The 139,717-nt window shown below is 47.5% G+C and overlaps 2 protein-coding genes and 2 long non-coding RNA genes across 11 annotated transcripts; 2 read left to right on the top strand and 2 right to left on the bottom strand.

The window, feature by feature from the left end:
• Positions 1 to 1,123: 1,123 nt before the first annotated feature.
• LOC139253753 (uncharacterized) lies at positions 1,124 to 9,165 on the bottom strand. Its single transcript, XR_011591976.1, has 3 exons — positions 9,067 to 9,165; positions 6,385 to 6,539; positions 1,124 to 3,140 (listed from the first exon to the last, which is right to left on the bottom strand). It is a non-coding gene; the product is annotated as an uncharacterized lncRNA (long non-coding RNA).
• A 5,590-nt stretch (positions 9,166 to 14,755) lies between these two features.
• LOC139253754 (uncharacterized) lies at positions 14,756 to 67,428 on the bottom strand. 8 transcript variants are annotated; one of them, XR_011591978.1, is made up of 7 exons: positions 67,297 to 67,428; positions 66,028 to 66,114; positions 65,516 to 65,629; positions 63,021 to 63,109; positions 28,700 to 28,892; positions 17,556 to 17,965; positions 14,756 to 14,853 (listed from the first exon to the last, which is right to left on the bottom strand). It is a non-coding gene; the product is annotated as an uncharacterized lncRNA (long non-coding RNA). The 8 variants fall into 8 exon arrangements; XR_011591984.1 differs by lacking the exon at positions 14,756 to 14,853 and having other exon boundaries at positions 17,352 to 17,965; positions 66,024 to 66,114; positions 67,297 to 67,424; XR_011591979.1 differs by lacking the exon at positions 14,756 to 14,853 and having other exon boundaries at positions 17,352 to 17,958; positions 28,704 to 28,892; positions 67,297 to 67,423.
• A 20,535-nt stretch (positions 67,429 to 87,963) lies between these two features.
• Positions 87,964 to 89,638, top strand: LOC139253752 (zinc finger protein 271-like). The gene has a single exon (XM_070873549.1). It carries the CDS (start codon positions 88,025 to 88,027, stop codon positions 89,033 to 89,035), a length of 1,011 nt encoding a protein of 336 aa, XP_070729650.1. The 5' UTR covers positions 87,964 to 88,024; the 3' UTR covers positions 89,036 to 89,638.
• Positions 89,639 to 94,308: 4,670 nt separating this feature from the next.
• Positions 94,309 to 95,071, top strand: LOC139253756 (histone H4-like). Its single transcript, XM_070873550.1, has one exon. The coding sequence runs from the start codon at positions 94,573 to 94,575 to the stop codon at positions 94,885 to 94,887; it is 315 nt and encodes a 104-aa protein (XP_070729651.1). The 5' UTR covers positions 94,309 to 94,572; the 3' UTR covers positions 94,888 to 95,071.
• The last annotated feature ends 44,646 nt before the right edge of the window (positions 95,072 to 139,717 follow it).

The following is a 139,717-nucleotide window of genomic DNA, read 5'->3' on the forward strand; positions in this document are numbered from 1 at the left end:
GTGTTGAACACAACCAAAAGGGAAAGAGGAGCAGAGCTGGGACATCCTGTCTCAACACACATCCCCCTGTTCATACTGAGAATCCTCAGGGAAGGCCCAAGGCCTAGAGTGTGAAACACAACCCAGGGGGAAAGCGGAGGAGAGCTGGGACATCCTGTCTCAACACACATCCCCCTGTTCATACTGAGAATCCCCGGGAAAGGCCCAAGGCCCAAGGCCCAGAGTGTGGAACACAACCCAGGGGAAAAGAGGAGGAGAGCTGGTGCAGTGTGGAAGATGAGGGAGGAGTCTGCTCATTCCCAGGGCAGATTAGACAAAGTGCTTTGAGTGGTGAGTCCAGCAGTGAAACTGAAATGAAACCATCGGGAATAAATAAATATCCAATCCAAGGGAACAAGCAACGGGTCATTGGGCAGAAATCACAACCGGCCCAGAATTATTCAATGGGCGAGCATCGATTGCTTTTTGTGGGAAGTTCTACACTCCAACCATCCATTGAGTGAAGAAGTGTTTGCTAACATCTCTCCTGAATGGCCTGGCTCTGATTTTAAGGTTATGTTCCCTCGTCCTAGACAACCACCGCAGCAGAATCAATTTCTCTCTATTTACCCTAGCAATTGCTTTCAAAATCCCACTAAATTCCCACAGACTAGATAGAGTATGATTTGATACAGAGTAAAGTTCCCTCTACACTGCTGCAGGGCAAACTTCGGTGTCCATCCCGACTGCGCTGCTGGCAGCTTATCAATTAAAATTCAGCAGCAGTACGATCTGCCACTGCACTGAAAACTTTCCACCTGCAGCTCCTGATCAGTTTCAGGTTAAAGCTCCCTCTAAACTGTCCCATCAAGCACTCCCGGGGCAGGGGCAGCACGAATTAGATACACAGTAAATCTGTGTCAGAGGAAACTGTACCCCAGTGAGAGTCAGTGCCAGAGGAAACTGTACCCCAGTGAGGGTCAGTGCCAGAGGAAACTGTATCCCAGTGAGTCAGTGCCAGAGGAAACTTTACCCCAGTGAGAGCCAGTGCCAGAGGAAACTGTACCCCAGTGAGAGTCAGTGCCAGAGTGTTAGGGAAATAAATTCCACAACAAGTCCAAGTACGGTGAAGGAAAACGTCACAGTTTATTCGTACAGAGCGCTCTCGGAGAAGTGGGGAAACTCCGCAGCTTCGCCACACCTCCTCTCCGAGCGAAGTTTCCAAGTTACAATTATACCTTTGGCGGCGGTCCCGCCCCCTTACACCATTGTCCAATTATCTAACATTTTTGTAACGTCTTACCGTATATGGTAATGCTATGACAATCTATCTTTACATTGTGGTAAGTCAAAGGTTAACTAGCATACGCACACACAAATGGGGTTATTTTCCTCGCATCAGCAGAAAAACAAGGAACTATCTTCCTGTTATTAATACAAGCGATATACATCTGTTTGCCTCTCCAACCATCCATTTCCCTACTTCCCCTATCTTCATGACTCAGGGTCAACGAACTTTGGAGACTAAATGTGTCTTTTGTTTTAAGCAGGCAATTTGTTGCTTGAACATTTACATAGTACAGTACCAAAAACAAGAGTATTATAAACTAAGAGATAATTCTTCCACAACAGTCCCTTCTGTTGATCTTTTCCCATCTCATGCGGATAAGAACAATCCAATCTTACATCCAAGCTGCCTCATCGTCTTGTGCCAGGGTCCTTGGGCAAGCCTGGAGCTGGTGCTACTGCTGCAAATGGAGGTGCTGCTTCCGATATGTTGCGGGTGGAAGTCGGGTTGTTGTATCATTGATGTAAATTCCGGCAGCTATGGGTATCGTGGTACATAACTTGGACATACATATCTTAATCATCATTACCGCAAGGTACAAGGCCAGGCATATGCCCACAATCAAAATCAGCCCCTGTATAATACTCTGTCCCAACTTACAGACATCCATCCCCCCAGCCAGCCAACTTCACCATCCGGGGTGGTTAGTTTCCTCACTTCTCTCCTTATATGGTCGGCTAGGTTGGTTATATTCTCCGAATTATCGGGAATATAAGTGTAACATTCGGCCCCAATCAATGCGCAAGTGCCTCCGTTCTGGGCCAATTCGTAATCTAGGGCCATTCGGTTCTGAAGTACGGTAGTACATATGGCTACCATTTCAGCTGTTATGCTCTCCATCACCTCGGCAGTGTTGTTAGCTATTTGTTCCAGAACCCTCTCTACGTTTCTTAGTTCATCCATGGTGCGCCCTATCCTGTATGGGAACATCACAACTCCAAAGAGTCTTTTTACCGGGGTAATCGCTCGTCTTCGTCGACCTGGTGTACGCACCTCTGCCAGGGTACATACCTGTCTGACAAAGGGGACCACATATCCCAAATAACAGGACCCTGTCCATCACCTGGGTAACCAGGGATATGCCCTATGCCCGCACACAAAATATGTGGCGTTATACGCTGCCATTTCATATATTGTGTCGGGGTCCCAAGACTGGGCCCACAGACCTCCACCTGTTTTATTCGGAAGGCGTGAGAGGATAGTGACCCGTGCGCCTGTTGTGATATTGAGGTTGTGTGGGCAATTGCTGTACCCTACGACACGTTCCCTTCCGCTGGTGTCATTTCGGGTTAAACATATGGTCCCGGTTGGTCCCCCAATCCCCGAGGTATTGGTCAGAACTAGGTGTGGGGGTTCCCTTTTAAGGTCATAGGGTGGTTGGTACCATCCCTGGAATGTTTGACTAATGGGGTACCCAGCACTCTCCCACTCGGTGACGTCCCCGTAGTTGTCCACACGGTAGCGGTATGATGGTCCTCCTCCTATCTGTGCCGTTCTGGCTCAGAAGCCACTTAACAGTCTCAGTTAGGGTCAGTGGAACGGGGCGGAAAGGAATTCCCCCTTTGGAATATATAGGGATATGTGAGCAGACCCAGCAACTAGAAAAGTTCCCATTTTGCGCATAAACATAAGACATATTCAAAAAGGTGTTTACATGGAGCTCTCGCTTCCGTCTCGCTTCCCACGCGCTGCACTTGACGTACACCAATGCTACTATACAGACTGTGACACACAGTTTCATCTTATCACTTTATATTAACAACTAGTCAAAGGCAAAATGGCCGTATATGTTGCTTGTAGTGTCTCTATTGACCTGTGGGCGAATCAAAGAATGGTGGATACTACAGGCATTAATTTTTCGGCTCAAAAACCTTAAGCTGGGTTCTATGTTTCCATTGTCCTTTTCCCCTAATATCAATACAGGCGCATGTATCTCCACTAATCATAACCTCGTACGGCCCTATCCACTTCGGGGCGAACCCGGGTTTTCCTGGGAGAACCTTCACCATCACGTGCGTTCCTGCTTGAGGTATGTCCGGGAAGGCGGCGGACTCCAGTTTTTTTTAAAATCACATTGAGCCTGCCTTTCTCTGGTTTGCTTTCACATTTCCTGGAGACTATTACTAATCTCCAATATATATGTCTCCGAATTCTATCCCTTAGGGGTCCTACATCCGCTCCTCCCATAAAAATTCCTTCTGGGAGTTGCATCGCCCTTCCCGTCATTAACTCATAAGGGGATAAGCCCGTTGTTCGATTAGGGACCGCCTTTAGTTTCATCAGAATGATGGGTAACACATCAACCCATGTAGTCCCCAGTTTCTCGGATTGCCTTTGCGATCATTATCTTAAGGGTTCGATTCATCCGTTCTACCATTCCTGAACTTTGGGGATGGTATGGTATGTGGAATTTCTGTTTTATTCCCATTAGTTGATATACGACCTTTATTACCTTCCCGGTGAAGTGGGTGCCTTGGTCCGAGTCCATTTGCAATGGTACCCCCACATCTAGGGATTATTTCTTCCGCCAGAATTCTAGCTACCGCAGTGGCCGTACAGTTCCTTATTGGGTAAGCTTCCACCCATCGGGTGAACTGGCCTATTACCACTAAGCAATGTCATTTTCCCCGTTGTGACGGACCCCCTGCGTCCCCATGCTATCATATAATCATGTACAACTCCAAACGCATAGCGACTATCTGTATAGATATTAACAGTCTTGCCCCCTGCCAGCTTCAAGGCTTCGGTTAAGGCCACAATCTCATCAACTTGGGCTGAGAGTCCCCCATCTAATCTGCCAGATGCCACGGTTCGTAACTGGCTATTTACCACGGCCCACCCGGTCCGTGGTGTCCCTTCGACATACTTTCTAGACCCATCCACGTAGAGGGTCATCTGTGCCCCGGTTAAGGGTTCGTCTGCTAGGCGACCTTTTGTATTCTCACTATGCACTTCCTCACACTGCTGCGGCTTCACTGCCCCCAGGAGGCCTTCTGCCGGGTTTTCTCCTATGTCCCTCATGTTCGGGCCCTGGGATGTTAACCGGCGTCATGTCAACGAGGCCCGTGTCCTGCTTTGTTTTGGCCCATATCGGCTCTAGGGCCTCGCATATCACCCCGTCTACCCCCGACTCTTATCCCTAATCCCGGACCAGTGGTTTAGCACTGCCTATTTTCGCAATGTTTCATAAGGGCGCGGAGTACTTGCTTTTACGTCCATCTGCTTGTGGCCAGATTATTTTGTTATGCTCGGCGTCGAAGTTCCCTTATTAAGTCTGTTCCTAGAATAATTATTTCATTATTTGTATCAGGCGAGGATTATTACATGGGCTAGTTCTGTTTTATTTTATTCTGACTATCCCACCATTTCCTTTATCTGTCAGGTGAGTCTTCTTTATTCTATTAAGAAATTCAAATGAATAATGTCCAATATAAAACAGTTGTCAATGGAAAGGGTTAACTTCTTTACAGGTTTGTAAGAAGGCCTGATGTCATTACGTGACTTCACGTAATCATCCGAATGTAATTTTTTTTAAGTCTTTGTGCTTTCAAAACTTGCTTAGAAATTAGGAATCCGTTAAAACAGCAGAAATCATTAGTAAAGTCGTCATAATAGAAGTCTTCTCATCAGGACAGACAGCATTTTAGATTAAATTTCAATTTTTTCCTTAACTTCGAATTCAAGTACTTACCAAAGATTTTTTTTTAAAATTCATTTAAAACGATACCACACATTTTCAATAGTTATTTTGTTTACTGAACTTCAATTTTCACACAAGCTGTATACATTCCAACATTTCCTATAAGAATTTTAAAATCAGTAAAATTTTCTAATTCCCAATTTTTCTTTCTGTGCTGAGTTCTCATAGCTTAGATCTCTTCTCGTTATTTTGAAAAACTCCTGCTTGTTTAGACTGTTCGGGACTTTTCTTGATAAACACGTCTATTCTGGAAATCTTTTCAAACTGCAATGAAACTTTCTTGTAATTTAAAATCATTTTCAATGGAGAGTGTCTTTTACCTCTTCCAAAAATCTTTTCAATTAAACCAATATCTTTTTTTTTCACAGCCAATATCAACGAGTATTTAGTAAGTTATGTCCTTTTTTAAAATCTCCTTTCTTCAAATTAGGTTTTGGTATTTTACACAGAGGGCTCATCTCTCGGTAACTTCGTTAATTCAGACAATCAAAGACACTTTATCGTTCAATTTCGTTCAATTTCTTTTCTTTCAAGGCTGCATCTTTATCCTTCCTTTTCATAACTAGAATGGAGTCTAGCACGCAGGCTTTGAGGGCTGCTTTTCGTCCTCTCAAATGTCCCAGTTTTTCTTTCTGCTTCTGCATCTCCCACCACTCTCTCTGTTCTTTCACACTTTTTTTTTTCACGTCGGGGCCCATCCCTCCTTTCGGTCCTGTATAGTCTGGTGAGGGACCCTAGGCGGGGCCCTCTCCGTTTCCTTACCACTCATCGTAGTCTCACGTCATGGTCTCACGATTGTCAGAGGTACGCCTGGTCTTACTCACTTCTACCAGGCGGACTTGCAATCTTTATCGTCAGAGGTGTCTGATTACAAGTGCGATTCTTACCACTCATCGTAGCCACACGTCACGGTCTTACTACTGTCAGCGGTCCGTTCGGGACTTGCAGTCTCTATCGTCAGAGGTGTTTCAACACACTTGCGATTCGTTAAAAATGGCGCCTCCGGGACCCACTATGATCTTTTCCAACTGCACCCGCAACTTACTACAACCACATTAATTGTTCTACACACGACCCCCAATGTCCCGACCTGTGTGACTCAAAGTCGCAAGGATATTAGTCCCTACTTCACTCACTGTTCCACTTTTCCGTCGCCACTTTATCCTCTCGTTTGTTCCCTTTGACCTTAATCCTTGGCCTTCACGTGGGGCATTCGCCCTCTTAATTCCGGCTCAAGTTAGGTGACTGAGAAAGTTTGTGACAATCGAAGTGGCGGGGAACACTCGTTTCTTTCACACATCACTCATACCAAGCTAGCTTAGACTCTAACCCACGGCTCAACTGTGGTTTTTCTCACCGTTCACGGATGTTTTGTTCTTTGGTGAATCGTGGCTCAGGAGTCACCCTGTTCCGGGGCCCAATTGACTGGATGGTCAAACCTTGACTACTCATCCCTCTCCACCAGCTAGGCGACCCAAAGCGACCGTATTCACATTGCTCACAGCGCCAAATCTGTTCGGGAAATAAATTCCACACCAAGTCCGAGTACGGTGAAGGAAAACGTCACAGTTTATTCGTACAGAGCACTCTCGGAGAAGTGGGGAAACTCCGCAGCTTCATCACACCTTCTCTCCGAGCGAAGTTTCCAAATTACAATTATACCTTTGGGGGCGGTCCCACCCCCTTACACCATTGTCCAATTATCTAACATTTTTGGAACGTCTTACCCGATTTGGTAATGCTATGACAATCTATCTTTACATTGTGGTAAGTCAAAGGTTAACTAGCATACACACACACACAAGTGGGGTTATTTTCCTCGCATCAGCAGAAAAACAAGGAATTATCTTCCTGTTATTAGTACAAGCGCTATACATCTGTTTGCCTCTCCAACCGTCCGTTTCACTACTTCCCCTATCTTCATGACTCAGGGTCAACGAACTTTGGAGACTAAATGTGTCTTTTGTTTTAAGCAGGCAATTTGTTGCTTGAACGTTTACATAGTACAGTACCAAAAACAAGAGTATTATAAGCTAAGAGATAATTCTTCCACAACACAGAGGAAACTGCACCCCAGTGAGAGTTAGTGTCAGAGGAAACTGTACCCCAGTGAGAGTCAGTGCCAGAGGAAACTATACCCTAGTGAGAGTCAGTGCCACAGGAAACTGCACCCCAGTGAGAGTCAGTGCCAGCGGAAACTGTACCCCAGTGAAAGCTAGTGCCAGAGGAAACTGTACCCCAGTGAGAGTCAGTGCCAGAGGAAACTGTACCCCAGTGAGAGTCAGTGCCAGAGGAAACTGTACCCTAGTGAGAGTCAGTGCCAAAGGAAAATATACCCAGAGAGAGTCAGTGCCAGAGGAAACTGAATCCCAGTGAGAGTCAGTGCCAGAGGAAACTGTACTCCAGGGGAAGTCAGTGCCAGAGGAAACTGTACCCCAGAGAGAGTCATTACAATTCGAAATATCTTCAGTTATCAGCAACAAATTGCATTTGTAAAGCGCCTTAAACGTAGTAAAATGTCCTAAGGCACTTCAGAGGACCGTTATCAAACAAAATTTGACACCCAGTCACATAAGGAAATATTAGCACGTGACTAAAAGCTTGTTCAAAATAGTAGGTATTAAGGAGTATTATAAAGATCGAGAGGTTTAGGGAGGGGATTCCAGAGCTTATAGCCTCGGCAGCTGAAGGTAAGGCCATCAATATTGGAGGGATGAAAATTTGGGCTGCTCAAGGAATGCAAAGATCTCTGAGGGTTGTAGGGCTGGAGGATATTACAGCAATAGGGAGGGGCAAGATCCTGGACTGATTTCAAAACAAGGATAAGAATTTTTAAATTGAGGCATTGATGGAGCAGGAGCCAATGTAGTTCAGCGAGCTCAGGGGTGATGGGTGAACGGAAATTGGTACAAGTTGGGATGCGAGGGCTGAGGACAGATTGATTAGAATAGGCCTATATTCTCTGGAGTTTAGAATGGAAGGTGATATCATTGAAACTTAAAATTCTTAGTAGAATTGACAAGGACTGTATAGTCTCGAAGTAGGGATCCTAGTATTAGGATAAGAGATCGCCCATTTAAGACTGAGATGAGGAGATATTTCTTCACTAAAGTTGTGAATTTTTGAAATTCTCTATTGAATAGAGATCTTACTGAATTGTGGAGTAGACGGGAGGGGTCGTATGGCCTACGCCTGCTGCTATTTCTTGTGTTCTTGAGTAAGGATTACGGGCAGGAGTGTTTTTGATGAGCTTAAGTTTGCTGAGAGTGTGAGGACGATCAGAAGAGCATTGGAATAGTCCAATGTAGCGGTAACAGAGGCATGGATGAGGGTTTGAGTAGATGAGCTGAGGAAGGGGCAGAGACTGGCGATATTATTGAGGTGGAAGTAAGTGTACTTGGTGATTGAGTGAATATGGGTTCAGAAGCTCATCTCAGGAACAAGTACGATGCCAATCAATAAACTGGAACTCTCCATATCTGTGTTTCAGTATATTAGAGTACTACATATCTCTAGTGATCAATGAATCAGAAATGCTTCAATATTAGTAGTTATCAATATATTTACTTATAATTCTAAATATTGATGAATGAATAAATGATTCTATGGGCGATAGGCCGTGCTGGTGTTTCAGATGGGTCTGTGCATCGTGATCAGTGAATTGTCTGTGTGCTTCTGCTTCAATCATTCCATTGGCTTTCTCACCAGATGGGAAATATTTGAACATTGAGATCTGATGGTGTCGGTGTGAGTTCAGCCCCACCGAATGTACAGAGACTTGTCCATCTGCTGGGCTCTGCCTCAAACTGGAGTCACCTCTTAGATCAAAGCCCTTTACTCTAAAACACACACGTGATTCACTGTGACTGTGTTTAGAGACAGAAAGTGATCTCACTTCACATCCCATTGCACGGCCTCATGCTGGATAATTGTGCTCGGTGGTCAGACTCTCCCAGTCTCATTTCCTGACTTACCTTGTAACCTGTGTGTACTGTCTACAGGACCGGTGTGTATCTGAGTAAATGGCACTTTCTCTTACCTTTCTCCCCAGTCGATCTATTGAAGCGCTTTCAATCGGAAGGGGCTCCATGGTTGGTGCTCTCACAATCCTGTGCTGGTTCACCGGCTGTTGTTCCTCAGTCCATAATCCCTGTTTCCTTCCAGCCGTGGAACTTTGTCAATCACTCCGCCATTCACCGGGAAATCTAATTATGACAGGGCAGAAAATGAGAAGAATATTAATATCGTGAAGTGGAATGTAGTGTAAAGTATATTCCCAACATTTCAGCAAAGTACATGTCCAGTATTTATTTGATTTTATCCTTTTCCTCAGATCTCTGTCCCGCTTTTCTGGGCTTAGAGAAAAACACCAGAATTCTCCCCGGGTTACACACTGTCTGATCTCACATGGCCCCCGGGTTACACAGTGTCTGATCTCACTGGGCCCCCGGGTTACATACTATCTGATCTCACTGGGCCGCCGGGTTACACAGTGTCTGATTTCACTGGGCCCCCCGGGTTACACACTGTCTGATCTCACTGGGCCCCCGGGTTAAACACTGTCTGATCTCACTGGGCCCACCCCCGGGTTACACACTGTCTGATCTCACATGGCCCCCGGGTTACACAGTGTTTGATCTCACCGGGCCCCCGGGTTACACACTGTCTGATCTCACTGGGCCCACCCCCGGGTTACACACTGTCTGATCTCACTGGGCCCCCGGGTTACACACTGTCTGATCTCACTGGGCCACCGGGTTACACACTATCTGATCTCACTTGGCCCCTGGGTTACACACTGTCTGATTTCACTGGGCTCCTGGTTACACAGTGTCTGATCTCACCGAGCCCCCGGGTTACACAGTGTCTGATCTCACTGGGCCCCCGGGTTACACACTATCTGATCTCACTGGGCCCCTGGGTTACACACTGTCTGATTTCACTGGGCTCCTGGTTACACAGTGTCTGATCTCACTGGGCCTCCGGGTTACACAGTGTCTGATCTCACCGGGCCCCCGGGTTACACACTATCTGATCTCACTGGGCTCCTGGTTACACACTGTCTGATTTCACTGGGCTCCTGGTTACACAGTGTCTGATCTCACTGGGCCCCCGGGTTACACACTGTCTGATCTCACTGGGCCCACCCCCGGGTTACACACTGTCTGATCTCACATGGCCCCCGGGTTACACAGTGTTTGATCTCACCGGGCCCCCGGGTTACACACTGTCTGATCTCACTGGGCCCACCCCCGGGTTACACACTGTCTGATCTCACTGGGCCCCCGGGTTACACACTGTCTGATCTCACTGGGCCACCGGGTTACACACTATCTGATCTCACTTGGCCCCTGGGTTACACACTGTCTGATTTCACTGGGCTCCTGGTTACACAGTGTCTGATCTCACCGAGCCCCCGGGTTACACAGTGTCTGATCTCACTGGGCCCCCGGGTTACACACTATCTGATCTCACTGGGCCCCTGGGTTACACACTGTCTGATTTCACTGGGCTCCTGGTTACACAGTGTCTGATCTCACTGGGCCTCCGGGTTACACAGTGTCTGATCTCACCGGGCCCCCGGGTTACACACTATCTGATCTCACTGGGCTCCTGGTTACACACTGTCTGATTTCACTGGGCTCCTGGTTACACAGTGTCTGATCTCACTGGGCCCCCGGGTTACACACTGTCTGATCTCACTGGGCCCACCCCCGGGTTACACACTGTCTGATCTAACATGGCCCCCGGGTTACACAGTGTCTGATTTCACTGGGCCCCCGGGTTACACACTGTCTGATCTCACTGGGCCCACCCCCGGGTTACACACTGTCTGATCTAACATGGCCCCCGGGTTACACAGTGTCTGATCTCACTGGGCCCCCGGGTTACACACTGTCTGATCTCACTGGGCCCCCGGGTTACACACTGTCTGATTTCACTGGGCCCCCCGGGTTACACACTATCTGATCTCACTGGGCCCCCGGGTTACACAGTGTCTGATCTCACTGGGCCCCCGGGTTACACACTGTCTGATCTCACATGGCCCCGGGTTACACAGTGTCTGATCTCACTGGGCCCCTGGGTTACACACTGTCTTATCTCAGGGCCCCCGGGTTACAAAGTGTCTGATCTCACTGGGCCTTCGGGTTACACACGGGAGGCGGCAGGGGGAGGCGGGTGGCGGGGGGGTGGGGGGAGGACGGTTACAGGAGTCCCTCAGCTTTCCCAGGAACCCCCCGACTCCTCCCTCCCCAGTCATTTTGGTGGGGTGTCTGTGTGCATGTGTCTCTTCCTAAGGAGGATTCAAACAACCTTCCGTATATAAAAGGGATCAGAGGGTCTAGTATGAAGGAGGAACTGAGGGTAATTCTTATTAGTCGGGAAATTGTGTTGGGGAAATTGATGGGATTGAAGGCCGATAAATCCCCACGGCCTGATGGACTGCATCCCAGAGTACTTAAGGAGGTGGCCTTGGAAATAGCGGATGCATTGACAGTCATTTTCCAACATTCCATTGACTCTGGATCAGTTCCTATGGAGTGGAGGGTAGCCAATGTAACCCCACTTTTTAAAAAAGGAGGGAGAGAGAAAACATGGAATTATAGACCGGTCAGCCTGACATTGGTAGTGGGTAAAATGATGGAATCAATTATTAAGGATGTCATAGCAGCGCATTTGGAAAGAGGTGACATGATAGGTCCAAGTCAGCATGGATTTGTGAAAGGGAAATCATGCTTGACAAATCATCTTGAATTTTTTGAGGATGTTTCCAGTAGAGTGGACAAGGGACAACCAGTTGATGTGGTGTATTTAGACTTTCAGAAGGCTTTCGACAAGGTCCCACACAAGAGATTAATGTACAATGTTAAAGCACATGGGATTGGGGGTAGTGTGCTGACGTGGATTGAGAACTGGTTGTCAGACAGGAAGCAAAGAGTAGGAGTAAATGGATACTTTTCAGAATGGCAGGCAGTGACTAGTGGGGTACCGCAAGGTTCCGTGCTGGGGCCCCAGCTGTTTACAGTGTACATTAATGATTTAGACGAGGGGATTAAATGTTGTATCTCCAAATTTACGGATGACACTAAGTTGGGTGGCAGTGTGAGCTGCGAGGGGGATGCTATGAGGCTCCAGAGTGACTTGGATAGGTTAGGTGAGTGGGCAAATGCAGGGCAGATGAAGTATAATGTGGATAAATGTGAGGTTATCCACTTTGGTGGTAAAAACAGAGAGACAGACTATTATCTGAATGGTGACAGATTAGGAAAAAGGGAGGTGCAACGAGACCTGGGTGTCATGGTACATCAGTCATTGGAGGTTGGCATGCAGGTACAGCAGGCGGTTAAGAAAGCAAATGGTATGTTGGCCTTCATAGCGAGGGGATTTGCATACAGGGGCAGGGAGGTGTCACTGCTGTTGTACAGGCCCTTGGTGAGGCCACACCTGGAATATTGTGTACAGTTATGGTCACCTAACTTGAGGAAGGACATTCTTGCTATTGAGGGAGCGAAGGTTCACCAGATTGATTCCTGGGATGGCGGGACTGACCTATCAAGAAAGACTGGATCAACTGGGCTTGTATTCACTGGAGTTCAGAAGAATGAGAGGGGATCTCAGAGAAACGTTTAAAATTCTGACGGGTTTAGACAGGTTAGATGCAGGAAGAATGTTCCCAATGTTGGGGAAGTCCAGAACCAGTGGTCACAGTCTAAGGATAAGGGGTAAGCCATTTAGGACCGAGATGAGGAGAAACTTCTTCACCCAGAGAGTGGTGAACCTGTGGAATTCTCTACCACAGAAAGTTGTTGAGGCCAATTCACTAAATATATTCAAGAGGGAGTTAGATGTAGTCCTTACTACTCAGGGGAATCAAGGGGTATGGCGAGAAAGCAGGAATGGGGTACTGAAGTTGCATGTTCAGCCATGAACTCATTGAATGGTGGTGCAGGCTCGAAGGGCCGAATGGCCTACTCCTGCATCTATTTTCTATGTTTCTAACTCTCTGATCTTATTTGACTTATTTAAATTTGCTCGTGGCTCGGGTAGTAATCCAGAGATTATTACCTTTGTGGTTCATCTTTTTAATTTGGCCCCTAGCTGCTCATAATCTCTTAGCAGAACCTTCTTGTCTGTCCTATCTATGTCATTGGTACCCACGTGGACCACGACAACTGGATCTACCCCCTCCCACTCAAATTCCTCTCCAGTCCTGAGGAGATGTCCTTAACTCTGGCACCGGGCAGGCAACACAGCCTTCGGGACGCATGCTCTTGGCTGCAGAGAACAATATCTACCCCCTAATGATACTGTCCCCTACTACTACAATGTTTCTTTTTATTCCCCCGCTTGAATGTGCTCCTGTACCACGGCGCTGTGGTCAGTTTGCTCATCTTCCCTGCAGTCCCTAGTCTTGCCCACACAGGGAGTAAGAGCCTCGAACCTGTTGGACAAGAGCAAGGGCCGAGGCTCCTCCATCACTATCTGGATCCCCATACCTTCCTCACTCGTAGTCACACCCTCCTGTCCTTGATCGCTGGCCAAATCTGAGTTTGTTAACCTAAGGGGTGTGACTATCCCCTGGAACACAGTGTCAGGTATCATCCCCCATCCATGATGTGTCGCAGTGTCTGTAGCTCGGACTCCAGCTCATGAATGCGGAGCCGAAGTTCCTCGAGCAGCCAACACTTACCGCAGATGTGGCCACCGTGGATCTCAATGGGGTCCACAAGCTCCCACATGTTGCAGCACTGACACATCACCCATCCTGCCATCTTAATGTATTTAATTAATTAATTATATTTTATTTTTAGTCCCAATGCCACAGAATTTTAACCCTTAGTAAAATACATACTACAGCTATTTAGTAAACAGTTGATTAAATAATTAAGCAAGAAAAGCAAGAGAGAGATAACTCATCAACCAATCACTTCCCTGTTTTCTTGTTACATCTAATGTAGTTGCCCAGTTGCACTTTGTCTCAGTCACCAACCTGCTCGCGCTGCTCCCTGGAGTATCTAGGCACCACCGCTGCATTTAAGCTGCCTGAGGGAGGGAGGGGGTGGGGGGAGGTGCTTACCTGAGATCACGGTGATCTGGGGCCCTTACTGACTGTATCTGTACTGATGTTAATCCAGCTCCCTCACACTGTCACTCAGTAACCCCTTCCCCAGCACCCTTTATTCATCATCATAGGCAATCCCTTGGAATCGAGGAAGACTTGCTTCCACTCTTAGAATGAGTCCTTAGGTGGCTGAACAGTCCAACACGAGAGCCACAGCCCCTGCCATAGGTGGGACATACAGTCATTGAGGATAATGGAGGGTGGGACAGGTTTGCCACACATTCTTTCCACTGCCTGCCCTTGTTTTCTGCATGCAGTCGGCGATGAGACTCGAGGCACTCAGCAACCTCCCGGATGCACTTCCTCCACTTAGGGCAGTCTTTGGCCAGGGTCTCCCAGGTATCGGTGAGGATGTTGCACTTTATCAGGGAGGCTTTGAGGGTGTCTTTGTAATGTTTTCTCTGTCCACCTTTGGCTCGTTTGCCATGAAGGAGTTCTGAGCAGAGCGCTTGTTTTGGGAATCTCGTGTCTGGCATGCGGACAAAGTGGTCTGCCCAGCAGAGCTAATCAAGTGTGGCCAGTGCTTCGATGCTGGGGATGTTGACCTGATCGAGAACACTGACATTGTTGCATCTGTTCTCCGAGGGGATTTGTAGGATCTTGCGGAGGCATCGTTGGTGGTATTTCTCCAGCAACTTGAGGTGTCTACTGTATATGGCCCACGTCTCTGAGCCATATAGGAGGGCAGGTATTACTGCAGCCCTGTAGCCAATTTTATACATCTCAATAAGGTCTCTCCTCAGCCGCCTCTGTTCCAAAGTAAAAAACCCAGCCTATCCAATCTTTCCTCATTGTTAAAATTCTCTAGTCCAGGCAACATCCTCATAACTCTTCTCTGTCCCCTGTCTAGTGCAATCACATATTTCCTGTAATGTGGTGACCACAATTGCACGCAGTACTCTAGCTATGGCCAAAGTAGTGTTTTATACAGTTCATAAGAACATAAGAAATAGGAGCAGGCGTCGGCCATTTGGTCCCTCGAGCCTGCTCCACCATTCAATAGGATCACGACTGCTTTAATCTTGGGCTCAGCTCCACTTCCCTGCCCGCTCCCCATTACTCTTCACTCGCTTGTCGTTCAAAAATCTGCCATATCTCTACCTTAAATATATTCAATTCATCCAGGCCTGGGAATTTATCCACTTTCAAAGCTGCTAAACTCCTTCATACTTCCTCTCTCACTATGTTTATTTCATCTAATATTTCACACTCCTCCCTGATTGAAAACAGATGCAAAGTATTCATTAAGAACCATCCTCATGCATTCCGCCTCCACACACCGATTACCTTTATGTTCTCTCAGAGGCCCTACTCTTTTTTTAGTTATCCTCTTGCTCATAATGTATTTGAAAAACATCTTTGGGTTTTCCTTGATTTTACTTGCCAAAATGTTTTCATGCTTTCTCTTTGCTTTCCTAATTTCCTTTTTAATTGCACCCCTGCACTTTCTATACTCCTCTAGAGTGTCTGCAGTATTGAACCCCCGGTATCTATCAATAAACCTCCCTTTTTTTTCTTTATCCTATCCTGCATGTCCCTTGACATCCAGGGGGCTCTAGGGATGGGCAATAAATGCCGCCAATGCCAGCAACACCCGCATCCCGTGAACAAATTTTAAAAAAGCTCACGAGAACACTAATTTTCTTTCCAGGGTTTATTAAGTGCGCTGCCTAAGACAGAGTGGGTGATAATTTGCTCAATCTGGAGAACAGAAGTACACTGGATTCATGCACGATCTTCTTGAGTCTGTTCCAACCGACAATGGTTCAAGTGGCACTGGGTGCAGCGTCCAAGTAACCCCAGCACCGAGTCCGAGTGACCCCAGCACCGAGTCCGAGTGACCCCCGCCACCGAGTGCCCAACCGGCACTGAGCGTCCCCCAGGCACCAAGTCCCAATGACCCGGCACTGAGTGCACCCCCGGCACCGAGTCCCAGTGACCCCGGCACTGAATGCCCCCCGGCACCGAGTCCCAGTGACCCCGGCACTGAATGCCCCCGACACCGAGTCCGAGTGACCCCGGCACTGAGTGCCCCCCGGCACCGAATCCGAGTGACCCTGGCACTGAGCGCCCCCCTTGGCACCGAGTCCCAGTGACCCCGGCACTGAGTGCCCTCCGGCACTGAGTCCGAGTGACCCCGGCATTGAGTGTCCCCCGGCACCGAGTCCGAGTGACCCTGGCACTGAGCGGCCCCTGGCACCGAGTCCCAGGGACCCTGGCACTGAGCGCCCCCCGGCACCGAGTGCCCCCCCGGCATCAAGTCCGAGTGCCCCCCGGCACTGAGTCCAAGTGACCCTGGCACTGAGCGCCCCCCCGGCACCGAGTCCAAGTGACCCCAGCACTCAGTGCCCCCCGGCACCGAGTCCGAGTGACCCCGGCACTGAGTGCCCCCACGGCACCGAGTCCGAGTGACCCTGGCACTGAGTGCCCCCACGGCACCGAGCGCAGAGTCCGAGTGCACCCCGGCACCGAGCGGTGCGGATTGAGCGGGTGCAGCATGGGGTCTTCTGCAGGGACCATGGCTGGGCCACATGATCCACACCACAGCGGTGACTGACGTGAGCTCTGACCAATAGGGAGAGAGCGGGCGGGGCTTGGAGGACTGAGGTGGCGGCGGGTCATCCAACCATTCGGGGGGTCCGAGACTTCCACCGCCTGCTTCTCCCACTGCTGAGACATGGAATAGCTTTTTGTTAATTGTTCCTGAGATGCGGGCGTTGTTTGTACGGCCAGCATTTATTGCTCATCCCTACTTGCCTTCAGAAGGTGGTGAGCAGTACGTGTATTTAAATAAGCTTGTGTTGCGAAGCTGCTGTCCATCTGGCCCTTTGAAAGGCTGCTCACTGTGGCCCCTCTCCCAGATTCCAGCCCTAGCTCTGTGCTCACTGTGGCCCCTCTCCCAGATTCCAGCTCCAGCTCTGTGCTCACTGTGGCCCCTCTCCCAGATTCCAGCCCTAGCTCTGGGCTCACTGTGGCCCCTCTCCCAGATTCCAGCCCTAGCTCTGGGCTCACTGTGGCCCCTCTCCCAGATTCCAGCCCTAGCTCTGGGCTCACTGTGGCCCCTCTCCCAGATTCCAGCCCTAGCTCTGGGCTCACTGTGGCCCCTCTCCCAGATTCCAGCCCTAGCTCTGGGCTCACTGTGGCCCCTCTCCCAGATTCCAGCTCCAGCTCTGTGCTCACTGTGGCCCCTCTCCCAGATTCCAGCCCTAGCTCTGTGCTCACTGTGGCCCCTCTCCCAGATTCCAGCTCCAGCTCTGGGCTCACTGTGGCCCCTCTCCCAGATTCCAGCTCCAGCTCTGTGCTCACTGTGGCCCCTCTCCCAGATTCCAGCCCTAGCTCTGTGCTCACTGTGGCCCCTCTCCCAGATTCCAGCTCCAGCTCTGTGCTCACTCAGCTGCTCTCACCTGGGGTCAGCATGTCACAATCGGCCCACACGCACCTGAGCTGGACACCAGGCCTCACCTCCTTGCTGCAGCGCCATTGGTTGGAGGACCCGCCACCAGCTCACTTCACTCATCTCCGCCGGGCTCTTCGTATTGGTCAGTGCTCCCGTGAGTCAGGCCGGCCCCAGGATCACATGCCCCAGTTCACTCCGTCCCTCGCAACACCAGGTGATCGGTGTGGCTGATCCCTTCGGTGTCCGGGGAGCTGCCAGCCAACTCCCCGGTTTGGATTTTACTTTATTTTCTCTCTCTGCCCCCACCTCGAGTTAAATCGGTTCCGAAAACTCACTTTCCGTCGGTGATTCGGCATCTAAACGGCCGACCTTTCCCAGGACACTAATACAAATTCAAAATACTACGGATGCTGGAATCTGAAATAAAAACAGAAAATGCTGGAAATCTCAGCAGACCAGGCAGCATCTATGGAGAGAGAAACAAAGTTAACCTTTCAGGTCAATGACCCTTCGTCATAACTGGCGAATGTTCGAGCCCGGTGTGCAGGCGCAGGAGAGGGCGGATTGTGGGACGCCTGAGAATGCGCGGCACCGAGCAGGTGAGCTGGACATTTGAAGGAACCCTGTCTCTGTCTGTGTTGTGGTTAATTCTGCCAACTCTGTTCCAGTCATTCTGGAATGCAAAGATAAACCCCAGCTGCTATTCTCCACTGCTAACCTTCTTCTTAAACCCCTCTCCCTTCCACCCTCACCACTGACAACAATATGAGGAACTTATGGACTTCTTTCAAAGAGCCGGCACCAGCACGATGGGCCGATCAGCTGCCTCTTCCACTTCCCTTCCTTCCCCAGCCCACCAGCCCAAAGTTTCTGTGACTGTGACAAAGGTAAACTATCCCTCCTGGAGCTTCTTGACTTGGTTGGAGGGCCCACCGCCAGCTCGCTCTGCCGACCTCCGCCCAGGCTCTTCCTATTGGGCAAATCTCCGTATTTAAGGAAGGATATACTTGCATTGGAGGCTGTGAAGAGAAGGTTCACTAGATTGATTCCGGAGAGGAGGGGGTTGACTTATGAGGATAGCTTGAGTAGGTTGGGCCTATACACACTGGAGTTCAGAAGAATGAGAGGTGATCTTATTGAAACATATAAGATAACGAGGGGGCTGGACAAGATGGATGCAGAGAGGATATTTCCACTCATAGGGGAAACTAAAACTAGGGGACATAGTCTCAGAATAAGGGGTCGCTCATTTAAAACGGAGATGAGTAGGAATTTCTTCTCTCAGAGGGTTGTAAACCTGTGGAATTCTCTGCCCCAGAGAGCTGTGAAGGCTGGGTCATTGAAGATAGTTAAGGCGGAGATGGACAGATTTTTGAGCGATAAGGGAGTAAAGGGTTATGGGGAGCGGGCAGGGAAGTGGAGCTGAGTCCATGATCTTGTTGAATGGCAGAGCAGGCTCGAGTGCCAAATGGCCTACTCCCGCTCCTATTTCTTATGTTCTTCTGTCTGATCTCCCGTCAGTCAGGCCGGGGCCGAATCCGCATCCGCTCCATTCGTTTCAGTTTGAGGCGGTTTGTTCTGCAACTTTCCTCCAGCCGGATGATTTGATTGGCGGATGTGACCATAATCCCGCAGGTCTGAAAAAGAGGGACTGGTTAGCAGCTCATTGAGGGCCCGCGTCCCGGGGGTGAGAAGCTGCTGCAATCCCGGGGGAACCACTGCGGTCCCACTGGGTGGGGGCCACCCACCCGGGCCCAGCCCTGCCTCTCGCCCACTCTGATTGGTTGGAGGACCAACCGCCTGCCAGGACCTCCAGCCCCTCCCCCGCTCTTCCTATTGGTCCGGAGCTGCCATCAATCACCCGGTTGAGAGCTGGGCGGAGAGAGGGAGTGGGTTAATAAACCCGGGGGAGTGCTGCTGGCTTCAACTGCGGACGCAAGCCCCGCCTGCCCGAGAGACAACACTCAGCATTATCCGCTTCACACACTCCCGGGCTCGGCACCAGGCTCTGTGTTTGCCCTCTGATTCCAGGCCTGGTCGGTGAGCGCTCGGGAGAAAGGGGAATCACCGGCCGCCATCTTGGTCAGGGCCAGTCTCGCCGCACATGCGTACTCCTTTGGGCAGGAACAAAGGGTGGGCGGGGCTTCAGGGTGTCTGTCAGTTTGATTGGACACCTGTTTGTGCCCAGATCAGTGACCCCTGAGAGGGAGCCTTGTTGTGCTGATTGTTGTCTGGTGACCCTGGGCCCAGACTCCCCCTATTGAGCCAGCCTGGGGCTCACCCTATTGTGCCAGCCCAGGGGTCAGCCTATTGTGCCAGCCCGGGGGTCAGCCTATTGTGCCAGCCCAGGGCTTACCCTATTGGCCTAGTGGCCAGCAGAGAAAATCAGCAGCCCATTGATTTTCTTCTCACTCTGGGCACAGCGGGTGCAGAACCAAACCCAACCTGAGCAGAGGGAACAGTAAAACTGGGAGCGGGGGAGAAAATGATGGAAATGGTGCGATGGGTTTGGATTTCAATACTGGGAGGAGGGAAGAGTGTATGGGGTGGGGATTTACAGCTTTGGGGCAACTAGCGAGGAAATGGTTTTACGTAGAAACTAGAATTATCTGGTCTTAATATCTATCCTGTATTTACTGGCGAGTTCACAGGAAGGTGCCAGTGTGTGAAGTTCCCTGTGGGGTCAGAATGTTCAGTGTCTGACCCTGAGCTGCCCCAGGGAGGATGCAGTGTGTGATGTCCCTGTGGGGTGCAGTGTGTTCAGTGTCTGACCCAGGGAGGGGGCAGTGTGTGATGTCCCTGTGGGGTGCAGTATGTTCAGTGTCTGACCCTCAGCTGCCCCAGGAAGGGGCAGTGTGTAACGTCCCTGTGGGGAGCAGTATGTTCAGTGTCTGACCCTGAGCTGCCCCAGGGAGGGACAGCGTGTGATGTCCCTGTGGGGTGCAGAGTGTTCAGTGTCTGACCCTGAGCTGCCCCAGGGAGGGGGCAGTGTGTGAGGCCGTTGTGAGATGCAGTATGTTCTGTGTCTGGCCCTGAACTTCCCTAGGTAAAAATTAATGTGTCCCCAGTATTCCGTTGAAAAGGGGATTAAATCACACCGAGGATAATGAGCAGCTACCCACCAGTCTCTGTGCTTTATTGTCCAGTAACCACCTCACCATCATTTTGAAGCTCCTAATCTTTAGCTCCAGTGTGTGATGATTGGTGCCAGTGCTGGTAAAACTGAAACTGACGTGAGGTTAGTTTGGAAAGGAATGAACCACTTGCAACTCTCTTTCCATAACCATTTTTCTGACTGTTACCTCCCCAACCACTTACAAGCTTGTAGGCATCATCCAGCACAGTAATAACTAAGACAGGGTCTGGTGTAATATAAACAGAGACCGGGTCTAGTGTAATATAAACAGAGACAGGGCCTAGTGTAATATAAACAGAGACAGGGTCTGGTGTAATATAAACAGAGACAGGGTCTGGTGTAATATAACAGAGACAGGGTATAGTACAGTAATAACTGAGACAGGGTCTAGTTTTACACCAGAAACAAATCTTTAATAATTGAAACAGTTTTTTTGCAATAACTGAAAGGTGATAGACCCGGCTTCTGTTAGTGTGACACTATGTTAACAATACCAGAAACATACTCTATTGAATACAATAGTGACAAGGTTCAGAATTATAATAATAGAGATGTGCACTAGAACGGGAATAACAGGGGCAGGTTATTTTCCAATCATAGCAGAGGCCGGGTCTAGTGTAACAATTCCAGAGACAGGATCCCATATAATCAGAGTGGAGTTAGGATCCAGAGTAATAACAGCAAATGCATGGCCCACTGTGAGTAACATAAGACAGTGCTGGATCCAATAATAATAGAGGCAGACTCTAGTGTCGTACTGAACACAATGCTGGATCGAGTGTGATGGTCACACAGCCAGTATCTAGTGCACTCAAACCAAGATTGGGTCTCATCTAATAGTGTGTGCAAGTCAGGGCCTATTGTTATAATTTCAGTCACCCTGCAGCCTTTTAGCATCCTCCTCACAGCTCACACTGCCACCCAGCTTAGTATCATCTGCAAACTTGGAGATATTACATCCAAATCATTAATATATATTGTAAATAGCTGGGGTCTCAGCACTGAACCTTGCGGTACCCCACTAGTCACTGCCTGCCATTCTGAAAAGGACCCGTTTATTCCTACTCTTTGCTTCCTGTCTGCCAACCAGTTCTCTAGCCATGTCAATACATTACCCGCAATACCATGTGCTTTAATTTTGCACAATAATCTCTTGTATGGGACCTTGTCAAAAGCCTGTTGAAAATCCAAATACACCACATCCACTGGTTCTCCCTTGTCCACTCTGCTAGTTACATCCTCAAAAAATTCTAGAAGATTTGTCAAGCATGATTTCCCTTTCATAAATCCATGCTGACTTGGACCGATCCTGTCACTGCTTTCCAAATGCGCTGCTATTCCGTCTTTAATAATTGATTCCAACATTTTCCCCACTACTGATGTCAGGCTAACCGGTCTATAATTCCCTGTTTTCTCTCTCCCTCCTTTTTTAAAAAGTGGGGTTACATTAGCTACTCTCCAATCCATAGGAACTGATCCAGAGTCCAAAGAATGTTGGAAAATGAGCACCAATACATCCACTATTTCTAGCGCCACTTCCTTCAGTACTCTGGGATACAGACTATCAGGCCCTGGGGATTTATCGGCCTTCAATCCCATCAATTTCCCCAACACAATTTCCTGACTAATAATGATTTCCTTCAGTTCCTCCTTCTCGCTAGACCCTCCGTCCCCTAGTATTTCAGGAAGGTTATTTGTGTCTTCCTTCGTGAAGACAGAACCAAAGTATTTGTTCAATTGGTCTGCCATTTCTTTGTTCCCCATTATAAATTCACCTGATTCTGACTGCAAGCGACCTACATTTGTCTTCACTAATCATTTTCTCTTTACATATCTATAGAAGCTTTTGCAGTCAGTTTTTATGTTCCCTGCAAGCTTCCTCTCATAATCTATTTTCCCCTTCCTAATTAAACCCTTTGTCCTCCTCTGCTGAATTCTAAATTTCTCCTGGTCCTCAGGTTTGCTGCTTTTTCAGGCCAATTTATATGCCTCTTCCTTGGATTTAACACTATTCCTAATTTCTCTTGTTAGCCACGGTTGAGCCGCCTTCCCCATTTTATTTTTACGCCAGACAGGGATGCACAATTGTTGAAGTTCATCCATGTGATCTTTAAATGTCTGCCATTGTCTATCCACCGTCAACCCTTTAAGTATCATTCGCCAGTCTATCCTAGCCAATTCATGTCTCATGCCATCGAAGTTATCTTTCTTTAAGTTCAGGATCCTAGTCTCTGAATTAACTGTGTCACTCTCCATCTTAATGAAGAATTCTACCATATTATGGTCACTCTTCCCCAAGGGGCCTCGCGCAACAAGATTGCCAATTAATCCTCTCATTACACAAGGCCCAGTCTAGGATGGCCTGCTCTCTAGTTGGTTCCTCGACACATTGGTCGAGAAAACCATCCCTTATACACTCCAGGAAATCCTCCTCCACTGTATTGTTACCAGTTTTGTTAGCCCAATCTATATGTAGATTAAAATCACCCATGGTAATTGCTGTACTTTTATTGCACGCATCCCTAATTTCTTGTTTGATGCTGTCCCCAACCTCACTACTACTGTTTGATGGTCTGTACACAACTCCCACTAGCGTTTTCTGCCCTTTTGTATTCCGCAGCTCTACCCATACAGATTCCACATCATCCAAACTAATGTCCTTCCTTACTATTGCGTTAATCTCCTCTTCAACCAGCAATGCTACCCCATCTCCTTTTCCTTTCTGTCTATCCTTCCTGAATATTGAATACCCCTGGATGTTGAGTTCCCAGCCTTGGTCACCCTGGAGCCATGTCTACATAATCTCAATTACATCATATCTGTTACAGCTATGTGCACAGTTAATTCATCTACCTGATTACGAATGCTCCTCGCATTGAGACATGGAGCCTTCAGGCTTGTTTTTTTTTATAAACACACTTTGTCTTTTCAGAATTATGTTGTAATGTGGCCCTTTTTGATTTTTGCCTTTGATTTCTCTGCCCTCCACCTTTCCTTATCTCCTTTCTACCTTTTGCTTCTGCCCCCATTTTACTTTCCTCTGTCTCCCTGCATAGGTTCCCATCCCCCTGCCATATTAGTTTAAACTCTCCCCAACAGCACTAGCAAACACTCTCCCTAGTACATTGGTTCCGGTCCTGCCCAGGTGCAGACCATCTGGTTTGTGCTGGTCCCCCAGAACCGATTCCAATGTTCCAGGAATTTGAATACCTCCCTCTTGCACCATTCCTCAAGCCACATATTCATCTTAACTATCCTGCTATTTCTACTCTGACTAGCATGTGGAACTGGTAACAATCCTGAGATTACTACCTTTGAGGTGCTACTTTTTAATTTAACTCCTAGCTCCCTAAGTTCAGCTTGTAGGACCTCATCCCGTTTTTTACCTATATCATTGGTACCTTTATGCACCACGACAACTGGATATTCACCCTTCCCCTCCAAAATGCCCTACAGCCGCTCCGAGACATCCTTGACCCTTGCACTGCCCCTCTCTTGTTGGGCTTGTTACGTACTGGATAGAAAAGTTCACCTGAATGCATTTTAAGAATTCTTCTCCCTCTACACATTTCACACTAAATCTATCCCAGTTAATATTAGAGTAATTGAAATCCCCTACTATTACTGCCTTATTGTTTATGCATCTGTCAGAAATGTGCCTACATATTTGCTCTTCTATCTCCCTCTGACTGGGGGTCTATAGTACATCCCCAGCAGTGTGATTGCCCCTTTTTTTGTTCTTCAGTTGATCCCACATGGCCTCCTTTGATGACCCCTCTAACTTATCATCCCTCCTCAGAGCTACAATTGTTTCTTTAATCAATACTGCAACACACCCTCCCTTTCCCTCACCCCCCCCTCTCTATCTGGTCTTAAAACCCAGTAACCAGGAATGCGGAGCTGCCATTCCTGCCCTTCTTTCAGCCATGTCTCACTAATAGCTATAAACAGCTTCCCACTGGTTCTGTAGTTTTGTTCCACTCCAGCGGGGAGCTTGTTGACTGTGAGTTGGAGCATGGCAGCAAGGAAGATTGAGGAGGGATCGAGCGATGACGCAGCCTTGTTTGACCCCGATCCAGATGTGAATTGGGTCTGTAATGGATTTGTCGGTAAGGATCACGTTGTCGTTGAGATGCAGTACGCGGATGACGCCTGCGTCTGCGCACATTCTGAAGCTGACCTCCAGGATACAGTCAATGTATTCACTGAGGCATATGAAAGCATGGGCCTTACGCTTAACATCTGTAAGACAAAGCTCCTCTACCAGCCTGTCACCGCTGCACAGCACTGCCCTCCAATCATCAAGATTCACCACGCGGCCCTCGACAACATGGACCATTTCCCATATCTCAGGAGCCTTTTATCAACAAAGGTAGACATTGATGCGGAAATTCAACATTGCCTTCAGTGTGCCAGTGCAGCCTTCGGCCGTCTGAGGAAAAGAGTATTTGAAGACCAGGCCCTCAAATCTACCACCAAGCTTATGGTCTACAGGGCTGTAGTAATACTCGCCCTCCTGTATGGATCAGAGGCATGGACGATGTACAGAAGGCACCTCAAGTCGCTGGAGATATATCATCAACGATGTCTCCGCAAGATCCTGCAAATCCCCAGGGAGGACAGGCGCACCAACATCAGTGTCCTCATCCAGGCTAACATCCCCTGTATTGAGCACTGACCATGTTTGATCAGCTTTGCTGGGCAGGCCACATAGTTCGCATGCCAGATACGAGACTCCCTAAGCAAATGCTTTATGCGGAGCTCCCTCATGGCAAACGAGTCAAAGGTAGGTAGCAGAAACGTTACAAGGACACCCTCAAAGCCTCCCTGGTAAAGTGCGACATCGCCACTGACATCTGGGAGACCCTGGCCGAAGACCGCCCGAGGTGGAGAAAGTGCATCCGGGAGGGCGTTGAGCACTTCGAGTCTCAATGCAAAGAGCGTGAAGAGATCAAGCGCAGGCAGCGGAAGGAGTGCACGGCAAACCAGCCCCAACTACCCCTTCCCTCGACGAATGTCTGTCCCACCTGTAACAGGGTCTGTGGCTCTCGTATTGGACTGTTCAGCCACCAAAGAACTCACTTTGGGAGTGGAAGCAAGTCTTTCTCGATTTCGAGGGACTGCCTCTATCATCATAGACGGTCCTCATATCGAGGAGTTCTTGCTTCTGATGACGATGATAATGATGAATAATAGCTATAATATCATACTCCCATGTGTCTGTCTGTGCCCTCAGCTCATCTGCCTTATTCCCTAGACTCCTTGCATTGAAGAATATACCATTTAGCACTGCCAAACTGCCTTGTTGTCTATTTTCTAGCTGCCGTTTCCTCTGCCATCCAAACTCGCTTTCAAATTTCTGACTCCTAATCCAGCTTTTCTTCTCTCCCTTTTGAATCTACTCTCAGGTTCCCAGCTCCCTGCCAAGCTAGTTTAAACCCTCCCCAACAGCAGTCGCAAACCCCACAGTGAGGATATTGGTCCCAGTCCGGTTGAGGTGCAACCCCCAGCTTGTACAGGTCTCACCTTCCCCAGAAATGGTCCCAAAGCCTCAGGAATCTAAAGCCTTTCCTCCTGTACAATCTCTCCAGCCATGCATTCATCTGCTCTATCTTCCTATTTCTGTCCTCACTAGCACGTGGCACCGGGTATAATCAGGACATTACGACCTTTGAGGTCCAGCTTTTTAATTTCTTTCCTAGCTCCCTAAAATCTGTCTGTATGACCTCATCCCGCTTTCTACCTAAGTTATTGCTGCCGATATGGACCACGACCTCTGACTATTCAGCCTCCACCCCCTCAGAATGTCCTGCAGCCGTTCAGTTGACAACCTTGACCCTGGCATCAGAGAGGCAACATACCATCCCTGGAGTCACGTCTGCAGCCGTAGAAGCATCTGTTGGTTCCCCTAACTATCGAATCCTCTACCACTATTGCTCTTCCACTCTTCTTCCTTCCCTCCTGTGCAGCTGCACTCCCCAGAGCAACCATCGTGCTCACCAGTACTTTCCAGACTGAAAATCGGTTCGAGAGTCAGGGGACTCCTGCCCTACCTGCCTGGTCCTCCTTGTCTGCCTGATGGTCACCCATTCCCTCTATGCCTGCACACTCTTAAGCTGCGGAGTGAACACCTCCTGATACGTGCTATCCACGAAGTTCTCAGCCTCGCGGATGCACTGCAGTGAGGCCAGCCGTTGCTCAAGCTCCGAAACCCGGAGGCTCAAGCTGCTTTAGCTGGCGACACGTCCCACAACATAAGAAATAGGAGCAGGAGTAGGCCATACGGCCCCTCGAGCATGCTCCGCCATTTAATATGATCATGGCTGATCCGATCATGGACTCAGGTCCACTTCCCTGCCCGCTCCCATAACCCCTTATCGGTTAAGAAACTGTCTAGCTCTGTCTTAAATTTATTCAATGACCCAGCTTACACAGCTCTCTGAGGCAGCGAATTCCACAGATCCACAACCCTCTGAGAAAAGAAATTTCTCCTCATCTCAGTTTTAAATGGGCGGCCCCTTATTCTAAGATCATGCCCCCTAGTTCTAGTCTCCCCTATCAGTGGAAACATCCTCTCTGCATCCACCTAGTCAAGCCCCCTCATAATCTTATACGTTTCGATAAGATCACCTCTCAGCCTTCTGAATTCCAATGAGTAGAGGCCCAACCTACTCAACCTTTCCTCCTAAATCACCCCCTCATCTCCAGAATCAACCTTGTGAACCTTCTCTGAACTGCCTCCAATGTATATCCTTTCATAAATATGGAAACCACAACTGCACGCAGTATTTCAGGTGATTGTCCAGGTCACGGGAAATGTCCAGGACTTCCCACATGGCACAGGATGTGCATTCCTTGGGACTGAGTTGCCCTGCCATGATAGAAATTCTGAGCAGACAGTTCTAGTTTCTCTGGAACATTCTTTCCTCTCTTGCCCCTCTTAAGTATGTAGAATTTGTCCCACTCCCCTGCTCTTGCCTCATAAGCCTGCAAGTATTTCTAACTCAAATATTTATCTCTTTTGAAACTAACTAGTGAATCTGCTTCCACCACCCTTTCAGGCAGTGTATTCCAGGTCATAACAACTAACTGCTTAATATTTTTCCCTCATGTTGCATTTGGTTCATTTGCCAATCACCTTAAATCGGTGTCCTCTGGTTACCGACCCTTTTGACACTGAAAATTGTTTCTCCTTATTATAGAATCATAGAAATTTACAGCACGAAAGGAGGTCATTTCAGCCCATCGTGTCCGCGCCGGCCAACAAAGAGCTATCCAGCCTAATCTCATTTTCCAGCTCTTGGTCCGTAGCTTTGTATGTTACGGCACTTCAAGTGCACATCTCAGTACTTTTTAAATGTGGTGAGGGTTTCTATCTCTACTGCCCTTTCAGGCAATGAGTTCCAGACCCTCACCACCCTCCGCATGAAGAAATTTCCCCTCAAATCGCCTCTAAACCTCCTACCAATTACTTTAAATCTATGCTCTCTGGTTGTTGACATCTCTGCGAAAGGAAATAGGTCCTTCCTATCCACTATATCTAGGTCCCTCATAATTTTATACACCTCATTAAGGTCTCGCCTGAACCACCTCTGTTCCAAAGAAAATAAACCCAGCCTATTCAGAGGGTTGGTGGGTTGGCGGAGGTTACAGAGATTGGGAGGGGTGAGGCCCTGGTGGGATTTGAACAAGAGGATGAGTATTTTAAAGGCTGATGCCATCAGGCATCTCACTCAGCACAGAATGTGACTCACTACCAACAGGAAGGATATTATTTTAAATACTACAGATGAATTATGAGAGGAAATCAATCTCTGTGGCTTTAACTAACAATGACATGGAAAGAGGAAATTGAATGATCTTTAAACACCTGGTTCACTTGGCACTGAAGTGTCTGAAACTCATAAGAACTCCAGGGAAACAAAATACTGACAAATGTTAAACTTTTTTGTTGACAAGACAAATCTCGATTTAACTTTTAAAAGATAAATTGTTCAACAGGGGTTCACACTGACTCACCCGACAGGCCGACTCAGGATCCAACCCTCAAACACCGCGATTGGTTGTAGAACACGCTGATCCCTGGGCCAACCGGCCTCTGAGCTCTCTTCCTGTTGGTTCCCAGGGCAATCAATCACCACTCGCCAACATTACGCTTCCAGATGAAGTTGAGGGGCTCAGAGGGAGAAATAAAATGAGGCAGTGAATCTGAGTTAAGAAATAAAATTGGAGAAGTATGATTAAATGAACAAGGAGAGGCAATATAAACTAAAGGGTACAATCCGAAAGGGGCTGCATGAACATTGAGACCTGCGGGTATATGTGCACAAATCGTTGAAGGTGGCAGGGCAGGTTGAGAAAGCAGTTAAACAAGCTTACGGGATCCTGGGCACCAAAAAGGCATAGAGTACAAAAGCACGGAAGTTATGATGAACCTTTATAAAACACTGGTTCGGCCTCAACTGGAGTATTGTGTCCAATGCTGGGCACCGCACATTAGGATCCGAAGGCCTTAGAGAGGGTGCGGAAAAGATTTACAAGAATGATTCATGAGATGAGGGACTTCAGTTACATGGATAGACTGGAAAAGGTGGAGTTGTTCACCTTGGAGAAGAGAAAGTTGAGGAGATTTGATAGAAGTGTTCCAAATCATGAGGAGTCTGGACAGAGTGGATAGGGAGAAACTGTTCCCATTGGTAGAAGGGTCAAGAACCAGAGGAGATAGATTTAAGGCGATTGGCAGAAGAATCGAAAGGTGACGCAAGCAAAAGCGTTTTTATGCAGCGAATGGTTAGGATCCGGAATGCATGGCCTCAAAGGGCAGTGGAGGCAGATTCAATCACAGCTTTCAAAAGGGAATGGATAAGTATCTGAAAGAAAAACATTTGAAGGGCTTGGGGGAAAGGGTGGGGGAGTGGCACGAGCTGGGAGCCGGCATGGCCCCGACGGGCCGAATAGGCTTCTTCCATTTTGTAACCATTCTCTGATTCTGTGAGCAGAATCATTCTCAATCTAACTCAATCTAAAGTGACTGTGACTGCTCCAAGTATAACCACTTCAGCTGCTGCAGTTTTATTCATGTCACTGGTCACCACTGGTCCGGATGTACTAGGGGACCGAGGGTTGAGTGAGAAGGAGAAACTGATGGATATCCTTATTAGGCGGGAAATTGTGTTGGGGAAATTAATGGGATTGAAGGCCGATAAATCCCCGGGGCCTGATTGTCTGCATCCCAGAGTACTTAAGGAGGTGGCCCTAGAAATAGTGGATGCATTGGTGATCATTTTCCAACAGTCTATCGACTCTGGATCAGTTCCTATGGACTGGAGGGTAGCAAATGAGGGTAAAAAAGGAGGGAGAGAGAAAACGGGTAATTATAGACTGGTTAGTCTGACATCAGTAGTGGGGAAAATGTTGGAGTCAATTATTAAGGATGAAATAGCAGCGCATTTGGAGAGCAGTGACAGGATCGGTCCAAGTCAGCATGGATTTGTGAAAGGAAAATCATGCTTGACACATCTTCTGGAATTTTTTGAGGATGTAACTAGTAGAGTGGACAAGGGACAACCAGTGGATGTGGTGCATTTGGACTTTCAAAAGGCATTTGACAAGGTCCCACATAAGAGATTGGTGTGCAAAATCAAAGCACATGGTATTGGGGGTAATGTACTGGCGTGGATAGAGAATTGTTTGGCAGACAGGAAGCAGAGAGTCGGGATAAACGGGTCCTTTTTCGAATGGGAGGCAGTGACTAGTGGAGTGCCACAGAGCTTAGTGCTGGGACCCCAGCTCTTTACATTATACATTAATGATTTGGATGAAGAAATTGAGTGTAATATCTCCAAGTTTGCAGATGACACTAAACTGGGTGGTGGTGTGAGCTGTGAGGAGGAGGCTAAGAGGCTTCAGAGTGATTTGGACAGATTGGCTGAGTGGGCAAATGCATGGCAGATGCAGTATAATGTGGATAAATGTGAGGTTATCCACTTTGGTGGCAGAAACACGAGGGCAGAGTATTACCTGAATGGTGGCAGATTAGGAAAAGGGGAGGTGCAACGAGACCTGGGTGTCATGGTTCATCAGTCATTGAAAGTTGGCATGCAGGTGCAGCAGGTGGTGAAGAAGATAATGGCATGTTGGCCTTCATAGCTAGGGGATTTGAGTATAGGAGCAGGGAGGCCTTACTGCAGTTGTACAGGGCCTTGGTGAGGCCACACCTGGAATATTGTGTTCAGTTTTGGTCTCCTAATCTGTGGAAGGACGTTCTTGCTATTGAGGGAGTGCAGCGAAGGTTCACTAGACTGATTCCAGGGATGGCTCGACTGTCACATGAGGAGAGACTGGATCAACTGGGCCTTTATTCACTGGAGTTTAGAAGGATGAGAGGGGATCTCATAGAAACGTATAAGATCCTGACGGGATGGGACAGGTTAGATGCGGGAAGAACGTTCCCGATGTTGGGGAAGTCCAGAAACAGGGGACACAGTCTTAGAATAAGGGGTAGGCCATTTAGAACTGAGATGAGGAGAAACTTCTTCACTCAGAGAGTTGTTAACCTGTGGAATTCCCTGCCGCAGAGACTTCTTGATGTCAGTTCATTGGATATATTCAAGAGGGAGTTAGATATGGCCCTTATGGCTAAAGGGATCAAGGGGTATGGAGAGAAAGCGGGAAAGTGGTACTGAGGTGAATGATCAGCCATGATCTTATTGAATGGTGGTGAAGGGCCGAATGGCCTACTCCTGCACATATTTTCTATGTTTCTATCCTGTACCTGATGGCCTTCCTGTACCAAGCTGGCCGCCGCGCATGCTCCCTGCCCTGCAGCGGAACAATGGGAAGCGCTGTGACGTTGAGCAAGCCCCGCCCCTCTGGCTCCCTGCTCCCCGCGGGCGGCCGAACTCTTTCCCCACAAACCGCCATCCCTCCCACCCCCACCAGGAACCAAGGCCCGTCGCCGCCCGAAGCTCTCCAGCAACCGCCACGTGACCGACCACGCGGCGGCCCGAACCTCGACAATGGGCTGGCCCCTCCCCCGCTGCTGCTCTCGGTGCCCGCCGACAAACTGCAACCGCCCTCCCGCGCGCCGCCGCCACTCAGCCCGCAGCCAATGGCGAGGCCGCGCCACTATTCCGCCCACTCCACACGCGCTGCTCTGCGCCAATCAGCGGCAGGAGGCGGGGCTACGGCACCAATCAATCAAACGGCGAAAAATACAGGGCGCGCTCTTCTTAAAGGGGCAAGGTCACCGTGCCTGTTTAAAGGGGCAGCATCCTCTGAAGAAGTCCCTCGGATCGAGGATGACTTGCTTCCACAGTAAAAATGAGTTCTCAGGCGGCTGTACAGTCCATCGGGGGACTTACAGTCTATGTCACAGGTGGGGCAGACGGTGGTTGAAGGAACGGGTGGTGGAGAGCCTGGGTTGCTGTGCGCTCCTTCCACTGTTGACGCTTGATCTCTGGTTGCTCGCAGCGAAGAGATGCAAGGTGTCCAACGCCTTCCTGGATGCTTTTCCTCCACTTAGGTTGAGCTTAGGCCAGGGACTACCAGGTGTCGGTGGGGATGTTGCACTTTTTCAAGGAGGCTTTGAGAGTGTCATTGCCTGTTTAAAGGGGCAGTGTCTCTGGGACAGTTTAAAGGGGCAGTGTCCCTGTGCCTGTTTAAATGGGCAGTCCCTGTGCCTGTTTAAATGGACAGTGTCCCTGTGCCTGTTTAAATGGACAGTGTCCCTGTGCCTGTTTAAATGAGCAGTGTCTCTGTCCATGTTTAAAGGGAGAGGGGGTGACATTTTGCTACTTTGCATCTCCTGTTAATGCCCCCAGCTCGCGAAATGGGGTGAAAATGAGTTTGTGACTGGGCGTGGTGAGAACAGCGCTTTCCGCTAAAGTTGACAGGAACTTTGCAGCGACAGTAAGACGTTGCACCTCGCTCTGCTGCATTCCGCGATGCTGAGGTCATCACCATGGACAGCGCCCCAGACCAAGAATTGGCCCTCACACGCTGGTCCTGTGCCTGGCACTGACAACCACAGCTTCAGCAGTTGGGTTTCAGTCGGATGTCGGCTGGTGGAGCACTACTTACTGGTGCCGTAGTAATACCTGCCCTCCTGTATGGCTCAGAGATGTGGGCCATGTACATTAGACACCTCGCTGGACAAATACCACCAACGATGTCTCCGCAAGATCCTACAAATCCCCTGGGAGGACATTCGCAGCAACATTAGCGTCCTCGTCCAGGCCAACATCCCCAGCATTGAAGCACTGAGCACACTTGATCAGTTCTGCTGGGCAGGCCACATAGTTCACATGCCAGACACGAGACTCCCAAAGCAAGCGCTCTACTCGGAACTCACCCACGGCAAACAAGCCAAAGGTGGGCAGCAGGAATGTTACAAGGACACCCTCAAAGCCTCCCTGCTAAAGTGCAACATCCCCACTGACATTGGGGAATCCCTGGTCAAAGACCATCCTAAGTGGAGGAAGTGCATCCGGGAGGGCGCCGAGCTCCTCGGGTCTCATCGCCGAGAGCATGCAGAAATCAAGCGTAGGCAGTGAAAGGAGCATGCAGCACACCAGACTCCCCGCTCACCCTTTCCTTCAACCACTGTCTGTCCCACCTGTGACAGGGACTGTGGTTCTCATATTGGACTGTTCAGCCACCCAAGAACTCATGCTAAGAGTGGAAGCAAGTCTTCCTCGATTCCGACGGACTGCCTATGATGACTTACAGGCACCAGCTTCTGGTTTACTTTTAGTCAGCCAATAATGCTTCTTTCTTAGTTTCACATCGTCTCTGTGCCTGTTTAAAAGGGAGAGAGTCTCTGTGCCCATTTAAAGGGACAGTTTCTTTGGATTCTCTTATTACTTCAAACAGGTATGCCCTGCTTTGTGATTTGGAGAACACAACAGGCAGTGATGTCAGCAGTGACACCAAACCTCAATGCTCATATCACCATCTTGGAAAAGATAAGAGGAAGGCTGCAAAGTCCAAGAGGACGTCGTTTGAACAGCCAAGGAAGAGCAAGAGGCAAGGGGCAATCCTCATTGGGGACTCTATCATCAGGCACACAGAGAACACCCTATATAGAGGTAAGGCCCTGTCAATTGCAGTCTTTTGTTTTCCAGGGGCCAAGATAGCTGATCTCCGGGATCATGTGGATGAACTAATGAAAGGTGAGTGTTAAGAAATCAGTGTAGGTTTAGATATTGGAACTAACGATATCATGGATAGAAGTCCATTTGATTTGCAGGATTCCTACAAAAGCCTCATAGATGTCCTTCAGCAAAAGGGTGCAAGGATAGTAGTCTCCGAGCTATTACCAGTCATATTCAGCTCGATGGAGAGGAATAGCCGAATCGCAGGATTCAACATTAGCTTCAGGACCTCTGCAAGAAGAAACTTCACTTCATCGATAATTGGGAGGTGTTCGCTGGACAAGGTAAGTTGTTTAGGAAGGACAGCCTCCATCTTAACTTCTTGGGAGTTTAAAAGCTGGCAGAGGGTGCTGAATTATCCCCGACTTCAGCAAGGGGTTAGTGTAGATAAGTTCAAAGTTAGGCTTACTCCACGTGATAATTACATAGAAGCATGAAGATAAACCAGCTATAAGCAAACAATAATTAATAACTAAGAAGTAGACGGGAGATCTTTAAATTGCTTGCATGTAAATGCAAGGAATGTTAGAAGCAAAGTGTTAGAATTGCAACCGATGCTGTGTTGGAGAATCTAGACGTATTGTGTATTTGTCAGACATGACTAGATGACAACGATGGCACAGAAATTCACCGAAAGGGCTACAAGGATTTGAGAAAGGATAGGATAGGTCAAAGGGGAGGTGGGGTTGCTATTTTTATCAGTGAGAATCTAACAGCTAGAGAGAGACTGGATATTGCCTCATTAGGCACAGCTGAAGCTATCTGGGTTCAAGTGGACCAAGCTGACGGGCAGGGATTAATTATCGGTAATTGCCTGTATTTTTAATTGCTCACTGCACTCTGGAATGGTTCCTACAGATTGGAAGGAGACTAATGTAGTCCCCATTTTTAAAAAAGGTGACAATGCAGACCCGGGTAGCTATAGGCCCATCAGTAATAGGTAAAACTCCAGACACCACGCAGTCTCATGGCTTCAGGTCAAGCATAGGATAAGGAAATCTCCTGCTGATTCCCACCTACCGCCCTCCCTCATGATGAATCAGTGCTCCCCCATGTTGAACACCACTTGGAAGAAGTACTGAGAGTAGCAAGGATACAGAATGTACTCTGGGTGGGGGACTTCAGTGTCCATCATTAAGAGTGGCTCGGTAGCACACCAACATGAAGTAAAAACCTATTTGACCTCGTCCTCACCAATCTACCTGTTGCAGATGCATCTGTCCATGACGGCATTTGTAGCAGCGACCACTGCACAATCATTGTGGAGATGAAGTCTCGTCTTCACACGGAGGACACCCTCCATTGTGTTGTGTGGCACTACCACCGTGCTAAATGGGATATATTCAGAATAAATCTAGCAGTTCAAAACTGGACATCCAGGAGCCAATGTGGGCCATCAGCAACAGCAGAATTGTATTCCATCACAATCTGTTACCTCATGGCCCGGCATGTCCCTCACTCTACCATTACCATCAAGCCTGGGGACCAACCCTGGTTCAATGAAGAGTGTAGAGGAGTATGCCAGGAGCAGCACCAGGCATAGCTGAAAATGGGGAAGCTGCAACACAGGACTACATGCATGCTAAAAAGCGGAAGCAGCATACTATAGACAAGGCTAAACGATGCCACAACCAACGGATCAGATAAAAGCTCTGTAGTCCTGCCACATCCAGTCATGAATAGCGGTGGACCATTAAACTGTTAACGGGAGGAATAGGCTCCATGAATATCCCCATCCTCAACGATGACGGAGTCCAGCACGTGAGTGCAAAAGAAAAGGCAGAAGTGTTTACAACCATCTTAAGCCAGAAGTGCCAAGTGGATGATCCACATCGGTCTCCTCCTGAGGTCCCCACCATCACAGAAGCCAGTCTTCAGCCGATTTGATTCACTCCACGTGATATCAAGAAACGGCTGAATGCTCTGGATACAGCAAAGGCTATGGGCCCCGACAACATCCCGGCTGTTGTGCTGAAGACTTGTGCTCCAGAACTAGCCGTGCCTCTAGCCAAGCTGTTCCAGTACAGCTACACACTGGCATCTAGCCAACAATATAGAAAACTACCCAGGTATGTCCTGTCCACAAAAAGCAGGACAAATCCAATCCGGCCAATTACTGCTCCATCAGTCTACTCTCAATCATCAGCAAAGTGATGGAAGGTGTCCGTCAACAGTGCTATCAAGCGGCACTTACTCACCAATAACCTGCTCACCGATACCCAGTTTGGGTTCCCCCAGGACCACTCTGCTCCAGACCTCATTACAACCTTGGTCCAAACATGGACAAAAGAACTGAATTCCAGAGGTGAGGTGAGAGTGACTGCCCTCGACATCAAGACAGCAATTGATCGAGTGTGGCATTAAGGAGCCCTAGTAAAACCGAAGTCAATGGGAATCAGTGGGAAAACTCTCCACAGGCTGGAATCATACCGAGCACAAAGGAAGATGGTTGTGGTGGTTTGAGGTCAATCATCACAGCCCCAAGACATCGCTGCAGGGGTTCCTCAGGACAATGTCCTAGGCCCAACCATCTTCAGTTGCTTCATCGATGACCTTCCTTCCATCATAATTTCAGAAGTGGGGATGTTCGCTGATGATTGCACAGTGTTCAGTTCCATTCGCAACTACTCAGATAATGGAGCAGTCCATGCCCACATGCAGCAAGACCTGGACAACATTCAGGCTTGGGCTGATTAAATGTCAGGCAATGACTATCTCCAACAAGCAAGAATCTAACCACCGCCCCTTAATATTCAATGGCATTACCCTCAACGAATCCTCTACATCCCGGGGGTCACCATTGACCAGAAGCTTAACTGGATCAGCCACACAAATACTTTGGCAACAAGAGCAGGTCAGAGACTGGGTATTCTGCGGTAAGTGTCTCACCTCCTGACTCCCCAAAGCCTTTCCACTATCTACAAGGCACAAGTCAGGAGTGTGATGGGAATACTCCCCACTTGCCTGGATGAATGCAGCTCCAACAACACTCAACTAGCTCAACAGCATCCAGGGCAAAGCAACCCGCTTGATTGGCACCCCATCCACCACCGTGGCTGCAGTGTGTACCATCTACAAGATACAGTGAAGTAACTCGCCAAGGCTTCTTCGGCAGCACCTCCCAAACCCACGACCTCTACCACCTAGAAGGACAAGGGCAGCAGGCGCATGGGAACAACACCATCTCACGTTCCCCTCCAAGTCATACACCATCCTGACGTGGAAGTATATCGCCATTCCTTCATTGTCACTGGGTCAAAATCCTGGAACTCCCTCCTAAACAGCACTGTGGGAGTACCTTCACCACATGGACTGCAGTCGTTCAAGAAGGAGGCTCACCATCATCTTCTCAAGGGCAATTAGGGATGGGCAATAAATGCTGGCCTTGCCAGCGACGCCCATGAACGAATTAAAAAAAAACCCACAGCCCAGCAATGTGTTCAGCACAGAATGATCCTACACAAATCTATTCCCACTAACACTGTCCACATTCATTCACCAGAAACAGCCCAGTACCCGTGAGTAACTGCAGCCCTGTGTCTGACTTCAGTTAAACATACAACTCAAAACATTGTAAAGAGAAAACAAACCCCATTATAGTTCAACAGTCTATTCATAAGCAGTGAGCCCCCTCACCCCAACTCCTCTTTCACCCCTACTCTCCAACCCCCCCTCACCCCAACTCCCCTTTCACCCCTACTCTCCAACCCCCTCACCCCTACTCTCCAAACCCCCCTCACCCCAACTCCTCTTTCACCCCTACTCTCCAACCCCCCCTCACCCCAACTCCCCTTTCACCCCTACTCTCCAACTCCCCTCACCCCAACTCCTTTCACCCCAACTCTCCAACACCCCCCTCACCCCAACTCCTCTTTCACCCCTACTCTCTAACTCCCCTCACCCATACTCATTCACCCCTACTCTCCAATCCCCTCACCCCAATTCCTCTCTCGTCTTCCATTGATCGTATACTGCCAATTGATGTGTCAGGATTTGAAAGATATTTACAAATGCATCGAGGGGTTTTTAGAGTTTGGATCTTTCTTTATTCTGTCCACTCGAGGCGTTCGATAAACAACTTTCTCCTGTGAATAAAAAGCTGGAGTATTGGGCCATGATGTGTTTACTTGTTCATCTTATTATCTCTAAATATTTAATCTTGTGGTTTCAGCCACAAGATATTAAAGCTCATAACAGATGGTCTTTTACTAACGTTATTAACAGCATTGCAAAATACAGACTGTATAGTTACCTGATCCGACGAACGGGGATAATACAGTGGATTCAGAGCTCTCTGCTCCCCAGGTCTGTTCCAACAAGCTGCGGCTACACTGGTGATATTTCTATTTAACTTGTTTACTACATTCATGATCTGACCCTCTTCAAACCATAACCAGGATATCGGTGCATTGTTCTGGCTGTGGCCACAAGGCTGTGTCTCGATCACACACAGATACCGTTTCCTTGTTTCACATCTCCATACACAGACCGTCTCTTTACACATCCCCTTTCTATATAATTACAGCCGACATGAGCAAGGACGTGAGGCTCATTTAAACACACACATTTCATAACAACACAAGTTACTCTGGGGTAAATGTTCAGTCCATTTTCATTACAGGCACAATACAGAGCAACTCACTGGCAACTTAACAGAGTCCCATCGGCCTACAATATAGAGCTGTAGGATTGGGCCGTGATCTGTTTACTTGTTCATGTCTTGCTCACTACATTTCCTGAGTGCATTTAAATTTAAAACCAAGTTTGCAGCGTGAGGCACGATTCACACTTCAAAGATAAGAGCGATTCTGTAGGGCACACGCTAAGTCCAGTCGCTGAAAGTGATCAACAGTCTGGGTTTTGTGTTTAGTGATCCCAGGCGTGTTACCGATACCTTCCCTGGATACCAAGGCTAGGAGAGGCACTCGAAGGTATGAGGAGCTGGGACTGAGAATCAAATTATCTGGAGTTAGAAAGGAGAAAAGGGCCAAAAATACAGCAATCTGCAACAGGACATCAATTAGTCTGCTTTTATCTTGGCGACATCAAATACTTGACACACACTGTTGAAACAAGGCCGACTTATTTTGCATTGATCCAGAATATTAATCTCCAGCCAACCATAGGGGTTATTAACATCAAGAGAAACAATGCCCGACTGTCAGAATGAACATTATTCAGTCCTGGATTTGATCATCAGCAGCAATAACAGCAGAATTCAACTTCGGCAATTACGTGTGAACTCGCTGGTGTCTCAGTAGGTGGTGTGATAGAGGGAATCTCTTCCCACGCACGGAGCAGGTGAACGGCCTCTCCCCAGTGTGAACTCGCTGGTGTCTCAGCAGGTTGGATGAATCAGTGAATCTCTTCCCACACACGGAGCAGGTGAACGGTCTCTCCCCAGTGTGAGTGCACTGGTGTCTCAGCAGGTGGGATGATGCAGCAAATCTTTTCTCGCACACAGAGCAGGTGAACGGTTTCTCCCCAATGTGAGTGCACTGGTAAATCAGCAGAACATTATTTCTTTTAAAGGTCTTCTCACAGTCAGAACATTTAAAAGATCTCTTATCAGAGTGAACTTGCTGGTGTGTCAGCAGGGTTGATGACTGAGCAAATCTCTTCCCACACACGGAGCAGGTGAATGGTTGGTGAAGACAAACGTAGGTCCACTGCAGTCAGAATCAGGGGAAGTCATAACGGGAAGTCATAACGGGGAACAAAGAAATGGCGGACCAATTGAACAAGTACTTTGGTTCGGTATTCACTAAGGAGGATACAAACAACCTTCCGGATATAAAAGGGGTCAGAGGGTCTAGTAAGGAGGGGGAACTGAGGGAAATCTTTATTAGTCGGGAAATTGTGTTGGGGAAATTGATGGGATTGAAGGCCGATAAATCCCCAGGGCCTGATGGATTGCATCCTAGAGTACTTAAGGAGGTGGCCTTGGAAATAGCGGATGCATTGACAGTCATTTTCCAACATTCCATTGACTCTGGATCAGTTCCTATGGAGTGGAGGGTAGCCAATGTAACCCCACTTTTTAAAAAAGGAGGGAGAGAGAAAACAGGGAATTATAGACCGGTCAGCCTGACCTCAGTAGTGGGTAAAATGATGGAATCAATTATTAAGGATGTCATAGCAGTGCATCTGGAAAATGGTGACATGATAGGTCCAAGTCAGCATGGATTTGTGAAAGGGAAATCATGCTTGACAAATCTTCTGGAATTTTTTGAGGATGTTTCCAGTAAAGTGGACAAAGGAGAACCAGTTGATGTGGTATATTTGGACTTTCAGAAGGCTTTCGACAAGGTCCCACACAAGAGATTAATGTGCAAAGTTAAAGCACATGGGATTGGGGGTAGTGTGCTGATGTGGATTGAGAACTGGTTGTCAGACAGGAAGCAAAGAGTAGGAGTAAACGGGTACTTTTCAGAATGGCAGGCAGTGACTAGTGGAGTGCCGCAAGGTTCTGTGCTGGGGCCCCAGCTGTTTACATTGTACATTAATGATTTAGACGAGGGGATTAAATGCAGTATCTCCAAATTTGCAGATGATACTAAGTTGGGTGGCAGTGTGAGCTGCGAGGAGGATGCTATTAGGCTGCAGAGTGACTTGGATAGGTTAGGTGAGTGGGCAAATGCATGGCAGATGAAGTATAATGTGGATAAATGTGAGGTTATCCACTTTGGTGGTAAAAACAGAGAGACAGACTATTATCTGAATGGTGACAGATTAGGAAAAGGGAAGGTGCAACGAGACCTGGGTGTCATGGTACATCAGTCATTGAAGGTTGGCATGCAGGTACAGCAGGCGGTTAAGAAAGCAAATGGCATGTTGGCCTTCATAGCGAGGGGATTTGAATACAGGGGCAGGGAGGTGTTGCTACAGTTGTACAGGGCCTTGGTGAGGCCACACCTGGAGTATTGTGTACAGTTTTGGTCTCCTAACTTGAGGAAGGACATTCTTGCTATTGAGGGAGTGCAGCGAAGGTTCACCAGACTGATTCCCGGGATGGCGGGACTGACCTATCAAGAAAGATTGGATCAACTGGGCTTGTATTCACTGGAGTTCAGAAGAATGAGAGGGGATCTCATAGAAACGTTTAAAATTCTGACGGGTTTAGACAGGTTAGATGCAGAAAGAATGTTCCCAATGTTGGGGAAGTCCAGAACCAGGGGTCACAGTCTGAGGATAAGGGGTAAGCCATTTAGGACCGAGATGAGGAGAAACTTCTTCACCCAGAGAGTGGTGAACCTGTGGAATTCTCTACCACAGAAAGTAGTTGAGGCCAATTCACTAAATATATTCAAAAGGGAGTTAGATGAAGTCCTTACTACTCGGGGGATCAAGGGTTATGGTGAGAAAGCAGGAAGGGGGTACTGAAGTTTCATGTTCAGCCATGAACTCATTGAATGGCGGTGCAGGCTAGAAGGGCTGAATGGCCTACTCCTGCACCTATTTTCTATGTTTCTATGTTTCTATGTCCCTCTCCACTGTGAGTGAGTTGGTGTCGCTGGAGGCCGGATGACTGAGTGAATCTCTTCCCACACACGGAGCACGTGAGTGGCCTCTCCCCAGTGTGAACTCGCTGGTGCGTAGTGAGGTTGGATGAATAAATGAATCGCTTTCCACAGACGGAGCAGATGAATGGCCTCACCCCAGTGTGAACTCACTGGTGTGTCAAAAGGTCGTTTGAACAGGTGAATCGCTTCCCACACACGGAACATGGGAATGGCCTCTCCCTTGTGTGAACTCGTTTGTGTCTCAAAAGGTGAACTTAACGAGTGAATGCCTTCCCACACATGGAGCAGTAGTGTGGCAAATCATCAGTGTGAATACCCTCATGTGTGAAAAAGGTGGGCTAATCGAGTGAATCCTTTCCCACACACGGAGCAGTTAAATGGTCTCTCCTTGGTGTGAACTCGCTGGTGTTCAGCGAGTTGCAATGACCGGGTGAACTTCTCCCCATAGTGAGAGCAACTGAATGGACTCTCATGAGTGTGAAGGAGCTGGTGTTCAGCCAGACAGAATGACTGCCGGAACCTCTTCCCGCAGTGAGAGCAATACAACGGTCTCTCGTCAGTGTGAACTTGATGGTGTTTAATCAGGTCCTCAGAGGTTGTAAAGCTGTTCCCACAGTCAGAACATTTAAAAGGTCTCTCATTAGCGTGATCAAGTTGGTGTGTAGTTGATTGGATGAACAGGTGAATCCCTTCCCACACATGGAGCAGGTGAACGGCCTCTCTCTATTGCCAACTCGCTGCCATGTCAGCATGTTGGACAACTGAGTGAATCCTTTCCAACAGAAGGAGCAGGTGAACAGCCTCTCCCCAATTTCCAGCCGGGATGGTTAATTGAATCCCTTCCCACAGTTGCCACATTTCTCCATGGTGGGGGTGTCCTTGTCTCTCTTCAGGTTGAACGATCAGTCGAAGCCTGAACACATGTCCGGTTTCTCCCCGCTGTGAATTTTCGGGCTGTGTAACTGGTTAAAGCTCTTTCCACAGGCTGGAACACTCTCCCTCGGGTGTGTGTCTCGGTGCTTCTCCAGTCACACTGATGTTTGAAATCTTCTTCATCAGACAGAATAGGCAAGCATTTCTCCTTCCACATTCAAAGGGTGATGATATTCAGGTCCTGATGAACTGAGTGACTACAGATCTTGACATGATGTTTGGTTTGCGTTTTGCATGTATGTATTTTCCCCTTCTAATATCCTGCAAAAGCAGTTTACAAAAGTAATCACTGTAAGTACAGGATAGAAATTCAGAACAGACAATTCCACTTTCTATAAGAACATAAGAATGAGGAGTAGGAGTAGGCCATACGGCCCATCGAGCCTGCTTCACCATTTAATAAGATCATGGCTGATCTTCAACCTCAACTCCACTTTCCCACCCTGTCTCCATAATCATTGATTCTCCTCGAGTCCAAAAATCTATCTATCTCAGCCTTGAATATACCCAACTCCTCAGTATCCAGAGAGTTGGGGTAGAGAATTCCAAAGATTCACAACCCTCTGAGTGAAGAAATTCCATCTCATCTCAGTCTTACATAGCCGACCCCTTATCCTGAGACTAAGCCCACTAGTACTAGACTTGCCAGCCAGAGGAAAAAACCTCTCAGCATCTACCCTGCCAATCCCTCTCAGAATCTTATGTTTCAACGAGATCACCTCTCATTCTTCTAAATTCCAGAGAATATAGGCCGAATCTACTCAATCTCTCCTCATAGGACATTGCCTCCATTCCAGAATCCTGCAAATCTCCTGGGAGGATAGACGCACCAATGTCAGTGTTCTCCATCAGGCCAACATCCCCAGCATCGAAGCACTGACCACACTCGACCAGCTCCGTTGGGCGGGCCACATTGTCCGCACGCACGACACAAGAATCTACTCAGAACTTGTACACGGCAAGCGAGCCCCAGGTGGGAGGACATTTCAAAGACACCCTCAAAGCCTCCTTGATAAAGTGCAACATCCCCACCGACACCTGGGAGTCCCTGGCCAAAGACTGCCCTTAGTGGAGGAAGTGCATCCGGGAGGGCGCTCAACACCTTGAGTCTCGTCGCCGAGAGCATGCAGAAAACAAGCGCAGGCAGCAGAAGGAATATGTGGCAAACCAGTCCCACCCACCCTTTCCTCCAACCACTGTCTGTCCCACCTGTAACACAGATTGAAATTCCCGGATTGGACTGTTTAGTCACCTGAGAACACACTGAGTGGACCAAGTCTCCCTCGCTCCGAGGGTCTGCCTGTGATGATGACACTGGGGCCACAAGCTCCGCCCCTCACACTCTAATTGGTTGGAGGACCAACTGCCCGTTCGGTCCTCCAGCCCCGCCCCTGCTCTTCCTATTGGTCCGGAGCTGCCATCAATCATCCGGGCAGTGTGAGCTGAGCATGCCGTGGGCGGTGAAAGCCTCAGGCCCCGAATAAGAGCCTGCGGCTCCGGCCTTTCCCCGAGCGGGGCCCCCGGGGGGCAGCTGCGGGTCTTTCTCCCGGTGACAGGCCCGGGAAACGGCCACCATCTTGGCAGGCTGAGGGGGCAGCAGGGCGCATGCGCGGCCTTTCCCTGGGCCAGGAACCAGGAGGAGAGAATGTTGTGAATTTCTATCCTGGACTCTCAGTCAGGGCTTTTGTAAACTGCTGTTCCAGGCTGAGAGAGAAGGGGGGCAGCATTTACAGGCCGCAAACTCACACCCAATATCACATCCAGGTCTGACACACTCACTCCATTCATCAGGGACCCAATATCATCGGCCTTTCAATGTGGAAGGAGAAATGTTTGTTCTGTCTGTGGGAAAAGATTACAAACATCAGTGTGACTGGAAAAGCACCGAGACACACACACCCGAGTGAGTGTGTTCCAGTGCACTGACTGTGGAAAGAGCTTTAACCAGTTATACAGCCTGAAAAAACATTGCACCATTCACAGCGGGGAGAAACTGTACACGTGTTCTGTGTGTGGACGAGGCTTCAACTGATCGTGAACCTGAAGAGACACAAGGACACCCGCACCATGGCGAAACCGTGGAAATGTGGGGACTGTGCAAAGGCATTTAATTTCTCGTCTGAGCTGAAAAATCACCAACGCAGTCACACCGGGGAGAGGCGATATCATCAACGATGTCCCTGCAAGATCCTGCAAATCCCCTGGGAGGACAGGCGCACCAACATCAGTGTCCTCAACCAGGCTAACAATCCCTGTATTGAAGCACTGACCACACTTGATCAGCTTCGCTGGGCAGGCCACATAGTCCACATGCCAGAAACGAGACTCCCTAAGCAAATGCTTTATGCGGAGCTCCTCCATGGTAAACGAGCCAAAGGAGGACAGTGGAAACGTTATAAGGACACCCTCAAAGCCTCCCTGCTAAAGTGCGACATCACCACTGACATCTGGGAGAGCCCGGCGGCCGACCGCCCGAGCTGGAGAAAATCCATCTGGGAGGGCGTTGAGCTCTTTGAGTCTCGACGCAAGGAGCATGAAGATGCCAGGCGCAGGCAGCGGAAGGAGCGCGCGCGGCAAACCAGCCCTACCGACCCCTTTCCCCGATGAATGTCTGTCCCAGCTGTAACGGGTCTGTGGTTCTCGTATTGGAGTGTTCAACCATCAAAGAACTCACTTTGGGAGTGGAAGCAAGTCCTCATCGATTCCGAGCGACTGCCTATGATGATGCTTCGTGTGTCAGAAGGGATTCACTAATTCATCCGACCTTCTGACACACCATCGAGTTCACACTGGGGAGAGGCCATTCACCTGCTCCGTGTGTGAAAAGGGATTTAATCGATCATACAACCTATTGACATACCAGCGAGTTTACATGTGTCTGCAGGGTTGGATTCTGCTCTTCGTCACATCTAAGACTGAACCATCTTCATTTTGACAGTTGGGCTTTGTTTTTGCTGATATTAATAACCCTATAACTGGATTAGAGTTTAATATTCTGGATAAAAAGCTGATTGACTTGTCGGGCTGCTGTGTTCATTTAAGAACCACTGTCTGATCTATCCCCGTAATTTCTGATGAGAGTCCCTGAATTATTTTACAATAAAATTATGACCTTTTACTTCAATCCTAAATTGATCTTTGGTACAAAATCTACAATTCTGTGCCTGAAAGGTTCCATTGATTAACATCTCCAATGAGAAAGTGCTGATTAATCCTTTGCAGACAATTCTTACTGACGTGCACATTACACACAGTGGCACTTCCATTATCCACCAGAAAAAAGGGGAATGGGAATTAGAGACCCTTAAGTGTTGCCTCTCCCGTCTGGTACAGCAATCCTGTTGGCTGGGAATGGAGACATGTCCAGTCAAAGTAACGGGATGATTTAAAGGTATTTACTCAGATGGGCGGGTGGTGGGAAGTGGTGTTCCACAGGGATCGCTTGTGGGACCACTGTTCACCATTTACATAATTGATTTGGACTTGAGAACCAGAGGTAGAAACATAGAAACATAGAAAATAGGTGCAGGAGTAGGCCATTCGGCCCTTCTAGCCTGCACCGCCATTCAATGAGTTCATGGCTGAACATTCAACTTCAGTACCCCATTCCTGCTTTCTCGCCATACCCCTTGATCCCCCTAGTAGTAAGGACCTCATCTAACTCCTTTTTGAATATATTTAGTGAATTGGCCTCAACAACTTTCTGTGGTAGAGAATTCCACAGGTTCACCACTCTCTGGGTGAAGAAGTTCCTCCGCATCTCGGTCCTAAATGGCTTACCCCTTATCCTTAGACTGTGACCTCTGGTTCTGGACTTCCCCAACATTGGGAACATTCTTCCTGCATCTAACCTGTCTAACCCCGTCAGAATTTTAAATGTTTCTATGAGGTCCCCTCTCATTCTTCTGAACTCCAGTGAATACAAGCCCAGTTGATCCAGTCTTTCTTGATAGGTCAGTCCCGCCATCCCGGGAATCAGTCTGGTGAACCTTCGCTGCACTCCCTCAATAGCAAGAATGTCCTTCCTCAGGTTAGGAGACCAAAACTGTACACAATACTCCAGGTGTTTGAAGATGGCACAACATTGGGTGGTGTAGTTAATACTGAGGAAGACTGCGATAGCATCCTTGTAGAATTATTTAGTTGTGTTAAGTAAATAGCAGCATCTTTTGATTTGCTTTGACTGATCACATTACTATATAGTTATGTGCAAAACAAAAATCATTTAACAGCTCCCAATTTCAGAATTGTCAGATTCAAACTCAACTTTTTCCAAGTACAATCTAACATTTCAAATATTATAATGGATGTAGGCGAGATATTAGGACTGTTGTCTAACACAATCCAAACACAGTGACACACAGAGAGATGGGCAAGTGTAGCTTCACAGCGAAACCTTTCAAGCCTCACTAAAAACTAGCAGACTGGCAATCCACTGTTAACTAATGGAGTTGTGATCTTTGTAAATTATGAAAGGAAATGCATGGAAATGTGTCAAAGAGTTCATTTACAGAGTAGGGCATCATCTCCCGTTGATTTCTGTTTCTGATACTATGCAACAGAAAAAGATAATTACAACACGACAAGTCCTCTGTGATAGGGGGATGTTTCCTCTCTTTAAAGAGCCATGAAAGAATCCTTCCGTACCTTGCACTCCCTGCATGGTCTGTTTGGATTGACAGCCGGATCCTCTGCTGGGATCCACTGTGGCGTCTCACAGGAGCCACCACAACCATCAAAGATTTACTCATAGATTAAGTCCTGTGCCCTCAGCCCCACAGGTTTAACTCTATGGACAGTAAGTTCTGGAATGTAATCCTATTTAATCAGTGGCATTTCTCTATTTGGAGTTCCAGCTCCTACTCCCTCCACTAGTTTACCAGGAGTTCACTGATCAGGTGTCCCTTCATTTCTTTGCGACGGTTGTTATTTTCCCCATCCTGGTATTCCGGGTCTGCAGCAGCAGTCACGGTCCATGGTTATAATGGAATGGACAGCAGATTGGAAAGTCTGTCATTCTATATCCGCCCTTCTGTCTGTTTCCTCTGCCCCACATAGCTGTATGAGTGGGATGTATTTGCACTTTCGGGAGCACAGCCATTGGTCAGTTTTACCCTCCTGCCCATAACACAATTATTCTGAGACCATTCATCGAGTTCCCTCCAAACTCTCCAGGACTCTGGCATTATAATGTGGCACAATACACACAACAATGCCTTGTTATTATCTCATGTATGTCCTTAATGTGGACTGTTAGACTGGGATTGCTGCTGGTTGCTGTTTATATGTTTTAACAGACCAGTTTTTCTATTCAGTAACATTCCACCAGTGCACCGTGGCTGCAGTGTGTACCATCTACAAGATGCAGAAACTCGCCAAGGCTTCCAGCACCTAGAAGGACAAGGGCAGCAGGCGCATGGGAATACCATCATCTCCAAGTTTCACATCATCCTGACTGGGAAATATATCACTGTTCCTTCATAGTTGCTGGTTCAAAATCCTGTAACTCCCTATCTAACAGCACTGTGGGAATATATTCACTAAACGGACTGCAGTTGTTCAAGGAGGCAGCTCACCACCATCTTCTCACCGGTGTTATGTATGTAACTATGTAATACTTGCCACCAGAGGGCGCGACTGTTGGAGTCCTAATGGTCACCTGCACACATGTGTAGGGCCAGTATAAAAGGTTGGCTGCCATGTTGTTTAGGCACTCTGGAGTTTAATAAAGAAGACGAAGGTCACACTAAGTTTAGGTCACAGTACTCACCCTCGTGGAGTTCTTCTACACAACAATTGGTGACAAGTAACAGAATACGAACCTTCACGCAACCATGGCTGCCGTTGGAATATTAGAGAGATTCGTAGAGGGTGATGATTGGGAAGCCCTCGTCGAGCATCTCGACCAATACTTCATGGCCAACGAGCTGGAAGGAGACACTAATGCGGTCAAGTGCAGGGCGGTTCTCCTCACCAGCTGTGGGCCTAAAATATACGGCCTCATCAAGAATCTGCTCGCACGGACAAAACCCATAGAGAAGGAATATACAGAGTTGTGCACCTCAAGTCGAAGGAGAGTATCCTCATGGCCAGTTATTGTTTTTACACGCACCATCGCTCCGGGGGCCAGTAGATTATGTCGCCGACCTGAGATGCCTCGCGGGACCTTGCGATTTTGGAGCTGCGTTGGGGGAAATGCTGCGGGACTTTTTCATGCTGGGCACCAGCCACGAGGTCATTCTTCGAAAGCTGCTGGCTGCCGAAACCCTAGACCTGAGCAGGGCCTTCGCGATCGCCCAGGCATGCATGGCCATGGACAATAACACCAAACAGATATCTTCTCAACATCGAAGCTCACTGACAAGTGCATAAAATGACATTGCCAGCAGGCTGAACTGCATATGGCAGGGCCTATACGTCTGCGGTTGCAACACCTGTGATGACTCAGAGTCTGCCATCGGGGGTGAATGTGAATCCATTAGCACCGTGTTGGTGCTGCAGGGGTAATCATCGGGCCCATCAATGTCGATTCAAGCACTACGTGTGCAAAGGCTGCGCAACAATGGGGCACCTCCAGCAAAAGTGCAAACGTGCTGCGACACACCACGTGGCAGATGATGAATGATCCGGCACCGATCACGCAGCACAGGCAACTCAACCCAAGGAAGAAGTGTATGGAGTTCATACCTTCACCACCAAGAGCCCTCCTATAATGCTGGAAGTCAAATTAAATGGAGTTCCAGTATCTATGGAGTTGGGCACGGGTGCAAGTCAGTCAATAATGAGCCAGTAGGCTTTCGAGAAACTGTGGGACAATAAGGCACAAAGGCCCAAACTGAGCCTGATTAATGTAAAGCTGCGTACCTACACCAAAGAGCTCATACCAGCCATTGGAAGTGCGGCAGTGAAGGTATCGTATGATGGAGCTGTGCATGACGTATCACTGTGGATTATTCCAGGCAATGGCCCAACGCTGTTCGGCAGAAGCTGGCTAGAAAAGATTAGATGGAATTGGAACGACATCAAAGCACTATCTTGAGTGGATGACGCCTCGTGTGCTCAAGTGCTGAGCAAGTTTCCCTCGCTATTCGAACCAGGCATCGGCAACTTCACTGGCTTCAAGGTACAGATCCATCCAGGCCCCGATGCACAGCCCGTCCATCACAAGGCTCGGGCAGTTCCATCCATGATGAGGGAGAAAGTCGAGATCGAACACGAAAGAATCATATTGCCAGTCGAGTTCAATGAGTGAGCCAGTCCAATTGTTCCTGTGTTGAAAAGCGATGGCACGGTCAGAATCTGCGGAGACTACAAGGTAACGATTAACTGAATCTCACTCCAGGACCAATAGCCGCTGCCCTAGGCGGATGGCCTGTTTGCAACTTAAGCGGGGGAGGGGGGGGAATTCGTTCACCAAGTTGGACCTAACCTCCGCCGACATGACACAGGAGCTGGCTAAATCTTCGAAAAGACTGACGTGCATCAATACACACAAAGGGCTGTGTATATACCACAGATGCCCTTTCAGGATTCGCTCGGCTGCAGCCATTTTCTAGAGAAACATGGAGAGTTTGCTGAAATCTGTTTTGCGCACCGTTGTGTTTCAAGATGAAATCCTGATCACCGGTCGTGACACCATCGAACACCTACACAACCTGGAAGATGTTCTGAGTCGCCTAGACAGAGTGGGACTCAGGCTGAAACGCTCCAAGTTTGTTTTCCTAGCGCCAGAAGTCGAATTTTTGGGAGAAAGATTGCAGCAGACGGCATCAGATCCACAGACTCAAAGACAGAGGTCATCAAGAATGCACCCAGACCACAGAATGTGATGGAGCTGCGTTCGTTCCTGGGACTCTTCAACTATTTCAGTAACTTTCTACCTGGCTTGAGCACGTTGTTAGAGCCTTTGCACATGTTGCTATGTAAGGGTGATGACTGGGTTTGGCGCAAAAATTAAGACACAGCTTTTGAGAAGGCCAGGAACCTGCTATGTTCAAATAAGTTACTTGTACACTATGACCCATGTCAACATTTAGTGCTAGCTTGTGACGCCTCATCGTACAGGGTCGGCTGTGTGTTACAGTAAGCCAATGTATCAGGCAACCTCCAACCGGTTGCATACACGTCTAGAACTCCGTCTAAGGCTGAGAGAGCCTATAGTATGGTCGAGAAAGAGGTGTTAGCATGTGTATATGGGGTTAAGAAAATGCACCAATACCTATTTGGACTTCGGTTTGAGCTTGAAACTGACCACAAGCTGCTCATTTCGCTGTTTTCAGAGAGCAAAGGTATTAACACCAATGCTTCGTCCCGCTTCCAAAGATGGGCACTAACATTATTTGCTTATGACTATGTTATCCGCCACAGACCAGGCACTGAAAACTGTGCCGATGCTCTCAGCCGGCTACCATTACCCACCACTGGGGTTGATATGGCGCAGCCCACAGACTTACTACTGGTCATGGATGCTTTTGAGAGCGAGGGGTCACCCGTCACGGCTCGCCAGGTCAGGACCTGGACCAGCCAGGATCCTGTGCTATCGTTAGTAAAGAGTTGCATCCTAAATGGGAACTGGTCGGCCGTTCCCAGGGAAATGCAAGATGAAATTAAGCCAGTCGGATTGTCTCGTATGGAGTAATCGCGTGATTTTGCCAAAAAAAGGCAGAGAAACGTTTATACGCGACCGACACAGTCCCCACCCAGACATTGTCATGATGAAGTCAATTGCCAGGTCGCATGTTTGGTGGCCCGGCATTGACTTGGACTTGGAGTCATGTATGCATCAGTGCAACACTTGCTCGCAACTGAGCAATGCAGCAAGGGTGGCTCCATTGAGTCTGTGATCATGGCCCCTCCAAACCGTGGTCCAGAACCCACATAGATTTTGCCGGCCCCTTTCAAGGAAAGATGTTTTTAGTAGTAGTGTACGCTTACTCCAAATGGATTGAATGCGTAATCATGTCACCCAGCATGTCCACGGCCACGACTGAAAGCCTCTGGGCCATGATCGCCACCCATGGCTTGCCCGACGTCCTTGTCAGCGACAATGGACCATGTTTCACCAGCTTGGAATTCAACGAGTTTATGACCCGCAATGACATCAACCATGTCAGGTCTGCTCCGTTTAAGCCCGCGTCTAATGGTCAAGCGGAGCGGGCAGTCCAAACAATCAAGCATAGCATGAAACGCGTGACAGACAGCTCCCTGCAGACCCGCTTGTCTCGCATTCTATTCAGTTACCAGATGCGACATCAGTCACTTACCGGGGTTCCCCCAGCAGAATTGTTAATGAAGAGAGCCCTCAAAACCAGGCTCTCTCTCGTTCTCCCGGATCTTAATGATCATGTGGAAACCCAGCGATACCAGCAGAACATGTACCACGATCGCGCGGCTGTTTCACGTGACATTGATGTTAACGATCCTGTGTTTGTCCTGAATTACAGTCATGGACCCAAGTGGGTTGCTTACACTGTTTTGACCAAGGAAGGGAATAGGGTGTTTATAATCAAACTGTTAAATGGCCAAATGTGCAGAAAGCATTTAGATCAGATCAAATTGCGATTTACTGACAACCAGGAACGACTTGAAGAGGACATCACCAGCGAAGTTCCACCAACACACACCCAACCAGCAATCGACCTCTCTGTCAATCACAAGGATTCCTGACAGTCCGGTCAGACCAGCTACAGTGCAGTGCATTAATGGTCCAACCAACTCACAACACGCCATGGTTTGAACTTAGATGATTAACCAGGGAGTGAAGAGCTCCGGATCGCCTCAACTTGTATATAACTTGACTGAAGACTTTTGGGGGGGGGGGGGGAGTGATGTTATGTATGTAAATATAATACTTGCCATCAGAGGGTGCGACTGTTGGAGTTCTAATGGTCACCTGCGCACACGTGCAGGGCCAGTATAAAGGATTGTCTGCCATACTTTTTCAGCACTCTGGAGTTGTAATAAAGAAGACTAAGGTCACACTAAGTTTAGCTCACAGTACTCAGCCTCGTGGAGTTCTTCTATACACAACAACAGGCAATTAGGGATGGCCAATAAATGCTGGCCTTGCCAGCGATGTCCTCATTCCATAAATGAATAAGATTGGGGAATTAATAATGGGGAACAGGGAAATGATGTTAAACAAATATTTTGTATCGGTCTTCATGGTAGAAGACACGAAGAACAACCCAATAGTGGATAATCAAGGGGCTTATAGGTACTAATGAAGTTGGGGAGGGGTTAAACAAATATGACAGGTGGATGGAAACCTCTGCAGGGAGAGAGAGAGAAGTAGAATGGGGGCAGAAGCAAAAGATAGAAAGAAGAAAAGTAAAAGTGGAGGGAAAAGAATGGGGCTGCGGAATACCAAAGGGCAGAAAACGCTAGTGGGAGTCGTGTACAGACCACCAAACAGTAGTAGTGAGGGACAGCATCAAACAAGAAATTAGGGATGCATGCAATAAAGGTACAGCAGTAATCATGGACAACATTAATCTACATACAGATTGGGCTAACCAAACTGGTAGCAATATGATGGAGGAGGATTTCCTGGAGTGTATTAGGGATGGTTTTCTGGACCAATATGTCGAGGAACCAACTAGAGGGTTGGCCATCCTAGACTGGGTGTTGTGTAATGAGAGAGGACTAATTAGCAATCTTGCTGTGCGAGGTCTCTTGGGGAAGAGTGATCATAATATGGTAGAATTCTTTATTAAGATGGAGAGTGACACAGTTAATTCAGAGACTAGGATCCCGAACTTAAGGAAAGATAATTTCGATGGTATGAGACGTGAATTGGCTAGAATAGACGGGCAAATGATACTTAAAGTGTTGACGGTGGATAGGCAATGGCAAACATTTAAATATCACATGGATGAACTTCAACAATTGTACATCCCTGTCTGGAGTAAAAATAAAACGGGGAAGGTGGCTCAACCTTGGCTAACAAGGGAAATTAAGGATATTGTTAAATCCAAGGAAGAGGCATATAAATTGGCCTGTAAAAGCAGCAAACCTGAGGACTGGGAGACATTTATAATTCAGCAGAGGAGGACAAAGGGTTTAATTAGGAGGGGGAAAATAAAGTATGAGAGGAAGCTTGCCGGGAACATAAAAACTGACTGCAAAAGCTTCTATAGATATGTGAAGAGAAAAAGATTAGTGAAGACAAATATAGGTCCCTTGCAGTCAGATTCAGGTGAATTTATAATGGGGAACAAAGAAATGACAGACTAGTTGAATAAATACTTTGGTTCTGTCTTCACGAAGGAAGACACAAATAACCTTCTGGAAGTACTAGGGGACCGAGGGTCTAGCGAGAAGGAGGAACTGAATTAAATCCTTATTAGTCAGGAAATTGTGTTAGGGAAATTGATGGGATTAAAGGCCGATAAATTCCCAGGGTCTGATAGTCTGCATCCCAGAGTACTTAGGGAAAGTGGCCCTAGAAATAGTGGATGCATTGGTAATCATTTTCCAACAGTCTATCGACACTGGATCAGTTCCTATGGACTGGAGGGTAGCTAATGTAACACCACTTTTTAAAGAAGGAGGGAGAGAAAACAGGTAATTATAGACTGGTTAGCCTGACATCACTAGTGGGGAAAATGTTGGAATCAATTATTAAAGATGAAATAACAGCGCATTTGGAAAGCAGTGACAGGATCGGTCCAAGTCAGCATGGATTTATGAAAGGGAAATCATGCTTGACAAATCTTCTGTAATTTTTTGAGGATGTAACTAGTAGAGTGGACAAGGGAGAACAGGCTTTTGACAAGGTTCCACACAAGAGATTGGTGTGCAAAATTAAAGCACATGGTATTGGGGGTAATGTACTGACGTGGATAAAGAACTGGTTGGCAGACAGGAAGCAGAGAGTCGGGATAAACGGGTCCTTTTCAGAATAGCAGACAGTGACTAGTGGGGTGCCGTAGGGCTCAGTGCTGGGGCCACAGCTATTTACAATATATATTAAGAATTTGAATGAAGGAACTGAGTGTAATATCTCCAAATTTGCAGATGACACTAAACTAGGTGGTGGTGTGAGCTGTGAGGAGGATGCTAAGAGGCTGCAGAGTGACTTGGACAGGTTAGGTGAATGGGCAAATGCATGGCAGATGCAGTATAATGTGGATAAGTGTGAGGTTTTCCAGTTTGGGGGCAAAAACACAAAGGCAGAATATTATCTGAATGGCGGCAGATTAGGAAAAGGGGAGGTGCAACGAGACCCGAGTGTCATGGTACATCAGTCATTGAAAGTTGCATACAGGTACAGCAGGCGGTGAAGGCGGCAAATGGTATGTTGGCTTTCATAGCTAGGGGATTTGAGTATAGGAGCAGGGAGGTCTTACTGCAGTTGTACAGGGCCTTGGTGAGGGCTCACCTGGAATAGTGTGTTCAGTTTTGGTCTCCAAATCTGAGGAAGGTCGTTCTTGCTATTGAGGGAGTGCAGCGAAGGTTCACCAGACTGATTCCTGGGATGACGGGACTGACATATGAGGAGAGACTTGATCGACTGGGCCTTTATTCACTGGAGTTTAGAAGAATGAGAGAGGATCTCATTGAAACATATAAAATTCTGACGGGACTGGATAGGTTCGATGCAGGAAGAATGTTCCTGATATTGGGGAAGTCCAGAACCAGGAGACACAGTCTAAGGATAAGGGGTAAGCCATTTCGGACTGAGATGAGGAGAAAACTCTTCACTCAGAGAGTTGTTAACTTGTGGAATTCCCTATCGCAGAGAGTTGTTGATGCCAGTTCATTGGATATATTCAAGAGGAAGTTGGATATGGCCCTTCGGGAACATTCTTCCTGCATCGAACCTGTCCCATCCCATCAGAATTTTATAAGTTTCTATGAGATCCCCTCTCATCCTTCTAAACTCCAGTGAATACAGGCCCAGTCGATCCAGTCTCTCCTCATATGTCAGTTCAGCTATCCCAGGAATCAGTCTGGTGAACCTTCGCTGCACTCCCTCAACAGCAAGAATGTCTTTCCCCAGATTAGGAGACCAAAACTGTACACAATATTCAAGGTGTGGCCTCACCAAGGCTCTGTACGACTGCAGTAAGACCTCCCTGCTCTTCTACTCAAATCCTCTCGCTATGAAGGCCAACATACCATTTGCCTACTTCACCGCCTGCTGAACCTGCATGCCTACTTTCAATGACTGATGAACCATGACACCCAGATCTCATTGCACCTCCCCTTTTCGTAATCTGTTACCATTCAGATAATATTCTGCCTTCCTGTTTTTGCCACCAAAGTGGATAACCTTACATTTATCCACATTATACTGCATCCGCCATGCATTTGCCCACTCACCTAACCTGTCCAAGTCACCCTGCAGCCTCTTAACATCCTCCTCACAGCTCACTCTGCCACCCAGCTTAGTGTTATCTGCAAACCCAGAGAGTGGTGAACCTGTGGAATTCTCTACCACAGAAAGTTGTTGAGGCCAATTCACTAAATATATTCAAAAAGGAGTTAGATGAGGTCCTTACTGCTAGGGGGATCAAGGGGTATGGCGAGAAAGCAGGAATGGGGTACTGAAGTTGAATGTTCAGCCATGAACTCATTGAATGGCGGTGCAGGCTAGAAGGGCCGAATGGCCTACTCCTGCACCTATTTTCTATGTTTCTATGTTTCTATGTTTCTATATTACACTCAATTCATTCATCCAAATCATTAATGTATATTGTAAATAGCTGGGATCCCAGCATTGAATCTTGCGGTACCCCACTAGTCACTGCCTGCCATTCTGAAAAGCACCCATTTATTCCTACTCTTTGTTTCCTGTCTGCCAACCAGTTCTCTATCCACATCAATACATTAACCCCAATACCATGTGCTTTAATTTTGCACACTAATCCACTGGCTCTCCCTTGTCCACTCTACTAGTTACATCCTCAAAAAATTTCAGAATATTTGTCAAGCATGATTTCCCTTTCATAAATCCATGCTGACTTGGACCGATTCTGTCACTGCTTTCCAAATGCGCTGCTATTACATCTTTAATAATTGATTCCAACATTTTCCCCACTAGTGGTATCAGGTTAACCGGTCTATAATTCCCTGTTTTCTTTCTCCCTCCTTTTTTAAAAAGTGGGGTTACATTAGCTACCCTCCAATCCATAGGAACTGATCCAGAGTCTATAAAATGTTGGAAAATGACCACCAGTGCTATTTCTAGGGCCACTTCCTTAACTTCTCTGGGATGCAGACTATCAGACTCTGGGGATTTATCAGCCTTCAATCCCATCAATTTCCCAAACACAATTTCCTGACTAATAAGGATTTCCTTCAGTGCCTCCTTCTCGCTAGACCCTCGGTCCCCTAGTATTCCGGAAGGGTTATTTGTGTCTTTGTTAATGAAGACAGAACCAAAGTATTTGTTCAATTGGTCTGCCATTTCTTTGTTCCCCATTATAAATTCACTTGATTGTGACTGCAAGGGACTAATCTTTTTCTCTTCACATATCTATAGAAGCTTTTGCAGTCAGTTTTTATGTTCCCTGCAAGCCTACTCCCATACTCTATTTTCCCTCTCCTAATTAAACCCTTTGTTCGCCTATAATGAATTCTAAATTTCTCCCAGTCCTCAGGATTGCTGCTTTTTCTGGCCAATTTATATGCCTATTCTTTGGATTTAACACTATTCCTAAGTTCCCTTGTTAGCCACGGTTGAACCACCTTCCCCGTTTTACTTTTACGCCAGACAGAGATGTACAATTGTTGAAGTTCATCCATGTGATCTTTAAATGTCTGCCACTGCCATCCGCCGTTAACCCTTTAAGTATCATTCATCAGTCTATCCTAGCCAATTCACATCTCATACCATCGAAGTTACTTTTCCTTAACTTCAGGATCCTAGTCTCTGAATTAACTGTGTCACTCTCCATCTTAATGAAGAATTCTACGATATTATGGTGACTCTTCCCCAAGGGACCTCGCACAACAAGATTGCTAATTAATCCTCTCTCATTACACAACACCCAGTCCAGGATGGCCAGCTCTTTGACATATTCGTCTTGAAAACTATCCCTTATACACTCCAGGAAATCCTCCTCCACCGTATTGCTATCAGTTTGGTTAGCCCAATCTATATGTAGATTAAAGCCACCCATGATAACTGCTGTAGCTTTATTGCACGCATCCCAAATTTCCTGTTTGATGCCATCCCCAACCTCACTACTACTGTTTGGTAGTCTGTTCACAACTCCCACTAGCGTTTTCTGCCCTTTGGCGTTCCACAGCTCTACCCATACAGATTCCACATCATCCAAGCTAATGTCCTTCCTTACTCTTGTGTTAATCTCCTCTTTAACCAGCAACGCTACCCCACCTCCTTTTCCTTTCTGTCTATCCTTCCTGAATATTGAATACCCCTGGATGCTGAGTTCCCAGCCTTGGTCTCCCTGGAGCCACGTCTCCGTAATTCCAATTACATCATATCCGTTAACAGCTATCTGCGCAGTTAATTCATCCACCTTATTACGAATGCTCCTCACATTGAGACACACAGCCTACAGGCTTGTTTTTTTTAAACACTCTTTGTCCTTTTAGAATTATGTTGTAATGTGACCCTTTTTGATTTTTGCCTTTGATTTCTCTGCCCTCCACTTTTCCTTATCTCCTTTTTACCTTTTGGTTCTGCCCCCATTTTACTTCCCTCTGTCTCCCTGCATAGGTTCCCATTCCCCCTACCATATTAGTTTAAACCCTCCCCAACAGCACTAGCAAACACTCCCCCCTAGGACATTGGTTCCAGTCCTGCCCAGGTGCAGACCGTCCGGTTTGTACTGGTCTCACCTCCCCCAGAACCAGTTCCAATGTCTCAGGAATTTGAATCACTCCCTCTTGCACCATTCCTCAAGCCACGTATTCATCTTAACTATCCTGTAATTCCTACTCTGACTAGCACGTGGCACCGGTAGCAATCCTGAGATTACTACCTTCAAGGTCCTACTTTTAAAATTTAACTCCGAGCTCCCTAAATTCAGCTTGTAGGGCCTCATCCCGTTTTTTACCTATATCGGTACCTATATGCACCACGACAACTGGCTGTTCACCCTCTCCCTCCAGAATGCCCTGCAGCCGCTCCAAGACATCTTTGACCCTTGCACCAGGGAGGCAACATACCATCCTGGAGTCTCGATTGTGGCCGCAGAAACGCCTATCTATTCCCCTTACAATAGAATCCCCAATCACTATAGCTCTCCCACTCTTTTTCTTGCCCTCCTGTGCAGCAGAGCCACCCATGGTGCCATGAACTTGGCTGCTGCTGCCTTCCCCTGATGAGCCCCCCATCTCCCCCAACAGTACCCAAAACGGTATATCTGTTTTGGAGGGAGATGACTGCAGGGAATCCCTGCACTATCTTCCTTCCACTGCTCTTCCTGCTGGTCACCCATTCCCTATCTGCCTGTGTAACCTTTACCTGTGGTGTGACCAACTCACTCAACATGCTATTCATGACATCCTCAGCATCGCGGATGCTCCAAAGTGAATCCATGCGCAGCTCCAGTGCCGCAATGCGGTCTGTCAGGAGCTGCAGTTGGACATACTTCCTGCATACATAGTAGTCAGGAACACTGGAAGAGTCCCCGATTTCCCACAGAGCACAGGAAGAGCATGACAAAGGTAATCATGTTTGACAAATTTGCTACAGTTCTTTGAGGATGTAACAAGCAGAGTGGATAAGGGGGAACCAGTGGATGTGGTGTATTTGGATTTCCAGAAGGCATTCGATAAGGTGCCACATAAAAAGTTACTGCACAAGATAAAAGCTCATGGGGTTGGGGGTAATATAATTAGCATGGATAGAGGATTGGCAAATAGTGACTAGTGATGTTCTGCAGGGATCAGTGCTGGGTCCTCAACTATTTACAATCTATATTAATGACTTGGATGAAGGGACCGAGTGTAATGTAGCCAAGTTTGCTGATGATACAAAGAAGGGTGGGAAAGCAAATTGTGAGGAGGTCACAAAAAATCTGCAAAGTGATATAGACAGGCTAAGTGAGTGGGCAAAAATTTGGCAGCTGGAGTATAATGTAGGAAAATGTGAGGTTATCCACTTTGGCAGAAATAATAGAAAAGCAAATTATAATTTAAACGGAGAAAAATTGCAAAGTGCTGCAGTACAGAGACCTGGGAGTCCTTGTGCATGAAACACAAAAAGTTAGCATGCAGGTACAGCAAGTAATCAGGAAGGCAAATGGAATGTTGACCTTTATTGCAAGGGGTTGAAGTATAAAAGCAGAGAAGTCCTGCTACAACTGTACAGAGTATTGGTGAGGTCACACCTGGAGTATTGTATACAGTTTTAACCTCTGTATTTAAGGAAGGATATACTTGCATTGGAGGCAGTTCAGAGAAGGTTCACTAGGTTGATTCCGGAGATGAGTGGGTTAATTATGAAGATAGGTTGAGCCTATACTCATTAGAATTCAGAAGAATGAGAGGCGGTCTTATTGAAACATAAAAGATTACGAGGGGGCGCGACAAGGTAGATGCAATAAGGATATTTCCACTCATAGGGGGAAACTAGAACTAGGGGACATAGTTTCCGAATAAGGGGTCACCCATTTAAAACTGAGATGAGAGGAATTTATTCTCTCAGGTGGTTGTAAATCTGTGGAATTCTCTGTCCCAGAGAGCAGTGGCGGCTGGGCCATTAAATATACTTAAGGTGGAGATATACAGACTTTTGAGCGTTAAGGGAATAAAGGATTATGGGGAGCGGGCAGGGAAGTGGAGGTGAGTCCATGATCAGACCAGCTACGTTCTTACTAAATGGCAGAGCAGGCTCGAGGGGCCAAATGGCGTGCTCCTATTTCTTCTGTTCTCATTACACAGTACCAGATCTAAGATAGCCTGCTCCCTGGTTGGTTCTGCAAAGTACTGTTAAAGGAAATTATCCCGGATACACACTGTGAATTCTTCCTCAAGGCTACCTTGGCCAATTTGATTTGTTCAATCAATATGAAGATTAAAATTGCCCATGATTATTCCTGTTAATTTTTTACAAGCCTCCATTATTTCTTAATTTATATTCCATCCAACAGTGTAGCTACTGTTAGGGGGACTTTCGACTACACCCACCAGTGAGTGTAGTATTTATGTTGTATCTGTCAGTCTCTGGTTAGCGAGTGTGGCTTTTCCTTTATACCTGTAAGTTTATGGTATGGAAGAGAGATTTTCACTCTGTACCTGTCACTTACTGGTAAGTGAGTGTGGGTTTAATTCTGTATCTTTCATTCTCTGGTATATGAGTGTGAATTTTACTCTGTATATAACAGTTTTTAGTGTGTGTGTGTGTGTGTGGATTTCACTCTATACTGGTCAGTCTCTGGTATGTTAGTTTGCGATTCCTCTATCCCAGTCAGTTTCTGTTACGTATTCTGTACCCATCAGTTTCTGAAATGCGAGTGTGCATTTTACTCTGTTCATGTCTGTTTCTACTCTGTGATTGTGGGTTTTCCTCCGGCACTGTCAATTTTTGGAATTTGAGTGTTGATTTTCTTTGTGAGTGTGGTTTTACTCTTTATTTGTCAGTGTTTGATATGTGAGTGTGGGTTGTAATCTGTATCCATCAGTTACTGGTGTGTGTGTGTGTGGCTTTCACTCTCTGGTATATGTGTGGATTGTATCTGTAAATTTCAATCTCTGGTAGGCGTGTGTGGGTTTTACTCTCGGTTAGTTTCAGGTAATGTGGGCTTTTGTCTGTATCTGTCTATTTCTGGTATTTGAGTGGGGCTTCATTCTGCAACTTTCAGTTTCTCTGATGTGAATGTGGGTTTTAGCGCTGTACCTGTCAGTTTCAGGAATGGGAGTGTGGGGTTTTACACTGTACCTGTCAGTTTGTGTTACGTGAGTAAGTGTTCAATCAGTACAATAACTCCCAGTTTCTGGTAAGGGAGTGCATATTTCAGTCTGTATCTATTACTCGCGAGGATGTGTGTGAGAGTTTTATTCTTTATCTGTCAGTCTCTGGGATTTGAGTGTGGGTTTTTCTCTGTATCTGTCAGTTTCTGGTATATGTATTTGGGTATTATCTGTATGTATCAATCTCGGTAACATGATTGTGTATTTTTGTCAATCTTTCACTCTCTGGGATGTGAGTGCAGATTTTATTCTTTATCTGTCACTCACTTTTATGTGTGTGTGGATTTTACTCTACAGTGGTCATTCTCTGGGATGTGAGTGTGATCTTCACTCTGTATCTATTAGTCTTTGGTGTGAGTATGGGGTTTACTCTGTATCCATCAGTCTATGGTATGTGAGTGTGGGTATTATTCTGTGAATGTCAGTCTATGGTATGTGTATGTGGATTTTCCTCCTGTCAGTTTCTGCTATGCGAACGTGTGTTTTATTCAAGTGTGTGAATGTGGATTTCACTCTGTACCGGTCAGTCTCTTGTGTGTGAGTGTGGCACTTTTTAGCTGTACCTGTCTGTTTCTGTTATGAGTGGGGTTATAGTCTATTTGTCACAGTTTCTGTTATGTGAGTGTGCAGTTTACTACATTCTACCTGTCTGTCACTGGTATGTTAATATGTGTATGTTTTCTGTACCCATCAGTTGCTATTATATGAATGTTGATTTCATTCTGTGCCTTTAAGTGTCTGGTACAGCTGTGGTATTGTGGGTTTGACATTAAATCAATCAGTCACTTTCAGGTGAGTGTTGATTTTGCTCTGTCACTCTCTGATATGTGTTTTATTCTGTATCTGTCCGTCTCTGAGAAATGAGTGTTGGTTTCATTCTGTATCTATCGGTGTCTGATATTTGAGTTAGGGTTTTAATCAGTACCTGTAAGATTCTGTTACAGGGGTGTGGGTATTACTCTGTATCTATCAGTCTCTGGAATGTGAGTGTGGGTATTACTCTGTATCTATCGGTCTCTGGAATGCAAAAATGTTTTTTTTCTGTACCTGTCAGTTTCTGGTGAGTGACTGTGGAGTTCACTCTCTAACTATCTGTCTCTGGTATGTGAGTGTGAGTATTTGTCTGTAGCTGTAAGTGCCTGGTACGGGAGTGTGGGTTTCACTGTCAGTCAGTCAGTCAATCTCAGGTACTGTAAATGATTGAAAAAGAATCACAATCTGTCATTCAATGTGTCTGAGTGTATAAATCATTATGTTTCTCTCAGTCTCTGGTACTGTTTGAGAGTGTGGGATTGATTATGTATCTGTTAGACTGGTGATGTGTGAGAGTGTGGGATTGATAATGTATCTGTTAGACTGGTGATGTGTGTGAGTGTGAGATTTATTATGTAATTGACAGTCTCTTGTACTGAGCTATTCTTGCTCTGTGTGACTGTTGGATTTGGTTCCTTCTCCACCTGCTGTAGGCGGATGATAGTTTGCGATTATCGATGACTGTCTCAGGAGGAGGTTTGGTTCAGTCCATTACCTCCATTTCTCTGCTCTTGTATGTTAGCCGTTGGGTTTGAGAGTCATTGTACAGACACGAGTGTGAATTGACACTGTCAGTGTCTGTTCGTGTGTGTGAGTAAGGGAGTGAAATTGGATCTGCCTTTCAATGCGATATGATTGGACTTTGAAACAACACATTATTGTACTGCTCCAAGTGACTGTGGGATTCATAATATAACTCTGGAAATTTGGATCACTGTGGGACTGACAGCTTCTGCTGCCTGTAACAATAGGATTGAGGTCAGTTCTGTGTCTCTGCATTCTGAGAGTGATAATGTACTTACTGTGTGCGAGAAGGAGCTGCCTGCACTGTTCCTTGTGTTCTGGGTTGAGGAAAGATCAAATTTATTCTGGCTTGGTGAAGTATTTTGCTCTGAGAATAATAATAGGAAAACACTATTAGTTATGATATGGACAGCCAATGGAGAGAATATAAAAATAAAGTTATAATTCATGTGTTTGTGTTCAATAAAGTAAAGTATCTGGAGAGAGGAATCTGCGATACAAACAGTGTCCTTGTCTGATCTCACTGCAGTACAGCAGCACTCAGGTGAGTAAGGGACTTTGCATAGGACGGTTCTATAGTAAGTTATCAGCATCCAGACACAACACAAACCCAGCACTGGTCCATGAATGGGACCACCCGATTGGCACAGTTCAGGTTGATATCTCCCGCTTCCATGGGACTACCTGTAAAATTCTGAATTGCTTCCTGGAATATAACCACAGGTACCTGTACAACAATTGTTCTCAGTCTATTGAAACAGAGTTAATGGCCTGTGTCATTAACAGATTGTCACAGTTACCAGATGCTGATGTATCTGAGGGGGCGACAATGTATCGCTCGATCACCAGCAACATGGTTCTGAAGAATTCAATGCACCAAAACAAAATAACCCATTTTTGAAATGACTCCAATCACATTCCTCTTCTGGTGCCTGCAATAGATGCACTTTGTGACACTCCTCACATCCTCACTCTCAGGCTGTGTTTCCACTGTTCAATGTCCAAGAACAACAGACACGGTGAGATTGGAACTGAATCAGGAACATTCACTACTGATTTGGGGAAAGAAAGCAGCACTGATTTGAAAGAGCGAGGTGATTTACTTTCTCTGTTACCTTGCACCGTACACACACATCCCGAGAATGGGCTCCTCCTTCCCCCACTCACTCCATGCTCCAAAACTAGTTTCTACTCCACTCTGCCTCTTACAGACAGCCCCCGACTGCCGCTGAACTTACCCCGACTCAAAGCCCATCTGCGGACACAGTCCCAATGCGATGAGCTGCTGTAAGGTGGCTGCTGTTTGCTCCCTTACTCGGGCCTGGGATATCTCCGCTCCCTGATGTGTTCAACGATCATCAGCCCGGCACAGAGGAAACGGCAGCCGCTGACAGAGCTGGAGGAGGGGAGCTCGCATGGGCCCTTCCTGTCAGTTTAAACACTGTGTGCGGAGGGGAGGAGCAGCATGTATTTAGCGCATGCTCAGACCATCTTTTTGTCACAAATTAAATTAGCAAAAATGGGATTGTTTCACAAGTTGCTTTTATCACTAATTAAATGGGCCACATTGAAAAAAACGATTGTGTGAGCCTGACACTGGAGAAAGGGTGCCTAAACTGTTCTACTCGTTCCATCAGTCACTGGTGTGTGTGTGTTTCCCGGTCAGTTTCCAATAGGCGAGTATGGGTTTTACTTGCATATTATTGCTCAGATACGTGGGTGTGGGTTTCATACTGTACCTGTCAGTTTCTGCTATGTGAATGTGGGATTTATTCTGTACCTGTCAAGTTTTGATGTGAGTGTAGGTTTTATTCTGTATCTGTCAGTTTCTGGTATCTAAGCGAATCTTTATCTGTACCTGTCAGTTTCTGTTATGTGAGCGTGTGTTTTATCATATACCTGTCAGTTTCTGTTATGTGAGTGTGTACTTTAACCTATATCATCAGCTTCTGGTATGTCAGTTTTTCGGATCGGAGTATGGATTTTATTCTGTACCTTTCAGATTCCGGTATGAGAGTATGGGGTTGAATCGGTACCTGTCAGTTTCTGATATGTGACTGTGGTTTTAACCTGTACCAGTCACTTTCTGGTATCTAAGTGTGGATTGCATTCTATACCTGTCAGTTTCTGGAATCTGGGTGTTGATTGTATTCTGTACCTGTCAGTTTCTGCTTTGTGAATGTGGGTTTTATTCTGTACTTGTCAGTTCCTGCTGTGAGTGTAGGAATGAATATGTACCTGTCAGTTTCTGGGATGTGATTGTGTTTTTTTTTCTGTACCGTCAGTTTGTAGTAGATGTGTGGGGTGTCAGTTTCTGGTATCTGAGTGTGGATTTTTACCTTTATATGTCAGTTTGTGCAATGTGAATGTGGGATTCATTCTAGATCTCTCATTCTGGGGTAAGCGAGTGTGTGGTTCCTCTGTACCTGTTAGTTTCTGGTATGAGAGTGTGGGATTTATTCTGTACCTGTCATTTTCTGGTATGAGAGAGTGGGTTTTATCCTATATTTGTGAAATTTACAGATCAGAGATGACCCCAACAGACAATAGTTTTGCACATTATATTGGACGAATGCGATTCAGAAATATTTGGAGTAGAGACGAGCTATTAGTACATTACATAAACCATATCTGTCAGTGATGCAGTGAGTGTGGGATTCATTCTGTATCTGTCAGTTTGTGGTACAGTGAGTGAGTGTGGGATTCACTCTGTATGTGTCATAAATGCAAGTGTTTGTTGTTGCTGTAGAAATGAAGATTTTCAGTTACTTACGTGGTTAACATTTACGCAGAAGAAAATGTCAGAAGCAGCCTCTTGGATAACAGTCGGGAAAGTGCTGTTACTGGTGAGATCACGATTTGCTTGATGCAAACTTGGCTAATAACCCTAGAGGTGATGGAAAAGAAAGCAACATTTTGGGACGTTTGAGCGAGATGAGAAAACATAATCAGCGTGAGGAGCCCGATCAGAGAGCTGGTGGGCAAGAAGCATTGAGCTCCAGTTTACTGCCGATGCTATTTCCAAAACAACGGAGAAGAACAGTCCCTGGATCTAGGAACTTGAGGAGGCCTTTCAGCACATGGAACCTGTTAGAGAAACAGAACTCCCTCCCTAACAGCACTGTGGGAGTACCATCATCACACGCACGGCAGCCGTTGACGAAGGTGGCTCACCACCATCTTCTCCAGGGCAATTAGGGATGGGCGATAAATGCTGGCCTTACCAGCAACACCGACATCCAGTAAACAAATAAAAAAAAGGCAAATCATCCCTTCTGTACCTACTGTGTGTGAGGAGGAGCTGGTTGCACTGTTCCTTATGTCTCAGGTGGTGGAAACTTCACATTTGTTCTGGTTCCTTCAATTCCTTGCCTGTAGGAGGAGAAGGTATCTCTGATCATTCAAGAATAGGAGAGGTAGAAAAGACTAAAGTGATGAATGTAATCGTTCAATTAGTAATCATTATGAACATTCACAAAGGGAAGCCAGCGATACAAACAGTGTCAGTGTCTGACTCCACTGCAGTATTGCAGCACTCAGCTTCTACACACCAAGTGTGTTGGGCAGATTTACAGCAATTTACTGACATCCAGACACAACCCAACCCCTGCTTCAGGAATGGGACGACCCGATGGAGCACGGACTTTTACACAACTCAGATTGCTGCTCCCCTCTCCCAGGGCACTAACCGTTCAACCAAAAACAAAGAGCCGCTGTTTAAAACGTGTCCTTTACATTTCTCACCCAGTGCCTGCAATAGATGCTCCTTGTATAAATCCTCAGTGTCCGGCTCTGCTTCCACCGCTCACTGTCCAATGATCATCATCATAGGCAGTCCCTCGGAATCGAGGAAAACTTGCTTCCACTCATGAAGTGAGTTCTTTGGTTGCTGAACAGTCCAATACGAGAGCCAGAGTCCCTGTCACAGATGGGGCAGATAGTCGTTGAGGGAAGTGGGGTGGGGGGGCGAGACTGGTTTGTCGCACACTCTTTCCGCTGCTTGCGCGTGATTTCTGAATGCTCTCGGCGATGAGAGTCGAGGTGCTCAGCGCCCACCTGGATGCACTTCCTTCACTTTGGGCGGTCTTGGGCCAGGGCCTCCCAGGTGTCAGTGGGGATGTCGTACTTTATCAGGGAGGCTTTGAGGGTGTCCTTGTAATGTTTCCGCTGCCCACCTTTGGTTCGTTTGGGGTGAAGGAGTTCCGAGTGGAGCACTTGCTTTGGGAGTCTCGGACAACAAACACGGTGAGACTGGAACTAAAGCAGGAACGTTCACTACTGGTTTGGAGGGAGAAAGCAGCAATGATTGTAAACAGCAGATCCTTCCCATTCTGTCTCCCTTACCCGGGACACACGCTATCCACACACAACTCGAGAATGGCCTCTCCCTTCACCCACTCACTGAGACCAGTTCTTGATCCACTCCGCCTGTTACACACAGCCTCCGACTCCCCCTGAACTTCCCCCGGACTCAGTGCCGATCTCGGAGCCCATCTGCGGACACGCTCCCAAAGCGATGTGCTGCTATAAGGAGGCTGCTGCTCGCTGTCTTACCCCGGGGCCGCGGTGTCTCTATTCCCGGCTGTTTAAAGCATCTTCTTCCGCTCAGAGTGAATGACGATTACAGGCAGGGCTGGGGGAGGGGAGGGCGCATGTGCTCTTCTGCTCACTGGAAATCGACACAGGGGGCGGGGCTTATCCACGCATGCGCAGTCTAGAATCAGCAAAGTGAACTTTCCCAATTCACTTTAATCAGAGTATGAGCAAAGGAACTGGGCCTGGGGGAAAAGGACAGAAAATGTTTAAATTCCCTCTGAGATGCTCAATTTGGGATCATTCCGTGCACATTGTTTTTCTATTCATGAGCCTGTCCTCACAAAGCAATCCTGCAGAAACATCAGAGGGACAGGGGAAGTAGGAGTGTTTGCTGGGACTGTGCAGGAGTTAATATCTGACAGAAACTGTCCCAGTTTAGTTTAATCAGAGTGAAACACTGGGTCATAGAGTAATACCGAACGGCCCTTAGCTGCAAGATTACAGAGAGTACAACAGGCAAGTGAGGGTTAAATGTGGGACGTTGTTTCTCTCACTCTCTGACACTGTCCCGCAGTGTGGGATTAATAATGTGTCTGTCTGTGGTACAATATCAGTGTGAGACTTTAATTTCTGTCCCTCCAATGGGAACATTCAGGATAAAAGTAAACTTCACAGGTCAGTCTCGAACTGATACTGTGCATGTTTCTGTGTCTCACCGTCCTGCCTTGATCTCGATCTCTCTCTCCCTCTCTCTCTCTCAATCTCGTACTGTTTGTGAAGGCGGGATACTGTTATTTCACGTGATGTGGACACACTTGTGAGTACAACACTGGCACATAGAAACAAAGAAAATAGGTGCAGGAGTAGGCCATTCGGCCCTTCGAGCCTTCACCGCCATTCAATGAGTTTATGACTGAACATGCAACTTCAGTACCCCATTCCTGCTTTCTCGCCATACCCCTTGATCCCCCTGGTAATAAGGACTACATCTAACTCCTTTTTGAATATATTTAGTGAATTGGCCTCAACAACTTTCTGTGGTAGAGAATTCCACAGGTTCACCACTCTCTGGGTGAAGAAGTTTCTCCTCATCTCGGTCCTAAATGGCTTACCCCTTATCCTTAGACTGTGACCCCTAGCTCTCGACTTCCCCAACATTGGGAACATTCTTCCTGCATCTAACCTGTCTAAACCGGTCAGAATTTTCAACGTTTCTATGAGATCCCTTCTCATTCTTCTGAACTCCAGTGAATACAAGCCCAGTTGATCCAGTCTTTCTTGATATGTCAGACACTGTTTCTCTCTCTGGTGCTATACATGACAGTGTGGCACTGTTACTGAGTGTAATATGGAGACACTGATGCCAAGTGTAAGACTGATAATGTGTGTGCTCTCTCCCCCCAACTGGTGTTATACATGAATGTGTGATACTAGTGTTGACCCTAATATGCAGACACAGTTCGGGTGTTTAAGGCCCGTCTCTCTGCCGCTCACTCTGATAGCCATCTCTGGGTGATGAGGATGGGATGGATAGATCACTGTTAAATGTCCCTCAGTTTAGGAGGAGAGAGAGACAGACAAAGAAAGGCTGGTTGGGCGGTGAACACAATTTATATTTTCACGTTAATCAAACATATTTGCATATATGAAGGGGAAGTAATGTTTGACAAATTTGCTAGAATTCTTTGAGGATGTAATGAGAAGGGTGGATTAAGGGGAACCAGTGGATGTGATGTATTTGGACTTCCAGAAGGCATTTGACAAGGTGCCACATAAAACATTACTGCACAAGATAAAAGTTCACGGGGTTGGGGTAATATATTAGCATGGATAGAGGCTTAGCTAACTAACAGAAAACAGAGAGCTGGGATAAATGGTTCATGCTCTGGTTGGCAATCAGTAACCAGTGGCGTGCCGTAGGGGTCAGTGCTGGGACCCCCAACTATTTATAATCTATATTAACAACTTGGAAGAAAGGACCAAGTGTAACGTAGCCAGGTTTGCTGATGATACAAAGATGGGAGGGAAAAGCAATGTGTGAGGAGGACACAAAAAATCTGCAAAAGGACATAGACAGGAAACGTGAGTGGGCAAAAATTTGGCAGATGGAGTATAATGTTGGAAATTGTGAAGTCATGCACTTTGGCAGAAAAAAAAATCAAAAAGAGCAAGTTATTTTATAAATGGAGAAAAATTGCAAAGTGCTGCAGTACAGCAGGACCTGGGGGTACTTGTGCATGAAACACAAAACGTTAGTATGCAGGTACAGCAAGTAATCAGGAAGGCCAATGGAATCTTGGCCTTTATTGCAAAGGGGATGGAGTATAAAAGCAGGGAAGTCTTGCTACAGTTATACACGGTATTGGTGAGGCCACACCTGGAATACTGCGTACAGTTTTGGTTTCCTTATTTATGAAAGGATATACTTGCTTTGGAGGCTGTTCAGAGAAGATTCACGAGGTTGATTCCGGAGATGAGGGGGTTGACTTATGAGGAAAGGATGAGTAGGTTGAGCCTCGACTCATTGAAATTCAGAAGATTGAGAGGTGATCTTATCGAAACGTATAAGATTATGAGGGGGCTTGACAAGATGGATGCAGAGAGGATGTTTCTACTGATAGGAGAGACTAGAACTAGGGGGCATAATCTTAGAATAAGGGGCCACCCATTTAAAACTGAGATGAGGAGAAATTTCTTCTCTCAGATGGTTGTAAATCTGTGGAATTCACTGCCTCAGAGAGCTGTGAAAGCTGGGACATTGAATAAATTTAAAACAGAGATAGACAGTTTCTTAACCGAGAAGGGAATAGGGGGTTATGGGGAGCAGGCAGTGAAGTGGACTTGAGTCCATGATCAGATCAGCCATGATCGTATTAAATGGCGGAGCAGGCTCGAGGGGCCGTATGGCCATACTTTTGCTCCTATTTCTTATGTTCTTATGTAAATTTGAGGTCATCCAAAACTTGGCACCCCATGTCCTAACTTGCACCAAGTCCTGATCACCCATCACTCCTGTGCTCGCTGACCTACATTGGCTCCCAGTTATGCAACGCCTCGATTTCAAAATTCTCATAATTGTTTTCAAATCCCTCCATGGCCTTGCCCCTCCCTATCTCTGTAATCTCTTTCAGCCTCACAATGCCACGTGATGTCTGTGTTCCTCAAAATTAGCCCTCTTGAGCATTCCTGATTAAAACTGTTCAACATCGGTGGCCGTGCCTTCAGCTGCCTGGGCCCCGAGCTCTGGAACTCCCTCCCTAAACCTCTCCGCCTCTTTCCTACTTTCAGACCCTCTTTAAAACCTACCTCTTTGACCCAGCTTTTGGTCACCTGCAGCAATTTGTTCTTTTGTGGCTCGGTGTTAAATGTATGTGTTGTGTCCTGTAACACTGCTGTGAAGCGCCTTGGGACGTTTTACTACGTTAAAGGCGCTCTATAAAGAAAAGTTATTAATAATACTGCAGGAGTGAAGGATTGAGTGACCTGGGAATCCGGCACAGGCGCAATACGAACAGCGACGTCACAAGCGATGTGGGCAGGGCTGTGACATCCCCCGCCTGGCGCGCGGTGAGGCGGTTGAACGGTTTTTCAAATCAGGAGCCACGTGACCCCCGAGCTGCCCTGAGTTCCTTCAACACAGTTTCCTTCAACACAGTCCGCGCGGAGGGGTTTCCTGTACGGGCTGCTCCTGCACACCCTCAACTTTGCCATCCTCGCCGGCCGTCCGGACACGCCATGGCGTACCATCTTGCCGTCCGGAGGAGGCGGGGGTCCCCGATGGAGGGCACTCTACGCAGGGGTCCTCCCACTATTCATCGGGGACTTGGCCTGGAGGGTGGTGCACGGAGCAGTGCCGTGCAATAAATTTTTAAGCCGGTTCACGGACTCCCAGGCCGCCTGCAATTTCTGCGGTCTGGAGGAGTCCGTGTTCCATGTTTTTATTGAATGCACAAGGTTGCAGCCCCTGTTCCACTATTTGAAGGGGCTGCTCCTGAAATTCTGGCTGCACTTCAGTCCCACTCTCCTGATCTTTGGGCACCCTGCGCGGAGGGGAGCGGGTAGGTCCGAAGGCCTCCTCGTAGGACTGCTCCTGGGCACGGCCAAGGGTGCCATCAGCCGGTCCAGGCAGCGGGCGGTCGAGGGGGTTGTTCAACCTGACTGCCTGCCTCTCTTCCGCTCTTACATCCGGTCCAGGGTGTCCTTGGAGATGGAGCACGCGGTGTCCACCGGTACGCTCGCGGCCTTCCGCGAGAGGTGGGCACCGGAGAGACTGGAGTGCATCATCACGCCCGGCAACCAAATTTTAATTTGATTTTACGTTTTTTAAGTTTAATTTGTTTTAATTGCCGGTGCTTTTAGTGTCCCCCTCACCTTTTATAGGGGGCACTGGAAAAAAGGAAAAATTTGATTTTAGTGTCCAAAAAAAAAACACAAAAAAACCCCAAAAAAAACAAAAAAGGGCCTTGTAAATGTCTTGTGTGTGTCATTCAGGTCGGGTGGCACGGATACATGTTTTATGTTTTCGCAGGTAAACTCAAAAGAGTTTCCTTCAACACAGTGGGCAGGGCTCCTTGGCGCTGCCGGCTCCTATTGGTGGGAGTGGCTGGCAATCTGCTGCGTGCAGCCAATAGACTGTCGCGACTATGCACCGAACGCGCTCTGTGGCGGCAGTGCGCATTCTCGGTACCGCCCTCCCCACCCTTAGTCCCCGGATGCCGCGCAGTTTGCCAACGGTTGGATAATGTGAGGAACCGGGGGCCGCAGGGAACCGGACTGATGGTGGGCGACTGGGGCCGGGGCCGGGGCCGGGGCCGGGGCGGGCGCGGTGAGTCTGTGAGGGAAAACACCGGACTGAACACACAGCCCTGCAGCTCAGTGTTTGGGGACATGCGGGAGATAGACTGAAACTTCCAGTGAGATCAGTTAGTGTGTAACCCGGGGGCCCAGTGAGATCAGTTAGTGTGTAACCCGGGGGCCCGGTGAGCTCAGACAGTGTGTAACCCGGGGGCCCAGTGAGATCAGACAGTGTGTAACCCGGGGGCCCGGTAAGATCAGACAGTGTGTAACCCGGGGGCCCAGTGAGATCAGTTAGTGTGTAACCCGGGGGCGCAGTGAGATCAGACAGTGTGTAACCCGGGGGCCCGGTGAGATCAGACAGTGTGTAACCCGGGGGCCCAGTGAGATCAGACAGTGTGTAACCCGGGGGCCCAGTGAGATCAGTTAGTGTGTAACCCGGGGAGAATTCTGGTGATTTTCTGTAAGTCCAAATGGGCGGGACAGGAATCTTGAGGAAAAGGATAAAATCAAACAGAAATACTGGACATATACTTTTCTGAAACATTGGAAAAACACTTTACACTACATTCCACTTCACAACATTAATATTCTTCTAATTTTCTGCCCTGCCATAATTAGATTTCCCGGTGAATGGCAGAGTGATTGCGAATGTTCCACAGCTGGAAGGAAACCGGGATTGTGGACTGAGGAACAACAGCAGGTGAACCAGCACAGGATTGTGAGAGCACCAACCATGGAGCCCCTTCCGATTGAAAGCGCTTCAATAGATCGACTGGGGAGAAAGGTAAGAGAAAGTGCCATTTACTGTCCTGTAGACAGTACACACAGGTTACAAGGTAAGACAGGAAATGAGACTGGGAGAGTCTGACCACCGAGCACAATTATCCAGCATGAGGCCGTGCAATGGGATGTGAAGTGAGATCACTTTCTGTCTCTGAACACAGTCACAGTGAATCTTGTGTGTGTTTTAGAGAAAAGGGTTTTGATCTAAGAGGTGACTCCAGTTTGAGGCAGAGCCCAGCAGATGGACCCGTCTCTGTACATTCGGTGGGGCTGAACTCACCGACACCATCAGATCTCAATGTTCAAATATTTCCCATCTGGTGAGAAAGCCAATGGAAAGATTGAACCGGAAGCACGTCGTCAATTCACTGATCATGATGCACAGACCAATCTGAAATACCAGCACGGCCTATCACTGACAGAATCAATTATTCATTCATGAACATTTAGAATTATAAGAAAATATATTGATAACTACTAATATTGAAGCATTTCCGATTAATCGATCACTAGAGATATGTAGTTTTCTAATATACTGAAACAGAGATACGGAGAGTTGCAATTTATTTATTGGCGTCGTACTTGACCCCGAGATGAGCTTCTGAACCCATATTCCCTCAATCACCGAGTACGCTTACTTCCAGCTCCATAACATCGCCGGTCTCTGCCCCTTCCTCATCCATGCCTCTGTTACCACGACATTGGACTATTCCAATGCTCTCCTGATCGGCATCACACCACGCACTCTCCGTAAACTTAATCTTATCAAAAACACTCCTGCCCGTATCCTTACTCAGGAACACAAGAAATAGCAGGCGTAGGCCATACGACCCCTCCCATCTACTCTGCCATATAGTAAGATCTATATTCGATAGAGAATTTCAAAGATTCACAACTCTAAGTGAAGAAATATCTTCTCATCTCAGTCTTAAATAGGCGATCTCATCCTAATACTAGGATCGATCCCTAGTTCAAGACTATCCAGCCCCCCTTGTGAATTCTTCTAAGAATTCTATGTTTCAATGATATCACCTTCCATTCTTCTAAACTCCAGAGAATATAGGCCTATTCTACTCAATCTGTCCTCAGCCCTCTCATCCAAATTGTATCAATTTCCCTTCACCCATCACCCCTGAGCTCGCTGAACTACATTGGCTCCTGCTCCATCAGTGCCTCAATTTCAAAATTCTTATCCTTGTTTTGACATCCGACCAGGACCTTGTCCCTCCCTATTGCTGTAACCTCCTCCAACCCTCCAACCCTACAACCCTCAGAGATCTTTCCATTCCTCCAATTCTGGCCTCTTGAGCAGCCCCAATTTTCATCCCTCCAATATTGGTGGCCGTACCTTCAGCTGCTGAGGCCATAAGCTCTGGAATTCCCTCCCTAAACCTCTTTATAATACTCCTTAATACCTACCCTTTTGAACAAGCTTTTAGTCACTTGTGCTAATATTTCCTTACGTGACTGGATGTCAAATTTTGTTTGATAACGGTCCTGTGAATTGCCTTGGGACATTTTTCTACTTTTAAGGTACGATATTAATGCAATTTGTTGCTGATAACTGAAGATATTTCGAATTGTAATGACTCTCACTAGGGTACAGTTTCCTCTGGCACCGACTCTCACTGTGGTACAGTTTCCTCTGGCACCGACTCTCACTGGGGTACAGTTCCTCTGACACAGATTTACTGTGTATCTAATTCGTGCTGTCCCTGCCCTGGGACAGTTTAGAGGGAGCTTTAACCTGAAACTGATCAGGAGCTGCGGGTGGAAAGTTTTCAGTGCAGTGATAGATCGTACTGCTGCTGAATTTTAGTTGATAAGCTGCCCAGTGCACTTGGGGTGGACACTGAAGTTCGTCCAGTGGCAGTGTAGAGGGAACTTTACTCTGTATCCAACCCATACTCCCCCTAGTCTCTGGGAATTTAATGTGAATTTGAAAGCAACTGCGAGAAATTTATTCTGCAGTTTGGGGTGTCTAGGACGAGGGGACATAACCTTAAAATCAGAGCCAGGCCATTCAAGAGAGATGTTAGGAAACATTTCTTCACTCAATGGATGTTTGAAGTGTGGAACTTCCCACAATAAGTAATCGATGTTCGCCCATTGAATAACTTTAGGCCGGTTGTGATTTCTGCCCAATGACCCGTTGCTTGTTCCCTTGGATTGGATCTTTATTTATTCCCTTTGGTTTGTTTTCAGTTTCATTGCTGGACCCAGCACTCAAAGCACTTTGTCTGATCTGCCCCTGGGAATGAGCAGACTCCTCCCTCATCTCCCACACTGCACCGTCTCCTTCTCTTTCCCCCTTGGTTGTGTTCCACACTCTGGGCCCTGGCCCTTCCCCGGGGATTCTCAGTATGAACAGCGGGATGTGTGTTGAGACAGGATGTCCCAGCTCTCCACCTTTAAATGGCCCTGCTTTATGACATCACTGCAGTGCCTAGTGACTAACCTCACTGACCCCAGCTCATTATGGGCTGGCAGTGTCTGATGGGACAGTGTTGAGGGAGAAAGACTTGGATTTATTTGGTGCATTTCATGACCACCGGACCTCTCAAAGCGCTTTACAGCCAATGAAGTACTTTTGGATTGTAGTCACTGTTGTAATAAGGGAGATTTACTCTGCATCTGACCCATGCTGTACCTGCCCTGGGAGTGTTTGATGGGATAATGTCGATGGAGTTTTACTCTGTATCTGACCTGTGCTTTACCTGTCCTGCAAGTATTTGATGGCTCAGTGCAGAGGGGACTTTACTTTGTATCTAACCCATGCTGTACCTGCCCTGGGTGTGTTTGATGGGACAGTGTAGAGGGAGCTTTACGCTGTATCTAACCCATGCTGTACCTTCCCTGCGAGTGTTTGTTGGGATAGTGTAGAGGAAGATTTCCTCTTTATCTATCCCGTGCTGTACTTGCCCCTGGGACTGTTTGATGGGACAATGGATAGGGAGCTTTACTCTGTATCTAACCTATGCTGTACTTGCCCTGGGAGTGTTTGTTGGGTCAGTGTAGATGGAGCTTTACTCTGTATCTAACCAGTACCGTACCTGCCCTGGGAGTTTTTGACGGGACAATGTAAAGGGAGTTTTACGCGGTATCTAACCCATGTTGTACCTGTTCAGGCAGAGTTTGACGGGACAGTTTAGAGGGAGATTTACACTGTATCTAACCCTTGCTCTAGCTGCCCTGAGAGTGTTTGATGGAACAGTTTGGAGGGAGCTTTTCTCTGTAACTAACCCGTGCTGTACCTGCTCTGGGAGTGTTTGATGGGATAATGTAGACGGAGATTTACTGTGTATCTAAACTGCTAACCTCGCAAGTTGTGACGAGGACTCTAATAATCTACAAAGGGATATAGATAGGCTCAGTGAGTGGCCAATACTTTGGCAGATGGAGTATAATGTGGGAAAATGTGAGATTATTCACTTTGGTAGGAGAAATAAAAAAAGCAAATTATTATTTAAATGGGGAGAGAATACAAAATGCCGTGTACAGCGGGATCTGGGGATCCTTGTACATGAAACACAAGAATTTAGCATGCAGTTACAGCAATTAATTAGGAAGGCAAATGGAATGGTGGCCTTTATTGCAAGGGGGATGGAATATAAAATTAGGTAAGTCCTGCTGCAAATGTACATGGCATTGGTAAGACCACACCTGGAGTACTACGTACAGTTTTGGTCTCCTTAATTCAGGAAGGGTATACTTGCACTGGAGGCAGTTCAGAGAAGGTTCACGAGGTTCATTGCTGAGATGAAGGGGTTGTCATAATGAGAAAGATTGAGCAGGTTGGGCCTGTACGCATTGGAGTTTAGAAGACTTAGAGGTGATCTTATTGAAACGTATAAGATTCTGAGGGGGCTTGACAGGGTAGATACAGAGAGGATGTTTCCCCACATGGGGGAATCTAACACTGGGGGGCATAGTTTCAGAATAAGGGCTCGCTCATTTAAAAGGGAAATCAGGAGCAATTTCTTGTCTGAGGGACGTGAATCTTTGGAATTCGCTACCTCAGAGAGCTGTGGGGGCTGGGTCATTGAATGTATTTAAGGTGGGGATAGACAGATTTTTGAACGATAAGGGAGTCAAGGGTTATGGGGAGTGGGCGGGGAAGTGGAGTTGAGGCCTGGATCTGATCAGCCATGATCTTATTGAATGGCGGAGCAGGCTCGAGGGGTCAAATGGTCTACTCTGCTCTTATTTCTTATGTTCCATACCTGCCCTTGGAGTGTTTGATGGGACAGTGTAGTGGGAGATTTGCTCTGTACTTAATACTTGCTGTACCTGCCCTTGGAGTCTCTAATGGGACAGTGTAGTTGGAGGTTTACTCTGTATCTAACCCATGCTGCACCTGCCCTGGGAGCGATTCGTTAGACAGTACATAAGAAATAGGAACAGGAGTAGGCCATACGGCCCCTCGAGCCTGCTCCGCCATTCAATAAGATTATGGCTGATCTGATCATGGACTCAGCTCCACTTCCCCGCCTACTCCCCATAACCCCTTATCCTCTTATCGTTTAAGAAACTTTCTATTTCTGTCTTAAATTTATTCAATGTCCCAGCTTCCACAGCTCTCTGAGGCAGCGAATTCCACAGATTTACAACCCTCAGAGAACAAATTTCTCCTAATCTCCTTTTCAAATGGGCGGCCCCTTATTCTAAGATCATGACCTCTAGTTCTAGTCTCCCCCATCAGTGGAAACATCCTCTCTGCATCCACCTTGTCGAGCCCCCTCAAAGTCTTATACGTTTCGATAAGATCGCCTCTCATTCTTCTGAACTCCAATGAGTAGAGGCCCAACCTACTCAACCTTTCGTCATAAGTCAACCCCCCCCTCATCCCCGGAATCAACCTTCTCTGAACTGCCTCCAAAGCAAGTATATCCTTTCGTAAATATGGAAACCAAAACTGCACACACTATTCCAGTTGTGGCCTCACCAATACCTTGTATAGCTGTAGCAAGACTTACCTGCTTTTATACTCCATCCCCTTTGCAATAAAGGCCAAGATACCATTGGTCTTCCTGATCACTTGCTGTACCTGCATACTACCCTTTTGTGTTTAATGCACAAGTATCCCCAGGTCCCGCTGTACTGCGGCACTTGGCAATCTTTCTCTATTTAAATAATAATTTGCTCTTTGATTTTTTTTCTGCCAAAGTGCATGACCTCACACTTTCCAACATTATACTCCATCTGCCAAATTTTTGCCCACTCACTTTGCCTGTCTATATCCTCAGATTTTTTTGTGTCCTCCTCACACGTTGCTTTTCCTCCTATCTTTGTATCGTCAGCAAACTTGGCTACGTTACACTTGATCCCTTCCTCCAAGTCGTTAATATAAATTGTAAATAGTTGGGGTCACAGCACTGATCCCTGCGGCACCCCACTAGTTACTGGTTGCCAACCAGAGAATGAACCATTTATCCTGACTCATTCTGTTAGTTAGCCAATCCTCTATCCATGCTAATATATTACCCCCAACACCGTGAACTTTTATCTTGACACTTTTACGTGACACCTTGTCAAATGCCTTCTGGAAGTCCAAATACACCACATCCACTGGTTCCCCTTTATCCACCCTGTTCCTTACATCCTCAAAGAACTCCAGCAAATTTGTCACACATGACTTCCCCTTCATAAATCCATGCTGATTCTGCCTGACCAATTTTGCTCATCCAAATGTTTTGTTACTGCTTCTTTAATAATGGACTCCAAAATTTTCCCAACCACAGATGTTAGGCTAACTGGTCTATAGTTTCCTGCTTTTTGTCTGCCTCCTTTTTCAAATAGGGGTGTTACATTTGCAGTTTTTCAATCTGCTGGGACCTCCCCAGAATCCAGGGAATTTTGATAAATTACAACCAATGCATCCACAATCCCTGCCGCTACTTCTCTTAAGACCCACAGATGCAAGCCTTCAGGTCCAGGGAATTTATCTGCCTTTAGTCCCATTATCTTACTGATTACCACCTCCTTAGTGATTGTGATTGTGTTAAGTTCCTCCCCCCATATAGCCCCTTGACTATCTACTGTTGGAATATTGTTAGTGTCCTCTATCGTAAAGACTGATAGAAAATATCTGTTCAGAGTTTCTGCCATCTCCATGTTCCCCATTACTAATTCCCCGGTCTCGTCCTCTAAGGCACCAACATTTACTTTAGCCACTCTTTTCCTTTTTATATTCCAATAGAGACTGTTTTTATAGTTTGTGCTAGTTTACTTTCATAGTCTATCTTCCCTTTCTTAATCATTTTTTTAGTCATTCTTTGCTGACTTTTAAAAGCTTCCCAGTCTTCTGTCCTCCCACTAGTTTCAGTTACTTTGTATGCCCTTGTTTTTAATTGAATACCATCCTTTATTTCTTTAGTTAGCCACGGATGGCTATCTTCTTTTACACTTGCTATTGAGGGAGTGCAGCGAAGGTTCACCAGACTGATTACCGGGATGGTAGGACGAAAGACATATGACAAAAGACTGTATCGACTAGGCTTATATTCACTGGAATTTAGAAGAATGAGAGGGGATCTCATTGAAGCAAATACAATTCTGACGATTGGATAGGTTAGATGCAGGAAGAATGTTCCCGATGTTGGGGAAGTCCAGAACCAGGGGTCACAGTCTTAAGGATAAGGGGTAAGCCATTTAGGACCGAGATGAGGCGAAACTTCTTCACTCAGAGAGTTGTTAACCTGTGGAATTCCCGACCGCAAAGAGTTGTTGATTCCAGTTCATTGGATATGTTCAAGAGGGAGTTAGATATGGCCCTTACGGCTAAAGGGATCAAGGGGTATGGAGAGAAAGCAGGAAAGGGGTACTGAGGGAATGATCAGCCGTGATCTTATTGAATGGTGGTGCAGGCTCGAAGGGCCGAATGGTCTACTCCTGCACCTATTTTCTATGTTTCTGTGTCACTTATCAGCTCCAGCCTGAATGTTGTCCAGGTCTTGCTGTAAGCGGGCATGGACTGCTCCATTATCTGAGGAGTTGCGAATGAAACTGAATACTGTGCAGTCATCAGCGAACATCCCTAGTACTGCTTTCATAGCTTTGCAGTCGCCTTTATTTAGAATCAGGACACTGGTTTGAGATCTGACTTTCTCACTCTCCAACTGAATTTGAAATTCAACCATGTTATGTTCACTTTTTCCCAGAGGATCCTTTACTATGAGATCATTTATTAATCTTGTCTCATTACACAATACCAGATCTAAGATAGCCTGCTCCCTGGTTGGTTCTGCAACGTACTGTTCAAGGAGACCATCCCAGATACAGGGCCCAAGTTTCCACACGATAAAAAACGGGCGCCCCTCCGAGCTGGGCGCCCGTTTTTCGCGCCTAAAACGGCGCCTAAAAAAAAAAATTGCGATTCTGGAGCGCTTTGCAGCTCCTTGTCTGTTTGGCGTGGCGCCCAGGGGGGCGGAGCCTACACTCGCGCCGATTTTGTAAGTGGGAGGGGGCGGGTACTATTTAAATTAGTTCTTTTCCTGCCAGCAACGCTGCTCATGCGCGTAGGAGCGTTCGCGCACGCGCAGTGTGAAAAAAAATTGGCACTCGGCCATTTTTGTAGTTCTTTGTAGCTGTTTAATTTTTGAACATTTATTTAATAAAAGCACATTGCCATCAGCACTTGCAGCCTTCTCACTGTCTCCTCCCCCCCCCCCCCCCAACCACTTGCGGGAAGAACGGGCGCCTCCTCCTCCTCCCCCCCCCCGCCACGGGAAGAACGGGCGCCTCAGGCTGACTGCAGCATTCTCCAGAAGCACTTTCACATAGGTAGGAAGATGGTTTATTTAATCTTTTCTTTGCTTATTGCTTATAAATATTTATTCAGGTTGGATTTATTTGTAGAAGTATAAATAAGGATTTATTGTAGAATTTAATGACTTCGCTTCCTCCCCCCCCACCTCGTTCTGGACGCCTAATTTGTAACCTGCGCCTGATTTTTTAATGTGTAGAACAGGTTTTTTCAGTTCTACAAAAATCTTCACTTGCTCCATTCTAACTTAGTTTGGAGTACGTTTTCACTGTGGAAACTTTGAAATCAGGCGTCAGTGGCCGGACACGCCCCCTTTTGCAGAAAAAATTCTGTTCCAAAGTAGAACTGTTCTACCTGACTAGAACTGCAGAAAAAAAAATGTGGAGAATTGCGATTTCTAAGATAGTCCGTTCTCCACCAGTTGCTCCTAAAAGAAACTTGGGCCAATACTCTTATAAACTCTTCCTCAAGTCTACCTTGGCCAATTTGATTTGTCTAATCAATATGAATCTTAAAATCGCCCGTGATTATTGCCGTACCTTTCTTACAAGCCTCCATTGTTTCTTGATTTATACTCCATCCAACAGTGTAGCTACTGTTAGGGAGCCTATAGACTACGCCCACCAGTGACTTCTTCCCCTTATTATTTATTATCTATACCCAAATTGATTCTACATCTTGATCTTCTGAACCCAAATAATTTCTCACCACTGCACTGATCCCATCGTTTATTAACAGAACCACCCCACCTTTTCCTTTCTGTCTTATCCTTCTGAATTGTTAAATACCCCTGAATATTTAGTTCCCAGCCTTGGTCACCTTGCAACCTCGTCTCTGTAATGGCTATCAGATCATACCCATTTGTATCTATTTGTGCCGTCAACTCATCTATCTTGTTACGAATGCTGCGTGCATTCAGATAAAGAACTTTTAATTTTGACTTTTTACCATTTTCCCCTGCTTTGACCCTACTTTCTGTTACACTCTTATTTTTATACATTCTGTCTTTTCCTGTCACAATCTGATTCTCATTTCCCACAGTGCTACCCTGCTCTATTGCCTTCTCCTTGCTCTTTGACTTTTTAAATTTCCTCTCACCTGAACCCTCCCCCCCCCCCCCCCCCATCCACCGCTCCCCCCCCCGACCTATTTAGTTTAAAGCCCTCTTTACAGCCCTAGTTATTCGCTTCGCCAGGACATTAGCACCAGCCTGGTTCAAGTGAAGCCCATCCCAACGGAACAGCTCCCTCTTGCCCCGGTACTGGTGCCAGTGCCCCATGAATCGAAACTCATTTCTCCCACACCAGTCTTTGAGCCACGTGTTCATCTCTCTGATCTTATTTACCCTATGCACATTTGCACGTGGCTCAGGTAGTAATCCAGAGATTATTGCCTTCATGGTTCTGCTTTTTAATTTAGCCCCTAGCTACTCAAACTCCCTCAGCAGAACCTCTTTCTTTGTTCTACCTATGTCATTAGTACCTACGTGGCCCACGACAACTGGATCTTCCCCCTCCCACTCCAAGTTCCTCTCCAGCCCAGAGGCGATGTCCTGAACCTTGGCACGTCGCAGGCATCACAGCCTTCGGGACTCACGCTCTCGGCTGCAGAGAACAGTATATATCTCCGAAACTATACTCTTTCCTATCACTACAACATTTCTTTTTACTCCCCCCACTTGAATGTCCTCCTGTACCACGGCGCTGTGGTCAGTTTGCTCATCCTCCCCGCAGTCCCTGCCCTCGTCCAAGCAGGGAGCACGAATCTCGTACCTGTTGGACAATTGCAAGAGCTGAAGCTCCTCCATCACTACCTCCAGGGTCCCCACAGCTGCCTCGCTCATAGTCACACCCTCCTGTCCCTAACCATGGACCAAATTTGAATGAATTAATCTAAGGGGTGTGACTGCCTCCTGGAACACAGCGTCCAGGTAACTCTCCCCCTCCCTGATGTGTCGCAGTGTCTGCAGCTCGGACTCCAGCTCATCAACGCGGAGCTGAAGTTCCTCGAGAAACCAACATTTACTGCAGATGTGGTCGCCGTGGACCTCAATGGGGTCAACCAGCTCCCACCTGCAGCAGCAGTAACACAGTCAGATTCGGGTGAATTTATAATGGGGAACAAAGAAATGGCAGACCAATTGAACAAGTACTTTGGTTCTGTCTTCACAAAGGAAGACACAAATAACCTTCCGGATGTACTAGGGGTCCGAAGGTCTAGTGAGAAGGAGGAACTGAAGGATATCCTTATTAGGTGGGAAATTGTGATCGGGAAATTGATGGGATTGAAGGCCGATAAATCCCCAGGGCCTGATAGTCTGCATCCCAGAGTATTTAAGGAAGTGGCCCTAGAAATAGTGGATGGATTTGTGATCATTTTCCAGCAGTCTATCGACTCTGGATCAGTTCCTATGGACTGGAGGGTAGCTAATGTAACACCACTTTTTAAGAAAGGAGGGAGAGAGAAAACAGGTAATTATAGACCAGTTAGCCTGACATCAGTAGTGGGAAAATGTTGGAATCAATCATTAAGGATGAAATAGCAGCACATTTGGAAAGCAGTGATAGGATTGGTCCAAGTCAGCATGGATTTATGAAAGGGAAATCATGCTTGACAAATCTTCTGGAATTTTTTGAGGATGTAACTCGTAGAGTGGACAGGGGAGAACCAGTGGATGTGGTGTATTTGGACTTTCAAAAGGCTTTTGACAAGGTCCCACACAAGAGATTGGTGTGAAAAATCAAAGCACATGGTATTGGGGGTAATGTACTGACGTGGATAGAGAACTGGTTGGCAGACAGGAAGCAGAGAGTCGGGATTAACGGGTCCTTTTCAGAATGGCAGGCAGTGACTAGTGGAGTGCCGTAGGGCTCAGTGCTGGGACCCCAGCTCTTTACAATATATATTAATGATTTGGATGATGGAATTGAGTGTAATATCTCCAAGTTTGCAGATGGCGGTGTGAGCTGTGAAGAGGATACTAAGAGGCTGCAGGGTGATTTGGACAGGTTAGGCGAGTGGGCAAATACATGGCAGATGCAATATAATGTGGATAAATGTGAGGTTATCCACTTTGGGGGTAAAAACACGAAGGCAGAATATTATCTGAATGGCGGAAGATTAGGAAAAGGGGAGGTGCAGCGAGACCTGGGTGTCATGATTCATCAGTCATTGAAGGTTGGCATGCAGGTACAGCAGGCGGTGAAGAAGGCAAATGGTGGCCTTCAGAGCTAGGGGATTTGAGTGTAGGAGCAGGGAAGTCTTACTGCAGTTGTACAGGTCTTTGGTGAGGCCCCACCTGGAATATTGTGTTCAGTTTTGGTCTCCTAATCTGAGGAAGGACATTCTTGTTATTGAGGGAGTGCAGCGAAGGTTCACCAGACTGATTCCTGGGATGGCAGGACTGACACATGAGGAGAGACTGGATCGACTGGGCCTGTATTCACTGGAGTTTAGAAGAATGAGAGGGGATCTCTTAGAAACATATAAAATTCTGACGGGACTGGACAGGTTAGATGCAGGAAGAATGTTCCCGATGTTGGTGAAGTCCAGAACCAGGGGTCACAGTCTTAAGGATAAGGGGTAAGCCATTTAGGATTGAGATGAGGAGGAACTTCTTCACTCAGTGAATTGTTAACCTATGGAATTTCTTACCGCAGAGAGTTGTTGATGTCAGTTCATTGGATATATTCAAGAGGGAGTTAGATATGGCCCTTGCATCTAAAGGGATCAAGGGGTATGGAGAGAAAGCAGGAACGGGGTACTGAAGGAATGATCAGCCATGATCTTATTGAATGGTGGTGCAGGCTCGAAGGGCCGATTGGCCTACTCCTGCACCTATTTTCTATGTTTATACATCACTTGCCCTGACATCTCTAATGTATTTAATTAATTTTTCACATTTTGAAAGTTTAGATTTTTAATCCCAGCTCTTAATTTAAACCAATGCCCAAGAAAAGAGAGAAACCTTGCCGGCGACGCCCACATCCCGTGAATGAATTTTTTTGAAACAGTTCTAAACTTGGCCAGGATAGAATGTGAATGTTTGAGGAGAGGGGTCATTAGCGTTACCTAGCTACTTACAGCCAGGGCAGCTTGTAACCATAGTTCCTGAACAGAATTGTGCCATGTGTGATCTGTGTCAAATGTTAATGCTTGCGTAGCACTTACTCTGAGCTAAAGAACTGTTTGGCTCTCTTTCCCCCCCCACCCTGCCAGTTGGAAGTAAGGCTTTGAATGTGCCCAATTGAGCAATGCCAGGTAAGAGATTTAAGGTTTGTCACTGTGTCGACCTAAGGGTCCTTGATGACCCAGTCAGTGCCATACTGACATATTTGTCTTTACTACTAACCTTTGATGGAACTGGAGAGATGTCGACTGTGACTCCAACAGTTTTGGCAACAGACTGTTTAGAGGAGCCGATCCCAAAAACTGCCCCAAAGTTAATACAGCCCCTTTGATCTGCTGGAGTATTTTCCCATGAATTGTTCTCATGTTGATTACCAAAGCAATTGGTGACATAGCCTGACAAGTCTTTGAACGGTGGGGGGGGGGGGGCAATTTTATCCTGAGCCGCCCTACCCCTGCAGGGAACTGCCGGGATGGACGGATGGGGGGCCAGCGCTGACTTTACAGCCCGGAGTCAGTATCGGGAGTGGGGTAATACTGGCGTCCCATCCCATCCTATGGTGATTCCTGCCCGGCGAGTTTGGTAAAAGTGATACCCCCCACTCCCGGGTCTCTGTGTGGCAGCCTCTTCAGGGGTTTTAATTTCTCCAGCCTCCCTGCGCACGGTTTCAGCGGGTCCCCCAAGTCAGGGGGTCCCCCGTTACTGGCTGATGCTTGGCAGTGCTTACGGTCTTGTATGCATTGTCGCCATCGGGTTAATCAAGATCTGGTCAGTTACAAGCGATCTAAAGATACAATGGGTTTTCCTGAATTTGTTAAGGCCCCTAGTTATTACGCAGTGAGGTTGTTACCATTCATCTGGACTTGGTTGGCTGTGAGGACGAGTGTACCCACTGTAGCCGAACTCCCTCCTCCTGCTCCAGGCCAAGCAATGGAAGATACGTTCAGGAAAGGGGTACTGAGGGAATGATCACCATGATCTTATTGAATGGCGGTGCAGGCTCGAAGGGCCATATGGCCTACTCCTGCACCTATTTTCTATGTTTCTATGTTTCTATAACACAATCACTTCCCTGCTTTCCTGTGACATCACATTTTGAATCTTTTTACTTCTTATCCTCCCAGGTCACGTGGTGCTGTTTCAGCTGTCTGCTCGGCTGACTCACGCCCTTTGTAGGCTTGCCGCTGCTCCCGCTCTCGTGCCCTTTCCGAAGGGATGGGCGCAAGTAGGTTTTTCCCCTCGCGTTGCTTCTCTCACCACCTGCTGCAGGCCCAGTCTGGCAGCTATGTCCTTCAGGACTTTGCCAGATCGATTAGTAGTGGTGCTACCGAGACAGTCTTGATGGACATTGAAGTCCCCCACACAAAGTACATTCTGTGCACCTTGCTACTCTCAGTGCTTCTTCCAAGTGGTGTTCAACATGGAGGAGTACTGATTCATCAGCTGAAGGAGGGCGGTAGGTGGTAATCAGCAGGAGGTTTCCTTGCCCATGCTTGTCCTGAAGCCAGGAGACTTCATGGGGTCTGGAGTCAGTGTTGAGAACTCCCAGGGCCACACCCTCCCGAATGTATACTACTGTATCGCCACCAGTGGGACAGGACATACCCAGGGATGGTGATGGAGGAGTCTGGGACATTGGCTGAAAGGTATGATTCTGTGAGTATGACTATGTCAGGCTGTTGCTTGACTAGTCTGGGCCATCTCTTCGAATTTTGGCACCAGTCCCCAGATGTTGGTGAGAAAGACTGGGCTGGGTGTGCCGTTGTCGGGTCCGTAGCCGGTGCGGAGGTCGATGCCAGGTGGTACGTCCGGTTTTATTCTTATTATTGTTTTTCGTAGCGGTGGATCAATTGATGAATCAATATGATCTTATTGAATGGCGGAGCAGGCTCGAGGGGCCAAATGGCCTACTCCTGCTTCTAATTCTTATGTGCTTATTCCCTAGCCCAGATCCTGTCTCTATATTAAGAGCAATGGTCCCAACACTGACCCTGGGGACACCACTGTTTCCATCCCTCCAGTCTGAAGAACATCCATTTACCACTACTCTCTGTTTTCTGCCCTTTACCCAACTTCCTCTCCACGCGGCCCCACTCCCTTTAATACTGTGAGCCTTAATTTGATCAACAAGCCTCCTGTCCGGCACCTTATCAAACACCTTTTGACAATCCATCTGCACAACATCCATTGCATTTCCTTTCTCACTGCACTGTGTTATTTCCTGCAATAATCCCTGCTGTCTGTCCTGACTTAATCATTTCACTACAAATGTTGCAACGTTTACTTCTGTAGTTAGAATCCCCCGCGCAGGGGTAAAGTGCTCTATCAATGACACCAGGAGCCCAGACACGGGACCAGGCTGTGCTCTGAGCAGGCGCAGTGCCAGTGGTGGAGGTGGTCTGAGGCGGAAGAGACATTCCGCGAGTCAGTCGGAGCTTGTGAGCTCAGCGGAGGAATTGGATCCCTGGGTGGGCTGGGCAGCTTCATAAACACCTGCTGTAGGCCTCAGGCCCCGAATATGAGCCCGCAGGCTCCATGTTTGACCTGCGATGATAGACCCGACCGCTCGGGGTAACTAGCTGAATTCTTGGACGGGATCAGGGCGCCTGCGCGGCCATCTTGGTACAGGAGCAGAGGGTGGGTGGGGTTTAGGGTTTCAGTGACCAGGAGAGAAAATAATTTCCTTGTTTCTTCTCAGTCTGCGCACTAGGGATGTAGAACTGAACCCAACCAGAGAAGAGGGAGTGAGAAAATTGCAGATGGAGGAAAGAAATGATGGAGGTGGTGCGATGAGTTTGGATTTCAGCACAGGGTGGAGGGAGAGTGTGTGGGATGGGAATTTACAGCTTTGGGGAACAAGAGAGGAAAGAATGTTCCATAGAAACTGGGATTGTCTGTCCTCAGTGCTGACTTTTGTAAACTCCTTTTACAGGATATTAGAAAAGGAGGATTTACAGACGGGAAACTCGAACCAATCACAGTCACTCGATTCACCTGTATATCATCAGCCTTTGAATGTGGAAGGAGAAACGGTTGTCTGTTCTGTCTGTGAGAAAAGATATTAAACATTAGTGTGACTGGTAAAGCACCGAGACACACACACCCGAGTGAGAGTGTTCCAGTGCACTGACTGTGGAAAGAGCTTTAACCAGTTACACAGCCTGAAAAAACATCGCACCATTCACAGCGGTGAGAAACCGTTCACATATTGTGTATGTGGACGAAGTTTCAATTGATCATCCAACCTGGAGAGACACAAGGACACCCGCACCATGGAGAAACCATGGGAATGTGGAGACTGTGGGAAGGCATTCAATTGCCCCTCTGCGCTGGAAACTCATCGACGGCATCACAACGGAGAGAAGCCATTCACCTGCCCCGTGTGTGGGAAGGGATTCACTCAGTCATCCAACTTGCTGGTACACAAGCGAATTCACACTGGGGAGAGGCCATTCACCTGCTCCATGTGTGAGAAGGGATTCACTCGTTCATCCGACCTCACTGAACACCAGCGTGTTCACACTGCGGAGAGGCCGTTTACCTGCCCAGTGTGTGGGAAGGGATTCACTCAGTCATCCAACCTGCGGATACACAAGCGAATTCACACTGGGGAGAGACCGTTCACCTGCCCCGTGTGTGGGAAGGGATTCACTCAGTCATCCAACCTGCTGGTACACAAGCGAATTCACACTGGGGAGAGGCCATTCACCTGCTCCATGTGTGAGAAGGGATTCACTCGTTCATCCGAGCTCACTGAACACCAGCGTGTTCACACTGGGGAGAGGCCGTTTACCTGTCCCGTGTGTGGGAAAGGATTCACTCGATCATTTGACCTGTTGACACACCAACACGTTCACACTGGGGAGAGGCCATTCATCTGCTCTGAATGTGGGAAGGGTTTCACTCGATCATCCCACCTGCTGACACACCAACGCATTCATACTGGGGAGAGGCCGTTCATCTGCTCTGAGTGTGGGAAGGCTTTCAATCGATCGTCTTACCTGCTAGCACACCAGCGAGTTCACACTGGGGAGAGGCTATTCACCTGCTCCGAGTGTGAGAAGCATTTCACTCGATCATCCAACCTGCTGAGACACCAACGCATTCATACTGGGGAGAGGCCGTTCATCTGCTCCGAGTGTGAGAAGCATTTCACTCGATCATCCAACCTGCTGAGACACCAGCGAGTTCACACTGGGGAGAGGCCATTCACCTGCTCTGAGTGTGGGAAGGGATTCACTCCGTCATCCAACCTGCTGACACACCAGCGAGTTCACAAGTGACTGCAGGGGTTGGACTCTGCTGTTATTGTTGCCGTTAATCACATCCAGGACTGAAACATGTTGCCGCTGGTGGAATTAATCCCTATATCTGGGCTGGAGTTTAATTTTCTGGATATCATTGAATCATAGAATGGTCACAGCACAGTAGGAGGCCTTTTGGACCATCGAACCCATGCCGGCTCTCTGCAAGAGCACTTCAGCTAGTCATAAGAACATAAGAAATAGGAGCAGGAGTAGGCCACACCACCCCTCGAGTCTGCTCCACCGTTCAATAAGATCATGGCTGGTCTGATCGTGGACACTGCTCCACTTCCCTGCCCACTCTCCATAACGCTTTATCGTTTAAGAAACTGTCTATTTCTGTCTTAAATTTATTCAATGTCCCAGCTTCCACATCTCTCTGAGGCAGCGAAGTCCACAGATTTACAACCCTCTGAGAGAAGAAATTTCTCCTCATCTCTGTTTTAACTGGGCGGCCTCTAGTTCTAGTCTCCCGCATCAGTGGAAACATCCTCTCTGCATCCACCTTGTCAAGCCCCCTCATATATGTTTTGATAAGATCACGTCTCATTCTTCTGAATTCCAATGAGTAGAGACCCAACCTACTCAACCTTCCCTCATAAGTCAACCCCCTCATCTCCGGAATCAACCAAGTGAAACTTCTCTGAACTGCCTCCAAAGTACCCACAGGTCCTGCTGTACTGCAGCACTTTGCAATCTTTCTCCATTTAAATAATAACTTGCTCTTTGATTTTTTTCTACCAAAGTGCATGACCTCAGACTTTCCAACATTACACTCCATCTGCCAAATTTTTGCCCACTCACTTAGCCTGTCTATTCCTTTTGCTAATTTTTTGTGTCCTCCTCACACATTGCTTTTCCTCTCATCTTTGTATCATCAGCAAACTTGGCTACATTACACTCAGTCCCTTCTTCCAAGTCGTTAATATACATTGTAAATAGTCCCACTCCCTGCCCTTTCCCCGTGGCCCTGCAAATGTTTTATTTCATGTACTTATCAATTCCCTTTTTGAAAGCCACGATTGAATCTGCTTCCACCACCCTTTTAGGCCGTGCATTCCAGATCCTAACCACTCGCTGCTTAAAGAAAAGTTTTTTCTCATGTCGCCTTTGGTTCTTCTGCCAATCACCTTGAATCTGTGTCCTCTGGTTCTCAACCCTTCCGCCAATGGGAATATTTTCTCTCTACTCTGTCCAGACCCCTCATGATTTTAGAGCACCTCTATCAAATCTCCTTTCAACCTTCTCTGTTCTAAGAAGAACAACCCCAGCTTCACCAGTCTATCCATGTAACTGAAGTCCCTCATCCCTGGAATCATTCTTGTAAATCTTTTCTGCACCCTCTGTCAAACAACTGTCAAATAAATCAGCTTTGTTTCCTACATACAGTGAGTCGATTCCTTGATTTCTTCAAGAGGAGGCTAATTGATATCCTGTTACCGACTGTCCCATTTTTGAGCCTTTTCACGGCTTCTGTTTTAGTGATGTTCGTTGAGGGATAAATGTTAGCCAGGACACCGGAGATCTCTCTTTTCTTCGAAATAATGTCATGGAATCTTTAACGCCGACTTGAAAGGTCAGATGGTTCTGATTCTTTTTTTTATTCGTTCACGGGATGTGGGCGTCGCTGGTAAGGCCAGCATTTATTGTCCATCCATAATTGCCCTTGAGAAGATGGGTGGGGGGGAGCCATCTTCTTGAACTGCTGCAGTGCGTGTGGTGAAGGTACTCCCACAGTACTGTTAGGGAGGGAGTTCCAGGATTTTGACCCAGCGATAATGAAGGAATGGCGATATGCTTTCAAATCAGGATGGTGTGTGACTTGGAAGGAAACGTGGAAATGGTGGTGTTCCCATGCGCCTGCTGCCCTTGTCCTTCTCGTTGGTAGAGGTCGTGGGTTTGTGAGGTACTGCCGAAGAAGCCTTGGCGAGTTGATGCAGTGTATCTTGTACATGGTAAACACTGCAGCCACGGTACATCGATGATGGAGGGAGTGGATGTTTAAGGTGGTGGATGGGTGCCAATAAAGCGGGCTGCTTTGTCATGGATGGTGTCAAGCTTCTTGAGTGTTGTCGCAGTTGCATTTATCCAAGCAAGTGGAGAGTATTCCATCACACTCCTGACTTGTGCCTTGTAGATGGTAGAAAGGCTCTGGGGAGTCAGGAGGTGAGACACTCACCATAGAATACCCAGCCTCTGACTTGCTCTTGTTGCCACAGTATTTATGTGGCTGTTCCAGTTAAGTTTCTGGTCAATGGTAACCCCAAGGATGTTGATGGTAGGGGATTCGGCTATGGTAATGCCATTGAATGTTATGGGGTGGTGGTTAGACTCTTGCTTGTTGGAGATAGTCATTGCCTGGCACTTGTGTCGTGACTGTTACTTGCCACTTATCAGCCCAAGCCTGAATGTTGTCCAGGTCTTGCTGTACGCAGGCATGGACTGCTCCATTATCTGAGGAGTTGCGAATGGAACTGAACACTGTGCAGTCATCAGCGAACATTCCCACTTCTGACCTTATAATGGAAGGAAGGTCATTGATGAAGCAACTGAAGATGGTTGGGCCTAGGACACTGCCCTGAGGAACTCCTGCAACGATGTCCTGGGGCTGTGATGATTGACCTCCAACTACCACAACTATCTTCCTTTGTGCTAGGTATGACTCCAGCCAGTATAGAGTTTTCCCCCAGATTCCCATTGACTTCAGTTTTACTACAGCTCCTTGATGCCGCACTCGGTCAAATGCTGCCCTGATGTCGAGGGCAGTCACTCTCACTTTGCCTCTGGAATTCAGCTCTTTTGACCATGTTTGGACCAAGGCTGTGATGAGGTCTGGAGCCGAGTGGTCCTGGCGGAACCCAAATTGGGTATCAGTGAGCAAGTTATTGGTGAATAAGTGCCGCTTGATACCACTGTTGGTGACAACTTCCATCACTTTGCTAATGATTAAGAATAGACTGATGGGGCGGTAATTGACCAGATTGGATTTGTCCTGCTTTTTGTGGCAGTGTTCCACATTGTCGCATCGATGCCAGTGTTGTAACTGTACTCGAACAACTTGGCTAGAGGTGCGGCTAGTTCTGGAGCACAAGTCTTCAGCACAACAGCCGGTGTATTGTCGGAACCCATAGCCTTTGCTGTATCCAATGCATTCAGCTGTTTCTTGATATCACGTGGAGTGAATCGAATTGGCTGAAGACTGGCTTCCTTAGGAGGAGGCCGATATGGATCATCCTCTCGGCACATCTGGCTGAAGATGGTTGTAAACACCAGCCTTTTCTTCTCAGAAGATCAAGATGTAGAACCAGTTTGTGTCAAGATAAGAAATAATAAGGGAAAGAAATCACTGGTAGGAGTAGTCTATAGGCCCCCTAACAGTAGCTACACTGCAGGACAGCATATAAATCAACAACACATGGAGGCTTGTAAGAAATACTGCAATAATCATGGGTGATTTTAATCTTTTTGATTGGACAAATCAAATTGGCAAAGGTAGCCTTAAGGAAGAGTTCATAGAGTGTATTCGGGATGTTCTTAGAACAATACGATGTGGAGCCAACCAGGGAACAGACTATTTTAGATCTGGTAATGTGTAATTAATGATCTCATAGTAAAGGATCCTCTTGGGAAGAGTGATCATAACATGGTATAATTTCAAATTCAGTTTGAGGCTGAGAAACTTGGGTCTCGTACTCGTGCCCTGAACTTAAATAAAGGCAATTACAAAGGAAGGGTAAGATGGTAGATAAGCAGTGACAGACATTTAAGGAGATATTTTATAACTCTCAGCAAAGATATATTCCAGTGAGAAAGAAAGACTCTTAAGAAGAACCAGCCATGGCTAACTAAGAATTTTTTGAGGATGTAACTGGTAGAGTGGACAAGGGAGAACCAGTGGATGTGGTGTATTTGGACTTTCAAAAGGCTTTTGACAAGGTCCCACACAAGAGATTGGTGTGCAAAATTAAAGCACATGGTATTGGGGGTAATATACTGACGTGGATAGAGAATGTTGGCAGATAGGAAGCACAGAGTCGGGATAAACGGGTCCTTTGCAGAATGGCAGTGACTAGTGGGGTGCCGCAGGGCTCAGTACTGGGACTCCAGCTATTTTCTGATGTTGAGGAAGTCCAGAACCAGGGGTCACAGTCTCAGGATAAGGGATAAGCCATTTAGGACTGAGAAGAGAACTTCTTCGCTCAGAGAATTGTGAACCTGTGGCATTCTCTACCACAGAAAGTTGTTGAGGCCAGTTCGTTAGATATATTCAAAATGGAGTTAGTTGTGGCCCTTACGGCTAAAGGGATCAAGGGGTATGGAGAGAAAGCAGGAATGGGGTACTGAAGTTGCATGATCAGACTTGATCATATTGAATGGCGGTGCAGGCTCGAAGGACCGTATGGCCTACTCCTGCACCTACTTTCTATGTTTCTGACCTCACTGCAGTACAGCGGCACTCAGATTTTCCACACCAGTTGTGTAGGGTAGTTTTATAGAAAGTTATCAGCATCCAGTCACAATACAAATCCGGCACTGGTTCATGAATGGGATCACCCGATTGATACAGTCGAGATTTATAACTTCCTCTCCCACAGGGCTACCTGTAAAATTCTGAATCGCTTTCTGGATTATATCCACAGGTACCTGGGCTGTACCACAATTGTTCTCAGTCTATGAGAACCAAGTTAAGGGCCTGTTCTCGATCACCTTCAACACTGTTCTGGAGAACTCAATGCACCGAAACAAAATTACCAAATTTGAAATGTCCACTTTCACACTTCTGTCTTGGTGCCTTCAATAGATGCACTTTGTGACACTCCTCACATCCTCACTGTCAAGCTGTGTTTCCACTGTTCAATGTCCAAGAGCAGACACGGTGAGATTGGGAATCAGGAACATTTACTACTGATTTGTGAAAGAAAGCAGCAATGTCTTGAAAGAGTGCGGTGATTAACTTTCTCTGTTGCCTTACACTGTACACACACAACCCGGGATATCTCCGCTCCCTTCCCCCACTCACTCCATGTTCCCAAACTACTTCCTGCTCCACTCTGCCTCTTACAAACAGCCCCCGATACCCTGACACAAAGCCCATTTACGGACATAGTCTCAATGTGATGAGCTGCTGGAAGGAGGCTGCTGTTTGCTCTCTTACTCGGGCCCAGGATATCTCCGCTCCCTGATGTGTTCAACGATCATCAGCCCAGCACAGAGGAAACGGCAGCCGCTGGCAGAGTGGGGGAGGGGAGGTCGCAAGGGCCCTTCCCGTCGGGTTAAACACTGGGCGGGGAGAGGGTACCGGGAAGGAGCAGGCAAGTATTTCAATGCTGGAGCGTGAAGTCTGGAGGCAGATCTGGAAGCTCAGAGGCTGCTGTCTCTGCTCAACCTGTCACTCTGATTCTGGTTCCTCCTTGCCTCTCTCACACTCTGCCTTCCTCAACCAGGTCCGGGCTGGCTTCATAAACACATCTGGATGGCGAGAGTTTATCATTCAATTTATGTTCCTGTGAAGAATTATGATGTCTGGCCGAGGTAAAGGAGGCAAAGGACTGGGTAAAGGCGGAGCCAAACACCACCGTAAAGTGCTCAGTGATAACATCCAGGGCATCACCAAACCTGCCATCTGCCACCTGGATCGCTGTGGCGGTGTCAAGTGGATCTCGGGTCTGATCTACGAGGAGACCCACGGGGTGCTGAAGGTTTTCCTGGAGAATGTGATCAGGGATGTGGTCACCTACACTGAACACACCAAACGCAAAATGGTCACAGCCATGGATATAGTGTACGCTCTGAAGCGGCAGGGCCGCACTCTCTATGGATTCGGCGGCTGAACGACGTGACCCTGGGGCAGTTTGACTATTTTTCTGATCATTTACTCACCAGATTGACAATCATAGAATCATGGAAATTTACAGCACAGAAGGAGGCCATGTCCATGCCAGCCAACAGGAGGCTATCCGACCTAATCCCACTTCCCAGCTTTAGGTCCGCAGGTTACAGCGCCTCAAGTGCACATCCAAGTACTTTTTAAAAACGTGGTGAGGGTTTCTGCCTCAGCCACCCTTTCAGGCAGTGAGCTCCAGACCCCCAACAACGTCTGGGTGGAGAAATCTCCCCTTAAATCACCTCTAACCTTCTACCAATTACTTTAAATTTATGCACCGAGTTGTTGACCCCTCTGCTCGGAAATAGGCCCTTTCTATTCACTATATCTAGGCCCCTCATAATATTATACACCTCAGTCTCCTCTGTTTCAAGGAAAACAAACCCAGTCTATCCAATCTGTCCTCATAGCTAAGATTCTCCACTCCTGGCAACATCCTCGTAAATCTCCTCTGTACCCTCTCCAGTGCAATCACATCCTTCCTGTAATGCGGTGACCAGAACTACACGCAGTACTCTAACTGTAGCCTAACTAGTATTTTATACAGTTCATGCATAATCACCCCTGCTCTTGTATTCTATGCCTCAGCTAATAAAAACAAGCATTCCGTATGCCTTCTTATCCACCTTATCTACCTGGCCTGCCAGCTTCAGGGATTTGTGGACATGCACTTGCTTTGTTCTTCTACACTTTTCAGTGACCTACCATTTAATGTGTATTCCCTTTCCTTGTTAGCCCTCCCCAAATGTATTACCTCACACTTCTCTGGATGGAATTCCATTTGCCACTGTTGTGCTCAATAAGATCACCTCACATTCTTCTAAACTCCAATGAATATAGGCCTAAACTGCTCAACCTTTCTTCATAACCCCCTCATCTCACGAATCAACCTCGTGAACCTTCTCTGAACTGCCTCCAATGCAAAGAGACCAAAACTGTATAAAGTACTCCAGGTGTGGTGTCACCAACACCCTGTACAGTTGTAGCAGGTCTTCCCTACTTTTATACTCCATCCCCCCTTGCAAAAGAGGCCAACATTCCATTTGCCTTCTTAATTACTTGCTGTACCTGCATGCTAACTTTTTGTGTTTCATGTACAAGGACCTGCAGATCCCTCTGTACTGCAGCATTTTCTAATCTTTCCCCATTTAAATAATTTGCTTTTATATTTTTCATACCAAAGTGGATAACCTCACATTTTCCCACATTATACTCCATCTCCCAAATTTTTGCTCACTCACTTAGCTTATCCATATCCCTTAGTCGATTCTTTGCGTCTTCCTCACAAATTGCTTTTCCACCTATCTTTGTATCATCAGCAAATTAAACTACATTACTCTCGGTCCCTTCATCCAAGTCATTAATATAGATTGTAAATAGTTGAGTTCCCAGCACTGATCCCTATGGCACCCCACTAGTTACTTTGCCAACCTGAAAATGACCTATTTATCCCAATTCTGTTTTCTGTTAGTTAGCCAATCCTCTATCCATGTCAATATATTACTCCCAATTCTGTGAGCTCTTATCTTGTGCAGTAACCTTTTATGTGGCACCTTATCGAATGCCTTCTAGAAATCCAAATACATGACACCTACTGGTTCCCCTTTATCCACCCTGCTCATTACATCCTCAAAGAACACCAATAAATTTGTCAAGCATGATTTCCCTTTCATAAAACCATGCTGACTCTGCTTGACTGTACCATGATCTTCTAAATGTCCTGCTGCTACTTCATCAATAATGGACTCCAGCATTTTCCCAATGACTGATGTTAGGCTAACAGTTTCCTGCTTTCTGTCTCCCTCCTTTCTTAAATAAGGGAATTACATTTGCTGTTTTCCAATCAAAAATCCAGGATCCAGGGATTTTTGGCAGATTACAACCAATGTAGCCACCATCTCTGTAGCCACTTCTTTTAATACCAGAGAGAGAAACAGTGTCTGACCTATCAAGAAAGACTGGATCAACTGTGCTTGTATTCACTGGAGTTCAGAAGAATGAGAGGGGACCTCATAGAAACATTTAAAATTCTGACGGGGTTAGACAGGTTAGATGCAGGAAGAATGTTCCCAATGTTGGGGAAGTCCAGAACCAGGGGACACAGTCTAAGGATAAGGGGGAAGCCATTTAGGACCGAGATGAGGAGGAATTTCTTCACCCAGAGAGTGGTGAACCTGTGGAATTCTCTACCACAGAAAGATGTTGAGGCCAATTCACTAAATATATTCAAAAAGGAGTTAGATGAAGTCCTTACTACTAGGGGAATCAAGGGGTATGGTGAGAAAGCAGGAATGGGGTACTGAAGTTGCATGTTCAGCCATGAACTCATTGAATGGCAGTGCAGGCTAGAAGGGCCGAATGGCCTACTCCTGCACCTATTTTCTATGTTTCTATGTTTCTATGTATTGCTTCCAGCTTGGTTAGCCCAATCTATATGCATATCAAAGTCACCCATAATAACTGCTGCACCTTTATTGCATGCACCCCTAATTTCCTGTTTGATGCCCTCCCCAAGGTGTGGCCTCACCAAGGCCCTGTACAACTGCAGTAAGACCTCCCTACTCCTATACTCAAATCCTCTCGCTATGAAGGCTAACATGCCATTTGCCTTCTTCACTGCCTGCTGTACCTGCATGCCAACTTTCAATGACTGATGCACCATGACACTCAGGTCTCGTTGCACCTCCCCTTTTCCTAATCTGTCACCATTCAAATAATATTCTGCCTTTCTGTTTTTGCCACCAAAGTGGATAACTTCACATTTATCTACATTATACTGCATTTGCCATGCTTTTGCCCACTCACCTAACCTGTCCAAGTCATTCTGCAGCCTCTTAGCTTCCGCCTCAAAGCTCACACTGCCACCCAGCTTAGTGTCATCTGGAAACGTGGAGATATTACATTCAATTCCTTCGTCCAAATCATTAATGTATATTGTAAATAGCTGGGGTCCCAGCACTGAACTTTGCGGTACCCCACTTGTCACTGCCTGCCATTCTGAAAAGGACCCGTTCATTCCTACTCTTTGCTTCCTGTCTGCAAACCAGATCTCTATCATGTCAATATATTAGCCCCAATACAATGTGCTTTAATTTTGCACACTAATCTCTTGTATGGGACCTTGTCAAAAGCTTTTTGAAAGTCCAAATACACCATATCCACTGGTTCTCCCTTGTCCACTCTACTAGTTACATCCTCAAAAAATTATAGAAGATTTGTCAAGCCTGATTTCCCTTTCATAAATCCATGCTGTCTTGGACCGATCCTGTCACTGCTTTCCAAATGCGCTGCTATTACGTCTTTAATAATTGATTTCAACATTTTCCCCACTACCGATGTCAGGCTAACCGGTCTATAATTCCGTGTTTTCTCTCTCCATCCTTTTTTAAAAATTGGGGTTACATTAGCTACCCTCCAATCCATAGGAACTGATTGAGAGTCTATAAAATGTTGGAAAATGACCACCAATGCATCCACTATTTCTAGGGCCACTTCCTTCAGTACTCTGGGATGCAGATTGTCAGGCCCTGGAGATTTCTCGGCCTTCAATCCCATCAATTTCCCGAACACAATTTCCTGACTAGAAACATAGAAACATAGAAAATAGGTGCAGGAGCAGGCCATTCAGCCCCTCCAGCCTGCACCACCATTCAACGAGTTCATGGCTGAACATTCAACTTCAGTACCTGCCTCCTGCTTTCTCGCCATACCCCTTGATCCCTCGAGTAGTAAGGACTTCATCTAACTCCCTTTTGAATATATTTAGTGAATTGGCCTCAACTACTTTCTGTGGTAGAGAATTCCACAGGTTCACCACTCTCTGGGTGAAGAAGTTTCTCCTCATCTCGGTCCTAAATGGCTTACCCCTTATCCTCAGACTGTGACCCCTGGTTCTGGACTTCCCCCACATTGGGAACATTCTTTCTGCTTCTAACCTGTCTAAACCCGTCAGAATTTTAAACATTTCTATGAGGTCCCCTCTCATTCTTCTGAACTCCAGTGAATACAAGCCCAGTTGATCCAGTCTTTCTTGATAGGTCAGTCCCACCATCCCGGGAATCAGTCTGGTGAATCTTCGCTGCACTCCCTCAATAGCAAGAATGTCCTTCCTCAAGTTAGGAGACCAAAACTGTACACAATACTCCAGGTGTGGCCTCACCAAGGCCCTGTACAACTGTAGCAACACCTCTCTGCCTCTGTACTCAAATCCCCTCGCTATGAAGGCCAACATGCCATTTGATTTCTTAACCGCCTGCTGTACCTGCATGCCAACCTTCAATGAATGATGTACCATGACACCCAGGTCTCGTTGCACCTTCCCTTTTCCTAATCTGTCACCATTCAGATAATAGTCCGTCTCTCTGTTTTTACCACCAAAGTGGATAACCTCACATTTATCCACATTATACTTCATCTGCCATGCATTTGCCCACTCACCTAACCTATCCAAGTCACTCTGCAGCCTCATAGCATCCTCCTCGCAGCTCACACTGCCACCCAACTTAGTGTCATCCGCAAATTTGGAGATACTACATTTAATCCCCTCGTCTAAATCATTAATGTACAATGTAAACAGTTGGGGCCCCAGCACAGAACCTTGCGGTACCCCACTAGTCACTGCCTGCCATTCTGAAAAGTACCCATTTACTCCTACTCTTTGCTTCCTGTCTGACAACCAGTTCTCAATCCACGTCAGCACACTACCCCCAATCCCATGTGCTTTAACTTTGCACATTAATCTCTGTGTGGGACCTTGTCGAAAGCCTTCTGAAAGTCCAAATATACAACATCAACTGGTTCTCCTTAGTCTACTTTACTGGAAACATCCTCAAAAAATTCCAGAAGATTTGTCAAGCATGATTTCCCTTTCACAAATCCATGCTGACTTGGACCTATCATGTCACCATTTTCCAAATGCGCTGCTATGACATCCTTAATAATTGATTCCATCATTTTACCCACTACTGAGGTCAGGCTGACCGGTCTATAATTCCCTGTTTTCTCTCTCCCTCCTTTTTTAAAAAGTGGGGTTACATTGGCTACCCTCCACTCGATAGGAACTGATCCAGAGTCAATGGAATGTTGGATAATGACTGTCAATGCATCCGCTATTTCCAAGGCCACCTCCTTAAGTACTCTGGAATGCAGTCCATCAGGCCCTGGGGATTTCTCGGCCTTCAATCCCATCAATTTCCCCAACACAATTTCCCGACTAATAAAGATTTCCCTCAGTTCCTCCTCCTTACTAGACCCTCTGACCCCTTTTATATCCGGAAGGTTGTTTGTGTCCTCCTTAGTGAATACTGAACCAAAGTACTTGTTCGATTGGTCTGCCATTTCTTTGTTCCCCGTTATGACTTCCCCTGATTCTGACTGCAGGGGACCTACGTTTGTCTTTACTAACCTTTTTCTCTTTACATATCTATAGAAACTTTTGCAATCCGCCTTAATGTTCCCTGCAAGCTTCTTCTCGTACTCCATTTTCCCTGCCCTAATCAAACCCTTTGTCCTCCTCTGCTGAGTTCTAAATTTCTCCCAGTCCCTGGGTTCGCTGCTATTTCTGGCCAATTTGTATGCCACTTCCTTGGCTTTAATACTATCCCTGATTTCCCTTGATAGCCACGGTTGAGCCACCTTCCCTTTTTTATTTTTACGCCAGACAGGAACGTACAATTGTTGTAATTCATCCATGCGGTCTCTAAATGTCTGCCATTGCCCATCCACAGTCAACCCCTGAAGTATCATTCGCCAATCTATCCTAGCCAATTCACGCCTCATACCTTCAAAGTTACCCTTCTTTAAGTTCTGGACCATGGTCTCTGAATTAACTGTTTCATTCTCCATCCTAATGCAGAATTCCACCATATTATGGTCACTCTTCCCCAAGGGGCCTCGCACAATGAGATTGCTAATTAATCCTCTCTCATTACACAACACCCAGTCTAAGATGGCCTCCCCCCTAGTTGGTTCCTCGACATATTGGTCTAGAAAACCATCCCTGATGCACTCCAGGAAAGCCTCCTCCACCGTATTGCTTCCAGTTTGGCTAGCCCAATCTATGTGCATATTAAAGTCACCCATTATAACTGCTACACCTTTATTGCATGCACCCCTAATTTCCTGTTTGATGCCCTCCCCAACATCACTACTACTGTTTGGAGGTCTGTACACAACTCCCACTAACGTTTTTTGCCCTTTGGTGTTCTGCAGCTCTACCCATATAGATTCCACATCATCCAAGCTAATGTCTTTCCTAACTATTGCATTAATCTCCTCTTTAACCAGCAATGCTACCCCACCTCCTGTTCCTTTTATTCTATCCTTCCTGAATGTTGAATACCCCTGGATGTTGAGTTCCCAGCCCTGATCATCCTGGAGCCACGTCTCTGTAATCCCAATCACATCATATTTGTTAACGTCTATTTGCACAGTTAATTCATCCACCTTATTGCGGATACTCCTTGCATTAAGACACAACGCCTTCAGGCTTGTTTTTTTAACACCCTTTGTCCTTTTAGAATTTTGCTGTACAGTGGCCCTTTTTGTTCTTTGCCTTAGGCTTTTCTGCCCTCCACTTTTCCTCATCTCCTTTCTGTCTTTTGCTTTTGCCTCCTTTTTGTCTCCCTGCATTGGTTCCCATCCCCCTGCCATATTAGTTTAACTCCTCCCCAACAGCACTAGCAAACACTCCCCCTAGGACATTGGTTCCGGTCCTGCCCAGGCGCAGACCGTCCGGTTTGTACTGGTCCCACCTCCCCCAGAACCGGTTCCAATGCCCCAGGAATTTGAATCCCTCCTTGCTGCACCACTGCTCAAGCCACGTATTCATCTGCGCTATCCTGCGATTCCTACTCTGACTAGCACGTGGCACTGGTAGCAATCCTGAGATTACTACTTTTGAGGTCCTACTTTTTAATTTAGCTCCTAGCTCCTTAAATTCGTTTCGTAGGACCTCATCCCTTTTTTTTACCTATGTCGTTGGTACCAATGTGCACCACGACAACTGGCTGTTCTCCTTCCCATTTCAGAATGTCCTGCACCCGCTCCAAGACATCCTTGACCCTTGCACCAGGGAGGCAACATACCATCCTGGAGTCTCGGTTGCGGCCGCAGAAACGTCTATCTATTCCCCTCACCATTGAATCCCCTATCACTATCGCGCTCCCACTCTTTTTCCTGCCTTCCTGTGCAGCAGAGCCAGCCATGGTGCCATGAACTTGGCTGCTGCTGCCCTCCCCTGATGAGTCATCCCCCCCAGCAGTACTCAAAGCGGTGTATCTGTTTTGCAGGGGGATGACCACAGGGGACCCCTGCACTACCTTCCTTGCACTACTCTTCCTGCTGGTCTTCCATTCCCTATTTGGCTGTGGACCCTTCTCCTGCGGTAAGACCAACTCACTACACGTGATACTCACGTCATTCTCAGCATCGTGGATGCTCCAGAGTGAATCCACCCTCAGCTCCAATTCCGCAACGCGGACTGTCAGGAGCTCGAGGCGGATACATTTCCTGCACACGTAGTCGCCAGGGACACCGGAAGTGTCCCTGAGTTCCCACATGGTACAGGATTTACTTCAGTTCCTCTTTCTTGCTAGACCCTCGGTCCCCCAGTATTTCCGAAAGGTTATTTGTGTCTTCCTCAGTGAAGACAGAACCGAAGTATTTGGTCAATTGTTCTGCCATTTCTTTGTTCCCCATTATAAATTCACCTGATTCTGACTGCAAGGGACTTACATTTGTCTTCATTAATCTTTTTCTCTTCACATATCTATCGAAGCTTTTTCAGTCACTTTTTATGTTCCCAGCAAGCTTACTCTCATACTCTATTTTCCCCCTCCTAATTAAACCCTTTGTCCTTCTCTGCTGAATTCTAAATTTCTCCCAGTCCTTAGGTTTGCTGCTTTTTCTGGCCAATTTATATGCCTCTTCCTTGGTTTTAAAACTATCCCTAATTTCCCTTGTTAGCCACGGTTGAGCCACCTTCCCCATTTTATATTTATGCTAGACAGGGATGTACAATTGTTGAAGGTCATCCATGTGATCTTTAAGTGTCTGCCATTGCCTATCCACCGTCAACCCTTTAAGTATCATTTGCCAGTCTATCCTAGCCAATTCACGTCTCATACCATCGAAGTTACCTTTCTTTCAGTTCAGGACCTTAGTCTCTGAGTTAACTGTGACAAGGACACTGTTTGTGTCATGGTTTCCTCTCTACAGATACTTTACTTTATTATAAACATTTCCATTCATTACAACTTTATTTTATATTCTCTGTCTCAGTCGTCCATATCATAACTAATATTTTTCTGGTATTATTATTCACAAAGCAAAATACTTCATTGAGCCAGTATAAATCTGATATTTCCTTCACCTGGAATACAAGGAAAAGTGCAAGCAGCTCCTTCTCACAGTGAGTGCATTATCATTCACAGAGCGCAGAGACACAGAACTGGCCTCAATCCTATTATCACAGGCAGCAGAAGCTGTCACTCCAACAGTGATCCGAAGTGGCTGAGTTACATTGTGAATCTTACGGCCACTGGAGCGGTAGGATCCGATGCTGTTTCACCATTGAAACAGATCAGATTCATATACGAGATACTGAAATATACAGAATAAAACCCACACTTGCACACCAGAAGCTGATAGGTATAGATTAAAACCCACACTCATAGACCAGAAACTGTCAGGTACAGATTAAACCACACACTTTTTAGCAGAAACTGATGGTTACATATTAAACCCACACTCATACCAGAAACTGACAGCTATGGGATAAAACCGACACTCCAATACCAGAAACTAACAGGTACAGATTAATCCCACATTTTTTTTTTACCAGAAACTGATAGATACAGAATAAAACCCACACTCATATACAGAAATGACAGTTACAGATTAAACCCACACTCGTATACCAGAAACTGACAGGTACAGGTTAGACCCACACTCATATACCAGAAACTGACAGGTACAGATTAAACACACACTCATTTACCAAAAACTGACAGGTACAATTTAAACACACACTCATATACCAGAAACTAACAGGTACAGATTAAACGCACACTCATATACCAGAAACTGACAGGTACAGAATATCATGCACACTCACATACAGAAACTGCCAGGTACAGATTAAACCTCACACTCATATCAGAAACTGACAGGTATCGAATAAAATACACATACATATTCCAGAAACTGACAGGTCCAAATTAAAACACACACTCACATACCAGAAACTGACAAGTATAGATTAAACACACACTCACATCCCAGAGATGGGCAGGTAATAAAATACACACTCATATACCAGAAACTGACAGGTACAGAATAAAATACACACTCGCATACCAGAAACTGGTAGGTACAGATTAAACCCCACACTCACATACCAGAGATTGAAATGTATAGAATAAAATGCACACTCACATATCATAAACTGACAGTTACAGAAAAAAACAACACACTCACATACCAGAGACTGACAGGTACAGAATAAAATACACATTAATATATCAGAAACTGACAGGTACAGAACAAACACGCACTCATATACCAGAAACTGACGGGTACAGAATAGTAACCCACACTCATATAGCAGATACTGACAGGTACAGATTACACCCTACACTCATATACCAGAAACTGACAGGTACAGATTAAAATACCCACTCGCATATTAGAATCTGATATGTACAGATTACACCCCACACTCACATACCAGACACTGACAAGTACAGGTTAAAACCTATACTCACACATCAGATACTGACAGGTACAGATTAAACCCACACACATATGGCAGAAACCGACAGTTGCAGAATAGAAACCCACACTCACATACCAGAAACTGACAGTTCCAGATTAACCCCACAGTCATACATCAGAAATTGACAGGTACAGATTAAAGACCACACTCGCATACCAGAAACTGATATGTATAGATTAAATCTCACATTCACATATCAAAAACTGACAGTTAGATATTAAACCCACATTCATATACCAGAACCAAGAGGAACAGAATAAAATCCACACTCACAAAGCAGCTGACAGGTGCAGATTAACCCCACAGCCATACCAGAGACTAACAGGTACAGAATATTTATTCATAGGCAGTCCCTCGGAATCGAAGAAGACTTGCTTCCACTCTAAAAATGTGTCCTTAGGTGACTGAACAATACAATACGAGAACCACAGTCCCTGTCACAGGTGGGACAGATAGTCATTGTGGGAAAGGATGGATGGAATTGGTTTGCCACATGCTCTTTCCGCTGCCTGCGCTTGATTTCTGCATGCTCTCGGCGATGAGACTCGAGGTGCTCCACTTAGGGCCATCTTTGGCCAGGGACTCCCAGGTGTCAGTGGGGATGTTGCACTTTATCAGGGAGGCTTTGAGGGTGTCCTTGTAACGTTCCCTTTGTCCGCCTTTGGCTCGTTTGCCATGAAGACGTTCTGAGTAGAGCGCTTGCTTTGGGAATCTTGTGTCTGGCATGCGAACAATGTGGCCTGCCCAGCGGAGCTGATAAAGTGTGGTCAGTGCTTCAATGCTGGGGATATTGGCCCAGTCAAGGACATTAACGTTGGTGAGTCTGTCCTCCCAGGGGACCTGCAGGATCTTGTGGAGACATAGTTGGTGATATTTCTCCAGCGACTTGAGGTGTCTACTGTACATGGTCCATGTCTCTGAGCCATACAGGAGGGCGGGTATTACTACAGCCCTGTAGACCATGAGCTTTGTGGCAGATTTGAGGGCCTGGTCTTTGAACACTCTTCTTCAGACAGCCGAAGGCTGCATGGGTGCACTGGAGGCGGTGTTGAATCTCCTCATCAATGTCTACTCTTGTTGATATGAGGCTTCCGAGGTATGGGAAATGGTCCATGTTGTCCAGGGTCACACCGTAGATCTTGATGTCTGAGGGGCAGTGATGTGCAGTGGGGACAGGTTGGTGGAGGACCTTTTGTCTTACGGATGTTTAGTGTAAGGCCCATACTTTCGTACTCCTCAGTGAATACGTCGACTATGTCCTGGAGTTCAGCCTCTGTATGTACGCAGATGCAGGCGTCGTCTGCGTACTGTAGCTTGATGATAGAGGTTGGGGTGATCTTGGATTCGCATGCCAGACACAGAATTCCACAGATTCACAACCCTCTGGGAGAAGGAATTTCTTCTCCCAGAGGGTTGTGAATCTGTGGAATTCTTTGCCCAAGGAAGCAGTTGAGGCTAGCTCATTGAATGTATTCAAATCACAGATAGATAGATTTTTAAACAATAAGGGAATTAAGGATTACGGGAAGCAGGCGGTTAAGTGGAGCTGAGTCCACGGCCAGATCAGCCATGATCTTGTTGAATGGCGGAGCAGGCTCGAGGGGCTAGATGGCCGACTCCTGTTCCTAATTCTTATGTTGGACCTGACCTGGAGTCGACGAAGGTTGAACAGGTTCCCACTGGTTCTGTAGTTTAGTTCCACTCTAGTGGTAAGCTTGTTGACTGTGAGGTGGAGCATGGCAGCGAGAAAGATTGAGAAGAGGGTTGGGGTGAAGTCCCAGCCCTGTTTGACCCCAGTTTGGACATGGATTGGCTCTGTGATGGATCTGTTGGTAAGGATCACGGCCTGCATCTCGCCGTGGAGCAGACAGAGGATGGTGACTAATTTTGGGGGGCATCCGAAACAAAGGAGGACGCTCCATAGACCCTCGTGGTTGATATTGTCAAAGGCCTTTGTAAGGTCGAAGAAGGCCATGTACAAGGTACAGAATAAACACCACCCTCACATATTAGAGAGTGACAGGTACCGATTAAAACCCACAATCACATAACCGAAACTGAGAGGTACAGAATAACCCCCACAATCATATACCAGTAACTGACGGGTACAGATTAAACGCCACACTCATATACCAGAGATAGATAGGTACAGAATTAAATACACACTCACATACCAGAATCTGACACCATCAGTTCCCGGGTGATCCAGACCGCCGTGCGCCTGCTGCTGCCTGGGGAGCTGGCCAAGCACGCCGTGTCGGAAGGGACAAAGGCGGTGACCAAGTACACCAGCTCCAAGTAAAACTCCACGCTGTCCTGACAGAACAAACCCCAAACACAACGGCTCTTTTAAGAGCCACCCACAGCCTCTCTGAAAGAGCTGCACAAGCGCATCACCCTTTAGGCTCAATTTACTGTAATTATTTCCTGAACATGTGTGTTTGAGAACCTTTGCAGTTCCAGCTGTGGATTTAGTTTTGATTTCTCATAAGCAGCTTCACTGTCCGGTTCGACGTTAGGCCGCTGTTGAATTTCCCGCCATTCAATCTACAAACACGGTTCCTTGTCGCTCGTTCCCATTTACAGCGCCTGTCGAGGAATTAGGAGCTTGTTTAGGGGATGAGACTCACATTTCAGTCACCTCATTCGCAAGCCCCTTTCGAATTTATTTTTCAATTCCTGTTGCAGGTCAATCCGTGTATTAACCCGGAACTCCCCGCAGTGTAAAAACCGAGAATGGGAGTTCGTACAGAGACCAGAACGGGAGCAGTGTGAACACTCTGTCCCTCTTCCCTTTTCACACAAGGACTTCCAGTTCTGGTCTCACTTTCCCCTGTGCGGAGGATCGATCCATGATCTGTGATTCCCAACTTTTACACAGTTTGAGCTGGAATGTGTCCCGTTACAGAGTCAGTGGGGATTGATTGCCGTCCGTTACAGACAGATTGACAGTGAACGCGAATTTAATCCTGATTGGAACAGCCTGGAATTTGTAAGGGAAATATGGAATAAAATAAAAGGAAGTAAAACCTGTTTGTAAACCTTTGGCTAATGGTGAATTTATTAACATAATCCGCACTTAAAAAAATTATTGGCGGTGTTTTTGAAATTAAAAATCGTTCGAGGTCTGACTGTTGACAGGAATTTCCGCCATTGTTTCATTGGTGGTCTCAACAGACAATGGGTAAGGCGAGAGATTAACATTCAGCGGTGATTTGAGTAAAGAATCACCATGACTGGATGAGGAGGCAAAGGATTGGGTAAAGGCAAAGTCAAGCGAATCTCGGGCCTGATCTACGAGAAGACCCGCGTGATACTGAAGGTTTTCCTGGAGAATGTGATCCGCGATGCGGTCACCGACACTGAGCACGCCAAGCGCAAGACGGTCACTGCCATGGATGTGGTCTACGCTCTGAAACAGCAGGGCCGCACTCTCGATGGGTTCGGCGGCTGAACAACGCGACCTTTCCCCCAAGCACAACACAAAGGCTCTTCTCAGAGCCACCCACCGCCTCACAGAGAGAGCAGTGACCCGGGGAACGGGGGCGAGATAGTTGATTTACATTTTGTTCTGCATAGATATGTTTTTTTGCCAAAATCGATATTGTGGTGTTAGGTGTTTTAAATCAGCATATACACGATGGACAGAATGTCCTTTTAGTTTTCGAATCATAGACATTTACGGAGCATTCCAGATGAAGGTAATACTGAAACAACTAATGTAGTTAGAACATAAGAACATAAAAACATAAGAAATAGGAGCAGGTGTAGGCCATACGGCCCCTCGAACCTGCTCTGTCATTTAATACGATCATGGACTACTTCCCTGCCCCATAAACCCTTATTCACTTATCGTTTAAGAAACTGTCTGTTTCTGTCTTAAATTTATTCAATGTTCCAGCTTCCACAGCTCTCTGAGGCAGCGAATTCCACAGATTCACAACCCTCAGAGAAGAAATTTCTCCTCATCTCAGTTTTAAATGGGCGGCCTCTTATTCTAAGATTAAGACCTCTAGTTCTAGTCTCCCCTAGCAGTGGGAACATCCTCTCTCGTTCACCTTGTCAAGCCCCCTCATAATCTTATATGTTTCGATAAGATCACCTCTCAATCTTCTGAATTCCAATGAGTCGAGGCCCAACCTACTCAACCTTTCCCCATAAGTCAACTCCCTCATTCCGGAATCAACCTTGTGAACCTTCTCTGAACTGCCTCCAAAGCAAGTATATCCTTTTGTAAATATGGAAACCAAAATTGCATGCAGTATTCCAGGTGTAGCCTCACCAATACCCTGTACAACTGTAGCAAGATTTCCCTGCTTTTATACTCCATCCCATTTGCAATAAAAGCCAAGATTCCATTGGCCTTCCTGATCACTTGCAGTACCTGCATACTGACCTTTTGTGTTTCATGCACAAGTATCCCCAGATCCCGCTCTACTGCAGCACTTTGCAATCTTTTGCCATTGAAATAATAACTTGCTCTTTGATTTTTTTCTGCCAAAGTGCATGACCTCACACTTTCCAATATTATACTCCATCTGCCAAATTCTTGCTCACTCACTTAGCCTGTCTATGTCCTTTTGCAGAATGTTTGTGTCCTCGCACATTGCTTTTCCTCCCATCTATGTATCGTCAGCAAACTTGGCTGTGTTACACTCGGTCCCTTCTTCCAAGTCGTTAATATAGATCATAAATAGATGGGGTCCCAGCACTGATCCCTGTGGCATCCCATTGGGTACTGATTGCCAACGTGAGAATGAACCATTTAGCCCGACTCTCTGGTTTCTGTTCGTTTGCCAATCCTCTATCCATGCTAATATATTACCCCCAACCCCATGAACTTTTATCTTGTGCAGTGAGTAACCTTTTATGTGGCACCTTGAAAATGCCTTCTGGAAGTCCAAATACACTACATCTACTGCTTCCCCTTTATCCACCCTGTTCGTTACATCCTCAAAGAATTGCAGCAAATTTGTCCAACATGACTTCCCCTTCATAAATTCGTGCTGTTACATCCATGTTACAGCAGTGGCAGATAAGAAAAGTGTTGAATTAAACGATGGGAGAAAGGCAGCATCAGGGCGGAAAGACAGTGAGGGCCCCTTGCCCTCAGAGAAGGACTCCCAAGTCCTGATCAGAAGTGACCCTCAGGCAATCTCGGTTACAAACCGGTCAATGTCTCGAACATATAAAAATCTAGATCGACAAACACAGCAGCGAGTTTGCTGTTCAGATATATATATAGGAAAAAATGTGAATGAAACTTGCTCATAAGTCCGGCCGTCATTAACAATTTTTACCTGAGAGCAGAACAGAAACATAAAGAACAGAGTACAAATCGGGAGGGGATGCAATTGATGACCTCATTTAAGAATTTGAGATTGTGGCGAGCAATAAATCTGATTGGATGTTTAAAGAGACCAATCAGAGAGATACAGAACAATGGAAATTGACAACGCAGCCAATGAACCAATCATAGTTATTGCCTTCAACAATTCCTCATTAGCATAGGGCTGTGGGCGGAGTGTGGGGCTGCCTATATAATGCTAGCCTGGAGCAGAATTTGTTTCATATCTGTGCCCGACTGAACAAGACGATGCCTGAGGAAAAGAAACCAGCTTCAAAAAAGGGTGCCAAGAAAGTTATCAAGAAAACACCACCAAAGCGCGGTAAGAAGCGTCGAAAGTCGAGGAAGGAGAGTTACTCCATCTACATCTACAAAGTGATGAAGCAGGTTCACCCCGACACCGGGATCTCCTCCAAGGCCATGGGCATTATGAACTCGTTTGTGAACGATATTTTCGAGCGCATCGCGGGTGAGGCTTCCCGCCTAGCCCATTACAACAAGCGCCGCACCATCAGCTCCCGGGAGATCCAGACCGCCGTGCGCCTGCTACTGCCCGGTGAGCTGGCCAAGCACGCCGTGTCGGAAGGGACAAAGGCGGTGACCAAATACACCAGCTCCAAGTAAAACTCCACGCTGTCCTGACAGAACAAACCCCAAACACAACGGCTCTTTTAAGAGCCACCCACAACATCATTAAAAGAGCTGCACAAATACATCTCCCTTTAGACTGAATTTACTATAATTATTTCCCGAACAACTGTGTATGAGAACCTTTACAGTTCCAGCTGTAGATTTAGTTTTGAATTCTCATAAGCAGCTTCACTGAGGGGTTCGACCTTGGTGTCGCTGGAATTTCCTGCAGAGTCAACTACAAACACGTCCCTGGTCGCTTTCACTTTGTTCTCAGACCCGTTCATTAACAGCGCCTGCCGACGAATTTATTTTGGGGGGCGAGGAAACTCCGATTTCAGTCACATTCTCACTCAAGCCCTTTTCACGTTTTGTTTTATTCCATTGCGCTCAGTCTGTTTATTAACCCGAGACTCCCCGCAGTGTAACAACCCAGAATGGGAGTTCTTAGAGACTAGAACAGGGGCAGTTTGAACACTCTGTCCCTCTTTTTTTCACAGAAGGACTCTCCGTTCTGGTCTCACCCCCACAGCAGCTCCTGTGAAAACAAGTTCACTTTTACAAAGCTGGAGCTGGAATGTGTCCCGTTACAGAATCAGTGGGGACTGAGTCCCGCCCGTTACAGACAGTTTGAAGCTGAAGCCGAATTTAATCTTGATTGTAACAGGCTGGAATTTGAAAGGCAAACATGGAATAAGACAAAAGGAAACAAATTGTTTAGAAATATATGGCTAACGGTGAAGTTACTAACATAATCCGCAATTTTAACAATTATTGGCGGGATTTTTGAATTTTAAAAATCGTTAGATTCTGATTGTTGGGAACCAGTAATTTCCGCCCTCCTTTCTTTGGTGGACTAAACAGGCTGTGATTGGTCATCGGAAACGGCCAATGAAATCCACCACAGAGTGACCAATCACAAGTTGGCTCCCTGCATCCCTCCAGAAGGTATAAGAAGGGCAGATATGGGAGAAGTTTCTCATTCCTTGTCTGAACCTGCGGATTGTGGAAATGTCTGGAAGAGGAAAAACCGGCGGTAAAACTCGGGCCAAGGCCAAGTCTCGCTCCTCCCGGGCCGGACTGCAGTTCCCTGTGGGCCGTGTTCACAGGCTCCTGCGAAAGGGGAACTACGTTCAGCGTGTGGGTGCCGGAGCCCAGGTCTACATGGCTGCTGTGCTCGAGTATCTGACCGCTGAAATCCTGGAGCTGGCCGACAACGCGGCCCGCGACAACAAGAAGACCCGCATCATCCCCAGACACCTGCAGCTGGCCATCCGCAACGACGAGGAGCTCAACAAGCTGCTGGGAAAGGTGACCATCGCTCAGGGTGGGGTGCTGCCTAGTGCTGCCCAAGAAAACCACCACTTCGTCCAAGAGCAAGTAAAGCGGATAAGATTTAATCTAATAACCCAAAGGCTTTTTCAGAGCCACTCACAGTATCTGAAAGGGCTGCTTACTGTATTATTGGAGACCTTCAGTTCAGGTACCGATAAATTGGTCTGTTTCAGACCTGTATGCGGGAGTTTTCAGTTCCTGGTATCTGCATTACGGTTCTCTGCTCACCCAAACTGTTCGAGTTAGCAGCTAATAATTAAACTACAGTTGTCAGAGCCTCAAAACTTGTATAAATACTGCAACTGGTTCCTTAAATATTCTTTATTCTATCAATGAAAGCTGTATGAAGAGAGTCGGCTGTTATTAAAAGGGCCTAGTTTAATTATGGTCTGGTTTGAGAGTTTGAATGCTGGTTCTGTTCCCGGGAGCTCCGGCCGTTCCCGGGCTGTGTATTTCTCTTCCTTAGCCGGCCAGTTTAGACCTACACTGAGCAGCCAAGCGCAAGACGGTCACTGCCATGGATGTGGTGTACACTCTGAAACGGCAGGGCCGCACTTTCTATGGATTCAACGCGACCTTCTCCCCCAAGCACAAAGCAAAGGCTCGTCTCAGTGCCAACCACCGCCTCACAGGGAGTGGGGGAGGGGAGGAGGGGCGGGGAGCTGGAGGGAGATATTGTTGATTTATATTTTGTTCTGTATAGATAGATATTTTCGCCAAGGTCTATATGTTTTAAATCAGCATATGCACGATGGATGGTATATCCTTTTAGTTTCAGAATTATAGACATTTATCATCGAAGCTTCCAGGACGGAAGGATGCCACTTCGGCCTATCGTGTCCGTGCCAGCCAACAAAAGGTTATCCAGCCTAATCCCACTTTCCAGCTCTAGGTCCGTAACCCTGCAGGTTATGGCACTTCAAGTGCACATCCAAGTAGTTTTAAATGTGGTGAGGGTTTCTGCCTCGACCACCCATTCAGGCAGTGAGTTCCAGATCCCCACCCTCTGCGTGAAGAAATTTCCCCTCTAAACCTTCTGCCAATTACTTTAAATTTCTGTCCCCTGTGCTAAGGGAAATAGGCCCTTTACAGCACAACTCTTTTGGGGAAAACATCATAAATTAATCCAAGTGCCCCCAGATCTGGGGGACACTCCAAACACTTTTCTGTGCCCTTTTTTTTTTTGGTTATTTTTGTGGGGTTTTTTTGGGGCAGAAAAACCATAATTTACAAGTGTCCCCTATAAAAGGGAAGGGGGACACTAAAACCCAGCAATTAAAACAAATCAAACTTCAAAACATATAAAATCACATTAAAATTTGGTGCCGGGGGTGACAATGCACTCCAGTCCCTCCGGCACCTACCTCTCGCAGAAGGCCGCGAGCGTACCGGTGGACACCGCGTGCTCCATCTCTAGGGACACCCTGGCCCGGATGTAAGCACGGAAGAAAGGCAGGCAGTCAGGCTGAACGACCCCCTCGACCGCCCGCTGCCTGGACCGGCTGATGGCACCCTTGACCGTGCCCAGGAGCAGTCCTACAAGAAGGCCTTCGGACCTACCCGCTCCCCTCTGCACAGGGTGCCCAAAGATCAGGAATGTGGGACTGAAGTGCAGCCAGAAATTGAGGAGCAGCCCCTTTAAATAATGGAACAGGGACTCTTCCAGACCACAGAAATTGCAGGCGGCCTGGGAGCCCCGTGAACCAACTTAAACATTTATTGCATGGGACTGCTCCGTGTACCACCTTCCAGGCCAAGTCCCCGATAAATAATGGGAGAACTCCCGCATAGAGTGCATTCCATCGGGGACCCCTGCCTCCTCCAGATGGCAAGATGGTACGCCATGGAGTGTCCGGATGGCAGACGAGGATGGCAAAGTTGAGAGTGTGCAGGAGCAGCCTGTACAGGAAACCCCTCCATGCAGAACTGAAAGGCACGGAGGGGATTTCCCCGAGGTGGCTCAAGTTGTGAGGCGCCGGCTCCCAAGGGAGGTTCCGCGGTTTGGCACCGATGAGGAATTCTGTCCGGACGGGGGGCAGTTCGGACGGGATCTCCTCACGTGCTTGAGCCTCCTCGACACACCTAATGGAGTCAGGGCCCAGAGCTGTTTTTAGCGACTCAATGGCATTGGCCATGCGGCGGACTTCGGCCGAATTTAGGTGCCAAGCCAGCATGTCTGGCGTCATCCAGCCTGCTCCTCCATCATTGAGCAGGTCCCTGACCCTGGTCACCTCGCCAGCTGCAGCCCTCTTGTTCGACTGCCACCTGAAACCTCGGTCGTGGAGGTACGGATTCCCGAGCAGCGGCTCCTGCAGGACAGCTGCCACTCCAGCCGGTGGAGAGCTGCGCTTGGTGGAGACTTTGTCCAGACCCTGATGAGTTCCTGGTAAAAGACAGGCAGCCCCTCGACGGTGGTCCTGATGCCCCCCAAGCTCACAAACAGGAGCTGCATGTCGTAGTTGAGGCTGTGCTGCTGGCGGAAGAAATGCGTCACCAGTGCACGGCACCTGGGAGGGGGCTCAACGTAAAGGTATCTCTGCAGGGTCTGAAGACGGAAAGTCGCTAGCTGGGTGCTGACGCACACCAACAACTGACCGCCCTCCCTAAGCGGGAGACTCAAGACCGCCGCAGAGACCCAGTGCTTCCTGTTGTTCCAGAAGAAGTCCACCAGCTTCTTCTGTGTCTTGGCGACAAACGCAGGGGGAGGGGTCAAAGTGACCAGCCGGTACCACAGCATAGCGGCCACCAGCTGGCACTCGACCCCTGTAGGACAGCACTTCGAGCAGTCCTGTCCAGCGCCCGAGGCGAACGGCGACCTTGGCCTCCAGCTCTTGCCAGTTCGCCGGTCAGGCTTCCTCGTCAGGGCTCAGGTAGACTTCCAGATAGAGGAGATGGGTCGTGCTCCAGGCAAAAGGCCTGAGCTCCTCTGGCAGGGAGTCCACTCACCACTGACCCACCAGGAGTCCGGAACATTTCTCCCAGTTGATACTGGCGAAGGATGCGGCTGAGTAAATCTGCTGGCACTCACGCATCCTCCGCAGGTCAGTGGGATCCTCTACCATGAGGAGCACATCATCGGCGTAAGCTGAGAGGACGACCTCCATGCCCAGCCCTTGCAGAGCCAGTCCTGTCAACCTCGTCCGCAGGAGGCACAGGAAAGGCTCCACGCAGATGGCATATAACTGGCTGGACATGGGGCATCCCTGGCGCACCCCACTCCTAAAGCGAAGGGGCACCATCAAGGACCCATTAACCTTAATCAGACACTCCGCGGTGGCATACAAAAGTCGGATCCGGGTGACGAAATGCGTCCCGAACCCGAAAGCGCGCAGAGTTCCGAACAGATAGTCGTGATCCACCCTGTCGAACGCCTTCTCTTGGTCGAGGGATAGGAAGGTGACCGACAGACCAGCCTCCTGGGAATGATGGATGAGGTCCCGAACCAGATGGATGTTATCGTGGATTGTCCGGCCCGGGACTGTGTAGGACTGGTCGGGGTGGATCATGTGGTCCAGCACAGTGCCAAGGCGAGCAGACATCACCCTGCCAAAGATTTTGTAGTCCGTGCTGAGGAGGGAGACTGAGCGCCAGTTCTTAAGTAGGCGGAGATCGCCTTTCTTAGGCAGCAGGACGATGACTGCCCTGCATCTCCCCAGTTGCCAGACTTTCCCCCAGGACCCGCACGTTGTCACCCCCCAGGACGTCCCAGAACGCCCTGTGGAACTCCATGGGTCAGCCCGTCCAGCCCTGGGGCTTTTCCCCTCGATAGCCAGTGGAGGGCGCCAGGCTTAGCGGAGCTTCCAGATTTTCGGCGCCCTCCGGGCCGACCTTCGGTAGGTCCTCCCACAAAACTCTACGCACTTCCTAGCTGGACGGCTCCGGAGAGAACAGAGCCCCATAATATCCTCGGGCCCTGTTGCTGACGCCCTCCAGATCTGAGACAGAGAGCCATCATCGGCCAGCAACGTCAAGAGCTGCTTACGGACACCCTGTCTTTTTTCCAGCGAGTAGAAGAAGGGGGAGCCGCGGTCCAGATCCCGCAGGAACCGGATCCGCGACCTCACGAACGCGCCTCGGGACCTGACGAACTCCAGTCCTTCAGCGCGGCCTTCTACACTTCGTACACCATCCGCAGGGCCGGGTCCTCGACGACCTGACTGAGACGGGATTCCAGGTCGAGCACCTCTTTTTCTAGGCCCGCACCTTGGTCGACCCCCTCGCATACTCTTGGTAGAAGACACGGACGTGAACCTTGCCCATGTCCCACCATAACCTCAAGGAGGGGAAGTCCCCCTGCTTCCTTCTCCAGTCGGCCCAGAAATGACGGAACAAGTCCTGAACCGCTCGTCCTCCAGCAGCTGGTTGTTAAAATGCCAGTACGCGGATCCCGTCCTCGCGTGGAGCGAAGCAAGCTCCGCCCACACCAGGTGGTGGTCCGAACACGGCACCGGCTGCATGGAGGCCGCCGGAACACAGGAAACGTATGCCCGAGACACGTAAAGGCAGTCGATTCTGGACCATCCTCTTCCAGGCCTCACCCAAGTAAAGGCGCTGGAGTCGGGATGGCGATTTCGCCAGACGTCCACCAAGTCGAAGGATCCGACCAGGTCCCTCAACTTCTCGATCACCGTCATGCTCTGCGGGGCACCGGAGCGGTCCCTCACCTCGAGGGTGCAGTTGAAATCCCCTCTGAGGACAATGCAGTTGCCGACAGCGACAGAGCCAAGAAGAGCGGACACTTCATCGAAGAAGCGCGTTTGCTGCGGGCCGGGCTGAGGTGCGTACACATTCATGAGATGGAGCGGCACGTCCCCCAGGTGAACCATGACGTGCAGCAAGCGGCAAAATGGCCACCCCACAAGAAGTGGCAGTGTGGTGACTCATGCGGACCTCTCCTTGCCATTCCAGGAGCCACGTTCGTCTCCCGGAACGGTGTGGGTTTCTTGCAGGAAGCACACCGCGTATTTCCCCTCCCGCAGGAGTAAAAAATTGTTAAATCTACGGCGTGCCTCTCTGCCGCCGTTGATGTTGAGCCTGGCTATGGTTATCTTCATGACAACCTCTACTTAACCTATTGTGGTGGGGGGGGAGTGGAGTCGTTTGTTGACCTCCACTCCCTCAGCAGCCCTGCGAGCAATGTTTTGAGCCGACGCAGCTCAAGGCTTTACGCCTTTGATAAGGGACCACCCGCAGCCATGGTTTTAGCGGCAGTGCAGATGGACCTGATGAGGAGCGCCGGCTCGGACCATTTTTCCAGGGCCAGATGGGCTCATTTGTGGCGACCCTGGCTCTGAACCATAAAGTCCCGGAGTTCCTTTACAGGAATGAGGGGGGACTCAGCAGCGGGCACGAGGAGATCCACCACCTCACTGGCGATGGACTCCAGATCTTCTCCCGCACCCTCCACCGAGTCCCCATCCCCCTCCGGGAGTTCACCGCTAGCAGCCACCCGAGGTGCGACAAACGGCCCGGCCACTCCATCCGGCCCTGGCTCTGCCCCGATCCCGCCACCATGATCGTCGGCAGATGAGTCCTAACTGGGCTATTTTAATTGTGGTGCTGGGTCAGGAAGCAACAGCGGAAGGGGTTCCTCCTCAGCCCCAGGCACCGGGGAACATGGAGAGACCTGGTCGAAGAACTGCTCCAGGTCCTCCAAGTCCCCCACCTCCAAAGTTGGGGGCGAGGGTTGGTGTTCTTCCCCATTCCCGCCGCCACCCCCCAGCCCAGTGTGTGTCGGTTCTTTAAAATTATTAAAATTTTATTTATCTGCCAGATCGAGCAGATCCCGGGAGATGTTGTATATTGGCTGAGCGGGCTCAGGTTCCGGCTTTTCAGCCCTGCCCACCTCAGTCCCTGGGATGCCCGACTCGGCGGCGACGCATTCCTCCGCCGGCCCCACGCCCCCCCACAACAGGCAGATCTTCCTCGCCATCCCCGGGAGGCAGAGGCTGGGCAGCCTCGACTGTCTGACTCTCCCCGGGGACAGATTCTCCCTCACCTACGGCGTGGTTTGGGGGTGCTGGTGGGGGACGCGGGACATGTGGCAGGCACCAACTCCTCCGTGGAGGGATATTGTTCCCCCTCCACCTCATTGGAGCGGTGCCTCCTTTTTTGTCTGGGGGAGGGGGCGCGGAGACAGGGAGACCTCAATGACTGCCGAGGCCTCCCGCTCCACTCCCCCCTTTTATTTTTCTTGCCCACGCCCAAGCCCCTCTGCGGTATTGGTCGAGGGCTTGGGCACGGGCTCAGGGCAGGTGACAGAGGTAGGCCGGGTGCGGTGATGAGGCTGTCCGGTGCTCAGGGGACCCGCCTCGAGGTATTTCACCTTCCTCCATGCCTTCCTTCCACCCGGACGCTCTCCCTCCTCACCACCAGAGGCCATGAAGACAAAAGCCTCCAATGATGTCCGCGCATCCACGCGGATGCTACTAGGGGGAGGGGTGGCGATGGCGCCAGCCTTGGCTGCCTTTGGTGTTTTGGTGGCCTTGGAGATGGGGCAGTTCTTACGAACATGCCCCACCTCCCTACAGGCATGGCACCGCACGCCGTCCAACGTCCCCTCGTGCACCACGTTAAAGGTGCCCTCTGTCATCTCCTCCCGCGCCAGCCGGACAAAAAGCTGGCGCTGGAAGGAGAACAAATGATGCAGGCTGGTCTCCCTGAGACCGAGCAGTATCGGGTTAATCCCCGACCTTACATCCCCCAGTTGATGTAGGTGGGGGAGCAGGAGCTCAGCGGGAACAAAGGGCGGGACATTCGAAAGAATGATCCTCTGCGTGGTGGCCTCGAGAGGGTCCACCGGCTGGAATGTCCAACCCACCGTGAGCCCCTTTTCAAGGGCCAGGGACACCACCCGCTCCGACCCCAGGAAGAACACAGCCTTCCTGGACATCTTGAAGGCCACGACAATAGCCGAGGGGCCGACTACCCCAGCCATCGCCCACACGCAGTCCTTGATGCTCATAGTGAGGTGAGTGTAGCTCTTGACCCCATGTTTTTTAGTTATTAATCTAAATGGTAGCAGTGCAGCAGGATGCGCAGTGGCTGTGGAAGCCGCCTGCGCGTAAGTCTTAACTGACCCTGCCACTGACATAGATGGGGTCGCCATCACGGGGTCCCTTTAAGGGTTACACTCACCCCAAGGTCACAGGCCTTAATGGTCTTAATAGGCCTCGTTAAATGTGGGAGCAGAGGGAGCTCTTAATGAGGCACACCTCTCCCCTAGTTAACGATTAGGGAGGGGCCTTGCTCCCTCTGCTCAGTTGTCTTGATTTTTTAATTAGGAGGAAAGAGCTCTCAGGGAGAGAGGGGAGAGACAGAGAGAGTGACAGAGTGACAGAGAGAGAGAGTGAGGGGGGGGTGGGAAAGAGGGAAGCTGTGAGGGCAGGTCTCCCCTCATAGTGCTGGGTGGGTGTTTTGCTGGGGTGCACTCCCCAGATGGCAAAATAACAGTCTTATTAGGTGGTCTTCGGGGGAGAGGGGTTCTGCTTCGACCACCCATTCAAGCAGTGAGTTCCAGACCCCCACCCTCTGCGTGAAGAAATTTCCCCTCTAAACCTGCTAATTACTTTAAATTTATGTCCCCTGTGCTAAGGGAAATAGGCCGTTTACGGCACAGAAGGTACAGCATATTCCAGTGAAGGTAACACTGAAACAACTAATATAGTTACAGCAGTGACAGATAAGAAAGATGTTGAATTAAACGGTGGGAGGAAGGCAGCATCAGGGCGGAAGGTCAGTGAGGGTCTTTTGCCCTCACAGAAGGACTCCCAAGTCCTGACCAGAAGTGACCCTCAGGCAATCTCGGATACAAACCGGTCAATGTCTGTCGAACATGTAGATATCTCGATCGATAAAGAACAGAGTATGGCTTGGGAGGGGATGTAACTGATAAACTAATTCAAGAATTTGAGATTGTGGCGAGCAGTAAATCTGATTGGTCTCTTTAAATATCCAATCAGAGAATTACAGAACAATGGAAATTGACAACGCAGCGAATGCACCAATCACAATCGTTGCCTTCACCCATCCCTCATTAGCATAGGGCTGTGGGCGGAGTGTGGGGCTGCCTATATAATACGAGCTCCGAGCTGAGTTTACGTCATGTCTGGGTCGGATTGAACAAGACGATGCCTGAAGAGAAGAAATCAGTTACTGCCAAGAAAGGCGCCAAGAAAGTGATCAAGAAAACGCCACCGAAGGGCGGCAAGAGACGCAGAAAGTCGAGGAAGGAGAGTTACTCCATCTACATCTACAAAGTGATGAAGCAGGTTCATCCCGACACCGGCATCTCCTCCAAGGCTATGGGCATCATGAACTCGTTTGTGAACGATATTTTCGAGCGCATCGCGGGTGAGGCTTCCCGCCTGGCCCATTATAATAAGCGCTGCACCATCAGCTCCCGGGAAATCTAGACCGCCGTGCGCCTGCTGCTGCCCGGGGAGCTGGCTAAGCACGCCGTGTCGGAAGGGACAAAGGCGGTGACCAAGTACACCAGCTCCAAGTAAAACGCTGACGAAACAAACCCAAACACAACGGCTCTTTTAAGAGCCACCCACAACCTCTCTAGAAGAGCTGCACAAACGCGTCATCCTTTAATCTCAATTTACTGTAATTATTTCCTGAGCAAGTGTTTTTGACAACATTTAAAGATCCAGGATAGATTTAGATACGAATTTTCAGATAATCGGTTTTACTGTCCGGTTCAGCCTTAGCTTCGTTGATGAAGTTCCCTCCCAGTAAAATATAAACACTCCCTGGTCGCCTGCCGACGAATTATGGTCTTGTTTTAGACTTTACTCACCTCATTCTCTCTCAAACCCTTTTTCAAAAAAAAAATCTAGTTAGTCAACCCGCTTATTACCCGGAGCCTGCGTGTGCAACAACTCAGAATGGAAGTTCTTACAGAGACCAGAACGGGTCAGTTGGAACACTCTGTCCCTCTTCTCTTTTCACAGAAGGACTTCCAGTTCTGGTCTCACTCCCGCCTGTGCGGAGGATTATCCATGATCTGTGATTCCCAAATTGTACAAAGAATGAGCTGGAATGTGTCCCGTAACAGAATGTTTGAAAGTGAACCCTAATTTAATCCTGATTGTAACATCCTGGAATTTGGAAGGCAATATGGAATAAAATGTGTTTGGAAATCTTTGGCTAATGATGAATTTATTAACATAATCCGCATTGTAAAAATTACGGGCGGGGTTTTTGAAATTGAAGATTCGTTGGAAGTCGAACAATAATTTTCGCCCTCTTTTCAGTAGCAGGCTAAGCAGATGGTGATTGGTCATCGGAAAAGACCAATGAAATGCACCGCAGAGCGACCAATCACAAGTTCACTCCCTGTATCCCTCCAGAATGTATAAGAAGAGCAGATGAGGGAGGAGTTTTGCATTCTTTTTCTGAACCTGTGGATTGTGGAAATGTCTGGAAGAGGAAAAACCGGCGGTAAAGCTCGGGCCAAGGCTCGTTCCTCCCGGGCCGGACTGCAGTTCCCTGTGGGCCGTGTTCACAGACTCCTGCGAAAGGGGAACTACTCTCAGCGTGTGGGTGCCGGAGCCCCGGTCTACATGGCTGCTGTGCTCGAGTATCTGACCGCTGAAATCCTGGAGCTGGCCGGCAATGCGGCCCGCGACAACAAGAAGACCTGCATCATCCCCAGACACCTGCAGCTGGCCATCCGCAACGACGAGGAGCTCAATAAGCTGCTGGGAAAGGTGACCATCGCTCAGGGCGGGGTGCTGCCGAATATCCAGGCTGTGCTGCTGCCCAAGAAAACCACCACTTCGTCCAAGAGCAAGTAAAGCGGACAAGATTTAATCTAATAACCCAAAGGCTCTTTTCAGAGCTGACCACAGTATCTGTGGAAGGGCTGCTTACTGACTTAATTGAGTCAGAGCCCTTTAATTCATGTACCGATAGATTGGCTTATTTCAGACCTGTAAACATAGAAAATAGGTGCAGGAGTAAGCCATTCGGCCCTTCGAGCCTGCACCACCATTCAGTAAGATCATGGCTGATCTTTCACCTCAGTACCCTTTTTCTGCTTTCTCTCCACACCCCTTGATCTCTTTAGCCATAAGGGCCACATCGAACTCCCTCTTGAATATATCTAACGAACTGGCATCAACAACTCTGCCGTACGGAATTCCACAGGTTAACAACTCTTGAGAATGACCAGGAACTGAGACTGGAGCCGAACACATCCCCAGTTATAGTGAGGCCCGGGCCGGACATCCCATTCTCTGTGTGTTTTATTGCAGACACTGGGGGAGGGGTGGGTGCAGCCAATGTCAGCGGGTCAAAAGAGATCCTGGCTTCATGTTCAATGACTTCTGTCTGAAATCTGAGCCCGGCCCCGGGACAGGGAGCATTTGATTCGGGGATCAACTCTTTTCTGAGAGGCGTGGGTGGCTCTGAGAAGAGCCATTGGGTCCAGGTGTTTACAAGTTGCACTTTTTATTTACTTTTTGGATGCTGCTTTCTTGGGTTTTGCTGATTTGGCCTTGGCCCTCGGTTTTTCCACCTTTTTGGCCGTCTTGACCTTTGCGCCTGAGGCCTTCTTGGGGCTCTTGGGCTTCTGCGCCGCTGCCTTCTTCCCAGCCGCCGCTTTCGCTGTCTTTTTTACTGTTGGCGCCTTCTTGGTGCTCGTTTTCTTGGCTGGAGATTTCTTGGCTGCTGGTTTCTTGGCTGGAGATTTCTTGACTGCTGGTTTCTTCACCTCGCTTCCCACTTTCCCCTGGTTTTCCTTCTTAGCGACTTTGAAGGAGCCCGAGGCGCCCGGGCCCTTGGTCTGCACCAGGAAGCCATTTGTCACATTCCTCTTGATACTGAACCTGATCTGGGACCCGCGCTTCTCCACATTCACGCCTTTGGCCGCCAGAGCCTTCTTTATCGCGGCCAGAGACATCCCCTTGCGATCGCTGCCATCGGCCACAACCTTGAGGATCTATTCGCCCAACGTGGGACCGGCTGGCTTGGAGCGGGGAGCCGCCGCCTTCTTCTTACTGGGAGCCTTGGTTTGAGCGGCGGCGGCAGGAGGAGCCGTTTCGGCGGCTGCAGTGTCAGTCATGTCGGCGACTCTGGAAAATCTCTGACAGTCAGAGCTCGGTCAGAAATGAAACGGGAGGCGGCGGCACAGAGCAACTTAAAGGCAGCGAGCGGACGGGGCGGAGACATCCTGCTGTCAGCTCCCCGCCTTCCAGCCTCTCTGTGTTTCTCTCTCCTCATTAACTGTCCGATTCCAATTCAATCCGGGCCCTCCAGATTCCCAGACTGGCCTCTTTCTGTCCCGAACACCGGGATGTTTGTTGTCGAGAAGGTTGCATCGGAATTGAAGGCAGCAATTTGGATTTAAACCGGTTTCATTGCTGCACTGATCGCGCTCTCTCAACCGATCGCGGACATTTTCTCTGTTTTTCGACTAAAATTTGAAATCACATCAAACTTGACGTTTAATTCCCACTTTAGACCTGAGCAGGGGAGCAGGGCGATCCTGTGACAGGGAAATCTTTGAATTTTACACAAGAGGGACTCTGGAATCCGGGGATGAGACGGACACACAAACACAGTGACATTAGTCTCACCGGCCCGCCCCTTTAACACACTCTCATCACACTCTGAAAGTGAGTTGTTAGGTGACTGAACAGTCCAATACGGGAATTACAGTCTCTGTCACAGGTGGGACAGTTAGTCTTTGACGGTAAGGGAGGGTGGGACTAGTTTGCCGCACGCTCTTTCCGCTGCCTGCGCTTATTTTCTGCACGCTCTCGGCGATGAGACTCGACCGCTCAGCGCCCTCCTGGATGCACTTCCTCAACTTAGGCCGGTCTTTGGCCAGGGACTCCCAGGTGTCGGTGGGGATGTTGCACTTTATCAGAGAGGTTTTGAGGGTGTCCTTGTAACGTTTCCTCTGCCCACCTTGGGCTTGCTTGCCGTGTAGGAGTTCTGAGTAGAGCGCTTGCTTTGGGAGTCTTGTGTCAGGCATGCGAACAATGTGGCCTCTGTCATGTATCTCACATTACTGTATATAACTGTATCTTACCATGCTATACATGACTGTAACTGGATATGACCTGTAACAATAAGCATACCTTACCACCAGGGGTGCACTTGCAGGAGACACTCCATACCTGTCCCACTGAGGTATATAAAGGGAGGTCTCAGGCATGTGCAGCACTGGAGAGCTGTGAATTAAAGGTGCAGGTCCTGAGTGATCTTGGCTTTAACATGCGTCTCGTACAAGTCAGTACATTAGAGTCAGGACTTAACAGTGGCGATGAGTTACGGGATCACAGAATCCACAGAATGGCTACCAACAGCTCAGATGAGAAATACAATCTGGAGACAATTGGGATGACTTTATAGAAAGGCTCCAGCAAAGCTTTGTGACCAAAGACTGGCTGGGCGACGATAAGGCAGACAAGAGAAGAGCCCATCTCTTGACCAGCTGTGGCTCGAAAACATATGCTTTAATGAAAAACCTGCTGGCACCCAAGAAACCAGCAAGCAAGTTGTTTGAGGAGTTGAGCACACTGGTGTGAGACCACCTGAAGCCAGCGAGCAGCCTACACATGGCCAGACACAGGTTCTACAACTACAGATGCTGTGTGGACCAAAACATACCCGACTTGATGGCGGAACTTCGGAGGCTGGCTAGTTCATGTGAGTTCCCTGATGAACTAAGGAGAGAAGCACTGAGAGACTTTTTTATTGAAGGAATAGGCCATGCAGGCATATTCCGAAAGCTTATAGAGACTAAGAACTTGACTCTAGAGGCAGCAACACTGGTCTCATAGACATTCTTTGCAGGCGAAGAAGAAACAAAGCTGATCTATACTTCGGGTAGTACAACCAACGAGGCATCGGAACAAGGGATTCACATTGTGAAACAAACCGCTACCCCCACACACAGACAAAGGCATGAGAGCAGGCCTTCAACAGCAGACAGTGGTGCCAGAAATGGGATACCGTCAACATGGAGCTGGACACAGGGGCCAGTCAATCCCTCATGAGCGTTCAACAATTTGAACAGCTGTGGCCGCACAAAAGCAACAGACCAAAACTCGCAAAGATCGACACCAAACTAAGGACCTATAGTAAAGAAATCATCCCAGTCCTTTCCAGCACCATGCTCTTGGTCACACACAAAGGGATGGTGAACCGACTTTCCCAGTGGATTGTCCCCGGGGATCTCCCAGCCTTGTTAGGGAGAAGCTGGCTAGCAGAACTTAATTGGAAATGGGATGATGTTCATGCCATGTCGTCAGAGGAATGAACTTCCTGCTCAACAGTTCTAAGCCGTTTTGAACATCTCTTTCAGCCAGGTGTGGGCACCTTCAAAGGGGCTAAAGTTAGAATCTACATCACACAGAATGCCAGACTGGTCCATCACAAGGCTAGAACTGTACCTTATGTGATGAGGGAAAAGATTGAAAATGACCTAGACCAGCTTCTGCAGGAAGGCATAATTTCTCCTGTGGAATTCAGCGACTGGGCAAGCCCCATCATCCCCGTCATGAAGCCTGATGGATCCGTGTGAATCTGTGGGGATTACAAGTCTACCATAAACAAAGCCTCCCTACAGGACCAATACCCGCTTCCCAGAGCGGAGGACCTATTTGCCACGTTGGCTGGAGGAAAACTTTTCTCGAAACTTGCCCTCACATCTGCATATAAGACGCAAGAACTGACCGAAGAGTCTAGGTTACTCACCACCATCAACACACATCGAGGCCTTTTTGGGTACAATCGATGCCCATTCGGCATCAGGTCGGCAGCTGCTATATTCCAGCGCAACATGGAGAGTCTGCGCAAGTCCATCCCGGGGACGGTTGTGTTTCAAGATGACATACTCATCACGGGCAGGGACACCGACTCTCATCTCTGCAATCTTGAGGAAGTACTAAGTCGATTGGATCAGCTAGGCCTAAGAGTTAAGAAACCCAAGTGTCTGTTTCTCACACCTGAGGTTGAATTTTTGGGCAGAAGGATTGCCGCTGATGGAATCCGCCCAACCGAATCCAAAACCGAAGTGATTCACCTGCTACCCAGGCCCCGGAATATCTCAGAACTGCGCGCCTTTCTGGGCTACTCAATTACTTTGGGAATTTTATGCAGAACTTGAGCACACTGCTGGAGCCTCTCCATGTGCTACTCAGAAAGGGGTGCGATTGGTTTTGGGGGGACACCCAAGAACGCGCCTTCAATAAGGCACACAACCTTCTATGTTCCAAGAGTGTTTTAGCTTTTTTTGACCCAGGTAAAAAGTTAGTCCTTACTTGTGATGCATCAGCGTACGGGGTCGGGTACATTTTACAGCACGTCAATGATGCGGGTAAATTGCAGCCTGTTGCTTATGCCTCCAGGTCACTTTCGCGGGTGGAGCGCGGGTACGGTATGGTTGAGAAGGAGGTGCTCGCGTGCATGTATGGTATCAAAAAGATACACCAATACCTTTTCGGGGCCAAGTTTGCATTAGAAACTGACCACAAACCCTTCATGTCCCTACTATCGGAGTGCAAGGCAATCAACGGCAACGCCTCGGTGCGCATTCAGCGGTGGGCACTCATGCTGGCGGCTTACGACTACAAGATAAGGCACAGACCAGGCACAGACAACTGTGCCGACGCGCTTAGCAGGCTACCCCTGGCGACCATAGAAGGGTCCGACGAACAGGACTGTGAGATGGTCATGGCAATCAATGCCTTTGAATCCACAGGTTCGCCCATGATGGCTCGCCAAATCAGAGCCTGGACAACCAGCGACCCCACGTTATGTCTAGTTAAAAGATGCGTTTTAATTGGTGACTGGGCAGAGGCTCGTGATGTCTGCCCTGAGGAGGTCAAACCCTTCCATAGGCGCATGCATGTACTCTCACTACAGGCAGATTGCCTGATGTGGGGCAGCTGAGTAGTTATACCCTTACGAGGCCGGGAGGCATTTGTCCAGGAGCTCCATCATGAACACCCGGGGATCGTCCTTATGAAGGCCATAGCCAGATTTCATGTCTGGTGGCCTGGCATTGATGCAGACTTGGAGCTCTGCGTCCGTTGGTGCACCATTTGTGCCCAACTCAGTAATGCCCCCAGGGAGGCCCCCTTAGCCCCTGGCCCACCAAACCGTGGTCATGGGTGCATGTGGACTATGCAGGCCCATTCATGGGCAAAATGTTCCTTGTAGTCGTTGATGCATTTTCAAAATGGATCGAGTGCACCATTTTAAACTCGAGCACCAACTCCACCACTGTGGAGAGCCTTAGAACCATGTTTGCAACGCACGGCATTCCTGACATATTGGTCAGTGATAATGGTCCGTGCTTCACCAGTGCAGAATTTCACAATTTTATAGTTGACCACGGTATAAATCACGTTAAGGTGGCACCTTTCAAGCCAGCCTCCAATGGCTAGGTGGAGTGCGCAGTGCAGATCATTAAACAAGGCATGCTCAGAATCCAAGGTGCAATGCTGCAGAGCCACCTGTCGTGACTGCTGCTGGCATACAGACCTCGTCCACATTCGTTGACTGGGGTTCCCCTCGTGCAACTATTGATGAAATGAACCTTAAAGACCAGGTTCTCGTTAGTCCTCCCAGACATGCATGAAATTGTTGAGGCTGAGCATCAAAAGCTAACTGAGTACCTTGACCGAAATTCGAGGGGGAGGTGGAATGAGATAGGGGACAAAGTGTTTGTGCTAAACTATGGCCGGGGTCCCAAATGGCTTGCAGGGACAGTAACAGACAAAGAGGGAAACAGGCTGCTGGTTGTACAAATGGACAATGGCCAAACCTGCCAGAGGCATGTTGACCAAGTAACAAGTAGATTCACTGATAACACTGAAGAACCAGAGGCAGGCTACAATGTGGAACTCACACCACACCTAGTGGACAGACAGGTGGAACAACCTGAGGAAAGGGCAGTCTGAACAGACAGCCCAGGCGAGATACCAGCAATCACGCCGAATGAAACAGACAGCCCAGGCGAGATACCAGCAATCACACCTAACGAACACAGGCACCAAGGCAAACAACTGAACCACAACTAAGACGCTCCACGCGAGAGTGCAGACCACCTGAGAGACTGAGTCTATAAAGGCAATAAGACCTTGGGGGAGGGTGATGTCATGTATCTCACATTACTGTATATAACTGTATCTTACCATGCTATACATGACTGTAACTGGATAGGACCTGTAACAATAAGCATACCTTACCACTAGGGGTGCACTTGCAGGAGACACTCCATACCTGTCCCACTGAGGTATATAAAGGGAGGTCTCAGGCAAGTGCAGCACTGGAGAGCTGTGAATTAAAGGTGCGGGTTATTGAGTGACCTTGACTTCAGCATATGTCTTGTGCAAGTCAGTATATTAGAGTCAGGACTTAACAGCCTGCCCAGCGGAGCTGGTCGAGTGTGATCATTGCTTCGATGCTGGGGATGTTGGCCTGGTCGAGGACGCTAACACTGATGCGTCTGTCCTCCCAGGGGATTTGCAGGATCTTGTGGAGACATTGGTGGCATTTCTCCAGCGATTTCCATCAAGATCAACAGTCCGGCACTGGACAATGTGGACCACTTTCCATACCTTGGAAGCCTATTATCAGCAAGGGCAGACCTGTGAGGTCCGGTTTTATCCTGAAAGATCCCATTGGAGAGACAGAAGATGCAGTCCCCTCTCTCACTGATATTGTACAACAGACAGGCACATTATTAATCCCACACTGCGGGACAGTGTCAGGGAGTGAGAGAAACAAGGTCCCACATTTAACCCTCGCTCGCCTGTTGTACTCTCTGTAATCTTGCAGCTCAGGGCCGTTCGGTATTACTCTCAGTGACCGAGTGTTTCACTCTGATTAAACTAAACTGGGATTGTTTCTGTCAGAGATTAACTCCTGCACAGTCCCAGCAAACACTCCTACTCCGCCGACCCTCCGATGTTTCTGCAGGATTGCTTTGTGAGGACGGGCTCACGAAGAGAAAAACACCCTGCACGGAATGATCCCAAATTGAGCATCTCAAAGGGGCAAGGCCCCCAGCTTTAAACATTCTCTGTCCTTGCCCCCCAGGCCCAGTTCCTTTGCTCAGACTCTGATAAAAGTAAATCGGGAAAAGTTCGCGTTGATTTTTAAAGGCTGAATTACTGCAGAGAGCTGCGCAAGCGCGGTTAAGCCCCGCCCCCGTGTCGATTTCCAGTGAGCAGAAGAGCACATGCGCCCTCCCCTCCCCCAGCCCTGCCTGTGAGCGCCATTCACTCAGTAAGCGGAGAAAGATGGTTTAAACAGCCGGGAATGGAGACACCGCGGCCCCGGGGTAAGGCAGCGAGCAGCAGCCTCCTTACAGCAGCACATCGCTTTGGGAGCGTGTCCGCAGATGGGCTCAGAGATCGGCACTGAGTCCGGGGGAAGTTCAAGGGGAGTCGGGGTCTGTGTGTAACAGGTGGAGTGGAGCAAGAACTGGTCTCAGTGCGTGGAGTGAGTGGGGGAAGGGAGAGGCCATTCTTGGGCTGTGTGTGGACAGCGTGTGTCCGGGTAAGGGAGACAGAATGGGAAGGATCTGCTGTTTACAGTCATTGCTGCTTTCTCCCTGTAAACCAGTAGTGAACGTTCCTGCTTTAGTTCCAGTCTCACTGTGTTTGTTGTCATTGGACAGTGAGCGGTGGAAGCAGAGCCGGACACTGAGGATTTATACAAGGAGCATCTATTGCAGGCACCGGGTGAGAAATGTGAAAGACACGTTTTAAACAGCGGCTCTTTGTTTCTGGTTGAACGGTTAGTGCCCTGGGAGAGGGGAGCAGCAATCTGAGCTGTGTAAAAGTCCGTGCTCCATCGGGTAGTCCCATTCCTGAAGCAGGGCAGGGGTTGGGTTGTGTCTGGATGTCAGTAAATTGCTGTAAATCTGCCCAACACACTTGGTGTGCAGAAGCTGAGTGCTGCAGTACTGCAGTGGAGTCAGACACTGACATTGTTTGTATCGCTGGCTTTTCTTTGTGAATGTTCATAACGAATATTAATTGAACAATTACATTCATCACTTTAGTATTTTCTACTTCTCCTGTTCTTGAATGATCAGAGATACCATTTCTTCCTACAGGCAAGGAATTGAAGGTACAGGAACAAATGTAAAGTTTCTGCCACCTGAGACATAAGGAGCAGTGCAACTGGCTCCTTGTACACACAGTAGGTACGGTATTACTCAGAGGACGAAACCAAGGAATTGGTGATCGGGTACATGGAGATGGCAGAAACTCTGATCAAATATTTTGTATCAGTCTTTATGGTAGAGGAGACTAAAAATATCCCACCAGTGGATAGTCAAGGGGTTATGGGGGGTGGGGGCCATATCACAATCACTAATGAGGTGGTAAATGCCCTGGACCTGATGGCTTGCATCCTAGGGTCTTGAGAGAAGTAGTGGCAGGGATAGTGTATTCATTGGTTGTAATTTACCAAAATTCCCTGGATTCTGGGGAAGTCCCAGCAGATTGGAAAACTGAAAATGTAACACCCCTTTTTGAAAAAGGAGGCAGTCAAAAAGCAGGAAACTGTAGACCAGTTAGCCTAACATCTGTGGTTGGGAAAATGTTGGAGTCCATTATTAAAGCAGTACCAGGACATTTGGAAAAGCAGAATTCAGTCAGGCAGAGTCAGCATGGATTTATGAAGGGGAAGTCATGTTTGAAAAATTTGTTGGAGTTCTTTGAGGATGCAACGAACAGGGTGGATAAAGGGAAACCAGTGGATGTGGTGTATTTTGACTTCCAGAAGGCACTCGACAAGATGCCACATAAAAGGTTACTGCACAAGATAAAAGTTCATGGGATTGGGGGAAATATATTAGCATGGATAGAGGATTGGCTAACTAACAGAAAAGTGAGAGTCGGGATAAGTGGTCATTCTCTGGTTGGCAACCAGTAACTAGTGGGGTGCCGCAGGGATCAGTGCTGGGACCCCAACTATTTACAATCTATATTAACGACTTGGAAGAAGGGACTGGATGTAACGTAGCCAAGTTTGATGATGATACAAAGATGGGAGGAAAAGCAATGCATGAGGAGGACATAAACAGGCTATGTGAGTGGGCAAAAATTTGGCAGATGGAGTATAATGTTGGAAAGTGTGAAGTTATGCACTTTAGCAAAAATAAATCAAACAGCAAGTTATTATTTAAATGGGGAACAATTGCAAAGTGCTGCAGTACAGCGGGATCTGGTGCATGAAACACAAGGTTAGTATGCAGGTACAGCAAGTGATCAGGAAGGCCAATGGGATCTTGGCCTTTATTGCAAAGGGGATGGAGTATAAATGCAGGGAAGTTTTGCTACAGTTATACAGGGTAGTGGTGAGGCCATACCTGGAATACTGTGTACAATTTTGGTTTCCATATCTAAGAAAGGATATACTTGCTTTGGAGGCAGCTCAGAGAAGGTTCACTAGGTTGATTCCGGAGATGAGGGCTTTGACTTATGAGGATAGTTGAGTAGGTTTGCCTCTACTCATTGGAATTTAGGTGATCTTATCGAAACATATAAGATTATGAGGGGGCAGAGAAGATGGTTCCACTGATAGGGGAGACTAGAACTAGGGGGCATAATCTTAGAATAAGGGGCCACCCATTTAAAACTGAGATGAGGAGAAATTTATTCTCTGAGGGTTACAAATCTATGGAATTTGCTGCCTCAGAGAGCTGTGGAAGCTGGGTCATTGAATACATTTAAGACAGAGATGGACAGTTACTTAACCGATAAGGAAATAAGGGGTTATGGGGCACGGGCAGGGAAGTGGACCTGAGTCCATGATCGGATCAGCCATGATCGTATTAAATGGTGGAGCAGGCTCGAGGGGCCGTATGGCCTACTCCTGCTCCTATTTCTTATGTTCTTAATATCAATTCCACACTCATAGAAAGCAGAAGTAGTCAGTCCCGCAATGATCCCAATTTCCAGATATACATTTTCAATCCAGCAATCAAACAGAGCAGGAGAGACAGAAGTTGTCAACATTTCACCATAACTCAGTACTTTTCACAGGTAGATACATCAATCCCAGTCAAAATACACACCCATTATCAGCTGGAAAGGCACAATGTTAATCTCACAATAGTGCAGCCATAGTGACAAATTAACTATCAGAGAGAATAGACAAATAGTATCTGAAAGATATAGAATAAATCCACATCATAAGGTTCAGACTGAAAGATATAGAATGTATCCTGCAATCACTAACAGTACCAGAGCCTGTCAGATACAGAGTGAATCCCACACTCACTGTACCAGAGACTGATAGATACAGAGTGAATCCCACACTCACTGTACCAGAGACTGATAGATATCGAGTGAATCCCACACTCACTGTACCAGAGACTGATAGATACAGAGTGAATCCCACACTCACTGTACCAGAGACTGAGAGATATGGAGTGAATCCCACACTCACTGTACCAGATATTGAGAGATACAGAGTGACTCCCACACTCACTCACCGTACCAGAGACTGAGAGATACAGAATGAATCCCAGACTCACTCACTGTACCAGAGACTGAGAGATACAGAATGAATCCCAGACTCACTGTACCAGAGACTGAGAGATACAGAATGAATCCCAGACTCATACACCGTATCAGAGACTGAGAGTTACAGAATCAATACCACTTCCATAAACTGTACCGGAGACTGAGAGATACAGAATGAGCCCACCTTCACAAACTATACCAGAAGCTGACAGACATTGAACGAATTCAACACTTACATTAAGTGGCAAATACCGATTAAAGCACGATTAATCCCACACTCAACTATTTACAATCTATATTAATGACTTGGATGAAGGGACCGAGTGCAATGTAGCCAAGTTTGCTGATGATGATATAAAGATGGGTGGGAAAGCAAGTTGTGAGGAGTACACATAAAATCTGCAAAGGGATATGGACAGGCTAAGTGAGTGGGAAAAAATTTGGCAGATGGAGTATAATGTGGGAAAATGAGAGGTTATCCATTTTGGCAGAAAAAATAGAAAAGCAAATTATAATTTAAATCGAGAAAAAACGTGCTGCAGTACAGAAAGACCTAGGGATCCTTGTGCATGAAACACAAAAATTAGTATGCAGGTACAGCAAGTAATCAGGAAGGCAAATGGAATGTTGGCATTTATTGCAAGGGGAATATAGTATTCCCCTTGCAATAAATGTACACCAGAGAATTCCTGCTACATCTGTACAGGGTATTGGTGAGGCCACACCTGGAGTACTGCGTACAGTTTTGGTCTCCATATTGAAGCAAGGATATACTTGCAATGGAGGCAGTTCAGAGAAGGTTCACTAGGTTGATTCTGGAGCTGAGGGGGTTGTCTCATGAAGATAGGTTGAGTAGGTTGGAGTTCAGACGGATGAGAGGTGATCTTATTGAAACTTATAAGAGCTTGACAAGGTGGATGCAGTGAGGATAATTCCACTCACAATTTCAGAATAAGAGGCCACCCATTTAAAACTGAGATAAGGAGGGATTTCTTGTCTGAGGGTTGCAAATCTGTGGAATTCTTTGCCCCAGAGAGCTGTGGAAGCTGGGTCATTGAATATATTTAAGGCGGAGATAGACAGATTTTAGAGCGATAAGAGAATAAAGGGTTATGGGGTGCTGGCAGGGAAGTGGAGCTGAGTCCATGATCAGAAAAGCCTTGATCTTATTAAATGGCAGAGCAGGCTCAAGGGGCCAAATGGCCTACTCCTGCTCCTATTTCGTATCTTGTTCTTATGTTGTTAATGTGATAATTACCAGATAAACTGTTTTTGTTATGTTGATTGATGGATAAATATTGCCAGGACAACAGGGATACCTCCCTTGCTCTTCTTCAAAATAGTGCCATGGGATCTTTTATGTCCACCAGAGATAAAAGGCGGTGCCTTGGTTTAATGTCTCATCGGAAAGATAGCATCTCCAACAGTGCGGCACTCCCTCAGCACTGCACTGGAGTGTCAGCCTAGATTTTTGTGCTCAAGTCCCTGGAGCGGGACTTGAACTCACAACCTTCTGACTCAGAGGTGAGAGTGCTACCCACTGAGTCATGGCTGAATCCTCTGCTAAGGGAAATAGGTCCTTGCTATCCACTCTATCCAGGCCCCTCATAATTTTATACACCTCAATGAGGTTCCACCTCTACATCCTGTGTTCCAAAGAAAACAACCCCAGCCTATCCAATCTTTCCTCATAGCTAAAATTCTCCAGTCCAGGCAACATCCTCGTAAATGTTTTTACCCTCTCTGGTGCAATCATATCTTTCCTGTAATGTGGTGACTTGAACTGCACGCAGTACTCTTGCTGTAGCCTAACTAGTATTTTATACAGTTCAAGCATAACCTCCCTGCTCTTACATTCTGTGCCTAGGCTAATAAAGGCAAGTATCGCAAATGCCTTCTTAACCAGCTTATCCACCTGTGCTGCTACCTTCAGGGATCTGTGGACATGCACTCCAAAGTCCCTCTGTTCCTCTACACTTCTCAATGTCCTACCATTTAATGTGAATTCCCTTGTCTTGTTAGCCCTCCCCAAATGCACTACCTCACACTTCTCCGGATTAAGTTCCATTTGTAACTGTTCTGCCCACCTGACCAGTCCATTGATATCTTCCTGCAGCCCATTACCCTTTGCTTTCTACCTCTGAGCCAATTTTGGATCCAACTTTGCCTTGGATCCCATGGGCTTTTATTTTGGTGACCAGTCTGGCATGTGGGACCTCATCAAAAGCCTTGTTAAAATACATATACACTCCATCAAATGCACTACCCCCATCGACCCTCCCAGTTACCTCTGTGGCAGATCTATCCAGTTAGTTCCACTCCCCTGATCTTTCCCAATAGCTCTGCAAATATTGTCCCTTTAGTATTTATCCAATTCACTTTTGAAAGTTACTATTGAATCTGCGTCCACCACCCTTTCAGGCAGTGCATTCCAGATTGCAACAACTCGCTGCTTATAAAATGTTTGCTCATGTCGCCTCTGCTTCTTTTGCCAATCACCTTATTCTGTCTCCTCAGGTTACCAACCCTTCTGCCACTGGAAAAGTTTCTCCTTGTTAAAATTGTTCATGATTTTGAACACTTCAACTGATCATCCAACCTGGAGAGACACAAGGACATCCGCACCACGGAGAAACTGTGGAAATGTGGGGATTGTGGGAAGGAATTCTATTACCCATCTCAACTGGAAATTCATCGACACAGTCACACTGGGGAGAGGCCGTTCACCTGCTCCATGTGTGGGAAGGGATTCACTTGTTCATCTCACCTCACTGATCACCAGCGAGATCACGCCAGAGAGAGACCGTTCGTCTGCTCTGTGTGGGAAAGGATTCATGAAATCATCTCACCACCTGAGACACCAGCGCACTCACACTGTCGAGAGGCCATTCACCGGCTCCGTGTGTGGAAAGGGATTCACTAATTCACCCCACCTTCTGGCTCACCAGCGAGTTCACACTGTCGAGAGGCCATTCACCTGCTCCGTGTGTGGAAAGGAATTCACTAATTCACCCCACCTTCTGGCTCACCAGCGAGTTCACACTGTCGAGAGGCCATTTACCTGCTCTGAGTGTGGGAAGGGATTCACTCAGTCATCCCACTTCACTGCACACCAACTTGTTCACACCAATAAGAGACCGTTTAAATGTTCTGTCTGTGAGAAGAGCTTTAAAAGCAGAAATGATCTGATGGTACACCAACGCATTCACACTGGGGAGAGGCCGTTCACCTGCTCCATGTGTGGGAAGGGATTTACTAGTTCATCCAACCTGCTGACCCACCAACGCACTCACACTGGGGAGAGGCCATTCACCTGCTCTGTGTGTGGGAAGGGATTCTCTGAGTCAGCCAGCCTCACTGCACACCAAGTTGTTCACACCAATGAGAGACCGTTTAAATGTTCTGACTGTGAGAAGAGATTTAAAAGCAGAAATGATCTGATGAGACACAAACGCACTCACACTGGGGAGAGGCCATTCACCTGCTCCATGTGTGGGAAGGGATTCGCTCGATCGTCCCACCTGCTGAGACACCAGCGAGTTCACAAGTGACTGCAGGGGTTGGATTCTGCTCTTATTGCAGCTGTTAATCACATCCAGGACTGAACCATGTTCATTCTGATTGTTGGGCTTTGTTTTCCCTGTAACTGAGCTGGAGGTTAATTTTATGGATATCTGACAAATAAATCAGCTTTGGTTCAAGGACACATTGTGCCGATTCCTTGATGTCTTCAAGATAAGAGGAGACTAATCGATATCCTGTTACCGACTGTTCCATTTTTGGGCCTTATCTCCTTTGTTCAATAAAGACTTGTCCTTATGTAGCACCTCACATGACCTCAGGACCTCCCAAAGTGCTTTGCAGCCAATAGGATACAACAACATCAAAGTACATTTCAAGTGCGTTCACTGTTGCACTGTAGGAAGTGCGGCAGACAATTTGCACACAGCAAGCTGCCACGAACAGCGATGTGATACTGGCCAGATAATCTGTTTTAGTGATATTGGTTGAGGGATGATGGAGCCTCAATTGAGCGATTCATCCGAAAGATGGCAACACAGACAGTGCAGTAATCCCTCAGTACTGCATTGGAATGTCAGCCAAGATTTTGTGCTCAAGTATCTACAGGTGGACTTGAACCCACAACCTACTGACTCAGAGATGAGAGTGCTACCACTGAGCCACGACTGACACCCGATCATTACTCACGATTATTTCAGTTCTCATTCCTTCGGTTACTCTCATGGACAAACCCTAGATTTCTATATCTTTCAGATTGTCACTCCTAGCCTTGGTATCCAGGGAAGGTATCGGTAACACATCCATGTACCTGCCCTGGGAGTGTTTGATGGGACAGTGTGGAGGGATCTTTATTCTGTATCTAACCCGTGCTGTACCTGCCCTGGGAGTGTTTGATGAGACAGTGTAGAGGGAGCTTAACTATGTATCTAACCCGTGCTGTACCTGCCCTGGGAGTGTTTGATGGGACAGTGTAGAGGGAACTTTATCTGTATCTAACCCGTGCTGTACCCGCCCTGGGAGTGCTTGATGAGACAGTGTGGAGGGAGCTTTACTCTGTATCTAATCCATGCTATACCTGCCCTGGGAGTGTTTGATGGGACAGTGTCGAGGGAGCTTTACTCTGTATCTAACCCTTGCTGTACCTGCCCTGGGAGTGTTTGATGACACAGTGTAAAGGGAGCTTTAATCTGAATCTAACCCATGCTGTACCTGACTGGAGAGTGCCTCAGGCAGACACTAGATGCTCAGAATACCCCAATCCCCAATGCTGATATGCACCACCTCGATGAGAACATCATTTAACCCAAAGATAAGAGAAACCCATCAGTTCCTCCCCCGGACACAGATCCGGAGGAACAGTGAGTGTTCCGAACATTGTTGTACAGTGTGCTCGATAGTTCCTCCCTGGGTCTGAGCCTTTTGGTGATGATTTGAATTTGATGCCATCAAGTTACTGACTCACCGACTGGTGGAAATAGTTTTCCTCATTTACCTGATTACATCTTGAACACCTCCCTCAGATCACAAATTAAGTTATTTAGTTATCAGGGACTTGTTACCAATACCTTTCCTGGATACCAAGGCTAGGAGAGGCACTCTGGGAAGGTATGGGGAGCTGGGCTTTGTACATGAGAGTAACCTTTGTTCTAATGAAAAGATCCCAGTTTCTCCAATCTCTCCCGATAACTAAAGCCTCTCTTCCCTGGTAACATCTCAGTGAATCTCTCAGCACCCTCTCCATGGCCTCGTCATCCCTCTGGTGTAAGATGTACAAAAGCTGACAAAATATTCTAACTGCAGCCTAACCAATGATTTGTTCAGGTTTACATATCCTCTGCCCATTTATACACTACACCCTTATGTATAAAACCTAGGATCATGTGCTTTTTTAACCACTTTATCAACATAAAATGGCTAAAATACATTGACTTAAATGTGTATTATAGGAAAGAGAAGTTTAGTCTAAGTTAGAAACTCAAACAATCGATTCACTGCAGACAGGTCACCATGGCAACACTGATAAGACATTCCATTTACTGAACCCATTTGTTGGAATCTGTAATCAGATCAGGGGAAAGAACAGGTTTGTCTGTTAGTAACCACAATATAAGCTTAAACCAGAGTGAGGAATAGAATAGGTTAGATTAGAATGTGTGATGTGTAGATCTATAATTGTGAAACTATAAGAAATAACAACTAACAGCAGGCAGGGTAGTTTAGGGTTAATGAGAAAATTATTGAAGAAAAGTAACCACTGGGAACCAGGGAAAGTGTTCTTGTAAATCACAGATTAGAGAAGTTCCAGCTGTCCTTTCCCAGCTTCCTGCCCAAACCCAGCAGAGAAGACACAGAAGAGTCGATGCCAGAGGTGGATCACTGCAGGGTATAAAAGTGAGGGGAGACTGATGTAAGGGAGCAGTCAGGACTGGAGACACCAGAGATCAAACTCAGGGCACCCGAGGTTCCATCCAGTGGGCTGACGTCGTGTCAGTTACTGTGGACACGCGGGACTTGCATGTTTACTCTGATTGATGGATCAATACAAGATATGGAAGAGGACAGAGAATCTGTTCATCATATATTTCTTAATAAGGTATTAATGTTGCTGATAGTCTCAAACCTACTAATTAATTAAACATGGTATTAGCTACAATCAAACCAAACATCACGTCAAGATCTGACAGTCACTCCATTCAGCAGGACCTGAATATCATCGGTCTTTGAATGTGGAAGGAGAAATGTTTGTCTGTTCTGTCCATGGCAAAAGATTTCAAACATCAGTGTGACTGGAAAAGCACCGAGACACACACCCGAGTGAGATTGTTCAAGTGCACTGACTGTGGAAAGAGCTTTAACCAGTTATGCAGCCTAACAAAAATGAGGCTTCAACTGATCATCCAATCTGGAGACAAGGACTCCCGTACCACAGGGAAACCGTGGGAATGTGGAAAGGGGTTTAATTACCCATCCCAGCTGGATATTCAGTGACGTATTCACACTGGAGAGAGGCCACTCACTTGGTCCATGTGCAGGAAGGGATTCACTCTTGTTATCCAAGCTCCAGACGCACAAGCGAGTTCACACGGGGGAGAGACCGATCACATGCATTGAGTGTGGGAAGGGATGACTCCAATCATCCCATCTTCTGACACACCAACTTATTCACACTGTTGAGACTTCATTTCAATGTTCTGACTGTGAGAAGAGCTTTAAAAGCACAAAGGATCCGCTGACGCACCACGTACTCACACTGAAGAGACCATTCAACTGCAGAGTGTGGGAAAGGATTCACTCAGTCATGCTCTCTGTTCAGACACCAGCGAATTCACACTGAAGAGACCATTCAACTGCAGAGTGTGGGAAAGGATTCACTCAAACATGCTCTCTGCTGAGACACCAGCGAGTTCACAACTAACTGCAGCATTTTGGATTCTGCTGTTTTTTGCTGCTGTTAATCACATCCTGGACTGAATCATGTTCACTATGGAAATCATGCTTTATTTCTGCTGATATTAATAACCCCTATAACTGGGCTTGAGTTTAATATTCTGTTTAAATATTAAATAAATCAGCTTTTTTTCAAACAGTGTGTTGAATATTTGATTTCTCCATGATAAGAGACTAATTGATGTTCTGTTACCCACTGTTCCATTTGTGGACC

This window comes from Pristiophorus japonicus, unplaced genomic scaffold (assembly GCF_044704955.1).
Source record: "Pristiophorus japonicus isolate sPriJap1 unplaced genomic scaffold, sPriJap1.hap1 HAP1_SCAFFOLD_510, whole genome shotgun sequence".
NCBI lineage: Eukaryota > Metazoa > Chordata > Chondrichthyes > Pristiophoridae > Pristiophorus > Pristiophorus japonicus.

Excerpts from the sequence above, each read along its gene's own strand:
- LOC139253756 (XM_070873550.1), top strand. The coding sequence starts at position 94,573 with ATGATGTCTGGCCGAGGTAAAGGAGGCAAAGGACTGGGTAAAGGCGGA.
- LOC139253752 (XM_070873549.1), top strand. The coding sequence starts at position 88,025 with ATGGAGAAACCATGGGAATGTGGAGACTGTGGGAAGGCATTCAATTGC.